The 144,179-nt window shown below is 35.7% G+C and overlaps 3 protein-coding genes across 4 annotated transcripts; 1 reads left to right on the forward strand and 2 right to left on the reverse strand.

Annotated features, from left to right (window-relative positions):
* The first annotated feature begins 21,320 nt into the window (after positions 1-21,320).
* Positions 21,321-89,445, forward strand: LOC149559872 (uncharacterized). 2 transcript variants are annotated; one of them, XM_089824338.1, is made up of 4 exons: positions 21,321-21,406; positions 67,257-69,081; positions 69,852-69,877; positions 88,403-89,445. In XM_089824338.1, exons 2-4 carry the CDS (start codon positions 67,431-67,433, stop codon positions 89,309-89,311), a joined length of 2,586 nt encoding a protein of 861 aa, XP_089680464.1. In that variant the 5' UTR covers positions 21,321-21,406; positions 67,257-67,430; the 3' UTR covers positions 89,312-89,445. The 2 variants fall into 2 exon arrangements, with proteins under 2 accessions (XP_089680464.1, XP_089680465.1); XM_089824339.1 differs by having other exon boundaries at positions 88,412-89,445.
* LOC149559873 (uncharacterized) lies at positions 72,737-73,425 on the reverse strand. The gene is made up of 2 exons (XM_089824340.1): positions 73,322-73,425; positions 72,737-73,214 (listed from the first exon to the last, which is right to left on the reverse strand). Exons 1-2 carry the CDS (start codon positions 73,400-73,402, stop codon positions 72,828-72,830), a joined length of 468 nt encoding a protein of 155 aa, XP_089680466.1. The 5' UTR covers positions 73,403-73,425; the 3' UTR covers positions 72,737-72,827.
* Positions 73,417-75,277, reverse strand: LOC149559874 (uncharacterized). Its single transcript, XM_089824145.1, has 5 exons — positions 74,354-75,277; positions 73,929-74,225; positions 73,693-73,817; positions 73,475-73,598; positions 73,417-73,443 (listed from the first exon to the last, which is right to left on the reverse strand). Exons 1-5 carry the CDS (start codon positions 75,275-75,277, stop codon positions 73,417-73,419), a joined length of 1,497 nt encoding a protein of 498 aa, XP_089680271.1.
* Positions 89,446-144,179: the final 54,734 nt, after the last annotated feature.

Here is a 144,179-nt window from a genome sequence, read left to right on the forward strand (position 1 = left end):
TTAATGATAGAAACTAATAATTAGTTGATAGACTATTATGAGTTGAAAACCATTAGGTATCATCATTGTCATATATCGATGAATAAGACTTGTTGGGAGAAATAGTGTCACCTCAAACATTGCATGTTTGGAAAGGCCTGTGTACAAAATCACATGAGTAAACCAAGGAATTAATTGTTTGCCTGAGGTCAAACAATGTGAAGTCACGATATTATTTTTTTAAGTGCAAGTTAAAACACTAATAGATCTACCGGTGTGCAAAGAAAATTTTGAAGAAATTTTCATTTTCATTTCCGCCTGCAAAGCTTGAGAAAAATAATCATTAGTACCCTCAAGTTAGGTGTATTTTATAGTAAGAAAACCCTAGTAAAGATGTTGTGCATGCTATAGTCTTTTTGTATAAGCTCATAGTCACTTAAAGTGTTGAGTGCCAAATTGAAACCCTGAGGATGCTAGTATCTTGAAGTTATAGCTTGGATTCACCTATTCTCCTAGAGGAAGTGGCAAGATACATAATGACGCTTAAGATTTAGGTCGAATCGATGCAAGCACTCGCCAACCACCTTGAAAATTTAGTCCTTAACTTGTTTGAATTTGAAATAGTGCTATGCAAATCAGAGCAAGATTTTACCATAGAAAATTTCCTATCATTTTTATATGATTAAAAAGAAATTTGCATTTATTAACTTAGCAAAATATCCTATTTGAATTTTTCAATTGTGTCAAGAAAAATTATTGTAAGTGCTAATTCACCATGGTTCAAAATTCTACAATATGCATTTGTTAGAATGATTCACATTGTGGAAAGACACTCCCCACTTTTGGTTTGACCAAAAACTCAAGAAGACAATTAGAGACTAACATAGTTGTGATGTATGGATGAGTAGAAAAACAGGTGAATAATTAGGAAAATAAAATACAATAAAAAAATGCATAAAGATTAGAGTAGGAAATGGGCCGCTGTAGCATTTGGTGTGGAAACTCCTCTTTGGTGTCTAAAAGGTAGGTATTTTCCATTGACGACATTAGGTGGTTCATTAGCAATTAGTGGACATTTGTCTAGATTCAATTCATTTATTTCTTGTAATGTGTAAAATTGTATTGTGTCTTTAATTTTAATTATTTAAGAATTTATTAAGTAAATTTTATTTAAATAATTATTTCTTCAAATTTTATTTTAGAAATTTATTTTTTTAACTTTGATGATTTAAAATATATATAATTTTTTTAAAATAAAAATATTATCATACATAACACATTATCTTATTTATTTTTAATGGATAGTTTCAAGAAATTATAATTTGGTAAATAGTTTTAAAACAATAAATCTTAAGTTCATTATATGTAGTCAAAATAAAATAAAGGTATAATTTCCCCTTTCAATAAGATTTCAATTTGTATGTTTCAAGAAAATTTGTATAGAGCTTTACATTTTTTTATGTTTCTTGGGATCTCATGTCATTCTTAACTATAAGCTTAAATATTTTATTTTCACTTCATGCCCTTTGTAAAAGGAAAACATTGTCAAATCTTTACTTTTGTGTTAGTTGGCACATGTCATGTTGTTTCTCTCATCTAAGTTTCCCTTTTTTTATTATACTTTTTGTGTCCTATCATACTTAAGATGGACAAAAAATTATAAATACCTTCATTATAGAAGGGAGATATCTCTCTCAAATATAGAGAAAATCTAATCATTCATGGAAGTGGAGATTTGACAAAAACAACCTGATACAAAAAAGAGATTTGAATTAAGTTTTATGGTAAATTCATATGTTAGACACATTCCATAAAGTTATCAAACCATACAAAATATTTCTTTACTTGCTTTTTGTTTTTAAAGTAATTGTTCCCTAATTATGGAAAAAGTAGAGACTGTTGGGTTTTGAGATGCACTAGAGATATTCGAAAAAGATCTTATCCATAAGTGTATTGGAATAATTGTCATTATTAGCCTTGGCCTTGGAGTAATGTTCTACTTGACCATTTTCCTTCAAATAAAAAAGAGACATTTTACTCATATCAATCCATTTTAGACCTATTACTGATGATAAATAATGTTGAAATTAGTAACATAGTTGTAAGAACAAAACAATTTCTTATCACTTCCATTATCTAGATACATCTCCTCTTCTCTTCTCTCATTTGCATTTGAAATTTTTCTTCCATTTGTATGCTCTACATATGAATATTTCTCTTTCGTTGACACATAAGAAGACTTTGTTTCATCATAGGGACACATGTTTGGAAACTCAACTTTCACTCTTTGGTTAATATAGTGTAGTATCTATCAATGACATTAACATTGAAGGAAGTGTTGGACTAACCGCCAGCCTTCCCCTTAGAGATTCGTGACATGGATTAATTACTTCATGTGTTCTATAAATCTAGTGGTTGTATCGGGCATTAATAGGTTGATCTTTTGCTGCAATGACAACTCTAGCTTGTAACAAGTGGTATCACAGATTGGTCTAGGTTTGAATCTCCTTGAGTAACGATGAGGGGGGAATTGTTGGACTAACTGCTAGTCTTCTTCTTTAAGATTCATGACATGGCTTAACCACCTCCTATGTTCTATAAGTCTAGTGGTTGTATCGGGCATTAACAGGTCGATCTTTTGGTGTAACAACAACTCTAGCTTGTAACAAGAAGTCCTCCTCTAATCTTGGCTGATGGGGAGCTTCTACACTCCAGAGATTTATTGCTCTTCCAAGGCTAATCCTAGCCCACTTAGGGTTGTTATTCCAAAACCCAACCTAGAGGACTCCTACCCAATCCTCTTTCACTAAGAAACTCACCCAACAATTCAGTTTTCCATCCTCTCCCTTCAATTCCCCAACTATGCACTATTTGGCCTAGAATGCCAAAACTTCATCAAGTGCACACAAGAGGCCAAAATTAGGTTTGAACCATCCTTTTCAGGTTCTTGACCCTTTTCCTACCATTCTACAAAAATTCTTTTGAGTTTCACACACTCACAACTCCAATTTGCCTAGTTAGCCCTTGTAGCCCTAAGAGCCCCTATTAACCCTCCTAAAAATAAGGGATGTGCATTAACTCACAAAAAATTAACAAGGCCATCTGGTGTCTTTTGAACTTTGATTTGTATTGACCTAAACTTGAACAATTTTCAATTTTTAGGCTCCAGTGATGACCGTACCATACGACTTTAGAAAACCCTCATTTTAAGGGTTTTAAAGGCAATGATAATGCTTCTTTCTCCAATGGCTTCAAACTCCACTTCCAACCTTCTCCTCTGAGTTATAAACCCTTAACACTCTATTCCTTCATTGCTTAGTCTAGATTGGCATGTGCCAATCCCTTTTTCACAACAAAACTTCATTACAAGCCTTTTGATGGCCTGATTTTTCGCTCACCTAGTTTATGTAAGATTCTTTGAAAAATCAGGAAGAAGTGTGTTGAGAATAAGCTAGGGTATATGAATTTGTTAGCCCTTAAGAAAAGCCCTAGGTGAAGTTTTATTCTATTCTGATCAGTTGATGCTCATACAATATAACTTTACTCTTTAAAAGGATATATGTATTTTCCATGCATGCGCTCTTATCCTAAGTTTTGAAATATTTTTGTTATTATATTTCATGAAAGCTTCATGTTTGCCAAGTTGCGATTGTGCAAAACCTTTTTTAAGTGTAGCATCACACCATTTTCTTCCCTATTTCTTTTTAAGGTTGCGAACTAGTGAGGCAGTCTATTTTCAAAGATAGCCATGGTTTTGTTGCGATCATTGCAAATGCATGTCTTTAAGTTGCAACAGGGTGAAGCAAAGAGAAGCGCATGATCACAAGCTTATTTTGGCTTAAGGCACTAATAGTCATGATTGTGCAAATAAAGGAAGACACTACAAATTATTAGTGTGGCATTGCAAAAGATCAGTTAGATGGTTAAGGATAAGTCGTGAAGGTGTGAGGAGTTAATGTTAAGGTTTTTGTTAGCGCATCATCGTAGGCAATGTAGAAGAACCATAGGTTAGAGAAGTGAAGTTGTGAATGTTTGTAATCGTGATGTCACAGGGTTTAATTGTAGTTAAGACTTTCAAGTTTTGAAATGGCAAGGGTAGCTAAGTTGAGGGCTATCGCATGGTCGCATACAGTTTAAGTAACCTCCTAAATTAAGATGCGAAGCTGTGAAAGTAAGATGAAAGTCAAAAAAAGCCTTGATCATGCCTTCACATGTCTGAATAAAATGTGAACAAAGTAAGTGTTGTGATTAAGGTTGATACTACACCTTCGCACGATTCCAGATGATGTTAGTGTTTAAAGTTGTAAAGTGACGATTGATAGTGAAGTGACACATTCACAAGTTTTCATAAGCAATTGGAATAACTAGTTGCAAAGTTGTAGTGTAAAAGAAATGTTAAGTTAGCCAGTTGAGTGCACCATTGCATGGTTAAGTTAATGCCTCATTTTGGAGTTGTGAGGAGCGATAAGGTGAAATCTAAAGCATTGCATGGTTGCAAGCATAAAATGTTTCGAGTGCTAAATCATGGCGAGGTTGCGAGGTGTATAAAGGAAGGGATTGTCTCAAGGTCGCAGCGGTCACATAGGTATGTTAAAATATAGCTGTAAAGCAATGATCAAATGAGAAACATAAGGTTCACAACATCACAAGCCAGTTTTAGCAAGAAGAAAGATCAGGTGCGAGGGTGTGAAGCATTAGAAAGAAAACCCTAATTGCATGGTCATGGTCTAAATAAAGGAAAGCATGGAGGTTATGGCAGAGAGGCGATGGGCTTTTTTTTTGCATCATCATGACTTCTAGTTTTAAGGCATGAAAATAGTTTTAATGACCATTATCTAAGCTGGATAAAAGGACGTGAGCTGGAGGTACAAAAATATAAAAAAAGAAAAGACTTCGCTAGCTTTTTGAGGATTGACAGGGTTTCAAGTGTGTTGGGTCTTAATTGTCATTAATGCTATGCTCCCATCGCAAAAACACATAAAGTCTGAAAGATAGAGAAGTTTTCTTTATTGTTTTCATAATTGCTAAGAGTTTCTAGGGTAAATTTTGAATTGCAGAGTGATTCCTCATTTTTTTTAGTATTTAGTATACAGAGTCAGCGAAATTACTTGCAGAGATGGCCCAAAGAGAAGGTGAATTGATTACACAGGTAGTAATTGAAGAACCAACTACACCACTAAAGGCTCCAAGCATGTTTGTAGAAGAATGGATAGACATCTTGCCTAGTTCCACAAATGCTCAGAATGCTAATGACCTTGCATTCAAAGACCCATATGCAGTTGTCCCTGATAGAAATGGGTATGAATTTGTTTTGGTTTTTCTACAAGAATAGAGTGAAAGAAGCTCCAATATGAAACCCTTGGGTAAGAAATTTGGGAAAATTGATCATGCCAAAAGTATTTGTAGATGTGGACTTGGTCAAGGCATTAATCAAATGCTATAATCCTATTAATAAGTCACTCCATAGGAAGGATAAAAGTGTTTTTCTAGCATTGGATAAGGATACATTCATGGAGGCATTCGATTTGGGTGGACCTATGTCATTGCCCATTGATATTGAAGAGTTGAACGAGAATTTCAAAAGACATAAGAGTTTTTATATGGGTAAAAATATGACTAGACACATTCCCAAGGTGAAGAAGGATGTGGGAGAGATTCCAAAGAAGAGAGATGTTGAGAAGATTATGTCCTTGGATTTCTTTTAGAGGTACTTTCAGAATACTATGTTTGGGATTAACAAAGCCCTAGTTTCAGATGGAACCATGAATGCTTCATGGGCATATTATGTTATGGTTCTAAATATTCAAGACCTAAATCATTATGTTGGATATGATTTTGTAGAATACATCATTGAGAGTATTCACAAGAAAATCACTACTGCCCAACAAGGAGAGTTGAAGGATTTCAAGTTCCATCACTACTCCCTGATCATGCACCTTATCTTGTCCAATAATGCTGACATACTTGATCAAAGCTTATTTGAGTCAACATAAGAGGGGGGAGAGAGGTTGCCAGTGCAAAGATGGACACAGGTATGGAAAATGTACTATCCATATTCAATGTTATCTCTTTCTATAATGATTTTGCTCATCCAGTTTTTAAAATGATAGGATGTATAATTGAAAGAGTCCCTAGGAATGTTAGGAAAGTTGTTAGACCTAAATGGTGTTTTGATGCTGGAAATCAATTGACTCATGAATGGGGTAGTGTTTTCTTATTTGAAAAATATGTTGTTATAAGAATTTTTGGATGTCCTCAGCCACCCCACATTTTGCCTAAATATGTTTCTAAGAGGCCAGGGTTGGTAGAAATATTTTGGCAGTTGATTTCTTTGAATAGGGAATACTTAGGAAAAGGTGTCAAGAAGGGAAAATTTCTATGTAGATGTACTAAGATGGGGGACTTTGAAACAGGAAAAAATGCCATTGAGCAGACCAATTCATTTTAAAAAAATTATAAAATGCCAATTGGGCCAGCCAAAACTTATGACCCTTGTAATGTAGTATGGTATGCCTTGAAAAGTATGGGAGGATATCATTTGCCCCCTACAAAGCCTACGTGGGAAGAAGATGTTATTGCTGATGTGTTGAGTGAGGATGTTTGCAAGGAAAGAATGATTAAGTGCAAAGATATTGTTGGTTATGAACATGAGATGAGAAAGGCAGACCCATCTTTTAAAGGGTTTTATCCTGATGAAGAATATTGGGCCAGATTGGATAAGTGTGTAGAGAAATTTTATGAGTTGGTGTCTCAAGTCCCAAAGGCAATAAAAAAGAAGATTGACCTGGACTATTCTGATGATGAATACATTGTGGAGATATCTGATGAAGAAGATCAATCTGAAGATGACCAACCTAGACAAGACGTTCCTGAGAATTCTCCATGGGAAGAACAAAGACATAAGAAGCAAAAAATGGTAGGAATACTAGATAAGGCTCAACAAAAGGCTCTCTAGATTTTTCCAAAGGGGAGCAAATACTTTGATGATGTTAGAAGAAGATTCTTAATATTCCAGGCATCTGAAGATGAGTAGAGAACAAAGAAATTGTAACTAGAAGCTCAAATGATTGATGATAGAATCATTGAAGCTAATGAATTTATGAGTGATGACAATTTTATCAAGTCAAATGAATTCAAAAAATTCCTATTTAAAATAAAAAGGAACGAATTAAAATTACAGATGAAGACTAGAGATTCAGATGAAGTAATTGTTGGGTTGGTGCAAAAGCTGCAAGAGTATGATTCTGCCAGTGAAACCCTTACTACTAAAGAGGCTAGAGATTTGGTAACAAGGAGTGGAATGATTATCTTCCTAGGGTGGGATCTAAGCTCTTCTTTTCTTCTAGATCAAATAAGAAGATAAAAAAATTAGTCTCATTTGATGATGACAATCGATATGGGGAGATGATGGGATCAGGGTTCAATATAGATGCCCAAACAATGACAATTTGGAGTTTAGTTCCAGAGGATGACAAACCCACTCCCATGGAAATCAAAGAATTCTCTAGGGGAAATTTTATATTTTGGCACATGCAATCTACTTCTAATGACCAAATATTTGGGATGCATACTTCAATAGCATTAATGAGTAAGAACAAGATGGACACTCTTTAGGCCTAGCTTGAGAAAACATATGAAAAAATTATTGGAACAAGAAAGAGTTATGAAGAGGAGATGAAGAAAACTTTTGTCTTACAGAAAGACCCTATTAAGTTGGAGATGGAGGTGGCATCATTAAAGAAAGCTGTCAGATTTGAATGGTTTCTTTGGAGGGAAGATGCGGCTAATTCAAAACAAGATGAAAATAATTGTTGCAAGGACACCAAATTTTATACCTACAATTTTGGACAGTGAGGGAAAAATAAAGGACTAGGTCAAATGGTCATCATCTTTTGAAAATATTCTTGATCATCCTAGGATTTTATCTTTTTGTAATAATGAAATAAGAGCCATTGTTGTTTATGATATGGTAGATATACTCTATCGGCCAAAGGTAGAGATGTCTAAGGTGGCTACTGAGGTCAAAGCCATAACTGATGCCAAGTGGACCAAGTGCCTAGAAGATCTGGATACAATTAGAAATGTCACCTAGCTTGATATTGATACAAATATCACCATATGGGAGTTGATCGCAGATATCAAGGCATTGCCATCTGGTGATAGTGAGTAGATGCAGTTGAGATGCAGGTCAAAAATAAACAAAAAAACAAAGAAAAGGCACGGATGGTGATAGGAGCTAAAGACAAATTGATTTTGCTGAGGAGATATTTGCTAACAAATGCCACCTACTAGTTTTGTAATAGCATCTTAGTTTTTTGGCCAAGTACAAGCAATATTTTGATTTTAACAGAATAGGAATATCTTTGTATTTGTTTTTTATTAAGATTTTGATAAGTTTCATCCTATCTGAAGCTTGTTTCAATCCTTTCTATAAAAAGATTTCCAAGATGTGGAGTAGAGGTCCAAATTTCTTGGAATGTTGAGAATTATGCTATTGTTACAATCGGTCCATTGAGTCTTTTGTAAAACTTTATGATGTATTCTCCTGTAAATCTGAGAATACAAGTGAATATTGAAGGATTTTCTATTTTATCTTGAATTTTTTGTAGTTTTACTAACATTATGTAATTTTCAAGGAAAATTAATACAAGGGAGGAAGTTTTGCCATATTTTTGTCTCTGAATTCCATCTCCATTGTTGTGTAATGGTTATGTTGGGATTGTGTAAGCAAGTTTTATACAATTTTATGCAACTAGGATAGGTTGTATATCAATTTTTTGTTGCTTTTAATTCAAGGAATTAAGTAAAAGCTCCAATAAGTTGATAGGGTTTCCAGTTATATAGTACGGATATTCATAAGAATGGGTTTAGGGATAGTTACTAATAAGATTAATTGTAATGCAATTAATTAGTTCAAAAATATTTTGTTAGGTAGACTTTGAATCCCAATGGATAGGGCACTGATCATACATTCAGTTACATGTTGAAGAAGTCACAAGGTTGCATTAGGCATAAAATATAAAATCAAGTCAATTTTACTTTACTGTACGAAGGGTTAAACTGCTAGTCAACACTTATTTGCAGTAATCCCTTAAGTGTCATTATTAGTTGGTACTGTCAAGGATTAGTTGCAAAGTATAGGAAATATGTGACCATTATTTTCTTTAGAGGGATATATCTAGAAAAGAGAGCTATTAGTTAAATGAATTGTGAGAAAATTGTCAAATAATCAATTATATAACCATGTATGCCTAAGGTGCACCCGCCTAAGCTTTGTAGAGCTTGAAGAGTAGAGAATCCTGGTGATTCTGTTGAAGTTGGAACCATATCTTAAGTTTTCTTAGTTAAACATAGGAATTAGCTAGCCCTTAGACTGAGATAAGTCCTCTAAATCCTAGTATCGGGCCTTGTTTTTCCTGGTAGTCTAAAAAAAACACCAACACCTTCATTGCACCTTGCCCAGCTTGCTTGCCCAGGGCTCACTTGTAAAACTAGTGTCTTCACTACTATAGACTCCAAAACAAGTATTTATACTGTTTACAGAGGCTATTGCTTGATTTCCAAGATCCATGGTGTTTTGACCACAGAAGTTCAAGCTATAGCCATTTTAGTACTAGCTGTGCAAAACTGAACAACATGAATACAATAACTAAATAATTTTACAAACCCTATCAAATGCTTGCTTACAACCAAAAAAAATGCACACAAATTCAAAACATGATCTCAAATGACTATTCCATGCAAAAAAATAGTTTATTCAATCCACTTTTGTATTCAATCCTTCAAACCACGTTTTTTGATGGCAAACTGATGCAGAGTGCACAAAAATGGAAGGCAATACAAGGCCAATCCAATCAACACTTCAAAAATGTTTCAAGGTTTGAACTTATGGCTTGTTCTTCTTCTATAAGTATCTACCCCCTCTTAGGAATCACTGAGAAAGGTTTCAAATCTTACCACCCACAAGTAAGACACAAAGCAACTTGATCCCAAATAGAGCAATAAGGGCGAACTCCCTTAAATAGGGCAAGATGGGGATTTTATGGTTATAGACCTTACAACTTCCAAAAAAGGCTTGAATCCACTTAGTTTTAACCCAATTAAGCCAAATCAACCAGGGTGGCACTCCCAACAACCCACAATCCAATTTGCACAAATAGACCTAGAATCCTATTAGGTCTCTGAACACTGGTTTTTTCCAATAACTTTAAAACTCTCCAAAAGACCGAGGAACAAATTATAGTTTCAAATGCCCTTTTCCAAGTTCTCATGGAATCCAAAGTTGCAGAGATCAATTCTACTCTAGCATATCATAACCAGAACCAAGTTCACAGGCCTAATTAGTTAGTTTAGGCTTGGTTTTCAAGGCAAGTGGTTAAGAATGGGTGCATAGGATCAAAAATACACTTCTAGGATGTTCTACTGGTTTGAACAAGGGCACTTTGTTTGATCATCAAGTCTTCAAAAATTCTCATCACTCTGATTAATCTAATTTCTTCAAAACTGGGTCAAATACATGAGGATATTTGACCTAGGGCTTGCTCCCAAAATTCATAAACTTCAACTCCTGCTCCACAACTACAAAAATCTTGTAAAGTACATCCTTAACTTGCTCCATGCCAATGGAGAAGAAATTCCACCAGTGGATTGACAAGTTAGGGCCATTTAAGTGCCCAAAACCTGAAATTAAGTGTTTCTTAGACCGACAGGTTATCAAATTCAATAACTTTTGAAAGAGAAAAGGTGAAGGCTTCAAACCAATGCCAAAATCCCTTAGACAAATAGCATCAACTATTTAGTTCACAAAATCCATCCTACAGGCCCCAGTTTCCGTACTGCACATGCAAAAACCAAAAGAATGCACTAAAAACAACAATTTATATTGATTTGGAGGCAAATTAACAATTGGATCTTCTCCTTATGATCCATCTTCGCATGTCCTAAGCCTATATAGGCTATTTCCAACCGCTTTACCCAACCACCAAATAGTTTGGACCATTGGGTTTCCTAATTCAAAAAGTTGCTAACAACTTTTGAGCAATTTTGCACTATGACAAGAAATGTTGCAAGAATTGTTGCAATTGTACTTTATTAACTCCTAGGAACCTTATTAGGCTTCCAAACTCCTAGACACACCTAGAAAACTTGAAATGACTAAGAATCCACCCATTAGGACCAAGCGATGCCCAAGGTTGATAGTCACACCAAGGGGTGTTGTGTCCTTTACATGATGATGGGTCCTAGGGAGATCATTAGATCTATCCCTAGATCTTATTACAAACACATCGAAGAATGGAAATTAGGTGCTTTGCACCACAAACTTGCTCTGTTATAGTTGCTTTCTGTACATGTGATTCTTCCAACCCCAGTAATTGAATTCAAAAAGGTTTAAATAGCTCCCTCTTCCATTCTGGCCTTTGATGCGAGCCATAACTACCCAAGTGGTTCGTTTTCCAAAACTGCATAAAAATTTGCTGAGTAATTTTGCAAAAATTGCAAAGTTGTCAATGCAACTTTTGACAACTTTTGTAATTTTGCATGTTGAGCCTTTTAACTTGGCCAGTCTACTCCCAAACCTCCTAAAATAACCTTAATGCACTTGAGGACCACTCTAACACTCATTGTACCCCTTTTCAAGGCATTTTACCACATTTTGCCTTCTAGAGCAACTTTTGAGCAATTTTGCCTATAAGGACCTAATTGACAAAATTTGACTCACATTCCAAATCCTATCTATTCAACCTACCTAAACTCACCTTGGGACTTTGGGACTTTGTACTTAGTCCTTATTACTTCAATGGTTGGTTAGACCATCTACAAACCAAAATTTGAGATTAGGACTTTACCTTACCCTAGGTGCTCCTGCACCATTAACATTTTCCTGTTCTTGATAGTCTTCAATGTATTTGCAATATTTATCGATATGGTTTCTATTGTTTAAATTATCATGGTTTCATCAATTTTATGTTTGGGTTGCTTAGACCATTTAATGCTCGGGATACTTTTACAAGAAAACCCTAGCAAATAAATTTTATGTGACTCAATATTTCATATATTTTACCAACATTTGTATATATTTTTGCTAATACTTTGTTATATTTATGTCATTTGGGGGCTACAAAAGTTATTTCAGCTTGTGTAAATTTGATTTGTTATTTATTTGAAGGGATGTGAATTTGATTTGTTATTTATTTGATTCCCTTCAAGATACTACTAGATATATCTTCCTATGACATAACCATTCCACCTTGCTAAGGTGCTAATAACAAATAAATAAATTTATGTACATTACTTTGTATATGACCCACATTGTACTATATTTGAACATCCATGTTTCCATCATTGATAGTCTTCAATGTATTTGCAATATTTATCGATATGTTTTCTACTGTTTAAATTATCATGATTTCATCAATTTTATGTTTGGGTTGCTTAGACCATTTAATGCTCGGGATACTTTTACAAGAAGGCCCTAGCAAATAAATTTTATGTGACTCAATATTTCATATATTTTACCAACATTTGTATATATTTTTGCTAATACTTTGTGATATTTATGTCAAGTTAGCTACAAAAGTTATTTCAGCTTGTGTGAATTTGATTTGTTATTTATCTGAAGGGATGTGAAATTGATTTGTGATTTATTTGATTCCCTTCAAGATACTACCAGATATATCTTCCTATGACGTAACCATTCCACCTTGCTATGGTGCTAATAACAAACAAGAGGCGCAAGCGCCAAAGTTCCTGCCATATTGATGTGGTGGGGTGGGTTTTGTGTAAAAAATCAATTTCCTAAAAAATTTACAACATATTTAAAGGTGAAGCTAATGAAAGAGAAGAATAAAGAATAATGTAAGACACAACAATAGTATTAATGCTTTTGTAGATAAGAATAGATTAAAATGGTAATGTAAGACTTTGGAAAACTTTAATTGTAAATAATTTTAAAAAAATAGAAAGTTAAATTTATGAATAATAAAATATTGAAAATAAAACTAAAATGTATTAAAATTTGAAGTGTAATAGTAATATAGAATAATAGTGAATAAATAGCTATTAATTTTTTTTCTATTAAATAATTAAAGATAAAATAATGTATATTGAAAAAATTCAAGTTTAAATTTAACTTTTTAGAAATAAAACTAAGAGAGTGCTAAACATTTGTTTAACCAAAAATGTTTAACATATTTTTCTAAGATAGAAGTGAAGAACAAAGTTCAAAAGACAAATTAGTTTGTAGCTAAATTAATTTTTTTCTTGGAACTTGATTTATTTCTCATTGTGGTAGATGTAGAAAATATAAATATTGATTTATTTGTCATTGTGGCAAATTTAGAAAATATAAATATTGGTAATTTGAATGCTGATTTTGTAAGTGTGATTGTTTAAATAAACCTATGCTTATTTTGATAGATATACGATTTTTAAAAAAATGGATTTCACTGTTTTCTAGAAAAATAACAAAGGCTTTTTTAAAAAAATAAGAGGCTTTTGTAAGTTGGCTAAGATTTAGCTTTAAGTCCCATGAAGCATATGAACAAATATTTCACACATAATATTTCAAACAAAATAATCCCCATTTCACAAACATAAATATATTTCTAAGCTATATAACAACTGTAGTACCAAGATAATCAACGTTTTGAGCCAAGTGATCCTTACTCCACTAGCATAATCGTTAACTTCATCAAAATAAACATTGATCTACCAGCATAAGCACAAAATCAACACTGCTCACTAGCATAATTGTGACTTTGATCAAAATAATCACTATTCCTGAAGCATACGCATCCAAGTACAGATATGAGCGTACCTGAAGTGTTCAAAGAGATCTGGTTTCAGGAGACCTAGTCCGATGCCCACACTAAGACCCAATTGAGTTGGTGTTGAGATAATGGGTGTTGCACACATTGCATAATATTGTTATTTTATTATTTTATTTTATTATGTAATGTTGTGCCTAGATGGACGTGCAACATGTAAAGATTCCCATAGAATTTTCTTGATGAGTTGTATTGTAACATTGTGAAAATATTTCATATAATTATTTAATATTGGGGAAAACAATTAAATGCCCAATATTAAATGTGGGGTCAGTGGGTTAGGTAGCACATGGTTTTAGCACATGGTTTATGTAATACCACTTAGTGGTTTTGTGGGACTTGCTACTATATAAGCAGCCACAAGGGTAGTTGTTGTAGAGAGAGTGACAAGGAGAAGAGAAATGCAAGAGTCGAGCGGGACAAGGCTTGATAGGTTAGCCAAGGGAGCATTTGTGAAGGTTGAAAGCATGGCATGGGATGTGTGGATTCATGCCTGTTCACATAGTTTGCTCGGTTGTGGCTATGGCCATGAAGGCTTCCATGGTTGTATGGCAATGATATTTTTTGCTGAATAATACATGGTGATGGATGCTTTTGAAGGCTGGGTTTTTCCCTCAATGAGGGTTTCCTAGGGTATATCTTGTGTCACATTTTGTGGGTATGTTGTCTATTCTCTTGCATGTGGATTTTAATTCCGTGATTATTTTAGATCTATTATGGGTTATGTGGAAACGATTATATTCTTTATTGCCAAGTTTCCTTACAAGTGGTATCAGAGCTATGATTTTATTATTGTAACCCTAGATTGAATCCATGGGAATGCATGAGAGGATAAAAGAAAAGGGCAAGATATATGAATAATTATTGCAGATCTGAGGACTTTGGATTTGCTGTTATGATGGGATGGTAAAACATTTGGGCATGTGAAATTGTTGGAGAAAAAGATTTTTTCGGATGTTTCATTTAAATGAGGGTTTTGGGGCGTAGCTTGCAAAAATGACCTCCTGGATAAAAACAGACCTCACCATTGGATCCGGGTCGACATTTCCATAAATTTTGATATATAATATGCCCTAGTTTGGCCATGTTCAGAGAAAATGAAAGAGTTTTTTGGTTTCAGCCCATGATGGCCGTCAAATTTAATCCCGTCGAAATTTTCGTCACTGAAAAAAAATTAAAAATGGAAAATCGTACTGAAAATGGTAAAAAGACTGTCTTAGTAAAACGGCCATAACTTTTTCTCAGAATATCGAATTTCAGAGTTCTTACAGGCGTTGGAAAGCTAATTCAGAGCACTACAACATGGTGTAGGTTTGGTTCTATGATTTTAAAATTTTGTCAGGTTTTCAGAGCCCTAAAGTCAGATGTTGTTTATTTGAGCACGGATTAGGGCATAACTTGGGCATACAGAGTCAGATTTTGGACTTCGAGTAGTCAACGAAAAGCTCTTGGAGAGCTCTACACATTGGTTCAGATTTGGTGCAGGTTTGGCATGATTTATTTGTTGATATATTGATCTGAACAGTTTATTGATATATTTTGACTATGGTAACATTGTGAGTTTATGATATTGGAGATTTACGTTTTGATGTCATTGTATACTCAAGTTTGGTCTCATGATGATATGGTTATCAGTATTTGGTTTGGATATGCATGATGACTTGTTGGGTCTACAAGTTGTGCAGTGTTGTAAGCGGTCTATACTTACAGGTTGCATTTATAGCTTGGTTATGGGTTGTCTTTGCCCATTGATCTTTCATTATTGATGCATATTCAGATTGGTGGCTTGGATTTGGGTTGTCTATGCCCTAAGTCACATGATTTTATCTTCATGTAGAAGGGATGAGATGTTGTTACCAGGTACAGTCATGGCAGAGGATTGTGGTTGACTATGCTAACAGGTTGGACATATTGAGAGCCAGATGCTTAGTTCATGGATGTGATCATGGTGTCATGGATTTTGGCATGACATGATTGGATATACAGGTACATCCTTGATGTTCATTAGCTTGGATTTCTGATTTGATTATGGTGGTATATCTTCTTGGTAGAGGATCATGGTTATTTGGTTTCTTTTGAGGAGCTCAGGATGTGCACTTTGAGTTCTTTGATGGTTTGATGCCTTGGTTGATTCTCATGGTTAGAGGATGGATTTGTTCATCATATGTCATGGATAGCTTGGATACACGGTTTAGTGGGAGCTTGTGACAATGATGGGGTGACAGTGCAGGATTAGTTCCTGGTTTGGTTTATATCTTCTTAGTTTGGAGAGGATGGATTTTATGATGCCATAGGTGACTTGGTACCACGGTTGAGTGGGAGTTGTTGGCATTGATATATTTATTGAGTGTTTGCAGATGTTGGAGGTTTGTCTTAGATCCTGTTGCTGCAGAAGCATCTTTGACATTTGCATGGTGCACTTGTTATCTTCATGGTGTATGAAGATGGTTAGATCTTGAGGACTCATGGAGTTCTTGGTTTTCTTCATGGTGTGTGGAGATGGTTGCATCTTGAGGACTCACAGGGTTCTTGGCAAAGGTGTGGTTTATGCTTTTATTTGGCATGTTATCCTTGGTGTGAGGATGATTTCATTATTATGTCATGGTATACTCTTGATACGCATTTAGAGTTGTGACATGTTATGGTGTGTTCATATGGAGCATGTTATCTCTTTGGTTGAGATGGTAAGATCATGTTGTCATGTTTATGTTCCTGAGGCCATGGTTGGAACTTTGACATTGATCTTGGTTTAGTTTCTTGGTATTGAGTACATTGATCATAAGCTGGATACTTCATGATATTGCTATGTTGCATTTGGAGTTGGCATGGATTGATTGGTTACAGGTGCTCATGGATACTTAGAGACGGTGGTGATGCTGATTTCTCTTAGATTAGAGAAGTATTTGTTGGGACGGTTGATGTTTTCAACAAGAAGTCCGAGGGGCAGTCACCTGATATGGACTTGAGAGGAGATTGTTCTTAGATGAGTCTTGGTTGGAGACTTGGGTATCTTGATGAGCATTCTCATTCCCCACTCTTGGTCTACTCGGCGGTTTGCTACTTGAGAGGTATAGCCCATTGTTTCTCTCAGTTGCATTATATTTATGCTTGTCTTTCATGGATATGGATCTTGAGCTATGGTACATGAGTTAGTTCTGGAGGGTTCATTTGAGAGATGGTTTAGCATTGGTTATCTCCATGTGCATATGTTGTTATGCTGGTTGAATTTGGGAGATGGTTTTATATTGAGCATTTTCTTTGGATTAGGAATGGTTATTCCTTTGTTTAGGAATGGTTTTATTGAGTTTGATCTTCTTGTGAGAGGCTTACATCCATGATGAGTTATATGGTATGGTTTGGGTGTTGTTGAGGCTTCTTGTTGGGGTTTTATGGAGGAGATCATACTTGCACAGTTTACATCTAGAGGTGTGTGTAGAAGGACATGATACAAGTTATGATTTGCATGGTTTCTCTGGTCTTGGTTATCTTCCTGGATGTTCAATTTTGCTTACATTGGATTTGAGATTGGTTGGAGATTTTGATCACTAGTTTGTGCTCATGTATGTCATGTGAGAGATGACATGGTTATTCCTTTATCTCTTTCCTTTGTTGGTTGTGGTGAACTTGGGAGAGCATTGGAGACTTGTTATGAGAGTTGTTCTTGCAGGATATTGGTTTATGTATTGTGGATGTCCTTGATACTACATGGAGTCACTTCTTTGAGATGTTGTGAGTGGATTGGTTATAGATTTGACATTATCTTTTGCAGTGGGAGCTTCTTGGTATATATGTGGCAGGTATTGCTCTTGAGGCTTGTGATTGCAGGTTGCAGATTGAATATGTCGGTGATATGAGATTCACTTGTTATACCTTTGAGGTATGGATAGTTGGATGGGTTTGGCACTTTGCTGTGGGTGTTATTTCAGCTATGGATATTTTGACAACTACAGATACATGTGATTACTTTTGGATCAGGTCTTTTTTTTGTGCTTGGAATTTCAGTTGGTACAGGATTTTATGATCTTTTAATGCGACAAGTTGGATGGTTTTCTCTTTGGATTGCTTCTATGTATGTCCAGTGGGAGTGGCATAATAGGAGGTGAGATCATTCATGTTCGAGATGCTGGATACTTTGATTTTGTTGCGGGTACCAGGATGGAGCACTTGGTGTATTTTGATCCATGATGGTGGATGTGTTGGGAGAGATTGTTCCCTTGTTCATTTATGTCGCTACGGATTGACCCTATGCAATGTATACAACAAGTGGGAGATTTTTGAGATAATGGGTGTTGCACACATTGCATAATATTGTTATTTTATTATTTTATTTTATTATGTAATGTTGTGCCTAGATGGACGTGCAACATGTAAAGATTCCCATGGAATATTCTTGGTGAGTTGTATTGTAACATTGTGAAAATATTTCATGTAATTATTTAATATTGGGAAAAACAATTAAATGCCCAATATTAAATGTGGGGTCAGTGGGTTAGGTAGCACATGGTTTTAGCACATGGTTTATGTAATACCACTTAGTGGTTTTGTGGGACTTGCTACTATATAAGCAACCACAAGGGTAGTTGTTGTAGAGAGAGTGACAAGGAGAAGAGAAAGGCAAGAGTCAAGCGGGACAAGGCTTGACAGGTTAGCCAAGGGAGCATTTGTGAAGGTTGAAAGCATGGCATGGGATGTGTGGATTCATGCCTGTTCACATAGTTTGCTCGGTTGTGGCTATGGCCATGAAGGCTTCCATGGTTGTATGGCAATGATATTTTTGGTTGAATAATACATGGTGATGGATGCTTTTGGAGGCTGGGTTTTTCCCTCAATGAGGGTTTCCCAGGGTATATCTTGTGTCACATTTTGTGGGTATGTTGTCTATTCTCTTGCATGTGGATTTTAATTCCGTGATTATTTTAGATCTATTATGGGTTATGTGGAAACGGTTATATTCTTTATTGCCAAGTTTCCTTACAGTTGGCTCAAGTGGGTCTTCCTATATTGATGATCTAGCTGCTGACATAGGCAACTGATGGTTAGAAACAATTATCTGCAATAAACATATACACCACATTCGTCGCATAGTGTGTCTCGTCTAGGCTTGGACACATCATAATAGTCATTCAAAATTTTGACAAACTGAAAAGTGTTAAATTGAATTTCAAAATTCTCATGAGAGGACACGTTATAAAGTATGCCCATGACTAATTTGGAAATGAACGTTTTCCAAGCAAATGCAATTGGCAGGTGTGAAGCCATATACTTGCCAAGAGTTATTCCAAGTGCCCGTCTACAAGTTCTTTTATTTATGGATTTGTAGGTTCTTACTATACAGTATAGTTAAAAGAATACAAGACATGGAGCATAGGTTGCAATATTTACTTCTGCCTCATTAAGGTTATTTGAACAAAATTCTTCACAATCTAACAGAGATAAGCATCCTTCCAAGTTCACTTCAACTGCTGGTGATAAAGGTGTGCCCCAAGTTGAAGGTGCTTCCCAATTTCTCACAATTGACTTCTCTCAACAATTTTGATCTCAGAGATTGCCATGGTGCTAAGAAAATAAAAGGATTGGAACATTGCAAGGCACTCGAGATGTTGAGAGTAGATACAAAGTGGGATGTGGCAAGAATAAAAAGTTTGGAGCACCTAGAAAGATTGTGGAGAGTGCGACTCAGAGCAAATAGGAAATTAGGTTTTGAAGCTTGCAATCAAAGCATGTAGGTAACAATAGTTTCTACTAATTTAGAATTCTATTCATCTGTATTGGACAACATATTCTAACTCTTAATTTGTTTTGTTGGCTCATCAAATTACATTTTGAGCTTTCATATATTTCTATGGCTCATTTGAAATTATATGCATAAGCTCATCTAAAATAACCCTAACCCATTCCATCAATAATTTTAAACGAGCTACTTCAGATAATCAAAATTTAGAAAATATATTTCTGTTGGGTGATGCGACGCGCTCCCCTGCCCACAGGTGGTTAATTATGTGGTGTTCCATGTTTACTAACAGTCATGGCTTTTGGTGCAACGGCAAATGGGCCCTACAATTGGTATCAGAGCCTGGTTTTGGCCTGGTCATGGGTTCAAATCTCTCCGGTGCCTTCCCGACCTGCGTAAGCACCTGGTATGCGCGTCGAGGGGGAGATTGTTGGGTGATGTGACGCGCTCCCCTGCCCACAGGTGGTTAATTATGTGGTGTTCCATGTTCACTAACAGTCATGGCTTTTGGTGCAACGACAAATGGGCCCTACAATTTCCAAACTCCATTTTAGCTAATTTTTGAAATGCCTATAATTTGCAGAAATCAATAGATGAGATAATAGTATGTACGTAGGCTGTACCTGATACGACCTCACTTCTAGACTCCTTCACCTTTCCGATTCTATGTAACATTCGGTCTTTTACTACTCAGACTCTATGTGGCATTCACTCCTTTGCTGTCCAGAATATTGCTTCAGAGCCAAAATTGGCGAATGAGAAATTATCTAGTAGCAATGCCATTCTTCTATGTGTTGTTGTAAATTGCATTGCTCCAAGTATGAAATTGAAGGTATATACAACGTACAAATCAAATACAACGGAGGTGGAGGAGGGTAGATGAGTGTAGATAGGTATCTTCACACAATGTTCAGGGTGGTATACAACAGAGGAATACTGTATAAACATACTTGGTGCTGGTGAAGGCGAAGTAGAGAAAGGATTGCTTGTGACTGGAACAGAGTAGACAGTTTTGGAGGCTTACAACAGTTTATGGGGTCTTCTGGGAAATTGATTTTGTAATAGTATTCAAATAAGGACTACAGAGTAGCTGAAGTCCCTACTTAAATACGTCCTATGATGCTTTCTGGAGAGTTCTAGGAACTAACGAGAGCTTTCTAGAGAATTCTACGAACTAACAAGAGTTTTCGGGAAGGAGGATTTTTAACTTTTTTTCTAATAAATTGAATTTTATCCCTTACCTTTTTTGCCAAGAGCCAATGAGAATATGGAAAATTAGCTTTATTGAAATTTTATAAATCTATTAAAATTTATAAACTATAAAGAAAAAATCTATGTGCAAAAAATTATTAAACTTGATTGGTAGAAGTAAATGACGAAAAAAACTAAACGGATCCAATAGTTATCCTGCGTTCGGCAGGAACTAATAAATAAATTTATGTACATTAGTTTGTTTACGACCCACATTGTACCATAGTTGCACATCCGTGTTTCCATCGTTGACGTGCTTTTCCAAGGCCCACACGCGGCAAAAAATGTTGCCACATATGACCGTCAAATTTTGAGTCCATAATCGCAACTCCGAAGTAACCATTTACGAGAAAAAGGCAGATTCCGCATTATCCCGCACAGGGATCTATCTGAGGTGTCGCTCTGCTAATGTCTGCGGGTACTGCCGGACTGTCGACATTGCCACACAAGGCAACCGCCAATAGCCGGTCATCATCTTTACCTTCTCTGCTGCCAGCCAAACAAAAACCGGGCTCCTGTTTTCTGGTAAAATCATTCTCATTTTATCAGGAAAAGTTTTCGAAGCTGCCAGAAGCTACGAATTCAGGGACTCACTGGAACTTGCCAGAATTTTTATAAGGTAAATGAGATTAACTAAGTCGTTTATGTTTTCACGCGTTTGCAGAGCAAATTAATGTTTCTAGTTCTTCGTATTGTCTTGTGGAAAGAAATTTACTAGCAATTTACTAGCGTTTTTGCATTTGAGATCCACGGTTCGAATCTATAAATTTATGTTGATTTGGAGGTCTTTTCAGACGAACCTGTTATTGTGGTTTTTCTTTTGATTTTTTTGCGGGCTTGAAGCCGGTTAAGTAATTATTTGTAGCTTTTAGCTGTATGTACTACGTTTCGAATCTCGTTTTCCGGTCGTTGGAGAAGGCAAATTTCAAGAAAAAAACACAATTCGGATTTTTCTTTAAAATGTTTAGTACTTGTGTTCTGTTTTCCTGATTATTTAATGAGATAAGAAACCGTCACTGCTATATATTCATTTAAAGGTTTCATGAACAACTTGATTGCTGTTTATGTATAGAGGAAGATAAATGGAACTCATACAGCAGGAGCCATCAAGAAACTAATCCCAATTGATATTGTAAGGCATCTGGATAGTCAATAAGGAGGAGCCTTCAAGAAACTAATCCCAGTCGATGTCTTTAAGAATGCCGCGTGTCTGAGTTGGAATTACAAGTCATGCTGATAAATTTACCTCTTAGGGCTAATTTTCTGGCCATCGATTTACGCTTTTTTTAGTATTTAGTTCTTTGAGAATTAGTTTGTGAAACAGCTTTCAGAACATTTGTGAGATGTGTACGCTATTGTTCACGAAGCTATTTCTCAATATAATGATTGAAGAAGCTTGAGGTCTTAAAAATTAGTCCGTATATTTTTATATCGATTTATAATCCAAGTTTAATTATTTTTGTTTTACTTGGTATACCTCCGCTTATGTAATGAATTGTTTCACTATCTTCATTGCGCTTAGCTATATGCTTACTGGGAGTACAGTTCTTACTTAGCGAACTCATCAGATGCCTGCCGGGGCAATAGTCGCCCGTAGCTTCTTGCATCATAACCTTGCATAGGCCCATCGCAGTTATAGGCTGGGTCATGCTAATGCTCCCATACTTATTGTACTACAACCTACGGGACTTTCATAGTTAATTATATCTTAATTCTGATTTTATGTTAAACTATGGTTTGCACTTTACACTTCAGATTCAAATTTGAACTGCAGTTCTCCCACGCCACACTAACCCCCTGTTGGCTTAAAAGTAATATCATTTAGTACTACCAAAATCCTTAGTTCTCGTTTGTCTTTGGCCATTAGTGTGGTTGTATTTCTATGTCCCATTTTCCTCTATAGGTAAACAGTATCTAATGTTGGAGTGGAGAGAGCAAGGGAAACGATTTTTTTGTCATATAAAAAGTTTTAAGGCAATGACCTCTGTGAAGACTAATGTTAAATTTAATTCTTTCTTTGGCTTGGCAATTGGTGAGGTTACCCCTATACCTCACCATATGTTGGCTGGAGTTATTGTCTCAGTCATGTTCCCACTTATCCCAATGCTATTCCACCACAATTCCTTGGACAAAATTGGGTTAATTATCTTCTCCTTCGAGTCCTTGTTTAATTGCTTCAATGATTCTAGAACCTCTCATTTTTCATTTGATTTTATCAAAATTTCCTCTAGATGGTGTTTTGGGTTTTGATCTTGGTGCCAAGCATGGCAGATGTGCAAGATAACAGGAGAATTGTCCTATCAAATTGCGGATACTAAAACCTATGGACAAATATGCTTGACACTCTTGATGGAAATAACATGTTCTGTCACAAAATTTGACACAGAAAGTGGAACATCTGCCAAGAATGCTGAAGCAACTTTCTTATAATACTTTAAATACCATGGATAATTAATTTGAAAAATAGATGAAATCATAAACATAAGAATAAAAGGAGAAATTATGTATTTTCACTTGAGGTCTTCTTGGAACAATATATATGAATTTATTTTGAACATGTGCTAGTTGAATTACTATTTTCCAAAAACATCATCATGAAGTGATGCATACTCATAATCTATTAGCTTGTCAATCCATTGTTAGAGCACTATGTTATTGGCAATGCTAAGCTAAGTTGCTGTGTGAGAATGAGATGTGTGGGTGTGCGGTTTTTTCTTTTTCTCTCTCTATATTTTTTAAATAAATAAATAAATATATATTATATATGCAAAGAAATGCAAGAAATATACAAAAATAAACCATTCCATAGTATAATGCTTCAACATTGATAGTTCAACTTCAAACATCACAAACACATATATACAAATTGAATAACTAATTAGTAAATTACTCAAGTTCAAGATCCCAATAAAGCAAAAACGGAATAAAATAAAATGATAAGGCACATGCAAAAACTAAATAAAGCATATGCAAAAACTAACTTTAAGTAATTTTGGGTGTTGGAAAAGCATCTGGGCCTGTGGATGCTCTCTAATGCGTTTGGATGCTTCCTAGATGCACCCCAGAAGCTCATTGAGGGCTTGTGGATGCTTGTGGAGGTGCCCACAAGCATCTATAGGCTCGCAATGAGCTTCCTGGGTGCAATTGGGCAGCATCCAAATGCAACTATGCACTGGAACGCATCCGTATCAGCATCTGATGGTTTTGGGAGAGAATTGGTATTTGAGATGTGAAGGATTGCCTATGAGATTTTATTTGTATGCTAATTATTCTCTTCATGACTTGGATCCTCAGGAGACCAAGATTGGTTGTAGTGGAAATGATTCAAAGGCAAACTTAACCCTTTCAAAGATTAGGTGAAAGTGGAGATGCTTGTTGGTTTAATCCTGCTCTTGTGCTTCTTAGCTTGAGGGAATTGTCACAAACGTGTTAATATTTTAGGTTGACATGAGGAGGTTAATATTTTAGCTTGGGAGAAATGACATTTTCGACTAGGGTTTTAACCTCTCAGTTCAAGTAAAAATTTTTTTGATTGTAGACTCCTTGTGGGTTTCTCAAGATCTCATTTGATTCATTGTTAGATTTTTTGGGTATCTTGGTTTCTATGCCTTGAATTTTGTACTGCTCCGAATTTTATTTTGATTTCAGAATCTCATTTTTCCCAATGTACACTATGTTCTCGGCATGGAACTTAACTACTCTCAGTGAGTTAGATCATGCAACATTCTCCTCAGCTTGATGTGGTACACAATACACAAGTGTTAGATTGTTGATCGTGCGACACACACTATTGTAGTTGTTGGCATTAAGGATCATGGTCTATATAGACCAGTGGATATTGATGATTCTCTTGAGCATGCCTTAACAACAAAATCTTTATCTATCAATAGTCATTTGCATCAATGATATGGTCACTTGAACATTCACTATCTTGCTCAACTTGTTTGGGATGATTTAGTACTAGCTTACTTGATATTCAAACTTAGAAGCAATGAGTTTGTAGAGCTTGTTAGGGTGGAGAGTAGCATAGGACACTGTTCAAGCACGGTGACTCATAGTGAGCCTCTAATGTAGTATAGTTGGTCCATGTTGATGTAGTGGTCCAATGAATATTCTTGTTATTGGGTGCAAGTATTTCTTATTTTTTGTTGATGATTTCAATAGGAAAATGTGGATGTACTTTCTTAAATAGAAATCATATGTGTTTACTATATTGTAGAAACTTAAGGCCTTAGTAGAAAAAGAGTCTTGTTGGTATATTATATCTCTTAGGTCTGATAATGGGGGGAGTTTTGTTTAGCTACTTTCTCCACTTTTTGTGACACACATGGCATAAATTTTCAGTTAACCACACCATACACTCAACAAAATGGCATCGTAGAGCATCGTAACCACACCATTATAGAAATGGCTAGGTCTATAATAAAACACAGATGTTGCTTAAGAAATATTGGGTAGAAGTAGTGTTTATTGCAGTCTATCTCCTTAATAGGCCTCCCACACATGCAGTTAAGGGATGACTCTTGAGGAAGCCTGGACTGGTTGCAAACCTAGGATCAACCATCTCAAAGTCTTTGGCTCGTTAGCATATGTTTGGATTTTAGATGCCCAATGCTCCAAGTTGGATTCCGAGAGTTAGAAGTTCAGGTTTATAGTATATAGTGACAAACATAAGGCTTATTGACTAAGTGATATGGATACTGATCATTTTATCTTCAATTGAGATGTTGTCTTTGATGAAGAATGAGGATCCTTTCTCTCTATCTTGCTTGAGTAAAATTTCGAGGAACAACCTTTGAAGGCCTTTGATTTGGGTGTTCATCTTCCATTAGTTTCACCTGTTGGGGGGGATAATGTAGAATTTGAATTTGATGATGTACTACATGACTTTCCTTTGGATGATGCTAATCTTCCACTTGTTGTAGATCCTCTTCCACCTTTAGTGCTAGTTATTCCTCCTAATGTTGGCACATCTACTTTTTGGCCTAAATTGTAGGCTAAGACTATCAATGATCTTCATCTTGATGAGCTCATTGAGGGTAAATCTTCTGGAAAGAAGGACAATCAGCCAAATTCAGACATTCGAAGAGGCAAAAGGGATTCTAGAGTGAGAACATGTTATGGATGTGAAATACTAGAGTCGTATGAAGAATCACACTTGGGTTCTCTTTGATCTTCTTGTAGTGATGAAATCCATTAGTTGTAAATGGGTTTATAAGGTCAAGTGTCATGCAAATGGTACCTTAGATAAATATAAGGTTAGACTAGTTGCTCAAGGGTTCACATAGCAAGAGTGCATTGATTATGAGGAGACTTTTGTTCCTACTGCCAAGATGAGTACAATTCGTCTTCTTCTTGCTATTACAACTTTGTTTGGATGGAAAGCCCATTAGATGGATGTTAAGAGTGCCTCCCTCAATGGTGACTTGTAGTAAGAAGTTTACATGATGCAACCTTTTGGTTTCAAGGTTGCAGGAAAAGAACACCAGGTTTAGAAACTCAACAAAGCATTCTATAGACTCAAATAGGCCCCTCGAGCATGGTACATCAAAATTGACCAGTACTTTGTTGCTCATGGTTTTCAATGTTGCCCTTCTAGCAATAGTCTGCATATTAAACACTTTGGACATGCTATTCTCTTTCTTATTGTCTATGTGGATAACTTGATCATTCTTAGTAGTTCAACACATTTGATTGCACAAGTCAAACAAGATCTGTGCAAGGATTTTGATATGATAGGTTTGGGGCTTCTCCTTTATTTTTTGTGGTAGCATTTTTATTTCTTAGTCTAAGTATGTCAAGAACTTGCTTGACAAGTTTCGTATGCAGGGTTGTAAACTTGCTTCCACACCAATGGAGAAAGGACTGAAGTTGTAGCCAAGTCCGATTCTCCTCCAATTGATGAAACCACTTATAGGCTACTAGTAGGTAGTGTCCTCTATGTTACTGCCACTAGACCTTGTTGTGTTGCTGATACACCATTGCCCTATTGGTGGGGACCCCCCTCTTTTGTCCTTTCTTTTGTAGCACTAGGATTTTGAGCATAGATTTGGAGGCTAGTTTATAGATCGAGTTGGGGGAAGTGAACAAAAGGTAAAACAAGGATTTCTTTAGAAATGCGGAGATGGAATTATCAAGCACCAATAAGAAAGTGGTCAACGCTAGAGGACATAATCCTCTACTACAATCGGATTCTATACTAGACAAAGGATAAACAATGAGATGCTTTAAATCTTTGTCCAGCTAAAATAGAGTCCTTATTCGCTTTGACAAAAATCCTTGCCAAATCTATATTGAATAAACAAACTAAGGCAGTAGTGGAAGGGATTTTAGTTCAAACCTTCATGAAATAGGGAGCACTTAAGGTTGAGGATTCAATAATCCTCCCTTCGATCAAATCTTGCTAGGAGGAGAGGATTTTATCCTCTGATGCCATTTAAATTTCTGCCATCTCAAGAATTGTAAGACATCAACTTGTAAATAAAAATAGCATGTAGTAGTGATCGAGTTTTTGTGTGGGATAAAGAGGATAGAATCCTCCCACAAGGTCGGATTCTGCCATGAGGAGAGGATAAATCCTCCTACATGGTCGGATTCCGCTATGAGGAGAGGATAGATCCTCTCAACTACCAAATTTGCACCATATGTGGAGAATGTGATCCAATGGCTAAGTACCATGCAAGAGAAAGGAAAAATGAAGTTGGTAAATGGCGTTGAATGAGCATAGTAAAGTTGGTTTGAATTAAAAGGATATCAAGCTAGCGACGAGCATGATAAGCATCGATATAAAAGGATATCCTCTTGCCATATCGGATTCCTCCCTTCCATGGAGATTTACCCTCTTTGATCCGTAGATTCCACCCCCCCTCTTCCATGAGATTGCTGGGATATGATATTTGGGATTCACCATTCAAACATAGGTTGGCTCAGGTTGGTCAACACAAACATTAATTTAATGTTTTCCTCATCACAAGGCAACCTTTGTGAATTAAATGTGCGATTTATTTTATTAATTTTTATTTGTTCTTATAAGGCCAAGTCAATCCATATTGGGGTTGTGCTCTTTCACATTTTATTGTCCTATCTAAGCAAGTCAACTTGCCTCATTTGGACATATAAGCCAAAGCCAATTTGTCTTTATTGGCAACAAGATTCCAATTTGGGTGACAATGAGCTTTGGTTTTCGAATCCTTTATTGGCATTGAAGGTAGCGGGAATATAAATATAGGTATATAATGATGCACTAATTGCTTGATTTTGGAAAGTTGAATAAATTAGATCAATTTACAACTTGAATTCTTATAATAAAGCAAGTGGATTTTAACTAATCTGAAAAGTGAATTTATGCATAATCGCTACAATTCAATATTTTAACTTAAAAATTTTTTGTTTGTAATTAGAGGAATTTTTTTCCTAGCTCTCTTCAAAACATGGGCAAAAGAATTCATCAAGGCATTCAAGGGATTTACAAATCTAACTTGTTGATTTCAAAATTGAGTATTATCCTTGGCTTGCCAATCAAAATTTTAAAGTCCAAAGTCTAATTGATGACTTGCAATGGTAGAAAGGAGCTGAAATCTAGAAGAATTTTATTTAATGAAAATTTGTTCATTTTTCTAATTGTTGTGTGAACTAATGCATCTTTTCCTCTTGTTGTGCAAGACGAGCTTCGTTGGGAAGGAAGGCTAGGTGATGTTAAGGATTCCAATTGGATGTTATAGGATATCAAGGTTGAACTTGGAGTTCAGAATGAGAAGGAAAGATCTAGGTTGAGTCATCAACATGCAAGTCCGGATTGAGATCAAGATGGATTCTAGTGACACGAGGAGGATGTGAAAGACAAATGGATCCCACCACATGAAGAAGCCCAGATCATAAGTGCAATCAAATTTAAATTCAAGATGCAAATTCAAGTTAGGCCATGAGGAAAAAGCTTTCAAGAGATGGAGAAGACTCAAAAGATGAAGCAATTTGGGAACCATCTCAGTCATCGTTGAGGAGATTGATAGTTTCAGAAGAGTAAATTAAAGTTAGAAAGCTGGACAATGTTGAGTATCAAGAGGTATTTTTTTCATCAAAAGATTAAATAGATCTACAAGATACGAATGATGAGGTGACACCTAGCCATCTATTCAAATCAGACAGTTTCAGTTTCAAGCATAGGCAATCACATCATGCCAAGTGTCCTATTTTCTCATTGGTTGGGAAAATCATTGTAATTTTCTTGTTGGCCCATGAAATGGTGCTGTCATGTAATTGGTTGTAATTTTGGCAACTCTAATTAGTGTTTGTGGGGTTAGATCTTGGCCCTTGATCTTCAATCAATCTTGGCCCTTCAATGTAGCTAAACACCTATAATAGGCCAAGGCCCTCTCATTTGTATTTCATTAGCATAGGAGAGTGGAGCTAGAAGCTAGAGAGATTGAACTAGACTAGAATAGGCTAGCTAAGGGAAAGATTTGATCAAAATGTTTCCATGATACTTTTGAAGCAATGGATTATTCATCGTTGGTTCTTCATGGTGAATTACTTTAAATTACTTTGAAGTGTTGCGTGGTTTCCTCAATCTTTCACTTGGAGTAGATTTATTTTCATGTTGAAATAGTTTAGTTGGATGGAAGTCATTGTTGATGCTTACTTGAATAAATCAACAATTTCAGGCCACTAGCCCCTTGCTGATGGTAGGATTGCTTTGTGTGATAAGATGATGACTAAAAACACTTAACTTTTATTGATATTGAATCTTTGGTTTGCATCCATTTGATGGGATTGAAGAGGAGATATTGTTGTGAAAACCATTTGTATATTCCTTAGATGCTTGCACTAGATAGGTGGAGATGCTGGTGAGATTACATCTAGTAGAGTCCAACTCTATCCATGATTTCCTTGCATTCATAATTAGTAGTAGTAGAAGTTAAATTTAATTTGAAGTATAAGGTAGAAAATCAAACTTTTATTTTCACCGCACACTTTGAAGCTAAATCTTTAGGAGTGCAAGCAGTTGATATTCATTGAATGAATAACATAAGTACCTTTGTGATAACCCTCGTATCACATCGTAAAATTGAGTGAAGTCCATGATTAAGAGGGAACCTTGAAGTCATTTCATGATCTTACTTCGCAAGCTTAGCATGAGAGATGACCTTATATCAAGAGAGGATTGAGTGTTCACTGTTTCATCTCAAAACATTAGGTATTTAATTGTGTATGTTGTAGTGGAGCAAAACTCACATCAACAAATCTGATCATCTTTGCACTGAGCTACATTTCATGCTTCATGACAACCCCAAGGGTGATCATTGGGTAGCAACAAAGCATGTGTTGTGTTGTGTGAAGGGTACCTCTAATTACAAACTTCTTTTTGCTAGAAGTCATGATTCCAGACTAAGTGGGTTCACAAATTCAGATTGGTTAGGTTCAGTTGATGATAAAACATCAACTTTTGGGTATGTGTTTAGCCTGGTATTTGGTGTAGTTACATGAACTAGTAAGAAGCTGTTAGCATAAATGTTGATGATATTCCTATGGGGGAGTATCCTAGCATTGCTGGAGCATATGGGAGAATGTTAGTGTGATTATATGTTGCATTCACGATAGTGTTTGTCATTGATGTCAACATATTGAAGACTAATAGAGAAGCATACAATGTTTGAGGTCGTATGGTTCAAGGATTGAAGATAAGGTCAAGCGCAGCTGAGGATATGTTCTACAGAGTATCCTGATTCCATGGGTAAGAGCGCATGCAGAAAGTCAAAGACCGGTGATAGTTATTCGAGATTTATAGAAGACAGTATATAGAGTTTGTAAGAAGTGGTTTCTGGTAATTGGGCTGTATCTACTAACGGGGATAGAATATGGTTAAGCGCAGTTAGACAGAGGAAGAAGACATCACATTGATGATATGGTCGAGTGCTCAAAGTCCGACGTTTCACGTGTGAAGATTTGTAAAGACTGTGAGTCGACAGTGTTATGTAATTATGAAAAGATGTAATGTAATGTGTATTGTTTTATCTTAATGAGGTCCTATTGTAATTGTAAATTGGGAAAGCCTCAAGGCTGACTCAATTAACTATTTTGAGGACTTGTTATAAAGGAAAGTTGTTTTCCTTGTGATTAAGGATGGATGTAGGAATGAAATGAATTGAAGTAAGCAAGCGAATTGTAAGTGTGAATTACATGCAAGTAAGCGATCTAAGGGATTAGTGTGATTCGAGTTTGCATGTCTAGTATTGAGATCTAAGAAGTGTTTTGCGCAATAGAGGCACAGTGAATGAACGTAGTGATTATACTTGGCAGAGAGTGCTAGTGGGTAGTTGATCTTTTGGTATTATTTTGAAAGGAATAATACAAAGGCCAGTTGGATAGTGAGTTTGATGGTCTTACCCCTGAAGTTGTTTGGATAGCGGGTCCTTTTGTCTTGTAAAAGTCCTAATAGGCTTGGTACAACTCCTAACAAGGTTGGAATCTTGTCATAGTGATTTAAAGTCTCCTAACAGGGATTGATATGTATTGAATGTATTTCATTGGCTTCTAACAGAGTCCATCCTCTTGCAAGGAATTTATATATTAGAACATATTTTGTGGGTACCATCCACACTGGGGTTTTCCCTCTGATCAAGGGTTTCTCTAGTTAACAAATTTGGGGTTATTGTTATGGTTATCTTCTTTGTGGTTATTGCACTTGCTCATTACATGTCTCAGATTTAATAAGGATACCAAAAGTTGTTTTGATTGGATAACTGATTCACTCCCCCCTCTCAGTTATCTTGGTGGACTTTACTTTCTAACAATTGGTATTAGGGCATCAGGTCCTTGAAGGAAAAGCTTAATAGCTTAAGAAGATCTATGGCGAGTCATTTCAGAAAGGACAGTCCGAAGTTTGATGGAACCAACTATGATAGCTAGAAAGAGAAGATGAAGACATATTTGCTATGTATGGGTCTGGTATATTGGCTGATTACTAAGGGAAAGAAAGAAGTCATTGATGAAGAAAAGCTTGAAGATTGTACTGAAAGATAGAGAGAACTGTTCATGTGTAATATGCTTGCGAGGGAAGAACTTTTGTAAGCCCTTCCTGAAAATGAATATAGTCAGGTAAAATCCTTTAGATTATCAAATGAAATTTGGAACGCTTTGGAATTTACTAATGAAGGTGATAAGCATGCTAAGAAGGTTAGATTACAAAATTGGATATGTTCGTTTCAAGAAGCTAAAATGATGGAAGATGAATATGTAAGAAGCTATTTTTATAGGGTATTAGAAATTGTTGCAAGAATAAAGGCTTGTGATGGGAAGAAGGATGAAGATAAATTTGTATGGAAGATCTTGAAAACTTTGACACCTGCATATAAATAGATAGCACAGATGGTTGAATAGGTCATACCCTGCACAAAGAAGTTCACAAGAGAAACTCTTTTTGGAAGATTGGAAGCAAGAGAGATAAGTTTGAGACAGAGTGGAGATTTGCCAAGAATTGAGACAACATTCAGCACATTGAGTGTTAGACCTACATTGATAAAGAGTGCAAGCACTAATGGAGATTATGCTAGCAACAAAAAATGAAGAACTAAAGAAGACAAAAAGATTGAAGAAGGAATTGCCCAACTTGTGACAAAAGAACCCGAAGGCAAGAAAATCTTTAAATGTTGGACTTGTAACGAATTTGGTCATTATGCTTCTAAGTGTCCTAAGAGATTGAAGTACAAGAGGAATTTCAAGCCGAGGAGATCTAGAGAATGTCTCTATGCAAATGAGACCACCATCAAGATAGGTAATTAGGACGAACAATAATCCCACCACAGATCTCCAGAAAGTGCTCTGCATAGAAGGTCATCCTTGGATGTAAGCCTTCTAAAGCAGCGAACTGAGAGACACTCTCGCTAAGGTCAACAAAAGGGTCTTCGTCTTCAGTACCATGGATAGCATAATGGGAGGAAGCTGGCGGGAAATAACAAACATCAATAAAGAAATCTCTCTGATGGTGACTCATGATAAATGCGGACCCACAAAAATCTGGTAAACGTACCAGAGTGGACAATATAAGTACGGCTGAAAATATCATCGCTAATCAAATAGGCTATTCCACCAGACCCACGGACCCCACCAGAAGCACCTCCTCTCTACAAACAAATAACCACTGGTAACTTGTAAACCCTGGAAGAGGACACATAGGACTCCCTGGAAGAGCACGCATAGGACTCTCGTGAGTCTCGATAATGACAAGTATATTCGCAGACACTAAAACATCGTGCAAAAGATCGGAGAATGACCATAAAGAGCCATTACCATTCCAACAGTTATCAATAATATATAAATAATAATAAAAGAGATAAGAAATAATTTATATTAATATATATCAAGTGATTCTAAGGATGAAATTATGAAGCATATAATTTGACTTAGCTATATCAATATAAACAATAGCCATTAGTTATGAGGCAATGTGACCCGTGAATAGACGTCCATATAACTATGGAGGCACGTGGAAATTTGGAGGGGAGGAGATTATGGAATACAAAACTATCTACCTTTATTGGAGGAGGAATAAGGGGATAGCATGTGATTACATACATGACATTGAAGAGCATCATTCGAATAATACATATCATTAGCACTCGAAAGTATGTTGTAGTTTTGTTGATATATGTAGAAGGAAAAAGACAAAATTGACTAGCTTATTTGAGAATGAGGATGTGGATGCCACAGTAGGAAGAGAAGTTTAGAAGTGTCAGATATTGATTTTTATAAATAGCAGAACATACCCTATCCACAAAAAAATGCATATAATGTGAGGAATAGACTCAGGCATCGAATAATAGGCAAAATAAAAGATAGAAGGATTTATATATAGTGAGTGGCATATATGAGTATGGGAGTCAACAAATAGAGAGGACAAGACGAGGCATAGGAAAAATAAATCTAGTTAGCTAATATCCACGTAGTGGCAAGCAGGGAAAGAAGAATGGAATATGAGTGAGTGGAATAGACAAACAAGTAATACACTCTGCATGATTTGACAAATGAAGATGTTTGTGAATGAAGAACAGATCAACAAACAAACAAGAATCATTTCCAAAAGACTATGAAAAGAGATATATCTAAATTAGATTCAACGAAGGATTATATTTGCTAAGGGGGAGAGATCTTTTGCATGATCGAGAAGCAATGCTGGAAAATAAATAAGGAGTGACATATATGGAAGATAACATATAGACATCAATCATTAGAGACCCATCAGTGTAAAGGAAAATGATCAATTGATATAATTAGAATGAGGGGTAAGAGTTGAGGAGCGACTGAAATTTGGCATCAAAATTACTTCAAACAGTACATGGTGATTGGAGGAACAAGCAATGATTCAAGAAAGACGGAACTCGATAAGGATTAAGGTAGTGTTAACCTAACAAGCCCTCTTCCCGTACATGGTGATTGGGGGAACATGCAATGATTCAAGAAAGAGGGAACTCGATAAGGACTAAGGCAGTGTTAACCTAACAAGCCCTCTAAGAAGAAACAGTAAGACCTGAACGATAGCCAAACATAGACTTCAGTTAAGTGATAAAAGATATAGTGAGAAGAAGACTATAGAGACCAAATTCATATTCACTAGATACACCTACAGGATGTGTTGCTATAAGCCACAAAGTTGATAATTAATATCTAAAGATAGAGGACTATATACATTGAAGGGGTATACATGGTTGCAGACTTCAAGGGGATTGTAATATTTAATATATACAAACTTAACATACCCCGTGTAGAGAATGTTTAGCAATTATATATATAAGAGAACTTTATAGTTCTTATAGAGACCAAGTTAATCTTGGTAGAGCGCATCCAATTATGAATGTCAAGTTTCTCATAAAGAGAATTGGGTGACTAGAGGGCATTCTTAGTTGAATGTCAGATTTCCAAATTGGGATGCAAAGAGGGATCTGTAGAGGATCCATTAGAGGTAATATATATTGTAGTGGTCAAACATATGCATATGTCAAAGATAAGAGACTTGGTAGAGGTGGGATCTCTACCAAGTAGTGTTACCAAAGATCCCAAAGAGGCCAAACAAAGAAGCTCTTTCTATGACAATTACTTAATCGAGATATAATTCTCACCAGAGGGTTAGGTGATTGGAGAAAGGATTTTTCCTGAAGGCTTAGGAAGGGTAGCTTGGGTAGTATTTAGATTAGTATTTTCTTAAATCCAATATTGCTAATATGTTTTACATGCAATTTTTGATATTTTATAGACAAATGGTTGTAGGTTACAAACTTCGAACCTAAGCGGAAAGTGCGGACATTACAATACCATGAGCATGTTTCAGCTCTGCAACCTGAGCCTTCATGAGATCTTCATCTAGGAAAATCTTAGAAGGAAGAGAGAACAACTTCCTCTTAGCTCTGAGCGCACGAAGCCTATCTGTAAGTGTGAGAAACTGGATAAACAGGATGTCACCATGGCCAACCCATCATTTATCCAATGTGATGTTGGAGAGACCAAGCTGATCACTAAGGAAAGAGCGTCCAAAAGAGAGAGAATCAAATGTAGGAGGGAGTCCACAAACCTGTAGATTGAGCTCACGAACCCGCCTCACCTGCTCATCTTCAATCTTCCCTTGAACCATCTTGTCGAAACTAGCTAGAGTTGTGGTAGCTGTGTTATTGCAGAGGGAGGCCCACTATTTAACTTTTTGTTTAGTGTCAAAGATTAGAGAAGAATGCTTTGGTGCAATTATTGATTGTTTCTCTTTGATGGTATCTAGCCTCTCAAGTTGCTCGATAATGGAATGGATATGGGTTTGTAAACCTGCAGTCTCGGAGGTGAAGGTATCAGAAAAACATTGGATCGGAGACGAATTGGAGATTGTGGTAGTCTCGAGTTCTGAGATAGTATTAGTCAAAGAGATAATTTGCTCTTTTAACTGTTGGTTATCCATCTCTAGATTGGAAATCCTATCACAGAGTCACTAATAGGTCAGGGGTTGTTGACCTTGTGATGAGCATGAATCCCCCATGTTAGACATTTGTCGAGAGCTAGCAAAGAGCCAACAACTAGGCTCACACGAAACCCACAAAGAAGTAGCAACTCGAGACCCACAAACCCACGACTATATGAAGAAGCAAAGCCCATGAACAATGATCACAATCACAGTAAGAAGGAAAAATCACCAGTAACCCATAGTAGTTGGAAGGAATCCACAAAACACACAAGGCCGACAACGTTTGTTTGTAACACCTCTTGCAAAAACACCATTAACCTGCACGTAGTTGGAAGGAGCAAAACCGCTTAACCAGCACGCAGTTGGAAGAAGCAAATCTGAAACACACAGGGCCGTCAAACATATGTAAGCCCTCTTGCTATCACACTAGTAACAACCTGTCACACCCGAAAATAGTAAGATTTACTCGTTATCAACATGGGAATGAGAGACGCCAACCACCAGAAACCCTTGAATCCCAAGTGAGGAGAGGTAAATCGTGACTTGCAACCAGTAAGAAAAGACGCACAAAAAATAATAATAAAAAATCACGATAACAAGCAGACGATGAACAACAGTAGCAACCAATGCACAAACGCCCACACTCAAAGCCATGGAAAACCATAGAGGATAGATGATCGCGTAGGAAGATGAACAGGTGCAGAGGAAAAATGATGATCACGTCACAGGAAAATGTCGCGAGAGGTCCTTTTAGGTGTAGGTGCCCTAGAAAGATGCCTTAGAGAGATACAGGACCCCCCCTCCCAAAGATTTGGCTAGGGGTAATGACGAAAACACAAAAACTTGTCAATTATCAGTGGGGTTGGACATTGAGCCAGCAAGGCTCATCTCAAGAGAGCTCCTATGATCAAGGACCACACTTTAGATCTATGAACTGGTCAATGTATATACAAAAGACAGAAAGAAGTGCTAACATAGGATCAAAAAAAAATTGACTAAGAAAACATTAGCATTAATCAAAAAGCATAGCTAAGCAAGCGAATTGTTAGTGCGAATTGCATGCAAGCAAGCGATCTAAGGGATTAGTGTGATGTGAGTTTGCGGCTCTGGTATTGAGATATGAGAAGTGTTTTGTGCAACAGAGGCACCGTGAATGAGCACAATGATTACATTTGGTAGAGAGTGCTAGTGGACAGTTGATCTTTTGGTATTGTTTTAAAAGGAATAATACAAAAGGTAGTTGTACAGTGAGTTCAGTGGCCTTGCCCTTGAAGTTGTTTGGACAGTGGGTCCTTCTGCCTTCCACAACTCCTAATAGGGTTGGAATCTCCTCACAGGGATTCAAAGTCTCCTAACAAGGACTAATATGTACTGAATGTATTTCATTGGATCCTAACAGAGTCCATCCTCTTGCACGAAATTTATATATTAGTACATTGTTTTGTGGGTACCATCCCCACTAGGGTTTTCCCTCTGATCAAGGGTTTTCCTAGTTAACAAATTTGGTGTTATTGTATATTGTTATCTTCTTGTGGTTATTGCACTTGGTGATTACATGTTTCAGATTTAATATGGATAACAAAAGTTGTTTTGATTGGATAACTGATTCACCCCCCTCCCCTCTCTCTTAGTTATCTTGGTGGACTTTACTTTCTAATAGAAGCAACTTGTAGTCTCACTCTTCTCCACATGAGAATAGTGTTGATGTGTGTTTTATGACTCACCAAACAGTAGAACAAAATACCGAAATATCTTATCCTCTCTTGAATGAAGTCTTGTGTATGCTAAGATTGTTAGAAAATCATACAATGACTTCAAGGTTCCTTTAATGCGAGGTCTTGACTGTGGATAAGATCAGTGGTTGATGTGATTTGCTGATGATCACAAGGGGCCTTACGTGTTTATTTACATTCATTTCAAGCCATACTAGATGTGGGAGCTATCTTAAGGTTTTGCAATGAAGTGGTTTTTTCTTGGAGTTTTCACAAAATATGCAGAAATTCAATAAGATAGGGTTTAGGAACTCTATTCTAATCCTAAGGGTAGTGATGATAAAAAATAGTATTCTAGTGGACAAATTCCTCAATTTGCCAAATTCCGCTTCGCCAAGTTATACTACAACTATGCGTGAATCAATGCAATCTTCAAGGGTTATGCCAAAGATTTTCATATCACTGCATACACCATCATAAAGAACAATGTATACGAAGGATAGAAGTTGAGCATATGCATGAAAGGGGTTCAGGCTAACTTTACACGAGTTAGAATCACTAAAACGTCAAGAGCATGAAACAAAGGAACTCATCAATACACCATCATATTCTTCATTGTAATCACCACACATTGACTATGCTAAACTTAATCTAATTGAAGAAATTTAGGAGAACAAGCAAGCACTAAGACACGTTAAGTACTCACCAAACTCCAATGAAAAATTTATTATCTCAGCAGCTCATAGCAACAATCTCATAAAAATCTCCCCTTTACAAATGAGAAATCAGGCCTTTATATAGGTCCTCAATTACAATAGGTGGCTCGGATGATCACAATAACCGATGGCCAAGATTGTGCCACATCAGCCCTAATTAGGGTTAGGGCAAAGGAAAGGAATCTACATTAATGCAACAAGGAATCTATTACTGTAGTGGGTAATAAATGCCCCCTATGCATGCTCGTTTAGGAAGGAGTGGGGTGCAATAAATATCCACCATGCATGTCCATTACTCAATAAATGCTCAGTCTTCCTTGAATAAATTATTCCTGATTCCATTCTCTGAATGCATAGAAGTTTGACTTGGAGACCTCAGTTCGTCATCAAAGATAATTGGATGGCATGAAATGATGATGGAGGCCATGTAAGCTCGAGTCTTTTCCAACTGCATCATTTTAAATAAGATCCAACTTTGACTGACTTTTCTGAAAATCTCTCTTCGAACATTCTCGTCTTCCATGTACTTGCTTGGAAATTTATCTCCCTAAAATGGATTGGAATCCCTTGCTGATGATTATGTTACTCTAGAATTTCTTCATATTGAACTTCCTTCGCCATGTTCTTGGATTTTTGGATTTGAACTTTGATGTTTGAACCTTGAATGTTTGGGACCGGATCACTTAGTACTTTGATCTTGGTACTAGAATTTTGGATTTGAGCGTCTGTCTTGAATTTCTAGAACTAGAGCTTTCTCCTCCTTTTTCTTCAAATGCTTTTCAATTCACTGTTATGCCTTTTCTTACATTTTGAAGAATTTCCCCTTTTTTAATCATCATCAATCATTTTTCCAGTCTTGGGTACACACTTGATGAGGGTGAAATTCAAGATCTGGAGGAGAAATTTCCGGCACTTAATCCTTTTTCATTTTTCCATGAAGGAGAAAGTTTCCAACACTTAGCCATTTATTCTTCCATGAAGGAGGAATTTCTAACACTTGGCCATTTTTGCTTCTATGAAGGAAAAATCTCCAACACTTAGCCATTTTTGCTTCCATGATTTCTAATTCTCTTGCTCGTGGAAATTTTGAGTGGTCATGGAATTTGTCCATGATGGAAGAATTCCGCAACAACCATTTTTCTCCAAGGTGGGATTTTTTGAGTGATCGTGGATTTTGTCCATGATGGAAGAATTTTGCAACAACCATTTTTCTCCAAGGTGGGACTTTTTGAGAGATTGTGGATTTTGTCCATGATGGAAGAATTCCGCAACAACCATTTTTCTCCAAGGCTGGATTTTTTGAGAGATTGTGGATTTTGTCCATGATGGAAGAATTCCGCAACAACCATTTTTCTCCAAGGCTGAATTTTTTGAGAGATCGTGGATTTTGTCCATGATGGAAGAATTCCGCAACAACCATTTTTCTCCAACGCTGGATTTTTTGAGAGATCGTAGATTTTGTCCATGATGGAAGAATTCCGCAACAACCATTTTTCTCCAAGGCGAGACTTTTTGAATGATCATGGATTTTGTCCATGATGGAAGAATTCTGCAACAACCATTTTTCTCCAAGGCGAGACTTTTTGAGTAATCATGGATTTTGTCCATGATGGAAGAATTCCGCAACAACCATTTTTCTGTAAGGTAGGATTTTTGAGAGATCGTGGATTTTGTCCATGATTGAAGAATTCCACAACAACCATTTTTCTCCAAGGCTGGATTTTTTGAGAGATCGCGGATTTTGTCCATGATGGAAGAATTCCGCAACAACCATTTTTCTCCAAGGCTGGATTTTTTGAGAGATCATGGATTTTGTCCATGATGGAAGAATTCCGCAACAACCATTTTTCTCCAAGGCGAGACTTTTTGAGTGATCATGGATTTTGTCCACGATGGAAGAATTCCGCAACAACCATTTTTCTCTAAGGTAGGATTTTTGAGTGATCTTGGATTTTGTCCACGATGGAAGAATTCCGCGACAACCATTTTTCCTATTATTTTCACGCCTTTTTACTTTTGGATATTTCATGGGTGATTCTAGACTTAACCATTTTTTTCTTGATTGATTGTCGTGGTTGCTCATTCTTTTGGATATAGACACGTACCCGTTTGGCCCTTTATCAACCATAGCTCACTTGTTGCAGAAATAGACTTGCCAAAAATAGACATTCTAAAAATAGTAAGTTGTCCCAAAGTCAAAATAAGGCCAATCTGAGAGGTAGTAAAATTTACTAAAAATAGACTTACTAAAAATAGACTTTCTAAAAATAGTAAGTTGTCCCAAAGTCAAAATAAGGCCAATCTGAGAGGCAGTGAAATTTACTAAAAATAGACTTACTAAAAATATACTTTCTAAAAATAGTAAGTCAAGACATTCAATTCTCAAACAAGCAAATAATTTCCATTCTCAGAGCCACATGGACAACACTTTCCACATCTGGCCGATTTTACCAATTCTCATTTGAAAGAGGGAACTTTAGAAGATTGAGCCCAATACTACCAAGAACTAAAGCCAAAAGGACAAGACCAAGAGACAAAAGGGGCCCCCCCATTTGCAATGGGGCGATGGTGTGAAAAGCCCACAACAAAGAGTACCAAGGAGTTGTTAAGGTAGCTTATGAGGCAGTTTGGCTTCGTCATATGCTTGCAAATATGTATTTATCTCAAGTAGGTCTGACACCCTTGCTCTTTGATAATTAGTGAGTGCTCAAACTTGCTAAGAACCTAGCCTTACATGAAACTACCAAACACGTGGATGTTCATTGTCATTACATTCAACAGTTGGTTGAAGACATGATAGTTTGCTCGCAATATGTTCCAATAGTGGATCATATTGCAAACATTCTCACCAAGCCTCTTGGTCGAGATAAGTTTGTTAATGAAGGGGGAAGCTTGGTGTTGTTGACAGATTGATCTTTAAGGGAGGGTATTAGAATATTATTACTTTATTACTTTAATGGTCATCTTTTGTATATAATACAATTTAGTTAGATAAGATTGTTTACTCAATCTTCTTAAGTTTCTTATTAAAAACTTCCTATTTTGTACATTTGTAAAATTCTTTATAATGATCGTCTTGATCATTTTTTAATGCATCAAATTCTTTACCAATTACTTAGCTTAATACACCCTGCTGTTTTAATGATCTTTAGTGCTGCTGCAGTCACAAAGATTAGTAATATCAGTATGGGGTTTTTGGCGGTGTTGGTTTGCTTTTGGGAAGTGGTTTCAATGTGTTTCAGTTCGATCTGAGCAATGTTGTTAGCGAAACATTGTGCTATCAGGCCTGCAATTAAATTCTTGCATCAGCTATTTGAGGTATACTTTTGTTGGATTTTTGAATTAATGTTGTGTGAATGATATCCCAAGCTTATGGGGCAATTTCATGTGTTTGTCGCAAATGTTTAAGTCTGATCAGAATTATAAATTATTTGTTGTATAAGTTTCATGTTATAAATTGTTTGTTGTATAAGTTTCATGCTATCTTGTAATGCACATTCTATATTATATATAAATATGTACTCTCCATTATAAACATTTGCTCACATGTGCCTCCTTCATTTCCTCCATCAGTTGTTTCACCATCTCTTGCCTCCCCTTGGCCAATCATGCCCTCAACCTCATTGTTCACCTTTCCCCCCACCTTCCACCTCCCCTTTCTAACCCCTCCTCTACAGTGTCCCGCCCCAATACCTTTTTCCACTTCCTTGACAGTGACCATGACCTCTTCACCCTCTATCTTAGATGACTTTTCCCCCTTGATCGCGTCATTGATTCTAGCTAGGCCTCTTACATGTTCAAATTATTGGCCGTTGTGATTTGGAAGTCGACTTTCCTCTCCCACCGCTTTACCCCCCCTCTCTCAGTCCCAAGCATCAAAATACTTGTCTTATGAACCAACGGTTTGACAATGACTGCAAAATCTTCCACTGCTCCCCCTGTTTGGCTTTTGCTGCCCACGCCTCTCTTTCCCCTAGCTGCAACTCTCTTACCACAACTTTCTTTGCTACAAGAAGCAATTGTTTGTTGCATCACAATGTAGATCCCTTTGTGACATGCTCATTCACATTCTTAAGCTCTTTTGGCGTACCCTGTTTCCCCGTCAGCCCCCTTTGCCTTTCACCCTTGACCTCTGTTCCCTTGCTTCCCATACCTCCAATCTTCACGACATTGCTAGCCAACTTTCCCTCCCCTCACCCCTCACCCCTCCTTCCCACTACCACTTATTCACTCCCTCTAGCATTTATGATGTTGTCAGATCTAAGCGATGTAGCAAGGTGACAAATGAGGAAGGGTTCTAGGTAGAGCTCTTCGAGCTTGGTGTTTCTGTCTTCGATTCCTTCCTCCTTATGCTCTTTAATAGGGTGGTGTGTACTGGCTTTCTCGATTCTTGGTCGAGACATGTAATCTATCCAATCCATAAGACCTGGTTGGCTTCCAACCTCGACAACTATAGGACCATCATGATTGGGCACGCCTTTGCCAAACTGTATGCCATTGTGTTGGACACTATTTTATCCTGAGAGCTCGACCAGAGACATTGTCGGGCTAGGGCCCAGGCATGTTTCTGAATTGACTACTAGACCGTGGACCATATCTTGACTTTGTGGACCATCATTGAGGAGGCTTGACACTATTTGATTAAAGTCTACTACTACTCTATTGACTTTCGTAAGGCTTTTGACTCCATCCCTAGGGTGGCCCTTTTTCAGAGACTTAGAGATATTGGGATCTCAGAGAGCTTATTGACAACTATTATGAGATTGGTAGATTCATGACTCCTAAGGGTTTCTCCAATTCGATCTAGAGCACCATTGGGGTGAAGTAGGGCTGCCCTCTCCCCCCCACCTTGTTTGGTATCTACATTGATGAGCTTGAGGCCTTCCTTAGTGATTCCTTGCTCCTTGACAATGGTTGTTACTTGCACTAGGTTCTGGTCTCCATCCTCCTATTTGTCAAGGATGTGGTTCTTCTAGCCTCCTCCCTTGAGGGTCTTTAGAGGCTTCTTGTTGGTTTGTCTTCTTTTTGCAACTTACGTTAGCTTGTGGTGAACCTGGTAAGACCCAGGTCATGGTCTTCAACTGCTTGAAGACTTCGCATCTTCATTTTACTTTCAGGGCCAGGAGATTGAGATTGCTTCCTCATACATTTACTTCGGGGTTAAGTTTTTAGGACCATGCTTTAGTTTGAGATCCGCCATTTAGCCCAGGGTTAGCAAAGGGATGGGCTCCCTTGGCATGTTGGAGAGAGTGTTTTAGACATCACTTTCAGGATACTAAGTCCAAGTTATTCCTTTTGGACTCCTTAGTTAGACTGATAGTGTTATATGGTTTAGTGGTGTGGGGACCCTCTCTCTTGGACTTGGACTAGGCCTCGATTGACCGGGTTTAGAGTGTTTTCCTCTGGCGTATCATTAGATGTCACTGGTCCACTCCGCACAATGTTATTCTTGTTGAGTTCAGGGCTCATCCCTTCGAACTTGGGGCCATCTTTGATCTGATTTGGTTCCTTCACCATCTTTGGGGATTTGCAGATTTTGAGGAGGGTCGCGACAGTTACTCCTACTTGGCCTATGACTCCTTTGTTGCTGTGCCTGATCTGACCCTGTTGCTAGGGCTCAATGTTAGTACGCTTAGACTACTAATTGACTAGATCGAGATTGATCGCCTCCCTCTCATCTAGTTCTTGTTGGATGCTTCCACACACTTGCTCCCCTCATAGTAGGAGTTGAACGGGCATGTCAGACTCAACATTTATAGACAATACATTAGGACGACTTGGAGTAACCCTTGTGGGGGGTTACACCCGTGGATGACCTTTTATGCCGAGCACTTCTTGGATATGTAGGATTTGATTATTGTACGTCTAGGCTACTTGTCTCGGCAGTGGAGCCACTCTTTCCATATCTCTCTGGGCTCCTTTAGAGTTGGCTCTCATTGGTTTTGGATTTAGACTAAAGATCATATGGACAGAGAGGATCGAATTTTTCGCCTATGTACCTTGGCGGAGGTGGAAATAGAGACCCACTTCATTTTCCGCCGTCCCATCTACTACGAGATCAGAGGAAGGTTTCATTGCTTGTTCAAACTTCAGAGAGTGCAGATCCCTTTCAACTTTCTTCAATTACACAGATCAATGTTGCTTTGCGCTTTATCTGTGGGAGACCACACAGCTTCCCAACCACACTTTGTAGCTCCTATTTGTCACGTCCCTTTGTTGGAAGATATTGGCACTATCCTCCCTCATCCTATTAAGTGGAACGTCTAAAGAGAAGATTATACAATGAAGTTCAAATAGAACTTAACATCAAATATAAATATAATATTAGAGATAAAATAAATAAATAAAAGATATATTCATAGAAGTATATTGACCTAATTATCTATGAATTCAATTCTTTTTGATTGATGTTTGATCAATCTATTATTCTTCTCAATCAATCTATTATAAATAAATCTCATATAAAATAATATATATAATACTAATATTAATAGTTAAACAACATTTAATTTCACGAACATTTATATTAAACGACACTAATAATAAAAGAAACTAATTAAAAAACACAATATATATTAAATACATGGAAACTAATTAGCCAACACTTTATTGGGTTAAACTTACCAAGTTTGATTACTAAGATCCATTAATAAAATGCAACCAGTGAAAGGAACAATCATACCTCTTGATAAAACCATAGAAGGGATATTTAAGGAAATCAAAAAGGAAAGAGTGGGGGATATATCTCCATAATATATAGTAAGACAAAAACAAGCAGCCATGTATAAATCCCAAAGGAGTATATTCATGGAAAAGAGCATTGTAAATGGCCATCAATATAATCAACCATTTATAAAGGATGGTGGAGGTAAGAAAGCAAATTAAATGAACTAGTAAAAGTAATATGCTTCCTTGTAAAAAGGAATTTACCTTCTTATTTAAGGTATGTGAGTTATCTTATTTGAATTTATATTTATCTTATATGTTTCTAAGACTTTAGGCATGGGATAAGATATTTTCATATAAAATAATTTTGTTATTATAATTTATGAAATATTTCAGTGTTAGTAAGTAATAAAAGACGAGTTCAAATATAATGGTAAGTAAATAATTAAAGTTATGTAAAATATGCTTATTTTAAATGTTCTTTTTAATATAGTTTATATATATATATACACACACGCACACACAAGTGCATGCTCTTTTATGGAATTAATAATTAATATAGTAAAAGATTGAATGAATATAATATCTTTGATCCAAGTACAACTTGGTGGATGACATTCACTATGAATGTCATGATATGATCCAAGTATAACTTGGTGGAGTGCATTCATTGTGAATGCCATGGTGCAATTCAAGTGCACTTGGTGGAGGGCATTCATCATTGTGAATGTCATAGTACAATCCAATATCTTGGTGGAGAACATTTATTATAAATGTTAATCATTTCAAATTAGACATCTTATTAAAGATATGAAATATTCAATTAGATTTATTATGAACTTACCAATTTCTTTGTAGTCATTGTGATCCCAAACTAACCCTAATACTGGAGATATTACACTATTCCCCAAAAGCCAAGCCTCGGATCAGCTTATCACTACTTTTTTCACGACCGTGTCTCTTGCTTGTGGCATGAAGTGGCTGCCTGATACTCCTATCTCCAACCACACCAAATCTGTGAGACCCCGCAATGGGTTCACTTGGCAGTGCCACAGTAGTGCTCAGAGACGGCTTGGGGTTCTTGGTCGCCCCATATCGTATCCTTCAGTGGTGGACTTCTTGCCACCGAGGAAGGACCTCTAGTCTTATCCTCGGTGGCTTTTTCCTTATGCTTTTCTTGCTTGCTCTTTCCTGAACACTGTTTAGTGCTCCCATTGTTGTCTGTTTCCTTGGTTGTAAGCTTTTAGTCCCATAGACCCTGTTGGTGGTTCCTTGTTGGACATTAATAAATTTATCTTATTATCTAAACAATAGTATAGTCAGAGCCTTTCAATTGAAAGCATTTTCATTTTGTTTACCACTAACAGTTATAGAATTTTCATTTAGTTTGTTTGGCATAGACAAGCTGCCACTATTGACTTTGGTTTGAGTTCAGTTTACAAATTGTACAAATGGCTTGCATTGTATACACACAATTTTGTCGAAGAGGTGTTGACAGGCTTTCTTTTTCATTTTTATGACCTACTACATAGTTCATTGAAGAGGAGCTGATTAGGCCTGGCTTTAAGTCCTATGTATTCTGGTCAGCTTACTACCATTTTATTGTAATTGCATCTATTTAGATTAGTTATGTAGTTGGTGGCACAATATGCTCTCACCTTGCCCACTTCGGGATTTAGGTGATCAGAAAATATCAAAGACACTGCATTGCATATTTAATATTTAATATTGCTAAAACAACAGAAAATTGACATTTGGAATACCAGTAGTGTCTAATTTTACACGTGGGCACACTTGAGTAAGTTATATTTGCTTGATGAACATTAATTTGTATTGTTTTGAAGAGATCTAAGATATAAAAGCTCATTAGAAAGTGTATTAGAGTTGTGATCATGTCAACTTTTAAAAATACTTCCTTAATTAAAACAACTATAGGAAAAAACCAAAACAATAATATATATACACTGCATGTTAGAATGTGAGGTATTAGCAGAGGGAATAGAGGTAGCATAAAATGCATGAAGTCAAATAGTAGGAACTTTTTGATGCAATGAAATCTTGAAAGAATGGGTAGAAACGACTAATCAAATATCTCATCTAAGAGTATGTAGGGTAAGGAATTCAAGGACATAAATAACCCCACTTTTCCTTTGGGTAGTGGTAGATTAAGGAAACCTTTAATGGAGTGAAATTAAGGATGGGTGTTGGATTACCGAATGTCATGTTTCTGCAAGAAGGAGCCATGTTATAGGAAGAAGACATAGATGAATAGTAGAGGACTTGGATGCCTTCTATGTTGAATATAGGGCAAAAAGTGCTGAATTTTGAGAAGTCATTTACTTTTTGAACTTTACAGGTCAAAGTAAAAAGCCAAAAACAATAACGGAAGTTAATATAGCTTGAACAAATGTTGTAAAGATTTGCAAAGGTTGGTAAATTGACAACCATCTGATTTGATGGATCCATGAAAGCCTCAAGATGATCTATGTTCCAAATGCTAAACACTTTCTCATCAGCCCTTTGTATGACGGGGAAGCAATTAAATTTGTGAGCATTTACTTCGAGAGGATTGCGCGAGTGTGGTTTCATAATTTAGTGACTCAAAGGCATATATGTAATACTACATTGAGGATTTTTACAAGAGGTTGGCCAACAAATTTGAGACGTAGGATCCAAAGGAGCATTCTAGAGTGCATGCTTAGTTACGACGCTAGGTCTTAGTGGATATGTTACTGATTTATAAAAGGATAATTGGCATGGTACTTGTTGTGTTAGAGAGACATTTGACATTCTTTTTCATGCAAGGTTTGAGCTAATCCTTTAGAGGCTTAGTTAAGTCTATTAAACCAGATACATTGCAAGTACATCAGTCACCGCTCTTTGTAAGATGGGATCAGTGGACCATGGTATCATGGGCTCGATGAAGTTTTCTTTAGTTTGTTAGTAGTAATAATGTCATGCTAGTCATTTTCAACCAAAAAAAGAACGAGTAGTAGTAAGGTGAAGAAATATCAATTTAGAAACGAGCCTGTAGTAGTAGAATTAATGTTGAGGGTTCTTTTGGGAGCATGGGAGTGTTGCAAGGATTGTTAGTTCAAGTAGCCCATTTGAATGCTCTTTTGAACTCCCCAAATGTTATGCAAAACACACACTTATCCAAAAAAATGTTTACAATTTGAAATAGCCATAGAAAAAGACAATTTTTTTGAAGTGGGTAGTAGAGTATGGCTTTTCTTTGTGCAGAAAGTTTCACAGGGGCAGCTACACAAGGGTTCACTTTTATCTCTTGTACAAAAGTGGACATGGGGTAAACATATGTGAAAAAGTAACTCTATTTGAGAAGACTGAGGTGATTAGGTTGCATATGGTGGGTGATGCAAGAAATAAGGGAATGCCAATAGAGTTTGTGTAAGACCAGTATGTTATTACCTACCCAATCTATAGATGTTGCATGACAAAGAGGAGGGGTTCTTCCTGGAGAAATAAAAGGGCTATTAGTGATGTAGGCATGTTTAGTATGCAAGTCGTGAGAACTGGTTGAATTTTCCATTGTCAAATTTTCTATGCTAATACCATACCATTTCACATAATGTTTAAAGCTGCAATGACTGTTGGTCCTTACGATGAATCCTGTGGAAAGTAGAAGCTACACGCTTCCTTCCTTGATACATAATGTAGACACTAAAAACGGTCAATGCCGGTGGTGCCACTTCTTAACAGCTTGGCACCACCTTGTAATGCCTTTTTGCCACTTTTTAATTATTCCTGTAGGTTGCGCGATTGCTTTTTATTATTTGTTGGCATAGTGTCCTTTCTTCATTAATTTAATTATGAAAAAAATTTAATTAATTACTATTATCTGTCCTTTAATTTGTATCATATCCTATCGATCTGTCCTAGACCGCATGTTTGATTAAGTGATCATGTCAAATTGATTAATCTCTCTAGGGGCAAATAATGATTAATTTGCCCTGTTATCCTAAGGTCTTATGCTTCGGTAAATAAGTTATATTTATTAACCTCTTCTATCCCCTATTCCCACAATTAATTAATTGTTTAATTTCCCAAAATGTGAGGGAAATTATTAATTTTGCTTTCATTTTCTAACTTGTGTCATAACCCCTAATTTTCTCCAATCCCACTTTTCCCTCTCATGTCATAATCCCCCTAATTTCTCCTATGTGATATCCCATCATTAAAATAGAGAAAGAACAAAATGTAAATACGGGCAAGGAAAGAAATGTACCTTGTCTTTGTATAATATTTCTGCATTTCCTACACTTTCATAGTTATTTAGAATTGGTCTAGTGATAGATGGAGCTTGGCACTCACCAAGGCATCCATCCACCATGTAAGAGACACTTAGCCCTAATGATATGTACAAGTGAATTCTGGATGACCACTTGTATATGCCACCACCTCTAATGAGCTGCATTTTGAACCAATGTTGTGATGATCAGTTTTTGCAACCATCATCATGTGATCACCATCGTATTGTGCACTACATTTAATATGCAATGCCATCAAAATATATGCATCCTTCCATGATATGCCATAACATACATATGCATAACATAGCAATCATACATACATACATACATACATGATATCCACATCATACATGGATACACACACATTGACATAATTGCATAATCATCATTCATTTTACTTAGTGCACTATCATAGCATCAACTCTGCATAGAATCATCATAATTTATAATCATCATTCATTTTACATAGTGCACTATCATAGCATCAACTCTGCATAGAGTCATTATTGCAAGCATTTGCATCAAGCACCATGTTCTGCATTCACATATCTCTGCAATGTTATTATACAATCGTATTATCAGGCTTGATACAGTAATTTACATGCATCGTGAGACTCAATTGGTACATGGATCGGGCATCACATTTGATGCATACATCAGGCATCATATGTTTTACCATTGTACTATGATATGAGCCGATTACTATAATTGGGCTGGACAAATTAACGATAACCATTCATGATTAAGTTTACCAAAATAATCATGAATGATTATTTCAGTGGACAACATAATTATCATTTGTTATGGAGAGTGACATACATTCCACCTGTGTCCTCTCAGGTACCATTGCAGATATAAATACAAGCCAATCGGCTCACAAAGAAGACAGATTATATATTTGATAAACAGTTTTATATTACCTTGTGGAGTGTTTCATAAGAGCATATAAGCTTTCCATGAGCAATCAAAGGTGCAAGCAATTCATATTTATATCACAGACGACATCTCTTAAGGAGCATACTCAATTATTGTTATATTGGAGACGACTTTACTAATTAGAGAATTAGAGCATAATCAAATCAAGATCAGTTACAGCCTATATCTCTGCCAATGAGATTATACATTGACTTGTACATGCAGTGTAGACAACACAGTAAAGATTAGAGACAACCATTCAGGTTGTAGAGTATATTTCACATTGTTATATCAGATACAACCTTTCCATTATTGTATTTAACCTTCTTGAAAAGTGTACATTTGAAACTATACATAAATTCCAACACTTTCAGCTTATGCATTTTGGAATTACCAGTAAATTACATTTCATTGGAATTATAATTTATGTATGCATTTGTATAATTAAATAAATCAAATTATTTACTTCATTGTAAGTTGCTGTTTGGCTCAATAAATCAATTGTTCAAATAGAAATTGTATAAAATCAGAAGTGTCTCATAATTGGTAAAAAGGGCACATTACCATTGGTATTAGAGCCCATTGTCCTACCCGAAGGTGAAAACCACTAATAACTTACACCTGAAAGAAAACGAGACAAAAAGAAATGCACATGGGTGAAGAAGGAGATATGGGGATGTAATGTCCCCTTTTTCTGGGACATCAGAATTCAATGTTGCCAGTTCACTTCGCCTAGGTTTCGGGGACGAGAAGGTTCTTTACGGGGTTCCGTTCGAGATTTGACCTAGACATTTCCAGTTTCAGACCCATCAGAGCAATTTTGGTAGGTTGTCTGGATGCTTACTATTTTTAGTAAGCAAGCAGAACTCAGTATTCTTGATATCTCAGTGTTGGTTTGGAAGCGTCTCGCCGAGAGCTATCCAACGAGCTATTGCACATGCTTATCCGAGTTCATTTGGTCAATTATTTTAATGCCTGATGATTATATGGTTTATTGGCTAAGCGACTTTTAAAGTTTATTTAACTTGTCACTTTATTTTAAAAAAAGTGCTATGTTCACTTAAGTGACTAAAAGACAAAAATGTGCTTTATCCCATATTGCTTAAGAGAGTGTGCATCACATTGGAAAAAGGGATAAAGGTACATCAGAGTTCACATGGGAGGATATGAAGATTATATTATTTAAAACAAGTATTAATCTAGAGTTGGAGACAGTTGCTGGTTATTTCTTTGAGGACGCAAACCCTTGAAGAAGCATTTGAAGGTTGGACGCAAACCTAGCCTTCCTTATAGGTTTAATCTACATTGCCAATCTGACTGTCATTTCTGTTTATAAGATTGGATTATTGAGATTGTTGCATGTTATTGTATTGCTGTTGTATAATAGAGTAACATTACTGGACAGTTATTTGTAGTAATCTATTGGTTTATGTATAAACTTCTGAATATTGGGGAAATAAAATAATCTTTTCCAAGTTTCTTGTATGCAAATTTGCTGGTTAGAAATCAATTAAAGTTCTGGAATTTATATTGAATATTGGTTTTCTGTTCGGATTTAAATCTGCACTTTTTATCACGGGTTTTTGGTAAAATATCCAGAAAGGGATATTACAGTGGTATCAGAGCCAAGAACCCTGCCATCTTGTGGAATCACGCAACACATGAGAATTTATGAACTTAATACTCTAAAGTTCTGGTTGCTTTGATGTGATTGGTCTGAGATTTTGAGGACGAAAACCCTCAAGTTTGGAAACACTAAAGGAGTTGGACGTTACCCCAAGCTTCTTTTAATATTTTTAGATGTTTAGTTTGGGCAGAAGTCGGCAAGGCATGAGAGTCCAGTTTAGACGGCAAAGTAAGTACCATTGACCTTTGCATTTGGAATGGTAAATATAGTTGATACTATACAGGTAGCCAAGCAAATTACATGACAGTAAGATAATTACATTTTTGGGTTGAGGAAACAGCAAATAGAAATCACTGTATTACTTCCCAAGAGCCAAGTATTTCTTAGTCGTTTTCATCTTCACGTGTTTGGAGGGAACTCAGGCTAGTGTGGACTGAGAACAATACAACGAGGAAGAGAACACCATTTTGGAAATCCAAGCCAGTTGATCTTTTCATAATTTGAATGTTCTTGCAATCCGAGTTTCCAGTTGTTGGTTCATTATTTTGAAGAGGTGAACTTGTGCAAAGAGAAAACCTTGGCGTGGAGTAGTCACTGAATCATTTACCTTGGTCGGCGTTACTGGGAACTGTCACGGGTTTTCTTAGCATCCCTGCATTGGTGGTTTTGGGAGCTTATTATCAGGTTAGAGTAATCCCTATCACATAGTTGGAACACTTGATATTCAGTAAGAACACACACAATTCTTGGTAGCTGGTTTTGGGAAAGACACACATTAATTCTGTGGGTGTCATGGGTGTTCAAAATCACGTTTTTGGGCAAAGTATTCATTGTAGCAAACGCAGGTAACCAGCATTCTGCACAGGGTGAGGTCATTAGCGTAATTGAATCATCCATTAATAGGTGCCAATACCCTTGTGAAAATGTGGGTTTAACATCAAACCATTGCCAGTCTTGGTTCAGTGGACATAAGGCAAGTAGTGTGGACGGGCGTGTGAGTCAATTCCGGGCAGTATCTCCTCCAACTCACGGTAACTGTACACCTTGCTCGGAATAATAGTAGTGAACCAATTGTTAACGTGGGAAGTCTGTGCGGGTTCAGAACACATTATTACAGAAGCAGCTGAAGCACGGGGACATTCTTTCTGGGCCAAAGGACCTAATAATGCTGGTTTCTATAATTCTCAACCTCGTTACACAATATTGAGAAAGGAAAAGATAGTGTGGACAAGCTTGTGGATGGAAATACAACTGGGACTTTGATCAATACAGATACATCCTCCACGTTAGTGAAACCGACTACCAGTCGAGATTATTATTTACTTAGTTCAAAGAACCTGGTAGCTGTAATCTCTCCAACTCGTGAGCTGAGGGAGGTAAGGGTTGCATTGATTTTCGTGGATCTACAAAGAGAAATACAAACTTTTATAAAGCCAGGAAGTCCTTTGACTCCTCCCTTTTCAAGAAGTGATAAGATTGGCAAGAGAGCTATAGAACAGGCTCATGGTGAGAGAGCTATAGAACAGGCTCAATTATGTAGCTCAAAAGGCTTCCCAAAATCCACAAAAAATTAACAATTTATCTGAGACCAAGACTCCAGAATGTACAAAGAAGAAGAGCATGATTAGAGGGAAATCAAAAGATTCAAAGTCTAAAGAAGAGTAGTACTGGAAAGTGCATTACAGTAGTATTATAACAACTACAGTGGAATGCTATATATATTGAAAGTTGCAGTAAGGAATTGGGCCACGTAAAATAGTGCTGAGTCTGTTTTTCAAAGCTGTTGATCACATCAAGGAATCCCCACGCATCGGCACAAACTCAGACATTTCGACCACTCCAAACAATCCGTTCATAATAGTAGCTGAATCTGTGATATTCAAAGTAGTCACATGAAAGGGGAACCAGGATCAGTTAGCTGTCTTCCTCTTACAGTCCAAATTTTACTTGGTCAATAAATTCTGGATGAGTCTATTCAACAGTATTATAATTTAAAATCTGGGTCTATGCCAACTGTTTGACGGAATAGTTTGAGTGGGCATTCACATAAATTTTAGTACTCTTAATTTCAGACTAGTTCAATGGGGCTAGAACGTCTTTAGATTGCTTGAAGTACTGTTTGATGAAATTCCTCTGAGCCTCACATTCAGCACTTGGTCTAAATTTAAGTCCTAGGTTATTACTGTGGTATCACATCCTGCAAAAAATACAATTCCAGGAATACCAGCAGCAGCATTGTATGGGTATGAGGGATGAAGGGATAGTCTACATCTTTCCAACATTTAAAGACATACATATATTTTGTTTGGATTAACGGAGACAATTTAAACTGAGATTTGAATGAAGCCTTGAGAGCAGTTTGCCTACAATTTCTAGTCCGATACGAGGACTGAAATAATGAGCATATATGATGAGTACAACAAATTTCCTCCACAGATTCAGAAAGAATTACCCTTCATTAATTATGTGGACTTCGAGCTAGAATTGCAAAACAATACGGATATGATGAGAAACAAATACTAAGAATTGGCTTGAGATCTCCTTGCAGAGGATAGTTACAGAGATTTGCATAGGAAAGATATCAATCAACCTGATAGTAGCACTAATAATGACACAAGTATACTAATAGGTAATTGGGAGACAAAAGTATCTTATGGAGCTGTTTACACTAGTCCTTCTGATGAGCAGGTTAATGGCCCATGTAGTAGAGTTGACCAAACCGTCAATGTTGGCAACTCCAACATCTTATTTGGTGACATGGAAATTAACTTGGATGAATTTTATGGTGATACTAGGTGGGAAATTATATCAAATTTTGAGGAGCAAACGAACAACGATGTTGGCAGGACAGATGATCTAGCACACGTTGAGTTAGAGGATATATCTGAAAATGTTGTTTCCCAAGGTGCTGAAAAATCAGAAAATTCTAAGGAGAGCAGCCCACTTGTGTTTGAAGGAGATGGTCAAAAACCATTTTTGCTCCTTGACTTATTGGATATGCTTTTGGTCAAAGAGGACAAGATTGTCCAAGTGTTGACAAGAATGGATTATTCTTCCAAATTGGTTGAGGATCTCATGCGGAAGGTTGTGATAGAAGAGAGACAAGGGAGTGTATGTGGCGTCACAAGTCCTCTTTTACATACTATTTTTGAAACGTTGAAAATGATCAAATATGAGTACTTGCAACTATTAATGGATAGAGATCTAGCAATAAAATTTGGAAGGGACAAGGAGAGTGAGGTAGACGAGCTATGCCTTCAATTGAGCTTAACACATTTTTCCATCCACAAAGTTGAAAATCAAACGAGTGGGTCAGCCACTTATGAAGAAAATAACTAGGGTTGAAAGGTACAAGAAATCACGCAAATCATTGAAGGAATTCATGAAGTGAGTAGAGGTGAAGGCAAACAATGTGATTCAATCACGTGTTCCCCATTTGAAACCTTCTATGGTGAGAAAATTTTAATGGTTCAGCAAGTTGATGAGTCTGAAAATTCTGATTTTTATACAGCAACTGTACATCTCCGCATGAGCACATGGTTAGTGATACAACAAGTTAGGGTAATTTAGAGATGTCAATTAATGGTGAACCATTCTCTTATGAAGACTAAGACATAAGTGAGAGTACTTACGGTGGGGTAGGAAGTTCAGATTTATCCTTCGCATGCGCTCAAGAATTTTTCAGCGTGCCCAGAGATTTATCACCTAGCCCTTACGAGATGGCCACGGCCTACTTGTTGATTGGTGATTTTTTTTTTGGTATATTTCCCCTATCAGTGATTTTCCTGTGTATGTTGTTAATATATTCACTGATTCTATTTGGCCTTCTAGGGTCAACGAGTTATTTGTAGGTGAGTGGAGCGATCACACACTACCCTACATTCCACATGAGGTGTCTCCATTTTTTATTCAGCAGGGTATTGAAGGCAGTGTTAGCACTCATGATATTGGTGATTCACCAACCACTCTTTCATTTACCCAGGATCATATTGTTTGGGAAGAGGGGGATCCAGGTGTTAATAGTATCTTACATCTGGCGGATTATGCTGTGTTGCTACACAGACACATGATTATGATTTGTGTGTTTTAGCTTTCTGACATATCAAAGTTCTAGAGATTAGGACTACTCTTTCACCAAAGTGATATGGCAGTGGAGTCGGATTGGTCGGATCTATCATTGACATTAGAACAGATATTATCGGAGTGGTACAGTGGTGTAGGTATTATAGGAACTGGTCAGTGGTATCTCAGACATCGCACGGGTCCTCACTTGGGATCCAGGTGGAGCATCCCTAGGTATTGCCTTTGGTTGGGGAGCTAGATGGAGAGTTTGGTTGCTATCTTCTTGGGGAGGATATGCGTATATTGATGGGCCCCCATCTTCACTTGACACTAGAGACTCACAGGGTCACTCGTGGAGTGAGGTTTTCATCCTGATTGAGTGTATTGGCACATAGAGCAAAAACACATGGCAATTGGTGTCCCTTTATGGTGAGACGTGGGATCCTGGCATTCAGTTATTTGGCACAATGATTCCTATTGTACTGTTTCACCATTCTGAGTTTGGGAAGATGCAGGCCAGGGTACATCGACTGAGGAGTAGAACCTCATTCTCGAGGCGAGTATGGGATCCTGGCATTTGATTTCTACAGGTATGAGCGGATTGCTTGAGGGAAAGCAATCTTTGAGAAGGGAGGCCTTGTAATGTCCCCTTTTTCTGGGATATCATAATTCAGTGTTGCCGGTTCACTTCGCCTAGGTTTTGGGGACGAGAAGGTGCTTTACAGGGTTTCGTTCGCGATTTGACCTAGACATTTCCAGTTTCAGACCCATCAGAGCAATTTTGGCAGGTTGTCCGGATGCTTACTATTTTTAGTAAGCAAAGCTCAGTATTCTTGATATCTTAGTGTTGGTTTGGAAGGGTCTCGTTGAGAGCATTCCAACAAGCTATTGCACATGCTTATCCGAGTTTGGTTGGTCAGTTATTTTAATGCCTGACAATTATATGGTTTACTGGGTAAGCAACTTTTAAAGTTTATTTAACTTGTCACTTTATTTTAAAAAAGGTACTATGTTCACTTAAGTGACTAAAGGACAAAAAGGTGCTTTATCCCACATTGCTTAAAAGAGTGTGCATCACATTGGGAAAAGGGATAAAGGTACATCAGACTTCACATGGGAGGATATGAAGATTATATTATTTAAAACAAATATTACTCTAGAGCTGGAAACAGTTGCTGGTTATTTCTTCGAGGACGCAAACCCTTGAAGAAGCATTTGAAGGTTGGATGCAAACCTAGCCTTCTTACAGGTTTAATCTACATTGCCAATCTGACTGTCATTTTTGTTTATAAGATTGGATTATTGGGATTGTTGCATGTTATTATATTGCTGTTGTATAATAGAGTAACGTTACTAGACAATTATTTGTAGTAATCTACTAGTTTATGTATAAACTTCTGAATATTGGGGAAATAAAATAATTGTTTTTGAGTTTCTTGTATGCAAAATGTGCTAGTTAGAAATTGATTAAAGTTCTGGAATTTATATTGAATATTGGTTTTCTGTTCGGATTTAATTCTGCACTTTTTATCACGGGTTTTTGGTAAAATATCCGGAAAGGGATATTACAGGAGAGCAAGTTAGATCAAGTGATAAGTGAGCAGACAATTGCTAACCAAATGGACTTCAATTAATGGATGTCTCTACTCTATCCACCTCAACCATACCATGGAAACCCATAAAAACTTACATGGGTGAGAAGAGCAATCACAAAACGGTAGTCCAAAAAGACAAGAAGCTTGAGGCTAGGACTACCAAGCTTTGCACCACTAGAGGGCCAAATATGTGAAGAATCCTACTTTTTTCAAATTTAGGAGCAAATCAAACAAGATTGGAAGTAGGCGATCTACAGAACGAAATGTCCTTCAAATAATATCTTGATTTAAGAATAAGTATGCCTCAAAGACAGAATAGAGAAGGATTCTCTGAATTGAAGAGGATGGCATGAAAGATGAGCATTCCATATTTGAGAGAACAACAAAAATGTCTGCTAGAGCTTGGGTACAAAAACTCAACAGTTACTTCCAAGGTAACCCCATGACTGAAGAGGAAGGCATAAAAAATGCAGCTTTCCACCTAGATGGAATTGGACATGAATAGTGGCATCATGGGATGATAACCATGGGATATTCCAAGATTACCTCCTATCTAGAGTTCATTGAAAGGTTGATAGAGAGGTTTGACAGTAAGGATCCTAAGTCCCATTTCAAGAAACTAACCCCAGTCAAGCGTCGAGGATCCATAGAAGAATAAATCACTATTTCTAAAGAATTTCAGTGCTAGTAACAGACATATCCAAAAGAAGACTAATGTGCTCTTTATTTAAGGTCTGCAAGACCCTTCAAGAGGATGGGTAAAGTAACTAAACCCTCTTTCCTTGCAAGAAACAATCAAGAAAGAGAGGGACATGGATTTTGAATCAACTAAGGGTAAATCCTTCAATAAAGAACATCCTACTCCAAAGGAAACTTCTGCACCCTTTGACAAGGAGTTCCTGCAAGCCCATAACTAGATTTTGAAACGTGACAAGAATTCAGAAGGAAAAAACTATGCTGCACTTGCAAACAACCTTTGTTTTGAGGTCACTGTTGTAGATAAAGAAACAAATTCACTATATTGTAGTAAGATCTAATAGTGAAGATGAGGAAGGATTGAGTAGTGATACAGACTTAGAAGGGAAACCTCCGACATAAAGTAAAGAAGGAATCCCAGCAAGCCTAGAAGGACACACTTAGAAAACCTTTCAAATCCAAGGCCAATTTGAAAGAGAGGACGTAAGAGTGCTCTAGGAAAATGGCTTTACACACCACTTCATCAGTCATAAATGGGTCCAAGACCATTACATACCAGAATTCAAGCACAAAGGGCTTAACATGAGACTAGTGAATGGATCATCCACTTGTAGCAATACTCCAACTCCTCCACTTACCTTGTGGATGGAAGATTACACCTATTTATCCAAATTCCACATTCTTAATTTAGGAAGTATTGAGTTAATACTTGGGCTCCCTTGGATGAAATATATGTCCCTTTAAACAAGATGTCAACAAACATTCAAGTTGAAGGAGGAAGGGAAGAAATACACTCTACATGGATTACAACCAAGGAAGACCTTACCTACTCAAAATACATCATATCCCTACTACATAAAGGAAATGCTCAACAAAGCATCTCTAAGTGGCTTCAAGGAGATTCTCTCACTGCAAAACCAAATGCAAAAACCACATCCAAGAATTGAGATAGTCAAAAGAAATGATGGGACGTTCAAGATATACATTAACTATAAGAAAACACCCATAAGATCTGAGATGTCAAATGTTTATGGGCAAGCATTTTTTAAGGAGGACAGACTGTGATATCCCATTTTGTAAAACAGTAAAAGAACAAAATGTCAATATAGGCAAGGAAAGAAACTTACCTAGATTTTGTATAATATCTACATTTCCTGCATTTTCATAGTAGTTTAGAATTGGCCTAATGATAGATGGACTTTGGCACTCACCAAGAGATTCATCCTTATCGACCCTGATGATATGTACAAGTGAATTCTGGATGGCCACTTGTATATACCATCACGCTAGTGAGCTGCATGACGGACGGATGGCTTCATGATTGGTTTTTGCAACCATAATCATGTGATCACCATCATGTTGTGCACTACATTACACATGCAATGCTATCAATATAAATGCATCCATCCATGATATCCCATCACATATATATGCATAACAACAGTCATACATACACACATGACATCCACATTATACATTAATACATCCATGCTGACATAATTGCATAATCATCACTCATATTACATAATGCATTATCCTCACAACACTATCGTAGCATTAACTCTGCATATAATCATTATCACAAGCATTTGCACTAATCATCAGATTCTGCATCATACTTGCATTCACATCTGCAATGTTACCAGCCGATACTTATCATTGGGTTTGATACAGTAATTACCATGCATGCATTGTGAGACTCTATTGATAGATGGATTGGCAATCACATCCGATACATACATCAGGCATCATATATTTTACTATTGTGCTATGATATGTGCCAATTACTATAATTGGGATGTACAAGTTGTTAACAATAACCATTCATGATTAAGTTCACCAAAATAATCATTAATAATTATTTCCATGAACTGTATTATCATTTGTAATGAAGGGTGGCATCCATTCCACCCGCATCCTCTCATGGATTCCTGCAGATATAAATACAAGTCAATCGGTTCACAAAGAAGGTTGATTATATATTTGATAAACAGTTTAATATTCCCTTGTTGAGTGCTTGATAAGAGTGTAGAAGCTTTCCATAAGCAACTGCAAGTGCAATCAATTTATATTTTTATCATAGACAGCATCCCTTAAGAAGCATAATCAACCATTGTTATATCAGAGACGGCTTCACTAATCATAGAATCAGAGCATAATCAAATCAAGAACATCAGATACAGCCTATATATTTGCCAATCAGATTAAACATCAACCTGTACATGCAGCATGGGAAACACAGGAAAGACCAGAGACAGCCATTCATGTTATATAGTATATTTCACATTGTTATATCAGGTACAGCCTTTCCATCATTTGTATACAGCTTTCTTGAAAAGTATATATTTGAAACTATACATAAATTCCAACACTTTCAGCATATGCATTTAGAATTGTTAGTAAACTGCATTTCATTGGAATAGTAGTTTGTGTGTGCATTTGTATAATTAAATCAATTGCATTATTTACTTCATTATAAGTTGCTGTCTGATTCAATAAATCAATTGTATAAAATCACTAGTGTCTCATAAATGGCAAAAAGGGAACATTACATCCTATGACACCTTACCCTAATTTCTCATTTCCCAAGCGACTCACTTATTCATCATAAATTTGCATTTGCCAAAAGATGGTTTCCTCATGCGATTATGACCATTGATTGAACTTCAATCTTGATCATTGATTTCAGATTTCAAATTCTATAATTTGCCTCTTTGGCTCATTCTTGCAATCACACTCTTTGATAATTCTCACCATCATTCTGTTCATTCACACTTGCCTTTCTCGTTTGTGCATTTTAATACTTTTGAGCAACACACAATTAGAGAATAAGGAAGAAACAATGCGTGGCTTCATCAAAGGAATGCTTGGTTTTCTTTAATTTAGTTTATGTTTTATGCATTTTGTTTTGCTGGTCTTATTGGTGTGATTGGGATTAGTTTGCATGATCTTATGGCTTTTGAGGTTGGCTTTGATATCATCTGGTACTAATCCCCATTTTCCTAGTCAGTTGAGAGTATCCAAGGTACATGACAAAAGAGATACGTTTTGGATAAGGGATGGCTAGTCTATCCTAATGGATGGATAGACTTATATTAGACATCAACTTTGTATAAAGTCATTATCATATGCTCAATTGGCAATTATTTTTTAAAACTATCAATTATTTGAGAAAGAGGAAGTATTGAAACTTCCAATCTCATATTATCAAGGATGGGATGGAAAAGTTTTAGTTCTCTAATGTCTGACAAGTATTTATTGATTCAACTGTTGTATTCAAGTTAACTAGCTTGATGGTGGAGGGATCTTACAAGCATATTTTTTGGATACCGTGTTGTATACACATTGAATAGTGTAGTGAAAGGCATTGGAAATATGGATTTGGTGATATGGATCAAGAAGATCCTTTAAGAAATTTAGGAGAAGATAACTGAACCAGTTGTTATCTACTGTGACAATACAAGTACCATTAACAACTCAGAGAACCCAGTGATGCACTCTAAGACTGATCATATTCCCATAAGTATCATTTTCTTAGAGAACCGGTTTAGGGAAAGGAAGTAAGGTTGGAATATGTGTGATGCAGAGGCCAGTGGTCAACCAATGAAATGTAATGTCCCCACTTCCTGTCTGACTAATAGAAAATTAAACCTTTTTATTGTCCTTGAGATTGCGTTTGATTCTTTACTTCATCTTTAGTCTCTCTTCCTTGTATTTTATATAATTCTAGAACTTGATGGAATAAGAGACTGTCATATATAATGACTAGTTGTTGTGGCCTCTAAGTTTACTCTTTGACTTTATGATAATATATATAATTAGCCACAATACTTAGTAGTGATCATTGTTTACCGCATAAGTTAATTAAGAATTGCACATAGATAATGAACACGAACTCAAACAGCAGAAATCTTCTTCTTATTTGCATATGCCAAGATATTACATTAGGTTATCATCCTCATCATTACAATGATCCCGAAGGGAGATATAAATACTGTTCGAGGAACCTTCTCGAAGGTATCCGTCGGCCACATACAACATGTCAACTACAATAATAGAACCTTCTGGATACATCCCGATACATGTCGGCCTGACGGCACACATCCCGATACACTGACAGAAACCTCTCAATACACCATCGGGAACCTCCCAATACACCGTTGAGAACAGCTTGATACACCATCGGGAAGCTCCTGATACACTGTCGGGAACCTCCTGATACACTGTTAGGAGCATCCTAAAACATCATCGAGAAGCTCTTGATACATCGTCGGGAACATCTTGAAACTCCATCGGGAAGCTCCTGATACACCGTCGGGAACCTCCCGATACGCCGTCGGGAACATCCTGATACATTATTGAAACACCATCAGGAAGCTCCTGATACACCGTCGGGGACATCTCGATACACTGTTTCCTGACGACATCATCTCCCCCAAAAAGAAAAGTCGTCTCCCGATGACGAGACAACAAAAAACCCACAATATCTACATTATTCATAAAACAAAAACAACATGGACGTATACATCATCAACTCGAAGGCTGAGTCTCGGACTGTTTCATTCTTCCCTTGCTTAGTATTGAATATCTCCGCTACAATTTCATTATCGTCGTGCAAGAGTTGAAATTCGGCGATGAACTCCTTTTTAATATTATCCCAACTGTTTAAATTTTGTGGATCGGTATCAATAAACCAATCAATTGCAACACCTCGCAGGGTTGCCAGAAATTGCCTCATCTATTCATTTGTATCCGTTATGCCATTGGCTCTCCAAATCGTTTCACAGGTTTTACAATGTTGGATGGGATCAACTGCTCCATCACCATCAAATTTAGGTAACTTCTCCTTTGGTCCCGCCATCCCGACGCTCACGCTTGGTATTCCGATGCTCACACTTGGTATCCCGACAGCTGTGTTTGGTGAAGAAGGGTCTCCGTTAAGTGAATCTGTTCCTTCTGGAAGTGGATCCTGGACGAAGAGTTCACTCCACGCTCTTGCTCCTTCGGCACTCCGAGCCGTGCGAGTCGATTCTCTTCCGTCTGGATTGTCTTCCCTTGGCGAACACCAATTCAAAAACTCCTCCCTTGCCTCTTCCACCAATTCCACCCATTGTCGCGTCTCCTCCAACAATGCTTCCACGCTTCTGTGTCCGTCGGCAGCAATCTTCTGGAGTCTCTTTTTGCGTTCAGCTTGCTGCGCCAAAATCAAATCTCCATGTGCGGTGCGTATTTCGTCCTTGTCTTTTAGCTTGTTCTTATTCTTGTTCAGCTGATTCGACATTACTCTTCATTGTCCTGCCTTTCCAGGTCCATCGGGCAATGGCGCCAAATGTTTACCGCATAAGTTAATTAAGAATTGTACACAGATAATGAACACGAACTCAAACAGCAGAAATCTTCTTATTCGCATATGCCAAGATATTACATTAGGTTATCATCCTCATCATTACAATGATCTCGAAGGGAGATAAATACTGTCCGAGGAACCTTCTCGAAGGTATCCATTGGCCACATACAACATGTCAACTACAATAATAGAACCTTCTGGATACATCCCGATACATGTCGGCCTGACGGCACACATCCCGATACACTGACAGAAACCTCCGGATACACCGTTGGGAACCTCTCGATACACCGTCGAGAACAACCTGATACACCGTCGGGAAGCTCCTGATACACCGTCGAGAACCTCCCGATACACCATCGGGAACATCTTGAAACACCATCGGGAAGCTCTTGATACACCGTCGGGAACATCCTGAAACACCATCGGGAAGCTCCTGATACACCGTTGGGAACCTCCCGATACACCGTCGGGAGCATCCTGATATGTTATTGAAACACCATCGGGAAGCTCCTGATACATCGTCGGGAACATCCCGATACACTGTTTCCTGACGACAATCATTGCCTTTGATTATCTTTGTTTTTATCCCAGCTCGTCTTTCTTGACTTCTGTTGACAATTAATCCTTTGATGACTTGACTGTCTTGTTCATTATTTCTACGCTTCCATAAATGTCATGATTTCTTTCTTTCTTTTTCATTTCCAACTTTCATGTTTTATTGTTTCACCAGCTCTATGTATTTATGTTTGAGTACTTATACTTTCTAACTACTGTGAATGGTTGTCTGCATACTTGAGACGGTAGATATTTGTGTGGTAATGTTTATTATCTTCGCTTCAATTTATCCTTGCTTCTTTTGTTTCAATCTGCATATTTAGTTTTGTTCATGACTGTACTCTTTTGTCCAATGTAACTACTACTGTGTGGTCTCTTATCCCTAAGTTTTCCAAATTTGAAATATCTGCTAACCATGCCTCTCAGCTGAAACTCTGTCATCCAATTGAATTAGATATTGTATGGTATCTTGAAATCTACGATGGTATATTGTTTATCGTCTGCTCGGTATTAATCTTTGGTGTTCTATCTTGAATGTCCCTGTATCAGTTAATAGAAGTAATTTTATCTTCAACAATCTTCTTGCTCTTCTACTAAGTACCATTCCTCATCCCACCACTATAAATCTAATTTTCTTGATCGCTTATCTTCAAAGACCATCCGGTTATTTCTCATGTGGACTCCACGACTGACTTCTTATCTGGATAATTATTGGGTCTGCTAACTGTATTAACTTCATTAGGAAACACTTATCAACATCATATTCAACCTTACACATGGATCAACAACATGAATCCAACCCACTCACTATAGACCTATTAATGGTCAAAACAATAATCTTACCACCACTAGGCTCTACACCTTATCAACCACTCCTTAGCATCCTTATACATGTAGACATTCATCCAACTCTGATTATGACTTGATCAGCATTCTCATTCTTATCTGCCCATAACCCCAAACTTGACATCTCTATTTTTATCCTATCAACATTTTGAACGAAACAACCAACGAAGTTCAAGCATCACACGGTGTCTCCCTTAACCTATCATGAAAGACACTCCACACATTCTCTAAGGCCTTGCTCACTCCCTATCCAATTTTGTCATACTAAGTATTACATGTCAAATGAACAAAAACAAGTTTTACCTCACTGTCCTATTGTGGCAGTTTTGTCTAACTCTGCAATTTCTTTTATTCAACTCCGAATCTCTGATCTTCAGCCTTCTTAGAGACCTTCCACACATCAAGACACTCTTCTTACACTCCTCTCATAACCCTCAAATTAGATAGATGTTTTGAAAGGCATTGGAAAGATAAATAAGGTAATGATGGTAGAAGCAAGAGATATACATATGTTCATTTGCCATCATCACACCTTATTTATTTTGTTATGACTTTCTTGAGGAAGGAATTCTTCAAGCCTATGGTTATTAGATATGCCATCCACTTTATTTTGTTGTAGAGTGTTTGAGGTGTGGGATCTACAGTTTATGATGGTTAATTTATATTGAGGTAGATAGCTAGAGACAAGTATGACTTGAAGTGTCTTATGTCTCTCATTTCAAAACGTTAGACAGTGATTAATAATAACAGTGATTGGGCATGTTTTGAATAAGAAATCAATCAATGCTAAGAATCGAATCATTGATATTTGATCATAGAGGCAGCATATTAATTGATCTGGTTAAAAGAGAATAAGAATGATGAAATCATAAATCAATGCCAGGGTACTTGGATATGTGAAGCATTGATGTCGGCCACATGATTAAGCTTATAACGGTAGCAGTAATACCACCCACAGAGTAATAAGCTTATAGATGCATTGATCAATGGAGGCATGTATCCATTCTGCAGTTTGATGAAATCTATGTTCCAAATCAGGAAGCAATAATACGAAATTAATATTGTCTATATGTGAGTCAGAAAACTTATAAGACAAATCAATTAGGGAAAAATAATGCATTGATGGAGATGATAAGCAAATTTTGCATGTATTGATAATAGAAGCCTTTGACATCGCCTATGAACAAAGAAAATTTTATATCACTAAAAGTTACTTTTTGATGGTTACTTCTGACTCATAGATTAATCATCGTATTTGACAAACAAGGAGTTATTAATAGAAAATATTACAAGTTTTATACTTAATTAATTAGAATTTAGTAACCTACCGATTGCTAAGAAGGGACAGCAGACGTATCTCTTGGAGGCATCCTATTCATTAACAAGGTATATCTTGGATATTAAACCCATTATTGGCAAGTATTGGGCATAAGTGGAATCAAATCCTAAATCCATCATAGACAGATTGGTATGGCATATCTGAACTATGCATTACAAGAATAATTGCATGATAAGTAATTGGCAATAAGTAAATTTGTCTATTTATTTACAAATATAACTCATATCAAAATAAGGATAATAGACTCTTATGTGATACTCATGTTAGCAAGATTTATAATCCCTTAAAATATACATACACATATACTTGAGATAATATCATTATGGTGTATGTATCTTACCTCGTGAGCAATCAAGAAGAATGTTGGAAGTTAGGGAATTGCAGTTTACTGGTTCTCTCAAACAAGTAGGCCACCCCAAGGGATGAAATTGTCATAGTGGGACGTTGCGTGCTCTTGGGCTTAGTTGGGTTGAGTAGTTTATAGACGCCCTCTCGAGACTTTCATACCAAACCAAACTACGATTGGTTATGGGTAGAAAGACACATTTATCATTCTCTGTAATATACTTGCTATTAATCCATGCATTTATTTGTCTATCCATGAAGTTTTCTCATATATATTATAAAATGGACTTTAATAATTACTTTGGATGAGTAATAGTTAGTATGGATGAGAGGGCATGACTGGAGAAATAATCAGTATTTTATATTTGTGCATGTGCAGTGATGGAAGTAGCATTATTCTATTTCTCTTCACAATTGATCTACAGAACTTAATTTAGAGTCTGCATGAGAATGAATAATGATTTATGAAATATGATTTACATTCTTACTGAAGTCATGCATACAAGTATTTTATTAATTTGTTGGTCCTTATACTTTTATCCTGATATGGATGTGTAATTGCAGTTGGTAATTGTTTGTCAGATATGTACAATACATTATGATTTTATATCTTCTTCCCAAAAATTTTTAGTCATTTCAAATCAATAGTTGGCAAGAGTCTTTAGATGATAGTTCCAGTACTATGCTACAATCAATGTTAAGGATTGCCTGTAAGATTTTTCTTTTTTCTAAGTTCTAAGAACCTGCTATGACTGAAAAGAGAGCAATTGTAATAATTAGTTTGGATGAGAAGCAATGCTTGAAGCAGTTGCCAATTTTTTATATTTCTGCATGTGCAGCAACGGAGGATGGCATTTTTCCATTTTCACTTGATGACTGCTCTGCATAACCTATGTTTGATTTTGTGTGAGAGCCAACAATGACCTCTGAATGCGATTTAGATTCTGTCTGGTGGATGGAAGTGACTCCTGTCTTTAAGGAGTGACCTGGCTGGGGAGTTTGTTGCTGTAAGCATGGCAGACCTTCCATGTCAAGGCAGCCTGTCCTCAAATAATTCAGTAGCAAATTCACTGCCCAGGGATGCTCATTCATTATCACTTTTTCCAGAAGGGCTGACAATACAAGGAGAAACTCTTTCTGAAGTAGGTCAACAGAGTATATCATCACATAAATCTAAGCATAAAAATCAATCAAATGATTCATTTTTGGCAAAGGGTGGCACAGCTGAGCTATGTAACATTAGTTTGAGACTTGGTACCTCTGATCCAAAGGATGAAGACACAGATAAACAAGGTGATACTGAAATAGACAAAGGTCAATGGACAAAGACAAGGCAAAAAAAGATGGTCACAGAAGTCTTCAATTTGGAAGAGAAGAGATCTTTAGACATTGCAGATTCAATGCTTGGAAATGCTATTTCAAAAATCATGCCTGTGAGATTGTTCAATTTTCAGTTGAAGGAAGTTTCAAATGATTCTAAGAATTTAAGTTCAGCTATAAATCAATCTGAGGAGCCATCTGATAATATATTCTCTATTTCACCTTTAGCAGAGCAACATTCATTTTCACCATATAGAAATGATAAACTTATGATCTTTACCGGAGGAGTAATAGACAACAGTAAGACAGGATGTCCATTTGTGCCTCCTACAAATAGCCTTCCTGTATTTAGGACTCAACCTATTAGCACAAGAAAGCCACCGTTGCCACCAGGAGCTGTGACATACCTTAAGGGAGGGGTTGCTCATAAGACAAAGAAAGTTCATGCTCGTAGTGTCACACAAGATTCAAGAAAACACTTGAAAGTGTCTGAGATTAAATCTAAAAATTTCATTCCTACTGCAGGGTCTGATAAAGAGGGATGTCTAGAGAGAGGGAATTCAAGCCCATTTTACAGGAGGACAGCTATTATAGATACTAGCAGCGAATTTAGTGTTGGTGAATCATTATGCAGTAATGTAGGGGCTGCACTTCACTTAAGTAAAAGAACATTGCAGAATAGATCAGGTCTTTTGCCAACATCATCTGGTCCCATAGGTTATATCCAAGATCCTTCTGGATCACTTGCAACCTCTGATGACCAGATGCCTAGAAATATTTCCGAATCTTCATCTCAGAATTTTCTTCATTTGAAGTCATTGAAGGCTGATATTTCCTGGCATGATAGAGAATTCAGCATACCGGTCTCATCAGTAACTGAGAAATCAAGAGCCAACTTTTTAGTGCAACAAGTCAATTCCTCTCCTGCGAACCCTCTTCATAAATTTGTTGAAATGCAAGTCCAAGCTTCTGGAACATCCTCCACGGATAACTATTCCAGTGAACCTATTGTTGAGCCTCACTACAATGCTCAAACAAGGCACTGTCAAAAAATTGGAAGGAGTCAAATGAATTCAAAGAAAAGAGATTACGATTCATGTACTACAGATGTTTTTAAACCTCCACCAATCAAAGGCCAAGCAGAAAGGGTAAAGTCCTTACATGTTTCTTCTATGAGTGATATCAAACAAGTACAGCACAATTTTCATGAGGGTGCTGAAGGATACATACATGCTTTAAAGAGTTCTAGCACTGATGAAGTTAGGCAGATGGACGTGGAAATAGTTCAAAAGCAGTTCGATCAGATCAAAGAAGGTGTTTTCAAATTAGGTTCCTCAAGTGAAGGTATACACAGTTAATTGTTTATTTATTTGTTGTCATAAAGGAAATTTTAATGGAGCCATGCAATTTTTGGAGGTTTTTAAATCTTGACAAATCTTTTTTAGCATTGCATCCACAAATTTCAAAATTTGGCTAAAATCTTCCCCCAGTTTCTAGTTTTGGTAAGATTTTTATGTGTTCTATGTAAAAGGTTCCTGAAATCTCAAGCAAACAGATACTGTTTATAGAGATTTAGGTGAATCGTAATATTAAGTTAGTGATTACTTTATTGAAAGCTGTAGCCAGTTGGTGATTATTGGCTAGTGTCTACTTTTTGTAAAGGGTTTGATATAATGCCAGAGACACCTTTTTGTATCATCATTTATTGATATAATGCTAGTTGTTCTGATAGTTTCTGGATTAGATTGTGTAAATTTGTTTTCCATCAACATTTCGGATGATACCACGTGATCCATCATCAAGATATACAAGAGAACATTTTTTTCCTTATGTTCTCTTGCATATCCTGATAATGGATCTTGTAGTGTGATCCGAAACGTTGAGGGAACATTTTTTTACACAATCTAATCCAGAAACTATCAGAACAATTTCTCATGGATTGTGGAAATCTAATAGATATAATGCTAGTTACCAGTAGACACTTGCGTTATATGAGGATACAAATCTCATGATTTGTTCTTAAAAATGAGTGTTTAATATGGTCATAGATTATCATGTATATGTTTCGATGGACAATTTCAAATCCTGTTCTAATTTTCTATATGTTAATGCAGGGACGGTTCATGGAGTAGATCGAGAGGTAATCTCCTGTTACCCTTGTTGTGTTATATGTTGTGTCGGTTAAGACAATGCATGGGAAATGGGATGATTATTTTTTTCCAATTGAGGCTAGTTCTCAGCATCAAATATTTGGGGAGTGTACTCTCTGTTATAGAATCAGAGTTTGTAAATGGGGAAATAATTTACTTCCAATAGAAGCTACTTTGTGGCAACAGAAAGACAGGCATTCCTATCCAAAAGGTTAATAAAAAGCAATCAGTTGCAGAAACTTATAATTATGAAATTTGAGTCAAGTATTATTAAAAAGATTGACTGCATAAATCAATTACTACATATAACTGACACTTATTCAGTCATAAGGAGCTGTGCAATTTATGGGTTTGATTTATTACTTATTTTCGTTCACTGTGAATTGGAATTTCCAATAGTGAATGTAATATTTATATCTTCGCCGTTTCGTTAAAGTTGCATTGTTCTCCAATTCATTAGAAAACTTTTATCAAAGACCAACTTTTTTTTAAATCTAAAAAGGGCTTCTTGTTCTATGAGCAGATAATCACATTAAAAACTTATACATATGGTTCAGATATATTTCTTGGATCTCAATCGCATGAATTAACAGTGTTAAGGAAAAAAATGCTAAAGTTGTGACCAGTTGTTCAGTGCTCTATCTGATAAATCATAAATATACATGGAATAATAATAAAGATGGCAGTGCGCAGCAGATATAGGAGTCAAATATAACTTTATTTGCTCATATTTTCATTACAGCCAAGAAGACCAAAAATGGCCGGCCAAGGATTTTACAGTTATCCCACTACACCATATTACCTTTACGACACACAACATTTTTCGAAAACCCAATGGTTGCCAAGAGGATCACAATTGTCAGCTAACCAATACTTACAACCACCCGAGATTGACAACCAACTTAATACAAATAATTAATACATTTTTGAATATCAAATATTATCAACCATAGCAATAGGCATTATATGCTGACTATACCAGTTTCATGAATGTTAGGTTTCTTCTTATTGGTGCCATTACAATGTTACATCCAATGGACATATTCTCTTATTTCTTTACCTTTACTTCGATTTTTTTTTTCGTTTATTAACCAAATTCAATATTTATAGTCACATGGGGAATCTTTTGGCTTTATCTTGTATGCCAATTTTATGGATTCAAGTCACTGCATTTTGAAATAAACATTTCAGACTGCTATTCCTATGCAGATATTTGGCAGAATCAATGATGCAAAGAGTATGTTTTCATAATATGTTTGATTCAAGAACACAGTATTCTTTAGATCAGACCTCCTTCGCCAAAATTCTTATGACCCAAAATATAAGGTAGGGGACAGAATCGGTAGGGGACTTTACAAACCCTCCCTTCTTCATAGTTACCTTGCAAAAAACATAAGAGAAAATTTAGCTAACAAAATGACAAGTGTAACTGAAATGAAGGAAATCTGAAAGCTTACATGATATGAAAATGCATCTAGATTCAACTGTAAACCAACCTTTTCCTCCACTTGATCAATAATTCTCAATTTTTTAAGGCCGGATTTTTAAAAATTTCTTTCCAGATTTCTTCCTATAGCTCACTTTGGTTCTGATTTTTTTGTTTCTAAGCCCAGATTTTGTAATTTTAAAATTCTGATTTTACTTGTAAAATCAGTTATTTATCCCCCAAACTCCTCTTCCAAACCTTATAGTCATTGAAATCGCTGCCCCTTATGATTAGCTTGATCTGCCCTGCAATTGCTAGTTCAACCTGCACTTGGTGTAGTTGCAAATAAAATGAATCCCCTCCTCCATATAGGCATTTTGGGTTGAAAAGCTATGCCTTTCGGTCTAGGCCGACCTGCCCCTTCTTGGATGATCTGCATATGGGAAAAAAATTATTTTGAATTTATTCATATTAGCAATTCGAATTGCTCATTCTGATTTAAAATCATTTTCGGCCCACATCGTTTTGAATAAAGTCAAAGCTTTCACTGTTTTTTAACGTCTTGAACTCCAATTGATTTTTTTTTTACATTGAGCTCATCATGTTTGAGGGGGTGGGTGTTTTGGAAAATTGGGATTTTAAATCTGAAGTTTGTGGAACTCCTTCCCTTGATTGGGGTATTCATACATTGCCTCTCCTTTAAATTTTTTGATCAATATGCCATTCATCCTTCATTTTGAGTCCACATAGGTGAATCCAATCCTTGTTTTTGCTTGATAACTTCATTAGAAAAATGGCAGAAATCCTGAGATCTTGAGATTTCTGACCTCAAGTTTGGAGAAACCTTGCCTTTTGAATGTGGATTGGTCTTGAAACTTTTATGAAATAAGCACAATCATGGCAGACACACAGAGTTTTGGGGATTATGAATCCCGACTTTGGTGGTTTCTGTCCAGTGTCATGATCGATTTTGATTGTTTTATGGAACTCAAACTCCTCTCTAAGCCTCCAAACATCACTCCCTGCCTGCCAATGATGAGTATTAATTTGTAATCTGCATTTTGATCTGGTAAAGGCTCCTTCGATCTGATTTTTACTTCATTTTACCCGAAAACCTAATCTTTTCCTTCAATTTTATACTTAGTTGCCGATTCGTGACACGAATCCGATTCGGGCACGTGAATCGGATCCGTGGATTCGGGATTTTTTTTTTTTCCCAATTATGATTCGTGGAGGATTCGTGCATATATATATATATATGCATTATATATACTAAAAAATAAGAGAAATATACATAATTCTAAAACTAAATCATTTCATAGTATGAATCTAGTATACTTGATCAATGACATTGATAATTAATCTATTTTCACGATTATAAAGAAAATCAACACATTCACATTGAATTACTGAAAGTGAAAGCTTGTAACATTCAAAATATAGATCATTAAACTTAAAGTTTATAACATGATTTACTCATAAAAGAGTCAAGAGTCAACACTAAAGTTTTTAATTTAATCATCAAATGGATTTTCAAGAAAATCCGCATCAGAGGGGTACTGGTGAGCTGCAAGTACTGCATCTGTATTAGTAGAGGAACCCAAACCACTAGTAGTAGAGGGGATTGTTAACTCATAATCCTCCTCCTCATCATCCACATCAATCAAAGTGGATCTAGCAAGATCTCGGATGGTCATATCTAAATCAGGAGTCTCGGGTGCTACATCCCAAAGCTTTTCGGGCCCCTTCTTGTACTTAGGATCCTTCCGTGACAACAAGCGCAAATTGTTGTGAATGAACACAAGGTCTTCTGATTTTTTTGGAGCCAACCGGTTGCGTTTGATTGAGTGGATAAAGGAGTAAGTACTCCAATTCCGCTCAGCGGCAGAAGAGCTGGCAACCTAAAGAGAAATTAAAAATTATCAATACAACAATCAAGATAAATAAATTAAATAATAAATTCAAGGAATTGAGAATGTTAACCTTAAGCTTAATTTTACAAACTTACTTGGGATAGGACCTTTATGGCAAGAGGTTGGAGGTATGTGAAGGCTTGCCCATGAAGGTACCACCATTTGATGGCACCCATCCTGCTTTGGTCTACTATGGCAATAGGGTCGAAATCCTCACCTGAGTTGAAAGCAGCAAATTCACTCCTCACAATTGCCCCAATCTTTGGATCTTGGAATATCTTAGCTAGTGCCCTCTTATACCCATCTGCAACCTCTGCATCTCTAAATGGTGGCACTCTACCTGGAAGGCGAAGTACATCTGCACTATAGTACCTGGGGATAACAAAAGACAATTGAACACTATCAAATATCAATAGCACAAACATTGGATAAAATAAGCACAAACATTTGATAAGAACTACAGTACCTCGGGGATAGAGCATATGCAAGGAGGTGCAAAGGTGTGGTCATCTTGTTCCATCGATGATGAACAATTTTTTCCACCTTCTTGTAAAGGGTGTCCTCAGGATCATTCTCCCTCCTCTGTATGACCTAAGATATGAAATATGAATAATAATTATAAATAGTGAATATGTCAATTTAAACTTTAGAATTTAGATATCTCTCAAATAAAAAATTGTTGTAAAAGAGCGTAAAACTTACCATTTTAATTTTTTCCAGCATACTATCCATGGAATCATAAATATCCCCAAGGCATGGCTCATCACTATCTGCGAAGCGAAGCATTGCCATTATTGGATCGGCGATTTCCAACACATAACTCACAAGACCCCACCAATCCTCATCTAGTATCATTCTTCTCACATTTAAAGCCCTTGCTGTATTGGAATTCTTCCAAATGCCCCATTGGGGGCTAATGACCATATGCTTCAATGCTTCTTTTACCTTCACAAGTCGTCTCAAGACGATTGTGTGAGAGGCAAAGCGGGTTTCAGCAACCTAAGAACATGTTAAACTCAAGTTAGTAAAACATTTAAAAATTAAAACATGTTAATGTAAACAACAACAAAAATTAATAATTGTGGAATCCAATAATATTCAATTATATATTAAATATAAAAATTTACCTTCAATAACTCCAAGTCCGAGAAACTCCTAAAAATTGCTTGTGACATGTGGTGATTTGTCACAAACATTTGAATCTCTTCAGCTTCCTCATATATCCTTTTCACCCAATCTATTTCGGTGCCAATTGCTTTCATCACTAAATTGAGAGAGTGGACGGTGCATGGTGTCCAAAAGATATGATCATATCTAGACTCTACAATTATCCCTGCAGCCCTGCAAACTTTTGCATTGTCCGTGACCACTTGAACAACATTATCAGGACCCACTGACTCTATGGCATCAATGAGAATGCGTGAAATAAATTTTGCATCTTTCACTTGCCCTTCACAATCAACTGCCTTCAAGAACATTGCCCCCTTAGGGCATACAACAATAACATTGATCAATGGATGGTTTCTACAATCTTTCCAACCATCCGAAATAATAGACACACCCGATTGAACCCAAAAATCTCTTATTGGTTGAAGTTGAGCCTCTACATGTTTCCTCTCATCATGTAATATGGTAGTGTGCAACTTCTCATAACCAGGCGGTTTGTAACCATGGGGTGCATCATTTATTGCTTCCACCATCTCCCTAAAATAAGGTGATCTAGCAAAATTAAATGAAACACCATTTGCAATTAAACAACGTCCAATTTTGTGATCAGCAATGTCTCTCTTTTCAATTTGGAATGCCCTATCTAGTGGGCCTCTCTTGCGGGTGAGTGGAGATGGGTCTTCATCTTCATCATTTGTAGTTGGCATAGGCAAAAAAGGATGTGTTCTTGTGTTTGTTTGATCAAATGATGGTGTTGGTATATTTGTTTTTTGGGAAGCACCACGTTTTGCTTTTGCAACTGCTCTATCAGCATCATCTTGCTCTTTTGCTAATGCTGCTATTTGTGCAGCTGGTAATCCCTTCTTATCACTACTTTGACACATGTGAATTCCTCCACCCGCAGGGCCCAAAAAATGTAGTTTCACTCGGGAATAGGAGCTTCTATGTTGTATGTTGCAAAAATTACATTTCGATATGTATGCCCCACCCCCAGGACATTGTGCAACTCTTGTTGTGTGTCTCCATAAAGGAGACCCCTTATCAATTTTGAAGGTTGGTGATGCAGCCCCACCCCCACTCACTGAGCTTTGACTACTCATTGTTCTATTCTTGCAATCTAGAAAAAGTGAAAGAAAACCATGCTTCACACTTGCACAAAAACTTGAAAATTTGGAAAATTAAAAATAAATCAATAATCTATGAAAGAATTCAAAAATATGGTTGAAATGCATACCTTAAACACTTCTTGCAAGGTATTTGAAGCTCCACAACCGATCTCCTTCGAATCCAAGCACTTCACTTCAAACTAGCAAGTATGAGAGAGCAAAATGAGAGAGCAAAATAGAGAGCAAATGAACTTGCATTGTGATTTAGAGGGTCGTTTTTAGGGTTTAGGGCAAAAAAAAAAACATTAAAAAATGATAATGGGCCCACGTTTTTGCATACTCCTGTCATTGCCGTGGATTCACGCGGATCCGCGCGTGGATCCTCGAGGATCCGGGTAGGATTCGTAATCCTGCCTGTGGATCCGTAAGGATCCGCGGGCCGTGGACAGGATTATGAATCCTGCCCGGATCCTCACGAATCCATACGTGGATCCGGATCCGAATCGGACCCGAGCCCGGATCCGGCCTTTTCCAGGCGAATCCGGTAACTAAGATTTTATATTAATCTTACTTCCTTAAGCATCATTTTCCATCCTTTGATCAACTAGCACTTGATAAGCTTCATCAAAAATCCTATTTGCAGTTGGGTGGAACTTTTGTTTCTTTGAGAATTTGCAAAGGTGGAAATCTCAAGATCTTGAAAATTTCGACCCTCACCTTGCATGCCCATTTTGCCACTCTAAGTTCACATTCATGTTTAAAATATCTTTCAAGGCTCACTTATCATGAATCTAAATCTGATTTGCATATCAAATTAGCTGAAAGTTCATTTCCATAAGAATCTAATTCATTTTCATTTTCAGTCCTTATCATTTTTCTCGAAGTTTTTGATTGATTTCATCTTCTCTCCCCCAATTTTTTTCTTCACCAATCTAGCACTCAACTTTCACCCAAGGCCATCCTCTTTGTTGGGATTGGAAGTCTCATGTTTGGATAAATTTCGTCCAAGGGTGCTTATGGCAGAGATTTTGAGAAGTTGGGGTTGGAAATCCCACTTTTGGAGAATTCCGCCTTGAAATCTCTCTTCAATTTTCATGCTACTTGGCCTTTGTTTGAAAGGAGGGGCGATGTCTTTCCATTACTTCTCATTGTACCATCTTAAATTGGACATACTTCAATTTATGGCCTTTTAGCTCCTCTTTAGTGTGTTTGCATTGACATTTGCATACACTTTCCTCTTTCTCTCTCTCTCCTAGGTGAAATTGAGGTGGGACCAAACACTTCCTCCTTGACTTCCCTTTCTCTCTCTCATGGGCCGAGGTAAGATCTAATTTCTATGCATCCTCCTCTTTCTAGGCTCCATTTCCCGAATCTAACCTCGGCTTATCAATCCTCGATGAGCATTACACTTGCACCCTTTGTAGTCCTCAAAGCCTAGGTCACAAATTTGAGTCACTGACCTCCTAGAGAATAGGTTAACCCAGGTTGACCTCTTCCGTAATAGGATGACCCAGGTCATCCTATTCCAAAACAGGGCAACCCTTGTCAACATGTTCTGGATGGTCGAGCGATTTTGGTCCCAGTCCTATATCAAATTTCAATTATTTCTTGCTCACTGTAGTTAGCTCTCGTTGGGGCAATTTTAGAAATTCACTATGAAAAGACATCAAATGCCTCATTTGCACATAATGGAAGCAAGGTACAAGCATGCGTGGACACCTCAATCGGACATAGAGCAATTGCAAGGTGGAAGCTAAGGGCTGAATTTGATTCTTTCATTGCAAAGTGAGGTCTTTATCTACTTTCCTTCAATTCAAGCATTCAAATATTACATGACACCATGGAGATGCAAGGGGATAAAGAAGATGGTTAGAGTACTTTAGCCTTTGGGGCTTGGTGTGCTTTCTATGCTATGTTCAAATCTAATCTTTGTCTCTTCATATCCTGCACACATTTACATTTACAACTACATTTACATGCTAGGGTTTCACTCATAGAGTAGATTCTTAGAATTTACTAGCTCTTTTACATTCAAGATCTACAATCTAGGATTCACGATCACTACATACACACAAAACATTGTTTCTAACGACTATTTGTGGAGGTGGAAATCACCAAAACGATGGGTTGACTAAGGAAAATCCCATTATAGCCATCCCCACACAAATTTTGTAACAAACTTTATTGATTTGGCAACAACGGATCTAGAAATTATTCCCTAAGATCTTTTCGAAGAAGTTGGTTAGACTTTGCTATAGTGCCCTAGGAACACTATGGCTTCATTGTAAAGCATCCGAAACATGTTGCACCAGGTCGACGTCTTCTCGAGGCCCTTGGAAATTTTTTGCTGAAAATCGCGAGCTTGATTAAGGGTTTTCATTGCGTGTTTCTTGGTTTGGGCAAAAGTCTCTGATTTTCAAAGGTTGGTATTTGCATGTGAGTTGCATGTTCTTACATGTGCTATTTTACTATGCGAAGTCTCATGTTTTGTCACATGAAGGTTTCTTTGATGAGTTTTCTTAATTTTTTCCTTCAAAAAATGATTGCTGGATATTTATAATTTTTTCTTCAAAAACTATCTAGTGGGTTTATAATTTTTTCCTTAGAATTATCTGTTGGGTTTATAAATTTGTTTTCAAAAATTATCTATTGTGTTTTACTATGTTTCCTCAAAAAAACAATCTGGTGGGTTTATAATTTTTTCCTCAAAAATTATTTGTTGGGTTTATAAATTGTTTTCAAAAATTATCTGTTGTGTTTTACTGTGTTTCCTCAAAAACAAAGCTTTCTATTCTCTGATCCATGTCTCGCATTCTGTTGTTTGGTTTTGATTGATTTTTCTCCTAAAAAATCATGGCTTTTTGCAGCCTGTTTTGGGCTCATGCCCATTTGCAAAGTTTGGAGGGTTTGCTGATTTTTCCTAAAAATCGTGCTAGTTATTCTTAGCATTTCTCTCTATCTGTTGGATTTTGTGATTTTTTACCGCATAGGTTAATTAAGGAATGTACACAGATAACAAACACGAATAGCAACAGTACTTCTTTATTCACATATGCCAATAGGTTACATGCAAAGCATAAGATAAGACAAGACCCGATCCGATCTGATAAGATAAGATGATTTACAATGATCCCAGACGGGGTATAAATACTTTCCGCTGAACCTTCCTGAAAGAGTCCGTCGGCTACATAATATGTCCGTTACAAACTATTTACCGACGACGTCGGCTACAAAGTACAAAATCTACCGACGACACCACCCCGTTGGCTACACAATGTTTACTGACGACAGTGATGATTTCTAGTCAAATGTTTTGCTCATTCCATGAGGATTAGTGGAAGACTCGTCTCAGTGGCAGGCTTTCGTCTCTTTTTGCAAAGCTTTTTGACAAAGCGGGCACCCTTGTTTGTTTTTTTGTAGATGGATTTTGGCTTCTTGGTCATTAACATTTTGCAGATCTAGGGAGTGCCTTAGCAATGACAAAGTGCTTTTGCAAAATTTGTGATCAAATTACAACAGTTAGACAATGACCATTAAGGGAGGGTATTACAATATTATAATGTTTTTCTAATGGTCATCTTCATCTTTAGTTTATTAGGTAGTTTCTATATCTATCGTTAGTTCACAATTGTTTCTTTTAGGAACATCATCTTTAAAAATCTATATAAGGGGCTTTCGTCTCCTTTTTTTAATACAACTACAACACTGATTTAACATCCTCCATTAGACAAAGAGGGAAAGTTGGTATTGGAATCATGTGAAATCTTGGAGTTTTTGGAGCAAAACGTTTATGTGGAAATCCTAGTGGGAGAAAATAAAGACGAATTAATGCTTTTACATAATTTTTTTTTACAAATATTGTAGGTACCAACCCCTTATTTAGTTTGTGAGTTTTAACTCACTAGAGGCACCAACTTCTTGTTCCATTGGTGAGCAGCAACTCACTATTTAAATTTCCACCTTGCCAATGTTGCTTCTAGAATGACGATGGATGATCTTGATCTTCAAAAGTTATGCCTTTGTTCCCCTTTTCAATTTGTATGACTGCTTTCTCAAATTGATCACAAATTTGTCTCCAAATTCCCTTAAAAGGTTTGCTATTATTTTGCTCTTGTTACCACCTTTGAATCTGCCACAAATCAGACTACAACCTCCTCATACGTCTCTTAAATAAATTCTTCACAATCTTCTCCTCAGTTTTGAATTAAATCTCTTATTTTAGGCCCTCTCCAAATCTGGTGCATGCACACACACGCACACACATCCTTGATTGACTTCAGACAACCCAACGCTCTTCTTATCTTTCCTTTGTTAATGATAAATATTTTCTGAACTGAGCACTACGTTAACAATCAGAAAATTGTTGTTTTTTTTCTTTGTTTGGAATCAGCACCTTAATAAATATCCTTGTAACATATGTTAGTCGCTGCATCTAAGGAACTAAACATGTCCTTAAGATTGATGCCTTATTAATATTAACATGAATGTTGTGTATTGGATGGGCCAACAAGGAAGTCACCTTAGCATGCACTCATTGTTCTAGTCGGCTATGTCTTCTTATTGCTGTAAATAAACTGGTAATATAATGAACCTTGTTGGCTCACCCTGAAATTATGCTGACGGAGTCTCTTTTTTTATGTTTTATGTTTTAGAATTTTTTTTTTGTGTATTGAGTATATATTATATTTTGGTTTTTTCAAATATAATGAAATGCTAATGATGTAGTCCAAGGCAGGTCAGTCTCCAAAGAAGATGATCTAGCCCCCATCAATAACCACACAATGGAAATACACCACAAAATACAAGATTTGATAGATAATTCAACTGTTTATTCATCAAATAACTGATTACATACAATGTGTCGGGTTGTAAGGCCATCCTGGTTATGGCCAAATACAAAGCAATTACAGTAATTGTTCTGCAAGATCTCACATGATCGAATTAACTCCTAGCTAGCCCAGATCTGCAACAACAAAACAATTTAGTAGAAACACTAAGAAAGATCTAAACTTGAGTTCGCAAGTCACCAAGCAATCTTCTTGTTTCCTACGCCCACACTCTGCTAAACTTTGCTCCTCTTAGCAACTCTTGCTCCAATCCATCATGAAAAATGAATGACTAAACATTTTTACTAAACCAAGCCATAGGTCAGCCTAGCAAGTTACATTAAATAAACACTCAAGTCACAAGTCGCCCTGACAGACTAAATTAAAATAAGCACTTAGGATAATCCCTAAGTTTACAACCATAACTAACTCATAAGAAAAAAAAAATCTTTATGTGGCCTTAGACATAGGACCACACGCCATCCAACGATCCACATCTAAGATCGCACAAGGCAACTCTCACGGATTGAAGCTTGCGGATGCAATCTCCAAAGTCTGCCCAAGAAATATGAACACGTTCCTAGCAGCCACCAAAAGAGCTCCAACTCAATGCGCACATAGGACAAGGTTCACCAATATGCCTCGAACATAACCCTAGTCGCATGAAACATAAGGTCCACAAAATCCAAGTCCGATGCTCCTGTAGGATTGCCTACTACATGAGGATGCTCTTGCATCACACACCCCAGGTGCGAAAAGATGTTCTCAAAACAGGGAAGAACATCTCACGGGATTCAACACATAAACCCCTAACTGGTTCTTTGCATACATGTCCTCCATGTTATCAACTTGTTCACTCTCGCCTTTGTTCCACTTCTACAAATCTTTTCTTGCAAATGTCATCTTCACATCTGTCTTTGGTGTGCTACAGTTCTGTTTCCCATGCTGATCTCTAACCCTTTGAGAATCCTTCAACTCAACTCGGCTACCAAAACTCAGGTTCCTTAAATTAAAATAAGTACTTAGGACAATCCCTAAGTTTACAACCATAACTAACTCATAAGAAAAAAAAAATGTTTATGTGGCCTTAGACATAGGACCACATGCCATCCAACGATCCATATCTATCGCACAAGCCAACTCTCACGGATCGAAGCTCGCGGATGCAATCTCCAAAGTCTACCTAGGAAATACGAACACGTTTCTAGCAGCCACCAAAAGAGCTCCAACTCAATGCGCACATAGGACGAGGTTCACCAATATGCCTTGAACATAACCCTAGTCGCACGAAACATAAGGTCCACAAAATCCAAGGCTGATGCTCCTGTAGGATTGCTCACTACATGAGGATGCCCCTGCATCACACACCCTAGGTGCGAAAAGATGTTCTCAAAAGATGGAAGAACATCGAAGAACATCTCACGGGATTCAACACATAAACCCCTAACTGGTTCTTTGAATACATGTCCTCCATGTTATCAACTTGTTCACTCTTGCCTTTATTCCACTTCTGCGAATCTTTTCCTGCAAATGTCATCTTCACATCTGTCTTTGGTGTGCTACAGTGCTGTTTCCCATGCTGATCTCTAACCCTTTGAGAATCCTTCAACTCAACTCGGCTACCAAAACTCAGGTTCCTCCTACTGAGTTCTGCATTCTGTAAAGAAATCCGTGAGAACTTCCTGCCACCCTTCTCAGCAATAAACACATTCTTGACACAATCATGCACTACCTTGCAATCATACTGCCAAGGTCTACCAAGTAATATGTGACAACTACTCATGTCCACAATATCCCACAACACTTGATCAACATACTGTCCAATTTGAAAATTAACAAGACATTGCTCCCTCACTTCCCAAGCATGTTCATTTTGCGACTAACCAATGTTATAAGAACAAGGATGTTTCACTCTCTTCAAACCAAGTTTTTAATCCATCTCTTCAGCAACTACTTTATCAATACTATCACCATCCACAATCACATTTCAGCATTTACCTCAAGACTTACGAGTCCTAAGAAAATTTCTCCTTTGACAAGGTTTGAGTACTTTCTAACTATCAAAAGATCTATGTCCTTCCTCACCACATCTAAAACAAAAACCCTTAAATGCACTTCTACTTGTTCTTCTTTGCTCAACAGGTTTCGGTTCATCCTCAGTAATCTGTTTTTTCTTCACCCAGTGTTCCTGCTTATCCTTCCCTTGGGAATTACCTTGATGTCTTCTCTTCAACTTATCTTCTCCCCTCAGAGTATACTGATAAGCATCGTCAACTGAATCAATCTTTAGCATACCAATATCATCCTGAATATTGAATCTCAAACCATTAATATATTTAGCCACCTTTTCCTTAAAAAGTTCTCTATGTCTATTCAACTTGTAAAACTCCTCAATATAATCTTTCACAATCATATCCTTCTATTTCAAATTATGCAATCTCTTAAACAACTCAAGTTTATAATCAACAGGAATGAACTTAGCCTTCAACTTTGTCACCATCAATCTCTACCTAGTGATCTTTATTTCACATTCCTCTTCTCTATCTCTTTGCAATTCTTTCAACTATAAAGCAGCATGTCCTTTCAGCTTAGTTTGTGCCAACATCATTTTGAGCAGATCTCATATATCCTCTAACTCAAATTTGTCCTCCAATTCACCAATCCAATCGATTAGGTCCTCAGGACTCAAAGTATTTGAGAAATGAGAAACATCCATGCTGTGCTTCATCTTTAACCAAGCTTCGGATCTATCCAACCAACCAACTCTATCTTCGACAAATCTCTCCATGCGATCAACTCTGTCTTCAGCACTAGATCCAACAACCTCAAAGTCTTCAACGACTTCCTCATAATCATTTTTTGTACCCACATTCCTCTGTACATCAGCTATAGCTCTCATGATCTCAACGACCATATCATTCTTTATCATCTCTATCTCAAATCTGAAATTTGATCTAACCTTCTTTGAAATCTCAATCTCCACAACATCACTGAGATGTGCAATCTTCCAAGATCTTCGTAAACCCTTTGCAACAAACCCCTAACAATCACCAACTAGATCAAAACTAGGCTTTGATACCACTTGATGCAGTGCAAGGCAAGTGAGTCTCCAAAGGAGATGACCTAGCCCCCAACAATTACCACACAACAAAAGTACACCACAATATACAAGATTTGATAGATAATTCAATTCTCTATTCATCAAATAACTAATTACATACAATGTGTTGGGCTTAATGTGTTGGGCTGTAAGGCCTTTTTGGTTTTAGCCAAATACAAAGCAATTACAGTAACAATTCTACAATATCTCACATGATCCAAATAACTCCTAGCTAGCCCAGATCTACAACAACACAACAATCTAGTAGAAACTTCAAGAAAGATCTATACTTGAGCTTGCAAGCCACCAAGCAATCTTCTTATTTCCTAAGCCCACGCTTTGCTACTAGCTCTGCTAAACTTTGCTCCTCTTAGCAACTCTTGCTCCTCTCCATCATGAAAAATGATTGACTCTAGACATCAGAAGACCCTCTACTTATACTAAACCAAGTCATAGGTCGGCCTAGCGGGTTACATTAAATAAACACTTACATTAAATAAACACTCAAGCCACAAGTCGGCGTGGTAGACTAAATTAAAATAAGCACTTAGGACAAGCCCCGAAGATTACAACCATAACAAACTCATAAGACAAAATATCTTTATGCAACCTTGGACATAGGACCACACACCATCCAACAATCCACATCTAAGTTCGCACAGGCCAACTCCCACGGATCGAAGCTCGTAGAAACAATCTCCAAAGTCCACCCAGGAAATGGGACCACATTACCAGCAGCCACCAAAAGAGCTCTAACTCCAATATGATCACTCCAAACCTTATGCGCACATAGGAAAAGGTCCACCAATATGCCCACCGATATGCCTCGAACATAACCCTAACCGTGTGAATCATAAGGTCCACAAAATACAAGCCCGATGCTCCCGCTACTCCAGGATGCTCCTGCATCAACTAAACTTGGAATGCAAAGTAATATCTAGATTCAAATACCAAATTCATTTGCTACCATTCAATGTGCAAATATTCACAATTCAACTAAGTGCATAAATTTATTAAAATTAAAGAACCTAGCAATGGGACTACTCAACGCTGATGCTGAAAGAAAACTGGATTCACCAATGAAGCCTCCGTTATTTCACACGCTGCCTCTAATAATTTAATAATTTAATTGCAGCTGGCAGAAGAGCAACAACACCGTATGTAATTTGATTGCATCTGTAGAAGTCAAACTCTGCTATAGCAGTTCAGGTCGCAGCACACTAAATGCCCCCAAACAGCATTAATCATTGAGAAATCTTGCAGAAATTTAAATGCCAATGGAAGCCCTCCTTCCTATCTTCAAATCACAACAGTAATTATTAATCCGCAGCAAAATACCCTCAAACTTCAGATTGAAACATGGACCAGAAATCAGAAGGAAACACAATTCATTGGCATTGAAGGCCAATTCCAAGTGCAGATCATAGTTACACTGGCCTGGGGGACATGGGGACGGGGGAGGAGGGGACAGAAGGGCCTCAATTTGGGGACAGCAGGGGGACGGGGGGTATATAGTATATACTATACATATGATACTTAAAATGCTAATTATGAAAAGATGTATAACAGTATAAGACATAAATATGAAGTGTAAGTTCATCAAATCTGCTATTGCTAGTTTTGTTTTACATTGCATTGAACATTGAACAATGAACTACGAAAGAGATCCAAGTTCCAACTTCTAACTTCTATCAAATAACTTAAATAATCAAAGATTGAAGATTCAAATTCAAAACTTAGAAGTCATAGATATCTATTATGATATATCATATTATCAATTTAGCAAAAGTATGAGTATCATTATCTCATCAATCATTCGATGGCATCATACATTTAATTACATCAAATAGCAACAACCATGATATGATCACAATGTTCAATGTTTTAAACTTCAAATATCCAAGTCGCAAATACAAACTACAAACTTAAAAATCTATGAAAACTATTCTTCTTGCTGCTGTTGCAAAATTTAGAAAACTATGAAATGAATAGAAATAAGAAAACATAGAGATTTAATAGGATTTCAACCTCTAAATGGGCCCCACATATCCTAGGGTTAGCAAACAATTAGCAAACAATAAAAAACAACCAAACAAAACCTTTTAATTTTCCATTTTTTTATGTGCTGAAAAGGGGGACGGCCAGCCGCCCCCAGCTGGGTTGGGGGGACGTGTCCCTGTCCCCGTCCTCAAGTCCCCAAATGGGGATGTCCCCCTCTTGGCAGTGCTGGTGCTGGTGGGGACGTGGGGTTTGACATCGATGACAACTTTTTAATCTTAGTAGTTTTCTTTTTGTCCTTGATGTCAAAGGGGAGAAATGCAGATCTAGTGTGTGTTGGGTATGTTACCATCAATGTCAAAGGTGAAGAGTGTTGCAAATATGGTATCAGTGTGTTGTCATTGATGTCAACCATGCAGTAATGTGAGGGATTATAGATATGGTATTAGTTTGTTGTTATTAGTTTAAACTATGGGGTAATTTTCCTTAATTCAACATTGCAGTGATATCTTGTCAATATACAAAGAAATTTTCCAAGGCAATAACAGTTCTTTGTCCGAGATGGAGAGTATTCTGGTCTGCATTCTAAAACATAGCAAGATACTGTTTTGTGGCTCAGAAGGTAAGTTCATAGAGCTGAAAAGATGATATATCCAAAGTTTCAAGTCACAATTCCTTCCATAGAGAAAGAGATGAGTGTACCGGATTGTTCTAAGGTAGTGTAGAGGGGCTTTAGAGGAGAAGTCGGGATACTTCACATTCCATCTCATTGAAGTATATGGTCAAGCGGTTTCGAGGATGTGATTAAGCATGTCTAAGGTATGTTCTACACAAGTTCCAGATAGTTTGGAGCACCACAAGCTCAATATTCAATGAATCAAGTTGATATAGTTGAACTGGCATGCTTTGTCTTCACTTATACAAGTGGTTATGTTATTGCGCCAGTAGAAGAAGATTGTGTATTTCAGTTGTATGAACATTTGTTGGCTCTCCACGTCTCATAAGTGCTTAGGGTTGAATAATATGTGGTTTCTTTCTATGAGTCTGGTATCGCAAGGTGAAAGTTGATATGTTTGGTGATTTGCAGTTGTGGGGCTGGCAAGGCATGTTATCTTCTTTGTGCCATGAACTTGCCTATTTTCACGTGGCTTTGGAGGATGTCTTGGTATATTCTTGGGCCTTGTTAATCTTTATTTTGGTCTGCAACATGTTATCTTTCTGTATATATGTATTTTGTGGCTGACTTGTGTGGTGCTTACCATTTCATCTATACACTATATTGAAGTCAACTCAATTGTTATTTTGAATGTGGAAAGTTTGCAAAATAATTGCGCCAGAAGTCGTGAGCCGAAAGTAGCATTTTAGATGCAAGGAAAAGTGCTAGAGGTAGTGAACCGAAAACAACTGATATAAGTATGCAAAAGGTTTGTGGTGATTATCAATCATTATCTCTTGTTGTGAGTTTGTACTTTCCTTTGCATAAGTGTTATATCTTCTAGGGAGTCATGAACTTCCTTTGTAATCATAAACCATGTTTTAGGGAGTTGTAGCTTCCTATGGGGTGTAGCTCATAAAACTTAATTTAATCTTGTTTGTGAGGTTTCTCGCTGTTGTTTTTCGCTTCTTGGGTTTTCCACATAAATTTGGTGTTCTCTTGTGCACTTTTGTTGAATGTTTTGCTCAAGATTTCATCTTTGTTGATCTATGAAGAAAGGTGTTGGATTATGTGTGTGTGAGATTGAAAAACCATTGCCAAAAACACAACCAACCCAGTTCAAAACCCAAAAACCAGACACAAACAGGACAGCATATTACATGGTCATAAAGATCTATAGTTGGCAACTTCAACTTAATGTTCTTGTTTCTTTTAAGCCTTCTTTGTTCTTGTTCTAGTAGTGGAAGGGATTGTTTAGTTTCAATATTTGCTCCTTGGCTACGCTCTGATTTTGTTTCACCTTTGTACCCCCTTAATAGCATCTATTTTGTTGGTTTGTAGTGCAGTTGCCAATTGGTACTGCTGATTGACAATGACTCTATTGAAAGTAGTGCCAAATTCATAGAGGCAAGTGAATGTCTATTGCTAAACTATTACACTACCAATTGCAAATAAATAGAAAATGATAGTACACATCAATTCATTATAGATGAAGAATATTAATTGCCTTTTTCCAAGGTAGTTTTTTGCAAAATGAAATGCAAAATAGGGAGGACCATGTATAATATAGACCTTCTTGACTACAAGAAACAAGAAAGTTAATCGAAGTGCTTGATGGTTGCTAGTAAAACCATAAGTATTGTCACAACAACTATGCAAAGCCCACCAATAACTTACAGAATGGTTGGCAAAACAAATACAAAAAGTTAAAAATAGAGAATATCAATCTATTCTTGAAAGAGTTCTTTGGCTCCTATAGTTTGGTGGTAAGAGGTTTGTTCTTTATATCAAAGGAAAAAATTTGCAAGTTAATGGAGTTCGCCATTGTGGGTTGATAGTTCATAACATTTCTATTGGTAAACTAAGTTTCAAGTGTAGTTACTGGTACCTTAAAGAATGCGTGGAAACTTCAGCAGAACATCGTTCAAAATTTGATGTGCATCTCGAATTTGTTTTTCATCTGGGAATGGGCTTTAGCTTCAATAAAATACTAAATCTTCATGCTAATCAACATTTAGTCATTAGAACAAGATTCCTTTTAATTGAAGTTTTTTGATACTCTTATTCTTTTGACACTTATACTGGGCTGGAATTTTTAAGTCCCGCCACTCGTGTATAAATTTTCAGTGGCCTTGAACTATTGCTTCTTAATATTTTATGTCGATGTAGATAGCAGTTAGTAAATGTCAAAACTGATGCTTTGAAATTAATGAGTTCTGTGTCGATATAGTGTCCACTTACAGAAATCAAAATTGACTGTGCTAAGAGTTTTCTACTGTTTTTTGAGTGAACTAACCATCCCACTATAACCACATTCTTGTCAGGTGATGCAGGGATTACAAGAAGGGGATCTTGGTAATTCAAAATCTGAGAATTTGCCTCCAGAAAAAAGCATATCATCTCACCATAATCTACAGCCTAAGATAATAGAAAATCAGATGGATATAGTTAGTCGGTCATCCTCAGAATTTTGCATGGACAAAACACAAGAAAGATGGATGAAAAGATTAAAATGGACACATGAGACTGACGAGAAAACGCTAGAATCCACCTGTTCAGAAATGGAACTTGATACAGAGAGGCAAAATATGCAAATTCCTGATTACTGTGATGGATTAGAAGGCAGCAGAGAATCAGAAGCAGATAGGTTACATCACGCAGTAGGTTTAACAGGGGCATCAAAGAAAGTGTTGGAACATCACAGATCAACTGGTTGTGAAAAAGATGTTCAGAAGAAGCATTTTGAGTCACACATACAAAACGAAGGAGACATAATGGCATCTTCTCTTCATAAGCACACTTGTTACATTGACCATCAAGTGAGTTCTAGTTTACTTGATGATAACACCCTAAATCATACTTCACTGGGACAAAATACCATGGATCCTACATCACACTCTACAAATATTACAGAGCTGCAAACAAAAGTTTCTTTGTCTGGTAAAGGTTCTTCCTCAAGATTACAAAAGAAGATAGATATGGCCTCGATATTGTCTCATCCTTGGATTCGACGCTGGCGACCTGCATATCCGATCGCATCATCCCTGTGGGAGATTCATCACAGTTCGTTAGTTAACAAGCAAATCAATCCTAGAAGTCTTCCACAACTATTTGCACCGATGAAAATGATGCCAAGTGCTGCTGCAATGGCAATTGTCGGGATTGCCACACAACAGTTTCAACCATGTCAGCTGCAAAAGAAGGGTTCCTTTTCAGTTTGGACTGCTGTATGATTTACCATGAATGAAACTGTAGAATAACAAAAAAATTAAGATAGTTCATATTATCTTAAATGTCTGGATTCCCAGGTGACTGGAATTTTGATTACACTAGTTTCTTTTTTATTTGAAGGTTTTGCTTCGGATTATTTGGTATGCTGTACACATTTTATCTTGCATGCTAGTTAGCTTGTTAGGCACGTGGCTGGGTCTGAGGGAGTGAGAGCGCCAAGGGCGGCGGATTTTAGTTATTGTTCTTGAAATCAAATCTATGCTCAAATCTAAATTTCGTTTTATATACCATGCTGATACTTGGAAGCTCATGATTCCAGTTTGAGACTAAATGTTCGGAAAAAGATTTTGGAGTTGAGTAGTATTTTCTGAAGACATCGTATTCATTTTTGTTTTGTGATGCTCATAACAATCCTTTGTAGACTTGAAATTACAAGGTTATTTCTTTTGAAATTTGAATTACTTTAGGACTAAGTTACCGGTACTTCCTCTTTTGCCTTCAATTGCTGGTACGGTACGTATCGGATTCGGATACGTCCAAAAAACCCAGTGGAATCGGACAGGAATCAAAATTTTGAAAGCTGAAACATATTTACGATTTTCAACCCATATCCCAACGTTTTGGTAATGACCTTGCAATTTGACTGTGATTTGACTTCGATTCTGGTTATTTATGAACATGACGTGTTTGATTTTAACCCTTTTTTCCACTTTAAAAACCCTAAATTCAAATCTGGAAAGTATATTTCATCCGCTGGTCTGTCATTCTTTCGGCTGCAAAGCAAAACCCTTTCGTCGGACAGTAGAAGCAGCTGCGAGGACGGGAATACACTGCGACTGCGAGGACGGTAGCCATTGCAATTGTGACGACAATCTGCATTAACCTGCGTCCAAGTCGGGAATCCAGACGGTATCTGCTGTGTCGAAAATATGCATTTAAAATCTCTGTCGCCTCCAAGTTCATTCTGCAACCAGCGTTTAAGTTCATTACGTGTATCGGGATACGTATTAAAATGATTTATGATTTGTTTTAAAATTTATTTGATGTTTTAAAATTTATATAATATAAATCGTATATAATTATTAATATAGCAAGTTTTCAATTTTTTTATTAAATTATATATAAAATATAAATTTAGATTGTTAGTTTTTTTAACGTTCAGGCAGTATAGTTTTATGTAATATTACAATGACTAAAATATTATAATATATTATAATATTTATATAATAATATTTGTTATAAATTTTAATGTTATAATCTTAATATATATTCAATACTTATTATTTAATGTTTAAAATATAAATTAAATTTGTTTATTTAATATTTAATATTGTATTATTAATATGTTTTTTTAAAACCTGTTGGCTCTTGTAGACAGCGTTATGGAAACTTCTACTGCTCGGTCCAAATTCAAGACCGACCCGAACTCAATGAAACACAACCAATTGGCAGCAAGCAAGGCAGAAGAATTGGTTTATGTGCATTCCAACTTGCGCCTGCTCACTTTTAAACAAAATCGGTACAAGGGGGCACAAAGCCGTTGGATGTAGATCCTGAGTGAGCTAATTTGGATTTTAGCCAATGTGCTTCTAGCTATGCAAGTGATACTGGGGCTGCATGTGGTTCCAGTAATCTTAATTTTGTTGATGACCAATACAACGCTGATTACTAATTATATTATTTTAACAGTTGAACCGGTGCACAATGAATTCGATATATCTATGATAACATTCAAGTTTTGACAAATTGATATGAAACTAGACTATATACATGCATAGATGTATTTATGATTTTTATATTTTTTTTTGTATGGACGTACCCAGACGTACCCAAACCCCCCTCCAGAAAAATTGCCGTACCCACGTATCGTACCCACGTATGCGTACCCGTGCCCGTACCCATACCGGCAACTTAGCTTTAGGATCATTAGTTCCTTTCCACTTTAGTATGTACATGCTTTTTGATTCCATTATCATATTCGATATAAGCTGGCGTGGCTGGAGGTCTTGTGCGTGAGGAGGCAGCATAATCTGTTATTAAATAACTTTTAAGAGTTAATAAACAAGAGGTGTAGTTTTTATGTGATTCGCATGCGTATTAGTATGCCATCTTATTTTTGGAGTATCTACTCTGCAAAATTAAGTTCAGGCTTAATAAAATTTGACTGATTTTCAGAACCTGTTATATGCTAGAACACGAGGTTCATTTCAGGTAGATGGTTTATAATTCATGTACTTATCGGGTACCTGTGGGTATTCTTCATTATGTGTTATATACAAAATCTTGCTGCCAAGATGCATTTCCTGTATAGAATTCGTTTATCTGAATATTTTAAGTCTTTGGGTGTGTTGAAGATTCTATAAACATTTTTGAGGAGCCGCTAAACATTTTTTGGTTATACAGTTTATATACGTGTAGTTAATGTAAAAAACAGAGAACTATATTTATTTGACTCAATATTTTTCTTTTGGATCTGATTTTTATATTATGGTTTCAGCTGAGTTCTGATTGCCTTATTGTTCATGCTTTTGCACTGGCCCTTTTTCTCTCTAGTTGTCGTTTAATTGCACCTGATCCACTGTTGACCAAAAAATTTAATTATCAAAAGTTAGAAATAATTAGTTTTTAATTTTTAACACTTTTGGCTCTAGAATGTTAGACTTGTTGATTGATTTTAAATAAATACTGTTATTTTGTACTTTTTAGTTAACTAGTTTTTTGGATCAAGAGTGCATCCTGATCACTGGAGCTATTTCCATCCCGTAAGTTTTCAGCGTGCTTTTCTGGCTCTAGTTTTACTTCTAGACAAGACACCTCACTCACTCGCAAAATGATTTCTAAAATCTTGCAGGTTTAATCATCTTGCAAGTTGCTTGTTTTTGGTGTATAGCTTGTAGATTGTTTTTACATGATCTGTTTTATTTGACACAAAAGATAGCTCAACAATCTATCACATACTCTAGCTAAATGGCTGTTTCTGATTGGGAGTGAACATGAAAACCGAGTGGGCTTGAACATCCATCCTTCACTGGACATTCCCTTTTCTCTCACATACCTTTCTGTGTTGAGTGGGCTTGAACATCCGTTCTTTGTCGGCCGTTCCCTCTCTCTCACATACCTTTCTGTCTTTTAAATACAAATTCTATCAACAACAAAATGTCTCTTTCGGTATCTGTTATATCTAAGCTATGATTTACGTTGTCATGTATTAGTTTGGTATGCATAAAAACTGTACGGATAATAGATACCATGATAAAATACGTTCTCACCTACAACTTCTTTGTATGGAACTATGTATTGAGGCAAATAGGCATTATTCCTGTGTTTTTAACCTATAAATTCTTTGAATTCATCTATGCGTTGATGTGGAAATAATGTGCTGTTCTCTTTCTTACACACCAACAATCTCAGGAAAAAAACCTAAAGCTACATGGTCTTGAAACTTGACGAAAGACATTTGTGTTTGTGATGAAGATGGTATATTATGGTCTGTGATCGAGTCTTCATGAGTCATCTTGTATGGCTCAACGATTAAGATGCCGTGGAATGTCTCCCCCTCTCTATATACGTCATAATGGCTCAATTGGTAGGACCGTCTTGTAACTTGCTTGTTATAGTTTAACAATCAATACATGACGACATTATGTTTGAGTAGTTGAGAAACTATGTTACCTGGGGGGTCAACGAGTTTCTGAACCACGTTGACCATTTTGGGGACTGTTTTTCCATTTCCTAACATTCTGGGGACTGCATAAAACACTTCCTATTAAAATTTATTAAACTCAAAAAAATCATTAAAAAAATGATTTTCCAGTCATCTACAGTGTCGGACTTGTGGAAGTCAATTTTTTTATTATAAAATATAGTATAAAATGAATGATTAGGGGTGGCTTTCATAATATCTTTGTTTTCATTTTGAAGCTTGGGATGATAGTGATGGTGACTTTGATATGGATGATTAGGGGCAGCTGCCTTAGTATCTTTTGTTTTCATTTTGACTTTGATGTTTCAGACTTTGGAGTGTTTTGTCTTGACATTATAATATTATATGATCATTGATAGTTGATACATTGATGGAATGATTATATATCAATATGATCATTGATACATTGCAGTTGATACTATAAAAGTTTAAAACTTTAAAATCTGAGTCTTTATCTATTCATCGTTTCCATTTTATTGAGAGTTGATGTTCTTCATTCCCATATTTGATTCATTTCATTATGTACTAATGTTATTTTAAGTACTTAAATGACTATTGAAAATGATGCTATTTAGAATTTTCTATGGTGATTCGATTAGATGCTGATTGCTATGCTCTATGATCATTGATGAATCATTATTTGATTAATGAAATTGATAATTTTAAACTATGTGATGAATTTAAAATTGACGAATATATTTGGAAATTCATATATATATATATATATATATATAAAGTTGTCCCTTGCAGTCCCTTGTTTTAGCGAAAAAAAAAATTGTCGTGGAAACCCGTTTCCCCGTCCCACCATTCCCTCGTACTGGAAACTTGGGGTAACATAGTTGAGAAATGAATGAATAGACCTATGATCAAGGCACCTTGTTGCGATCCAGAAATTAAGGCATATTATGGTCTAGTAGTTTAGACCTTATCAATCACCTCATATGCTACATCAATTAAGATACGGGAGACATTTGCCTATTATGTTCTCCTTTCTTAATGATCTAAAATGGATTATATCATAGGGATTTCAAATTTTATAAGAAAGAAGGAAAGTACACCTATTCCATGTCACCAATTAACAAAAGTGGTGGTTGGTATTGATCACAAAATTCCTTGTATATGCTAGTCATGGCTCTTTCAATCATTCTTGGACCCAAAGATATACTTACCTCACCCTCTCAATAAACTTGCAAGTCTTATCAACCTCAATATTTACTTTTAGGTCCTTATTTGGCCGACCAAAGTGAATGCGATTAGGCCAAAGTGAATGCAAAGTTGGCCTAATGACACTAAACTGAAACTTGTAAGATCCATTAGAGAATGAATGACCTTGTTTTTGAGTCTTGTGTGTACACTAAATTTTCCTCTAAGCCTTCAAAGTTCCAAACATTATAACCATCTAGTAGTTGCACCAAGGTTCTTTCTAAAACTTTTGATTGTCCATTTGTTTGTTGATGCTATGTGGTGGACTGTTGCAGAAGACAAGAAAGCCATGGTAATGTTCGGGACCTCGGGGCCTCTAGATGTTTTAGATATGTGCACATGCACACCTTTAGAGACACTTCATTCACCAAATCTTCAAATTGGGCACATCCGCACCTGCACACATGCACACCTTCAGGAAAGTGCGCAAGGTGCTCAATTCACCCACAAATTAAAGTTCTCAGTTTTGAAAATGGTTTATGGGTTTTTCTTAAATGAGCTCTAGGACCACTCGTGTACTTATCTTGACATTTTTGATGATTTAGGCTTATTTGTATATTTCGCTCTTAAAAACTTGTAAAATTGCACACTCTAGCATCTTTGGGACCTTAGACATCTTCAAGACTTTAGAATTGTGCACCTTCTAGAGTCCTTCAACTTATGCATATTCAAAATTATAATGCGCATCTACGCACCTTGTGCACATGCACATGTTCGCATGTGCGCATCTTTAGGGAAGTGTGCATGAACGTGTGCACTTTCAGGGAAGTGTGCCAAGGGCTCAATTCACCAAAAAATCAAAGTTATCAGTTTTGAAAATGGTTTTTGAGTTTTTCTCAGACGAGGTCTGGGAGCACTCTAGTGTATTTATTCTTTAACTTTTTGATGATTAATGCCCTCTTTATAGTCCAACATTCTTATAAGCTTTAACTCCTTCCACTTCTTCTATCTAAAATCCCAAGGCGCCTGTTATGAAAATGCTCATGCAATACCATGGTAATTTTTTGTGCTATGGATGATGATGATGCCATGATGACCTACACAAAAGATAAATATTAGTATACTAGTGCTAGGGGTTAAAAATGATGCTTACATACTAGACTCCTAAACTTAAACTACAAAATTTTCACTCCCTAAGGCATTGTGGAAGATACCCTATTTTGAGGAACGAGCTTCTATGAGCCAAAAAAAGGGGTCCCCATTCCCCATTTCCAAAGTAAAAAATGGGGCATGTGTTGTGGAATCACAACAAATAGCCTTGACAAAAAGAAGAAATGACAAAGATGTTTCTTTATCAACAAGCAGTTTTCAAACCTGTATCAAGTTTGCAACTTGATTCCAGATGTCACTAGTGTCTTTTGAGAACTTCAAACAATAAACTTGAACTTTTCAATTTTCACACTTTGTGTGTGTTCAATGTCTTAACTCCCTTGATGCTCCTAAGTGCCAACCACAATGAGTGTGATGCAACATAGAAATAATCTTTCGTTGATCGCTGAGAGTTTGAGAAATCCCCATTAACAAATTTCCAATCACTATATGACCAGATGTGAGAAACCGTTCAGAGGGCTCTTAATGAGTCATCAACTATGTAATGGGCACCCTAGAAATGCCCAAGAACTGAATCAATTGCTAAAAGAGATTGTAATGCTTTTGCATTGATTTTGAAACCACATATAACATGAACAAGAAGGAATATATGCAAATTGAAGATTAAATCACTGCTGAAATAATATTAGTTCTCAAATTAATAAAATAAAATACATAGCAATGAATTCCAAAGGCCAAACCCCAAGGGAATGATGTCTAGAATGTCATAAGAGAGGATAGACGTCCTCTAATGCCAAGAACAAGCTCCAAGCTCTTATCAAATGCAATTGACAATAATCTGATACAATAATCTTGATACGAAACAATGAGGCTCTCACCTCTATTTGTTTTTTTCCTTCACCCTTCTAGAAGGAACTAAAATATAATTAATTGCATTCTCTAGAAGCTTCCCCCTTTCCAATATTTAATGTGAGGAAATAAAATATTATTTAATTGCATTCTCTAGAAGCTTCCCCCATTCCAATAATTAATGCACTATCTAGAAAATTCTCCCTTGCAATACAATAATTAATTGTGTTTAAATTACTAGAAGCTTCCCCTTTCCAATAATTAATGCACTCTTTAGAGACCTCTCCCTTGCAATACAATAATTAATTATGCTCCTAGAAAATTAAATTACTAGCTGAGTTGCTAAAAAGATGGGGACATTACAATCCGCCCTCCTTGAAATTGCTTGTCCTCAAGCAATCCATCAATACAATGAACTCCAACCTCCACCCGGATCCTAGTAGTATGTGACATCCTTGTGGAAATTAAACCAATTGCAAATCAGCATCATCAGGACCAACCACGTCCTACAACTTACCACCCAAAACTTGTGCTGATGATGTAGAAGTCAGAATGTCACCAGAAGGCAACTCAGTAGAAGATCTATGAAACGCTTTCTTCCCTAGAATCTTGATCATCACCAACATGCAGTGAAAAAGATGTAACTACAAGTCAACCATATGCACTTATGCTAATTGTATCAACAATAGGTGTAGTTGCATCAAAATATATGGACATAGGAACAACACTAACTATCGCTTCATAAAATTGAACCGAATCTGTAGTTGATGAAAATTCATAATCATCAACATGTGCACCATCATTAGAACACACATCAACAATTGCATCCATATTGCTAAACTCCTCGTTGGATGGTTCAATTGACACAAAAGAGGCTATTGATATGACAATATCCTCACATCCTTTTAATCCCACTATTGCTACATCACCATCCCCTAACAAAGCTTCATATGTGGACTCCTGACTCTGAGCACATGACTCAACACCAGATTGTGAATCAATAATACTAGAGCGTAAACCCACATCTACTGACTCCACTGAAATGCCCACATCACTAACATCATAGCTGGGTGGCTCTATCCATGTCTCGATCCCATTTGAGGAATCAACTACCTCCTACACTGGAGCAACATACAAATCATCAATATTGATGCCCATCTGTCTAGCCATAAGCTGCAACATCATATCTATTCGCCTGTTCTACTCTTGTTGCACACGCTGCCCCTCCTTTAATGTACCCAGTAACCGTTTGAACATCACATCCTAATTTGGACCGATATACATTTTGTTAAACACTTTTCCCTCTATCTGGCTATCCCAAATTCCCTATAAGACCTCCACAAGATGGTAGGTCTTATAGCTCTGATACCATTGTAATGGGCAACTTGGAAATGCCCAAGAATTGAACCAGTTGCTAAAAGAGATTGTAATGCTTTTGCATAGATTTTGAAACCACGTATAACATGAACAAGAAGGAATTTATGCAAACTAAAGATTGAATCACTGCTGAAATAATATTAGTTCTCAAATTAATAAAATAAAATACATAGCAATGAATTCTAAAGGTCAAACCCCAAGGGAATATCATCTAGAATGTCACAAGAGAGGATAGACGTCCTCTAATGCCAAGAACAAGCTCCAAGCTCTTATCAAATGCAAATCACAATAATCCGATACAATAATCTCGATACAAAATAATGAGGCTCGCACCCCTATTTATTTTTTTCCTTCACCCTTCTAGAAGGAACTAAAATATTAATTAATTGCATTTTCTAGTTAATTAATTGCATTCTCTAGAAGCTTCCCCCATTTTAATAATTAATGCACTCTCTAGAAGATTTTCCCTTGCAATACAATAATTAATTGTGCTTAAATTACTAGAAGCTTCCCCTTTCCAATAATTAATGCACTCTCTAGAAACTTCTTCCTTGCAATACAATAATTAATTATGCTACTAAAAAATTAAATTACTAGCTGAGTTGCTAAAAAGATGGGGACATTACAAATTACTTGTCTTTTGTATTTCTGGTGATCCATTTGTCAACCTTAAGGAGCTCACATGTTTTCACTTGATTCTCCCTTGAAACTTTTTCTCATTTGAACTGAACCATTGATTATATTGTGCTAGCTCCTGTTGATCACCTTATTTTGGCTCATACCAAGTTCATGACTCCTATTTGGTGACACCATTTTATAAAATAAAATAAAAAATCTCTTGACAATGATTAGACTGTCTGGTCAAGATGTTGGTGTTCCTTTCTTATGGACCTTTTCCATTTTGATTAATCGTGCATTCCTCTTTTAATGAACTTTGGGAAACTCACATGCTAACAAGTTATTTTGACAAGCCCTTGGGGAAATCCTTTATTCAAACCAGAAAATTTTGGACTATCCCTTAGCCACTGTCCACCTAGGCTGAAAGCAAGCTAGATGACCAATTATTTAAATTTGTAAAGTGTTGAGAGCAATTAATCTAGAATCAAATTTTAAGGCCTAAATTCCTCTTTACCTATGAGAAACATTTGTATTTAGTTCATACAAGAAACAAAGTTATCCAAATGCTTTGACAAAGAAACACCTCTTCCAAAAATTGAGACTAGTTGGGATAGACCACATGTTGGGAACAACCCCAACAAAACACAGTGACTCCCCGACTCAAAGACTTGAAACAAAAAAGAAGCAAAAAAATGAAAAAATCTAAACAAAATAGACTCAACATAGAGAAAACTAACACCTAACTAAAAAGACTAAAAAGTTAAAATAAAAACAAAAACAGGTATGTAGAAAGCTCTGAATAGTAAGAATGTGGGCTGGTTGTTAGTAGATTTCTCATTATGTGAAATAGCAATAACCCAACCCATATATTTCTAAAAAATGCTGACTTATCTTTGTACTTAGAAAAATAAAAATTGGGCAACCTTAGTTCAGATTCTAGGTACAAATCACAAAATCAGAAGTTGTGGTAACTCTCCATGGCCATGATTAATCCACAAACAAGTGCTCTTACCTTGAGCATCATATTCAAATTGAAAATCATCAAACTGAGAGGGATAATGGAAAGATATAATCTAATCTAGCGAGTTCCCTATCATAGGGGTACACTCACATATTATAATTTTTCCTTCTAGTGTTCTTATCTCATGGTATACAACTCCATGCACACATGGAAACACTAGTGTCGATGATGTAATATAGCTATTAGAACAAGACCCATAAGGTAGAACATTGTTTATAAGGTCCTTATTATCAACATCATTAGCCTTAAACCATGAATTATCACCTTTAGGCTCCTTGGGACTAGAAAAATCAATCATAAGCCTTCCGTTTGAGTTACAAGATTGATTAATATAATTAATCAAGGTGTTTCCTCCTTCATATCCCAAAGAAGCATGTTCAAAAATCATACTTACCCTCCATTGCGATTTCCCAAGCTAACAAGAAACCAGGACAACTTGCTTATGAATGGAACCCGAATGGATGGATTCTACATGAATCGGTTATTGCATAGTGTAATGTTTTAGATAAATGCACATGCACACCTTTAAAGACAATTAATTCAACAAATCTTCAAATTGTGCACCTATGCACGTTCTTCCTAGACACCTTCAGGGAAGTGCACAAAATTCTCAATTCACTAAAAAATGGAAGTTCTTAGTTTTGAAAATAGTTTCTGATTTTTGCTCAAATGAGGTCTAGGACCACTGTTGTGTACTTATTTTGATATTTTTTATGATATAGGCCTATTTGCACACCTTGCACACCAATGTACTCTGCTCTTCAAAACTTGTAAAATTGGGCACCTGGGCACCTTAGCATCTTTGGGACTTTAGGCATATTCAAGACTTTAGAATTGCACAACTTTGGGACCTTAGGCATCTTTAAAGTTTTAGAATTGTGCACCATCGCACATGTACACCTTCACACATGTGCACCTTCTGGAGTCCTTCAACTTATGCATATTCAAAATTATAATTTTCACTTTGGCACCTACACACCTTCACACCTATGCACATTCAGGGAAGTGCGCAAGGTGCTCAATTCACCATAAAATCAAAGTTTTCAGTTTTGAAAATGGTTTTTGAGTTTTTCTCAGACAAGGCCTGGGAGCACTCTAGTGTACTTATTCTTGAACTTTTTGATGATTTATGCTTGTTGACATTTTTATCACCATTTATCCCATCGAAAATAATCAATTAGAGACATCTTCCATGGGATAAGTTATGTGGTTTGGGCATTCAATGGTTAAAATTCTACATTTTTTGGCCAAAAAACTAGTTGTGTAGTTTTGCGTGAAAATAGGTGCACAAAACTGAATAGTGTAGTTTTATGCATTAGAGGAGTCATATCAGATGAGTTGGTTGTCGAATGAACAACCTTCTCCTCATTCAATAGTTCACAACTCAAAATTGTGTGTAGTTGCCCTATTGCTATAGGCTACATCAATCTTGGTTATTGCTATGCGCAAGAGGCATAAAATGATTATAGCAGTGGGTGGTGCTAGGGCTTATCGCTATAGGGTATATCAATCATTGATACAAACCAATCACAAAAAATGGATACAACAACAAGTGATGGGTTTATCGCTATTGCTATAGTGATAGGTAGGTTCAGGCATCGGATGAGCAGTCTTCGCAACATTGTAGGTCAACATGATCAATGGAGATTTCAAGTTGTGAAAGCTATCTTTCGCATCCTCACACATAGTCAATGTTTACCTAGAGTTAAGTTGGCGATGATGCAAAATGCTTTTTTCGCACTGTCATAGGGTCAATTATTGAGTTAATGATTTAAGTTGTGAAGGTGTGATGGAAGTCAACTATTTACTTTTTACATTGTTGCATTCAGTTCATGCTAAACCCTGGTTTAGGTTGCGAAGATGAAAAATCCTGTTGTCCCAACTTTGCAGGGTTAAGATATGATTTAGAGATTCAAGTCCCAAGGTTGTGATGACATGAAATAGTTAACCTTAAGGGGTTATCGCAACATCACAGGCTAGAAGCATTGAAGTTTTTTTAGGTTGCGAAAGGGCGACATAGGAAAAAATAAAGGTGTCGCAACATCGCACGACTAAACAACAATTAGGTCCTAACCATTGCGAAGGTGCAAAGTAGTCTATTTTATGATGTTCGTAGGGTCGCAATGGTTAGTGAACTAAAATGATTTCAAGCTGTGAAGGAGCGACAAGGCATAAAATGAAGAGGTCGCAGTTTCATAGAGTATACAGTTAATGAAGGTTTTGAGTTGCGAAGCTATGAACAGGTGCAGGTGCAGGTCAACATAATAGATAGAAAGCTAGATGATCTAGCAGAACATTTCAAGGATATGAGGCCATGTGGTAGAGTTGACTATTGAATAATGACATGGATGACCTGGTGCTGTAGTGAACACGAAATCAAGAAGCTCGTTAATGGCAATCATATCCTTTTGATTGTTTGCAACCACCATTTTGGTGTTCTCCATGCTTGGTAAATGCAATTTTCATCCTCTCGTCGACATGGTTATCCATCTACCAACTAGAGTAGTTATGGCCGCTGTTTTTGTCTCTTTAGGGCTCTATTTGCATGCTAGATCAATTTTTTTGCATGGAGACATGCGTCTAATCAAATTTCCTTGCTAATTCTCAGTTATTGCTCTCCTCTGCAATCCCAACTCCACTTGGTTGGAGTTTGAACTCAATGTAACATCAAAATTATGCTTGAACTCTATAAAAGGTAGCTTTTTACATATTGTAAGGGTTCTTCTCAGTTCTGTCATGTCTACTTCCAGTAGCCTTGTGCTTTGGAACTATATTCCTTCCCTTCCATTAATGAAACAAGGGGCGCATGTGCCATAGTTCCTGCCTTCATGATTTTATGGTTGATCGAAGTAGATTTTGGTTAAAATATAATGTATTTAATTTAATAAATATAAAAAATAATTAGTAATGAAAAATATTATATTATAGTGCTAAACTAAATTAAATTACAGAGTATAGTTAGTATATTATTAAATTATATAACTACAATGATATATGTTAATTAAAATAGTAAAAGAATATATAAATAAACATTATAGTATCATGCTAAATTAAAATTAGATGACATCTTAAAAAACATTTATCATACCAAAGATATTTATCAACTAATTATATATAAGACATAGGTAAAATTACCTTAGGGTTTTCCATAGATGATTTCATTGAGTTCATGTTCTGTGATTACTATTTGGTAAGACATGAAAGACAAAACTCTAGAGATCAGAGGATTAAACTATTAGAACACAAAAGACCCAGATTCAAATGCGCTCAAACTCAACACTAATATATCAACAAATAAACCCCTCTGTTTAACTGGAAATTGTGGCATTGATGCCGACAAATAGATTTCATTAAGATATTAAGGACAATAGACTCAAGCAATAACATTAAATGATATTAATGATACAATTAAATGCAGTGATGTGAGGGCAATTTTTTTAATTTTCATGATAATAGTGTATTTTTTTTACTGTATTCTTAAGTTTAATAATATGAATTTGATACTTTTACCTAAATTTTCACTAATGGAGTGATAGTTTAAATTTCTATGAAACAGTTAAGTTAAATTTAAAGAAAAATGTACGACCACTTGAAAATATGAGATTAGTGAATTTTTTTATATGATTGGATAATTCTAATAACATGATTAAAACTTTGAATTATAAATAAATTGATAAATATTTGTAGATTTCAAAAGAAAGTAATATTTATTATTATTTTTTATTTAATTATGTCATATATGAATAATACAAATAATAATGTATGAACTAAATTTCTACCACTTAAATTCATATGAGTTCTCATAAACTATCTTAAATAATAAATGTATTTAAAAAAATAAGAAATATATTTAAGACTACATTTGATTAAAATATCTATATTTGAATAACATTTTACAAATTACAAAAATAAACATCAATTAAAATTGATTGTCTTTTTTTAAAAAGTTTATCCACTCGTCACAAATGTGGAAAAGATAAAATTGAAATTAATGCATTCATTAATAGAGGTGTTAGAAAAATGATTGTTTAAAAAAAAAAGTTTATCCACTTGTCACAAATGTGGAAAAGATAAAGTTGCAATTAATGCATGCATTAATAGACGTGTTAGAAAAAATAGTTGTATTTTTGTTGAAGAAAATTGAATTTTTTCATTGCATTTTTCATCATGAACCAATACAATTTAAAAAAATTATATTTTTCAATTCCAAAAAAAATGCAAATTAATAAACTTTTTGCAAACATAGTATATCAATGAAATTTTTAGATTATGTAACTAATATAGAGCCACATGATTCCATTAGTTTCCTGCCAAAGGCAAGAACTAATAACTCTCTTCTTTACCTCTTCTTGCCATTCATTATTTGTGCATATATCTTGCATTGTTTTGAATGTTTCTTTCCTAGTTTCTAAAGGTTGTATGCTGTGTTCAAATTGTTGATAATTGTTGTACCGTGAAGATGTCTTTCCTTTCAACATTTGATTAGTTCCAAATCTGCATGTGATTCTTTAGGAGTAGAATAGAGTCAAGATCTATGTATTTGGACTTTTCACTCATGTGTTGTGCATATAGGGGTAGAGTTGTAACCATTTCAATTAGTTGCATCACACCCCCCCCCCCCCCCCCCCCCCCCCTTCCCTTTTAGCAATATACTTTCCTGCATCTTCTCCCTTTTCCTCTCAAGTAGTAATTAGGTGCATCCTAATTGTAAGGAACTCAACCTTCTTCAGAGACTCAATCTCATAGTTCAAGTCCCATAGCTTGGATGTTGTTTTCATGTTATATGAAGTCACTTGAGGGTCATACCTCACACAAGGGTGTATACTTTTGTGTCAACAATTTTTTGTATGGCTGGTGGGATAAATTTAGATGCATAAGTTTGTTGGTTAGCTAGGTTGAAGATCCATTCACTGAGAAATTGGGTGTTTTTCTCAGTGCCATCAACCTTTGGAGGCATTCATCTAACACCATGGCAACTCTATGCATCTATTGTTTCAACAGACCAAGTGCTGGTATGATTGTTAGTTTTTATGTTTCTTTAGGATTTCTATGAAGGTGTTTGTTTGAATGCTTTATCATGGATCCCCTTCATACAGATGCCTCCCACTTTCTCCCATATCATGAGGAGACTATTCCTCAGCCCCGCCATCCCCTATATCAACCACAACCTGGTTGTGAGTAGCCTGTCCAATCTTCCTGAGAACTCTATTATGACCCTAGGTCAAAGGTAGGAGAGCTTTATGACCACATAAATATTTTGGGTCTTGGATTTGATGACATAGATAAGATTTTTGAATTTGTTCCTAATCCTTATGGGGATACAGACTATGGGAGTTTTGCTTATGTTATGCTTATTATGAATTCTTGGTTCAATGATTTACATGGTGAAAGGGAGATGTGGGAAAATGACCCTCGTGTTTGCAACATGGTGTCCAAGGCCCTTGATATTTTTAATAAGACTCACGAAGCCCCCTTAGTTTGTAGCAGGAAGAAGAGGCAAGGCACAAGCTTACCCAAGTGCAAGCAGTTGAAGCATAGGAGCCTCTAAGGAGAAAATTCGCTCACTTCAGGCAGAGCAGCCATCCTCAAGTTCCCATTCCAAGTTCCCCTCCAATACAAGGACCTACTATTGTAGCCTGTTCATTCCTTGAGAGAACAAGATGGCCCCATGAGCCCACTGTCCCTATCACTATTTCACTCTTTAAGGGTGGACTAGCGGTATGGACCCCTGATGACCCAAATCTAGAGTTTTGGGAAAGTGAGAAGGCTAGGTATGTAGAGCCATCTATGGAGAAGTTTCAATCTGCTAAGGAGAGAAAAGAGGTAGTAGTGGAACAAAGGAAGGAGGACCTAGTCTTCTCATCTAAAGGGCTACCCTATTTCATTGAAGAAGAGCCACCCAAACACAAGTTTTCTAGCGTTAGAAGGAGTGAGCCTCCCTAGATTTCTATTCCTTGCTACAATGATCAACAACCCATGACTCCTTAGGTTGATGTTGAGTTGCTACCAAGGGTGGAGGAGAAGAGACAAATGAAAATGAGTTTTTTCCTATTCTTGAGTAACGAAATTTGGCTCTTGAGCCTAAGATGGAGCCTGAGGACTTGCTACAAGGAGAAGAAAAGCAAGACCATGTGTTACAGTAGGAGGTCTCCCATGATATGATATAGGAAGAAGAAGCATTGCCTTTGCTGCCCTAAGTTTAAGAGGTATCAGTTGCTACCCATGAACCATCACGCACTCTAGAGGGAGAAAATTTGTTGTAGTAACTAGAATCATAATGAGTACAACTTGAGGTAGAGCTTTCAAGGAAACTTGAGGTAGAATTTGCAAGGAGGCTAGAGGACCAACAATAAGAGCATGAAACAATTCTTGCAAGGGAGTTGGCTGCACAAAAGGAACAATGTGATAAAGAAATACAAGTGATGAGACTGTTGTCTGCTACAACAAAGATATCAAAGGAGACATAACCATCTATCCCTCCCACATTACAAGAGCCTATACAAGTGCAGTAAGTGGAGCCCCTTGTTTGCAAGGATTCACATGGGCTAGAGGAGAACATACTACTAGCCATACCATCAAAGCTAGCCTTTGCTAGCCAAGATGATTCAAAGGTCATAGAGCACAAAAATGAGGTAAAGGATGATTTCTTTGACCTGTACCATCAAGAGGATGTCCCATTAGGCATCTAGCTTTGCAACAGTGCATGTTTCCTTGGGTCATGCCCATTATAGAGAAAGAGGAAGGTTTTCACAAAGAGGAACAAGTATGTTTTTCTCCATAAGGCAATGTCCTAGTGTAGGAGAGCTTCATTGTTTTCAACATTGGGAGGAAGGTGTTCCATGTAGTAATGTGCTTTTCATGTCTACTAATCTTTTTAGTTGCCCACTATTAGCCATATTATGAGTCACCCTATTTTGAACTTTTCCTAAATTGCCCATCTAGTCATCAAAGCTTCATATTGTCATTTCATGCTCTCCCGATCATTGAAAACATTGTTTAAAGTCACCTGAAGCTTCATATCTTTCCTCATCTTTGTCCAAACCTCTTTGAACCACTTTGAATCTTGGTTTAAAGTAGTTCAAAGTAGTTCAATCCAAGGTTTTTATGTTGACCTTTGTTTTCTGCAGGTAATTTGCGCGAGACTTCAGAGTGTTCTTTTGAACTACTTTGAACCCTTTTAAATCTTGGTTCGAAGCAGTTCGAAGCAGTTCTATAACTAAGATTCTCTGGCAAAAATTTACTGCGGGTTGGTGAAGCTATCATTTTCACATGACATAAATTGCCACGTCAGGAGGTAATAATTCAAAAGCATGCCTTAATTTCAAGCATGGTAAAATGCCATCATGACTTAAAGTAGAAGATCTTTTCACCAAAAGAGAAGGATTGGGTGTCAGACAAAGCTGATCATTATCAGTACAACCACAAATAGAAGTATTTAATAAAAGGTCACATTAAAAGATTTCGAATGTGTAAGCCTAGCCGTAGTTGATCTGTCATGATTGCCTCATTATGAGGCTATATTTTTGAATGTATGTTCTCTTTCCCTTAAAAAGAGCATAGTTTTTCTTTTTGTTTATCATGCAAAAGGAAGATTTGAAGAAGGAGCTTCTAAGGGACAAGAAAAGAGGTTATTTTTCTTGGCAGGTTGTAGGTGAGAATACAAAAAAAAATCTTCATTTTGTTCTGTCGTCTGTGTGCATTTCAAAATGGAATCAGTTTGAGCCTTGTTTTCCTTGTTTAAGATGAAATCTATGTTACATTTCTTTGGGAATGTATCAAATTTGGAGTGCAAGAGACCCATTATTTGTGATACCAATTTAGAAGGTGTTAGGTTGGAAAGATTACAGTTGAATTTCCTCGAAAGAGCCGATGAATTGAATGGTTGTATGGAACTTTTGACTAGTGGTCGGATTGAAGCCGTAGCTTTCCCTCATGCCCTGTTAAGCCCTGAATTACTCCAACTTTGTATTGACCATTATGATGTAAGGATTAAAAGTATTCTAAATAAATATGGAGAACCTGTGCTATCAATATCCAGGGAAACTATTGCCTCGGTGTTGCGTCTACTAGAAAGTATATTTGCTGCATTTTCTCCCATCCAATCCCTAGTTGAATACAAAGAAACCCCAAGACAATATCGTAACATCCTAGTCAAGAAGTGGATAATGACTAATTATGGTAGAGGTTCAAGGTTACCCAAGATAGTCACCAAATATCACCTAAAACCCCATATTCATGATCTTGTAGTGCTGTTACATCGAGTTAAGGGTTCAACTGATGTCGTCCTTTTTGAAGAATGGATGTTTCGTTATGTTGAGATTATTTTAAAGGGAGAAGAATGGATGGATTGGGCAAAAATAATTGCTAGCTCATTAAGAACACAACTTAGACATGTTAAGGAATCTAAAGAGAATTTCTACATGGCCTCTTATCTTACATACTGCATTTCTTGCATTAGTAATCTCACTTCCCTACCCCAAGAGGTTTGGAATGTGGAAATAACAGTCTATCAATATAGTCCCCTACTTCACAGAGATAAAGTGTTAGAAATTTTTAGAAAGGTGCACGATGTATTGGTAGAAAGTGTACATTTATCTTTGAAAAAGGCACCCATGCCCAGATTGTCCTCAGAAGCCTAGAGACTAATTCAAAATTATGAAAGCTATTACATACAGTTCGCTAAGTTCACCTATTTGAGAATAGGTGGGTTTGAGGATGAGCCAATGAGGTTACCACATTATGCACTTGATTGTTTTATTTTAGCTGAGGTCTACAAGCAGTTATTCTCTGTCATTAAGGATAATCTACCTCAAGAGAATTGGGAATTAGTGTTTCCGATCAAGCTTGGCCCTTTGACTTGTAGCAGCATGATCAATACTTCAGTTATAGGAAGCAATTTTCTTGGCTTTGGTTTTGGGTCTTACCAAGGAAGAAGGGATTTTGTATAATGTCCCCACTAATAGGGTCATTTAGGGACAAGTAATATCTACAAGAATAAACATTAGAATCATAATAACAATAATACTAACTATATTATTTTACCCTCTAAGTTAATTTCCAATCTTAAGGATGTCTCCAAATTAGGCTTCGTAGCTCATATCTATTTTTTCGTCATCCCAAGAGTGTACCCCTTAAGATTCTTCTTGGACTAGCATCCTCTATCCAAGGCTATTCACATATGCATATGTTAGCAACTTCAAAATATTCTAGATATTGATTATTGGCCATAGAAGCTATGGAGATCTTAAATATCTCTCATGCTCAATGCTATGATATTGACACTCGACCATAGCAGAAATGGAGATCTTAAATATCTCTCATCCTCCATCCTACGAGTATCAAATGGTGTTCATAGATTAACACCCAAATATTTTGTTTCTCACACTCGGCCATGGCATAAATGGAGATCTTAAATATCTCTCATGCTCCATGCTTCGAGTTTCATTAGTATCCATGGTATTAACCTCATAGGTTAACACAACATTATTCACAAGTATCATTCATTAATATAAATAAACATATAAACATAATTAAGCAAATATAATCCATAAACATACCTTTCTTACCTTTTTCTTTTCCAAGAGTCACAACCTTTCATAATATGAATCCTTTGAAAAGTCACAACACTTCATAGTTATAATCCTTCCGAAAAGTCACAACACTTCATAACTAAAATCCTTTGGAAAAATCCCAATGCTTTATAATCACAATATTTTTGAGGAGTCACAACTATTCATAATTATGACCCTTTTGAAGGTTCACATCCTTTCAATATCATTGACACTTTTCAAAAAGTCACTTCCTTAATTTCTTCATATTACTTTCCTCTTCCATTTTTCCTTTTTGAACTCCTCTCTTCTCCTCTTCTTTTTTCCCCCCTCTCTAAAATAAACTCTCCTCTCTTTTATATCTTAATTTTAAGGAGTCATGTCTATTTGCTAAATCTCTCTTGGCTTTTCATTAGATTTAGTTAATTTATATTATTCTATGTTATATTATTTATTTACTTACTTATTTGTGTTTATTATTATTTATCATGAAATTCTATTTAGAAAGTTAACATACTTTCTACAATATTGTCTCTTCTATTTAATTTTATTTCTTTATTTACTTTTTGAATTATTATTATTATTTTTTGATTATTTAAATTATCATACTAAATATTATTTCATTAATAAAATAATTTAAATAATAATTATTTCCTAGTTTTATAAATATAAATTTATTATCATTATTTATTTAATAACATTTTATTATCTAATTATTATTAAAATTCTATCTTAAAATGGGGATATGATATTTTGATAGTAAAGGATTTGTGGCTCGAGTTCTTGGTCTAAAGATTCAGTTATCCGCAATCCCACACCTAGAGGATTTATGACAGAACTGTAAAAATTAGGAAGAAGTGTTAAAAAGAGACCACTCAAAATTAACACTTCAACAAATAAATTCCCTCAAATTGAAGTTTCAATTTGAAGGAGTAGTTGAATATGGTTCAGACATTGTTGAACTTGGGTGGGAGGAAGCCAGTGAGTCAAGACAATTAGAAGTGGATTAGAATTAGGAAGAAGAGGATGATATAAATCTGAGAACTAGATCCATTCTCACTCATACAAACAATTGGCTAAGGAGGCAGAGCATGAAAGTACTCAATGAACCGTCTCCAAAAATAGTTTCTTTTTCTGAACCACTGACCTCTGACATCCAAGTTTCATCTCTTGTTGCAGGTGTGTTGACTCTTGGTAAGCAAAAAAAGACACCAGCACCCACACAGAACACAACTCCTCGAACCAGATCTAAAATCAATTTTGAAGCCCTCATGCAACAAGAAGTTCAAAAGGAAAAGACGTTGACCCAAGGATAGGATTCAGGTGATGTTTTTGGTTTCTCAAACAATCTTGATGGCAATGTGCAATTTATTGAAGCTCCTAGGGTAGACCAGCCTAAATTCATGACTCCTATGTAGGATACCCAAGCAATCTTTGCTAATCCTGTTGTCCCATCCTGGTTATCTAGCTTAGTCAGTAAGAAAAGAAATTTGCAGCCAATATGTATGCCTGTAAAAGACATTGTAACAAAATATGCAACACATGGTTCCAAAGTTAAAAAGCTAAAAATTGATGCCCATTTAATTAAAGACCCAGTGACTGGGAAAATCATTGTAGAACTGGCCACATATAAGAAAAAATATGAATATGGAGAAATTGATAGTGAAGGCTTCAAAGTTACTTCTGTTGAACTTGGGACCATCAACAAAAATATAGGCAATAACTTCTTTAAATTTTCTGTTGATCATATGTTAACCCAGTCAAAAAAAGATAGCAGGGAGAAACTGAACTCAAGGCCTTAGTGGTGACCATGGCTACTTATATTGATTCATTGATGAATCTTGCAGCCTTAGCAGTTATTCAAGCTCCTTCAATCTTTCAATCCTAGTTCTGCAGACAACCAACAATTGGTAAAATAGATGCAAAAGAGAAAGCTATTGTTAGATGCAATGTAGGATTGGGTGAATTCCATCGCCAGGGAAGGTAATAAGTTTATCCTAGATTTCACCACAGTGTATGCTAAAGGAGAAACACTCTTGGGAGAAATTCAAACTCTTATTCCAGGGTGGGAAATTGAGTAGAGTCGGTGTTAGGCTATTGTGTTCCAAGTGACTGAAGTTGAAAAATATGGAGTGCTTAAATTCCTAAGTGAGAATCCTATGAAACTTGTAGATTCCTATATGTTATTCATTATGAAAAATAATATGGGCTGGAAAGAATCGATTTACAAAGAAGCTATTAAAGAAATGCAATCAATTGAAAACAAGATTGCTGGAATGCATGAGGATCTTCTTAAAGATATGAATATAGTAAGCCCTACGGGAATTCTATAGTTTGATGATGGCAACATGGATTCTAAAGCATTAACAAAGAGCTTCAATGATGCTATTGAAAAGATCAAGGATAATGAATCGCCTACTGTTGGTGATTTCACCACAATAGTGAATATTAAATCCATGTTATGTCTAAACAAGAATCTCATGTTGTGACAAAGCTTGAAGATCAAAGAATTTAAATGGAAAAAAGATGCTTGTAGGACTAAGCTACAGAGTTTGAAGAACCCCCATTTTGATGCGATGCAAGAATTCATGAACACCTTTAGAAGCTGGAAATTGGTAAAGCAAACTGAGGGCAAAAAGGAAAACATCGACGATGAAGTCTGATTGGGATAGTTACTTCTAGTCATGTTTTAGGCAACTGTTTAAAAACTGTTTTTTGTTCCTATTGTAACTATTTAAACTGAAATGGTTGGGCTTTAATGGAGGCCTTTTGGATTTGTAATGAAACTATAAATTTTGGGGCATTGAACTCATTAGGAGTTAGAATAGAAAGCTAAAAAGACTTTGATAAATAGATACTTTTATAGCAATAGGCAAATAGCATATATATGTTTTCTTTTTGAATGACTATGCACAGGAAAGAAGTTTATATATATATCATCTTTGATCTCACTTTGAAACTTGGTGTTTGACATGCTTAAATCATTGTTACTTTGTGAACATTTGATTTATCATTTTGAAGATATTTGTTGCTGTTTCTTCAGCAGTTTATGTCGATCATGTTTGTTGAATGATTATTATGAAATTGTTGTATCATCCTTTCTTTGAATAAATGGTTATGATGAAAAGATTGTGAGTTCTTTTATCTTTATTGTATGAATGAATTATCGCCCCACTACCTAGGAGTATGTGAGAGTCCTTATGCGCTATCTAGAAAAAGTGCAAAATTGGTTTTTGCTTCATCGATAAATCTTTTAAAGGAAGCTATACCTATAAATACAAAGAGAAAAAAAATAACATTAAGTTTTCTCAACTATTGCGAACATTTTTGTACTTTCCAAGTCTTGGGAATAGAGTAAATTATCATTGTGTAATTAGAAAGACAACCTATTCACCAACACCCACATGCATGAAAAATGAAATCAATTGGTAAGGAAGAGCAACTACTTAAACAAACCAGTTAATGGATATGTTTGACTTTTCATATCTATAGAATTTTGTACATACTAGATTAGGGGTTTTCTGCTTTTGAAGAAGTGCACGAGAACATGATATTTATCTGTGAAATAACAGGTTTTGAAATTTTTTTAGTTGTAGAGGTTGTAGTTTTTTCTGGTTGTTTGCAGAGAAGGGCTCATTTTGTGCCTTTATAGCCCAATAGATTGCTTAAGGCCACTGGTCCATGCTTCGTAGGCAAGCATCCCCTTGAGTCGCCAAGAAATGTTGAAATTTTTTTTCACCATTTATCCCATTGTAGATAATTTATCATAGACATCTTCCATGGGATAAGTTATGTGATTTTTGGGCATTCAATGGTTAAAATTCTGCATTTTTTGGCCAAAAAATTAGTTGTACAATTTCAAGAAAAAATAGGTGCATGAAACTGAATAGTACAATTTCATGCATTGGAGGATTCATATCAGATGAGTTGGTTGTCGAATTAACAATTTTCTCCTCATTCAACAGTTCACAACTCGAAACTATATGCAGTCACCCTATCGCTATAGGCTACAACAATCTTGGTTATTGCTATGCACAAAAGGAAAAAAATGATTATAGCAATGGGAAATGCGAGGGCTTATCATAATAGGGTATAGCGATCATTGATGGATGACAATAACAAAAAATGGATACAACAAGTAGCGATGGACTTATTACTATTGCTATAGCGATAGGTAGGTTCATGCATCAGATGAGCAGTCTTCATAGCATCACAAGTCAATATGATTAATGGAGATTTCAAGTTGCCAAGTTGTGAAAGTTGGCTTTCGCATCCTCACATGCAGTCATGGTTTACCTAGAGTTAAGTTGGCAATGATGCGAAATTATTTGTTTGCACTGTCGTAGGGTCAATTGTTGAGTTAATGATTTAAGTTGCAAAGGTACAATGATAGTCAGCTATGTGGTTTTCACATTATCACATGCATTTCATGCTAAACCCTAGTTTAGGTTGCAAAGTTGTAAAAGCTTGTTGTCAAAGCTTCATAGGGTTAAGATATGATTTAAAGATTCAAGTTGCAAGGTTGTAATGACATGAAATAGTAAACCTTAAGGGGTTATCACAACATCACAGGCTAGAAGCATTAATTTTTTTCAGGTTGCAAAGGGGCGACAAAGGAAAATATAAAGGCATTGTAGCATCACATAGTTAAACAAAATTTAGGTCCCAACCATTGCAAGGGTACCAAGCAATCCATTTTATGATGTTCACAGGGTCACAATAGTTAGTGAGATAAAGTGATTTCGAGTTGTGAAGCAGTGATAAGGCATAAAATGAAGAGGTTGCAATTTCACAAGGTCATGCAATTAATGGAGGTTTTGAGTTGTGAAGTTGCAAACAAGTGCAGGTGTAGGTCAACATAATAGATAGAAAGCTGGATGATTTGGCAAAATATTTGAAGGATATGAGGCCACATGGTAGAGTTGATTGTTGAAAAATGATATGGTTGACCTAGCACTGTAGCGAACATGAAATCAAGCAGCTCGTTAATGGCAATCAGATCCTTTTTACCATATGCAACCACCTTTTTGGTGTTCTCCATGCCTAGTAAATGCAGGTTTCATCCTCCCACCACCATGGTTATCCATCTACCAACCAGAGCAGTTATGGCCACCGTTTCTATCTCTTCAGGGCTCAATTTTCATAGAAGATCAAATTTTCTACATGTAGACATGCATCTGATTATATTTCCTTTCTGATTCTTAGTTATTTCTCTCCTTTGCAATCCCAACTCCACCTTGTTGGAGTTTGAACTCAATGTAACATCAAAGTTATGCCTAAACTCTATAAAAGAGAACTTTGTACATACTATAAGAGTTCTTCTCAGTTCTGTCATGTCTACTTGTAGTAGCCTTGTGCTCTACAACTATATTCCTTACCTTCCATTAATGAAATAACTCTCTTCTTTAGCTCTTCTTGCCATTCATTATTTGTGCATATATCTTGCCTTGTTTTGAATGTCTCTTTCCTAGTTTCTATACGTTGTATGTTGCGTTCAAACTATTGATGATTGCTGTACTGTGAAGATGTCTTTTCTTTCAGCGTTTGATTTGTTCCAAACTTGCAAGTGATTCTTTGAAAGTAGAATAGAGTCAGGATCTATGTATTTAAGCTTTTCATTGATGTGTTGTGCTTATAGGGGTAGAGTTGTAACCATTTCAATTAGGTGCATCACCCCCCTTTCACTTTCATAAATTTACTTTTCTGCATCTCCTTCTCCCTTTTCCTCTCAAGTAGTAGTTAGATGCATCTTGATTGTAAGGAAGTTGACCTTCTTCGGTTCAAGTCCCACAACGTGGAGATTGTTTCCATGTTACAAAAGGTCACTTGAGGGTCATACCTCAAGCAAGGGTGCAAAATTTTGTGTCAAAAATACCCTCTTTATAGTCCAACATTATTATAGACTTGAACTCCTTCTACTTCTTCTATTTGAAATCTGAAAGCGTTTTCTTTAAAAATGCTCATGCAATACCATGGTAATGTTTTATGCTACAAATGCTAATGATGCCATGATGACCTACAAAAAAGATAAACATCAGTATACTAGTTCTAGGGATTAAAAATGATGCTAACATACCAAACTCCTAAACCCAAACTTCAAAATTTTCACTCCTTACGACACTTTGGAAGATACTATATTTTGAGGAATAAGCTTTTGTGAGCTGGGCCCATTTTTGAAGTAAAAGATAGGTTGCGTGTTGTGGAACCACAACAATAATGATGAATCAAGTGACAAATTTCTAATGAAATGAAGAATGAATTTGAGATGAGTATGAGTGGTGAGATGAAATATTTCTTAGGTCTATAGATTGTGCAAAATAATTATGGTATCTTCCTATCATAGACTAAGTATTTGAATGATTTGTTGAAAATATTTGGATTGGAAAGTTGTAAGCCTATTGGAACACCTATGATAACTAGTCACAAATTATCTAGCAAAGATGAGACACCTATAGTTGAGAGGAAGAAGTACATATCCATGATTGGAGGTTTACATTATTTGACTCAAACTAGGTCAGATTTAAAAAATGTAGTTGGTATAGTTGCAAGATTTCAAGAAGATCCTAGAGAAGCACATTATGCAATAGTAAAGAGAATATTTAGATATTTGAAGGGTACACTTGATTTTAGACTATGGCATGACAAATCAAGTTACATAACTTTGTGTGCAGACACTGATATGGATTGGCCAAGTACAAAAAGAGTACAAGTGGTGGAGCATTTTTCCTTGAAGGAAGATTGATTTTTTGACTAAGAAAGAATTAAGACTATATCTCACATAGTAAAACAAAAATAGAGTACATAGGAACAACAAAAAATTGTAATCAAATCATTTAGATGAAACATATGTTTAAGGACATTGGGATAGAGTTTTCATAACCTATTATCATACATTGTGATAATAAAATTAGAATAAGTATGTCTAATAATCTTGTCTTATATTCTAAGACTAAGCATATATCTATTAAGTATCATGTTTTGAGAAAACAAATTGCAGAGAAAGAAATCAAACTAGAGTATGTGAATACAAAAGAGAAGATTGCAAATATTTTTACAAATACTTTGCACAAGGATACATTTGAGTATTTGTGAGGTATGCTTCAGGTTATGCCCCTGACTACTTCTAAGAAGATGATTTAGAGAGTGCATGAATCCATTGGTACAAAGAACTATTATTTATCTGGATTGAATGTTGATGCTTCCTATATGGGGAGTATCTATGATGAGCAGAGTCATCAAGGACTCTTGGTAGTTGGTATAGAGAAATGTCTTTAGACACTTGAGCTAGTTAAAGACTTTGAGTAGATGACTGACATAATGATGCCTTTGTCATTGATGTAAATAGGGGAGATGTTCACATGAAAAACATCTTCTGGTAGTCTGTGGGAGATGTATGTGTGGGGATGAATTGTTCATGGATAGATTGATGTCAGTGAGGAGACACATTGAGTTATATCAATTGTGGAGAAGTGTGAGAAATTTATTCTCATCCATGTAAGAATGAGAGGCCATAGATGGAGAGTCATTCCTATGAGTTTCAAATTTTATTGATGAAAAGGTTTTGGAAAGAAGAGAGAAACAATTGTAGCAGTGTTGGATTTGGTATTCTTGGAACTTAGATATTTTTCTTCTATATTATCATCAATTAGAGATTTCTAGCATGAATGCTAATGGTATTACTTTGGGGGAGTATCATAAGAATTAGAGTTTGTAGCATGATTGACATGTTGCATTCATGATTGAGCTTTTCATTGATGTCACCATAGTATTATTTCTGTAAAGATTGACAAATTAGAAGATAGAGAATCAAGTCATACAGATTACATATTAATGATGAGGTCAAGCACAATTATGGATGTGTTCTACATTTTTTTATAATGAAGTGAACAAGTGCACATGTAGAGAGTTGAAGACATATGAGATTTATTCAAGAATTACAGAGGATAGTGTGCAGATAGAGTACCTAAGAAGTGGTTTTTGATGATTGGATTGTTTCTCTTAACATGGATAGAATTAGGATGCATGAAATTAGACACTAAAAATAGATAGCCTGATGACTATGCAAGTGAGTGCACAAGAAATGTATGTGAAGTTGTATTTACTGTCAGCCGATAATTTTGTAATTGCAACAAAATGTAATGAATTATTATATCTTAATGAGGCCCTATTATAATTTATTGGGAAAGCCTCAAAGCTGACTTAGTGAATTATTTTGAGGATATGGTATAAAGGAAGGTGATTTTCCTTTTGGTGAAGTGTGATAAAAATAAGTGATGTGAGTGATTGTGCAAGTGTGAATTGTACAAGTAATATGAGAAGTTGGTAAATGTGAGTGAGTGATCCAAGGTATTCCAAGGTATTATTAGATGTGAGTTGGAAGATATGGTATTGTTATCTAAAGAGGTTTGGTCTGGTCTGTTAGGATTAACCATGGGTAGAAATAAAATTACATGCAAATATAACCAATATCAAAAAATAATAAATCACACAGAAGAGAACACAAGATACAAAGATTTAATGTAGTTCACTCAATCTCTGGGTTATGTCCACCAACAAAAAGTTCATTATTATTATTATCTAGTGATTACAATATTCAATTCCTTACAACTCAATACAGCCGCAAGAAGCTTCAATATCACCATACATTATGAAATCCCTAACCCTAAGCCATTTTATACAAGCTTTTGTCTCTTACAAAATTAGGGCTAGAATAAGTCATTGAATAGAAAAATAACAACCGACACCCTTTACAATAGTAGGGTCATTTTTTGTTATGGGGGCACTTCCCCCCAAAATCCCCATGGGGGTGTTTCCCCTCGACCCCAACCTATACTATGATAGTAAATGCACCTAGGGCACTACCCCTTGATCTCGTCTTTGGGGTGTTGCCCCCAAACTCTCGTAGAAATAATTTGGGGGGAAATTCCACCAAATAAACATTCAAGTCTGATTAGGCTCCACATCACAACATAGTCAAGAGGACAAAGGAGTTCAAGTTATTTTATTTCTATTATTCTAAAAGGAATAATACAAAGATCAGTTGGAAAATGAGTTGGTGGTCTTTCCTTGAGGCTATTTGGATAGTGGTTCCATATGTGTTCTACAAATCCTAATAGGGTTAGAATCTCCTAAAAAGGATTCAAAGTCTCATAACAAGGACTGATATCTACTGAATTATTGGCTCCTAACAGAGTCCATCTTCTTACAAAGAACTTTTATATTAGTACATCATTTTGTGGGTACCATCCTCACCGGGGTTTTCTCTTTGATCAAGGGTTTCCCTAGTTAACATATCTGGTGTTATTGTATATGTGTATCTTCTTATGGTTTTTTGTTATATTTTTCACATGGTTAAGGACTAATAAGATTGACAATTTTTTTATTAGTTGAATAACTGATTTACCACCCCCCTTATTAGTTGAATAATTGATTTACCACCCCCCTTATTAGTTGAATAATTGATTTACCACCCCCCCTCTTAGTTATATTAGTGGACTTTGCTTTCTCTCAATAGATTCTATATGAACACAATTAGCCTAGTTAAGATATAGATCTAGGTTAAAGATATGAAAGAAAATAAAATATAAAGGTCTCACCTTGGAATGTGTAGAGGAAGATGTATTTCAGCTTCAAAACTCATAGATCTAAACTATTTTTGAATATCCATTAGTGGATTTTAGAATAAATTGATGAACAGAAAAAAAATCTAGGACTCTCCCCTAAAAAGGATATTGAAGGTCTAGGTCAACTTGGAAAGGCACATTTCCACTAGGTTGATGTTGTTCAATGACCTACAACTGACTTCTCTAGAGAGATCTCGTAAAGTAGGTTCGAGATATGTAAGCTCTACCTTGTATCCTACATATAAACACAAAAAAAAAGGTTGTGTGGTTGGTGTTTGATGAGGCCTTTCCTTGGTCAAGCCCCAGGTTAAGGAATTAATAATAATTAAGAAATGTAAATGTAAATGATTGAAAGACAAGATAAATGTTAGAATTCACCTTGCTTGAAAACCTTGTCGATGAGGATTTTGTATGTAAACATATTATAGATATTGAACTAGAAATGTAGGGTATCTCCACACTTTACAAAGGATCTACCATAATCCCATCATGGTGCTATGAATATAAAAGTGGATCAATGAAGAAGATAATGAATAATTCAATGTAAATCTTCTCCCTTTATAACTAACAATAAGCTAAGTCTTGAAGAGGAAATGCTCACAAAGAATCCTTCAATGCTAGATATAAATATCCTTACTTGAATGCTTGAAAATATTGAATACTTGAACTCCTTAAATGAAAAAGGCATAAATATTCACTTGAGAGAAAGAGCTTGGATCACTTGAGTGTATGAATCAATGAGATATGAGATGAAACCTCCAAGCCTCCTTATATATGAGTTTTTAGGAGGGAAAAAATACAAGCCGACTAGAGAGGGGAGTAAAACTAATTAAAATCCTGAGACCTTTCAGGTCCTAAGCCCCAAAATCACAACACACTAGGTGGAGATGGGTCAACCTAAGTCAACTTGGTCCCAGAGATCAGGTCCAGGGTGCCACAGAAAGAAGAGGTAGATGCCAAAAATAATAGGGTGGAAAGAGGAAGAGGATAAGAGAAAAGGAAATCAAGCATGGGTACATCCATGGTTCAAAGAAAGAAATTATGGAAAGGGTACTAAAAGGTCTTAAAAGAAAAGTGAGTCCATTTTAAGATGGTAAATTTATTAGAGATAGATAATACTAAGCGGGGGGGGGGGGGGGGGGTTGGGGTGAATTAGTATTCTACAATATTTTGTCCACAACTAAATATTGTTAATTACTTTACAACATGCATATGAAAGTAAACCAACAATTCTAAATAGTAAATAAATCCATACACAAAGAGAACTTGTAACACCATATTTTTTTAATTAGGGAAACCCTGGCCAAGGAAAAGATGGTACCCAGAAAATGATCCACTAAACAAAAGAATCCTATTAAGGATATTGACCTTATTAGGAGTCTATGAAGTACATATAGTGTCTTAGTCCTTGTTAGAGGACTAGGACCTGTTAAAAGCCTCAACCATGTTAGAATTTTCTTTAACCCTATTAGGAGTTGGTAATATAATTACAAATCTATGCAAGAAGAGCCCACTACCCAAACATGCAATTATACAATATAGTGCCTTTATACAAAAGAGATAGATACAAAAACCTCTTTATTACTGACTATTGTACTTTACATATCTCTAATATTTCATCAAAATTTGCATCATAGCCTTCACTTAAGTTTGCATATCATATACATAGTTCACAGTCTCATCACATAGTTCACATACCTGCACCTTACTTCGCAAGTAATAATTTATTACTTATACCTTTCCTTTTTAAAAAACTCTGTCTAGTCAGCTTAGATGCTTTCACACATTTGGTTAAATACAAAATTAGCTTATTCTAACTTAGGTTTAACATCTAGGATGTCATCCCTAATATTAATAAATTATTTTGTTCCCAAAATAATTTCTCAACCCATAATTAAATTTTTCCTGCCATACTCTATTCTACTTTGTTCACTACCTTTATTGCTAAATCAATTATATTTGATGTTCTACTGTCTATACTGTTCTGCACACTCGACCTCGTCATCATGACTATCCATGTTGTACATACCTAATTGCACACTTGGAAAATCTCTATGTGTACTTTTTAATATCAAAAACTATCTATGCACTGTTATTATAATAGTTTAACACCCACTTCAACAATTTCCTATCTCTGACCATAGAATCTTCAACTATACATTCTACTTTCCATTCAATAATTATATGTTTCTATAAATGGCAACTCCAACTCATCCTACTTAGCCATATTTCCAATAATCTCCCCCTTTGGCATTGATGGCAACACATGGAAAAATTGGCTAAGTCCCCAAAATGTCATACAATTTTTTTTTTCAAAGTTTGGCTTAAAACATTGTGGATCATTACATTTATAACCATGTTTTCCTTATATCTCCTCATACAATACTAAGTAGCACTGCTCCCCCTTAGTGTATACTATATTCTACATAATTTTCTACTTTATACAATTTTCTTGTGTACTTCTCCCCCTACTTTATACTTATACAATTTTCGTGTGTACTTCTCCCCCTTTGACATCAATGAAAAAGGTATCAAAACTTATATACATGTAAAAATTGTGATTCATTACCTTTATTCTAGGTGGATAAGCAAGAAATATAGTAAAAAAATGACTGTCAGACTCTTCATGCTTTTCTCCCATGAGTCTTTTACTCCTTTTGAAATGTTGAGGAGAGCGCACAATCCATAAGATGCAATCTCCACTACATTTAAGTATGAGTAAATGAGCCTGTCAAATGATGTCTTTGCTATTGGACATTCTTCTATTTGATACTCAACTATGCTTATCCTCACAAATAGGTGTTCTCTCAGAAGTGAGAACCTTTTGATGATTTTCTCCTTGCTGACTTCCACTAGACTTATTGCATCATAAGTCTCACTCTCCTATGTTTCCATTTTTTCAATCTTGACACCAAGTTGACTCAACTGATCTACCATTGCTTTCACTTCATCATGCCTTTTCCTTAGTTCCTCATCAATGTCCTTGGTGAACTTAAATGACATGATACATTTGGCATACAAGGTCTTGCCTTCAAGTTTGCACCATCTTAACTCCTTGATGCAAGAATCAAGAGCTGCCAAATCATTTCTGACATTTTGACACATAGTGTCAAACATCTATGGGTCATGTTTAGTTTGTGCTTGAGCTATTACTATTTTTGATAAATTTGTGAATTCAACATCAAATTCTTGAATAACAGCCTTGGCTCTGTCCTCTAGATTAGGATCCAATGATTTCACTATCAATGTTCCTTGTAACTTTTTAGTTACATCCATTAGAGCCTTCTGCAAAATCTTCACTTGTTTATTCTTGCTGATGATCTTTCTTAGAGATGATATCCATTCTATTTGATCATCATCATCTGATCCTATCAGGGCTAAAAGGGTGAGAGAAGTGTTGGGTGAACTTACCTTCTCATCCTTCTTTGCTCTTCTCCTCTTTTCGATTCCTCATCCTCTTTTTTATTCTCATCTTCCTTTTTTTTGATTTCTTCATTTTTTTTCCTCTTCTCTTCTTCTTCTTCCTCTTCTCTTCTTCTTCTTCCTTCTTTTCCTTCTTTCTTCTTCTTCTCTTCATTCTCTTCTTCTTTCTTTTTCTTCTCTTCCTCCTTTTTGTCCTCTTCTTCTGATATCCTCTTGCTTTGTTCTTCTTTCTCTTTTTTCTTTTTCTTTCTTTCTTCTACTTTCTATTACTTTTATTTTTTTGCTCTTTTCTTTTTCTTCCTCTCTTCTTCTTCTTTCTTCTCATCTATTTTTCTCTTTTTCTCTTGTTCTTCATTCTTTCTCTTCTCCTCTTCCTCACCTGAGATGGATTAATAAATGATATTTCCAAAAATGTTTGGCCCAAGATCCTTGAAAAGATCTTCTACGATGCTTATTATCACCTTTGTGGCATCAACTTGCATGGTGTCAGTCCCAATAGAGATATGTGAAGATGGACCTATCATCTAAATGTCATTAACTTCCATCACTACTACTATTGGAGTACTCTTCCCAACAGGTAGAGGGATTTCTCCCTCTAACTTCGCCCCATGTTCTTTGACTTTGGGTACATAAGTCATGTATTTGACAATGTCTTCTTTTGTCTCCTCGTTTACTTCTTCGTATTTACCTCCCATCAAAAGAATAACTCTTCTTTTATTTCTAAGTAAAGGCTCAATAACCTTCATTATATCTTGCATGTCTTCATCACTATTAACTTTACACAACTTCTTGATCATATTTTTACTAATGCCTTTGTCCTCATTGATAACTCTTCTTCTCCTATTTACCAGTCTATTATACAAGTCTTGTGGAATATTCTTCTGCATATCTTCAAATATTTTGTTCTTCAAAATCATATTCCTAACTACAACATTCTCTAATTGTAGTCTATCCATATTTCTATAAAAACTATAATACTTATTTAATTGAACAAAATTGTGATCATTAATGATTTTCATATTCAAATTCTCTACCTTTGGCTTCCAAGGCTTCTTCCCAGTGGCTATCTTTGCTTCTCCAACTATGCATTTTTTTACTCTATCCTATGTTTCCTCTTATTGTTCATCTTATGATTCTAATTGAATCATTTGCAAGGTCTTTCTTCTCTTTCCTAGGCCACTTGACAATTGCTTGGTTCTTTTCTTGCTTGGTGACTCCACCTCTTGTTTCACCTTAGCAAGTCTCTCTAATATTCTTTTGGATAGAGGAGTCGATGATTTACCTTCTACTATATGTACTTCCTCTTCACTAGTCTTCTTCAGTGGATGTACAAAAATGGGTTGCACTTGTGCTACTATGGTATATGGGACAATAGGTATCTATGAAGTAGATCCTTCTACTATTACTCCTTCTAAGGGTCCTTATATGGAAATAGGTGTTACTGCCAATACTTCTACTTTACCACTAGCCTTTATCTCCAAGGATATACCCTTTACCTCATTGAATTCTTCTTTGGTCATACCATACTCCTTCAAGATAACTTCTATCTTCTTATCTACCTTTTTACTAATATCTTTGCTATAACGTTCACTATGAACTTCTTTCATCTTTTCCTCAAAGGTACCCCATCTAGGGAATTCCTTATCCCCATTAGACTCAAGGATTATCTTTAGATAGCCTTCTATAAGATCTTCACTAATTTAGTAGCCCATAGGTTCTATGAACTTAACTTTGGGTTCAACTACTTCCATGCATGTGACATTAGTTTCAACCATGAAACATATGTCATTTTTGTACTTCTCCACTGGTGATGGAGGGATCCTGAATCTTTTCTTCATTTTACATTAGAAGTTCTTTAGCATCTTAGTTATTTTAACTGCTACCTTTTCTTTAGACTACTTCTTGTAGCAATGTGTCACCAACCTCATAGTACACTAACTGTTGTCCCATTCCCTATTAGGTATGCCAAGGAATTTTTTGATTGCATAGAAGAATAGCTGTGTCAATAGGACTTCAAACCTTAACACCACATTCTTAGTTTTTTCAATTTCACAATGTTTTAATACAATTACTTCTTAATTATCTCACACATATTTAATTTTTCTTTATTTACTATCATTAGGTAAGCTGCATGGATAAATCCAGTAGGTATTGAGTTCAATCGTGGATTATGACTAATCTTTTATTCAATTATCTTGTTGATTACCCTTACATCAGTCTCAGCTATGAGATCAATTCTCATATTTCTTCCATAAGTTTTGGTTCTCACATTTGTCTCCACCAATTTCTTTACATTATTTTCATTCATTGTGTTGCAACCTGCATTACATAGACTAGTGATCTTGTGAATCAAGTTATTATCAATAATCACAAGGATGTCTCCTACCCAGAACATGCCTTCATGTACTGTACTTAGAACTATTGAAAGGAGATTATTGAAGTGAAGAAGATTGGTGAAACCTATAATGGAACAATCATTATTTTGTCATTGATGTCAAACCTACTACTTGTTGGTGAGAAAATTGTTTACTTTGGTCTGAATGATATCATTTTTTTGATTGATGAAGAGGATTTGGAAAGGAAGGATAACAAGAGAACCTATAAAGGTTGCATTATATGGTGCATAAAGGAGCACTAAGACCAAGAAAGACATTGATGATATACTGTATTTTTTATCTACTTAAGGATATAATGAAAGGATACTTGAGCAAAGACTAGAAGAAGGCTAAGTAAAGAAATGTGTCTGGCAAACCTGACCGAGAAAACAATGCAAGCTGAGCAAAGTTAGTACAGGCCAAGAAAAAAATTAGTTTAAGCCAAGTAGTAAGTTTAGTATGTGCCAAGCAAGAGAAATCTAGTTGGTGTTAAGTGAAGAAAGTGCCGAACACCAATAAACACTTAGTGGATGTCGAGCCACCTAGTGTTGGCCAAGTATTAGAAGACAGTGTTTTCCAAGAAAACATAGTGTTATTTTTGAGTGCCAGTAAGGTGAGTTAGATCTAAGGTTTAATGAATCTGAAGCAACAAAGTTGATTTGTTGAATTGTGTGAAGCATGTGGAAGATTACTATGATGAGCTGGTGGCACAAAATTCAAGATTAACCATCTTGAGGTGAATTCAAAGAGGATTATAAAGGAAGTTTCTAGAAGGGAATAAAATGGAAAGATGGGAAGATTCAATGAATCTAACCGAACCCTAGAATGGACAATTATGTTTAAGTAATAGAAGACCTAAATTCTCTATTTAAGGAGATAACAGGCTAGAAGTAACTTGTCATGCATGAGAACCTAAGAAAGAAAAGAAGTATAGGGTATTGCTTCATATGGTGGTTGACGGGAAGAGTTTGTAGTTGGAATACTAATCAGAAGGTTTAAGGAGATGAAGGATTGAAGGGTGAAAAAGTTGTCAAAGATGAAGAGGATGAATGTCAAGAAAAATGGAAGATTGAATGTGAGATTTTTAATCTACAAGCGAGTTGTTTCATTATCAGATCAAGTCTTGCTGTTACTTTCTAACAATTGTATCAATCTAGATAAATCCTTTGGACTAAGGTTGACCTAACAATCATTAGTAAATCACTTAATAGAGTGACATTCTAATGGAATGTTCTAAAGTCCTCTAACAAGGCTCATTCCTAATAGGGTGATTGAAATCCTTTAACCAAGTCACATTTAACAGTGCAAAATGTAACCTTTAATAGGGTTGGCTCCTCATAGGGCTCACTATAGAAGAGTAAAAATTTGTAGCATGTTATTGGTGGTTTTTTCCCAAATTGGGTTGCCACGTAAAATACTTGTGTCAAAATGTGTGATTCATTTTGTGGTATTGCATGTTTACATTTTTGCAAAGTTATTTGGACATAGGACAACAATATGCAAATGTTTAAGATATTGAATGATCAATGCATGCATAAGAATAAGTTTTAGTACTGAAAAGTTTTATTTGTACATCTGGAACTTGGTTAACTAATTCACCCTCCTCTTAGTTATTCTAAAGTATTCCAACAAGAACAATTCTTCTCCATTCATGATTATCAAAGCCTATGTGGAAAATATAACTCATGATATTCAAATCCTTCAAATGTGCAAACTCTTGCTTTAGGGATAGGTCTCCATTGCACACAATTTCTAGGTCTTTGTGAATGCCACTATCATTAATACTTTCAAACTTGCAATGTATGTATGACCTAACATCTTCCACATGCAATACATTTTCCAAAATTTGCAAAAATGCTCCTAAAGGATCATCCATTTGAGATACAAATGGATGCTTCATAAATATTTACTTGGCCTCTCAATCACATCACACACAACAAGATTTTCCATCTTAAACTGATTCAAAAGACTTGAAAAAAGAGAGAGTAAAATACCTGGTAATCATGTAACTAGGGCTTTCTTACTTCGCATTGAAAATGCTTTGAATTCACCTTTGCTTCATTGTCAAATCTCTCTTAATTGCATCTTAATTCTTCACATGATCAAATGGTATTCAAAATATTTTTCACATCCTTTAAATCTTTTCCAATTAAACTTCACATTGATTGCACAACTACTTAATTCGTAAAAGATATCATCTGTTATCTTGTAAACTTATTTTCATTCTTCTGGCCTCATACGATTTCCAAATGATTTGCGCTCTTAACTAGAGCATCCTTACGATCTTCTTTTCCTTCTATTAACTTAGCAACTTCTAACTTGACTTTTAAGTTTTGTTCTATCTTTCTAATACTTCGTCTTTGATAAATAAGTTCTTAATTCAAATACGATGAATTCCACACAATGAATGACTTCAATCTCTCATTAGGTGCATCAAAATACTATTCTTCTAATACCACATGTAAACTTTGTGGATCATTTTCCTTCACAAATACTTCCTTTAATTAATCAACATGCTCTTTGAGTGATTCTTTATGACTATTATTGCTACTGTCATTCCTTTTGTCATTTCTATTGTTGTTTCTTTTGTAGTATGGATTCCTTTTGATGTTCCTCATATCCATTCTACAAAATCTTGCAATGTGACTAAAATGATTGCATAACTAACAGACAAGTGTGCTCCTTCTCTGATTAGGTCCATTTTGATTGACTGATGTTCTGCAATTCCTTGTAATGTGTCTAAAATTGTTACACTTGTAACACACAACATTTTTGCTTATTCCACTACTTTCTTCTCCATAATTGGATCTTCTTGAGGATCTCTTTCTTTCATTACCTACAAGGTTAGTATCCCTAAATATTGTACTATTTCTATTATTACTATCAAACATAGGTTTCTTACAATCTACTACTTTATGTCCAAAACCATGACATTTATACCAATATAAATTAGTAATAGGTTTAAAAGAATTACTTGTGAAATCTCTCTTCATATGACCAACTTCATTACATAAAAAGAATCTTCCTTTGAATTCATGTCTTACTTCTTTAGGTGGTTCAACTTACTCTATTTGTTTAGGTTCATCACATTTCTCAGGTTGACTTACTTGCTTAACTTCTTTAGGTACTTCTGTAGACTTGCTTGATTCAATCCTATTTTTATTATTCTCCTTAGGTTTAGGGGTTTCAAAAATTGAATATGGTTCTTTTCTAGCTTCAAATTTCTTTTCTGATTTTCCCCCAATGAGATATCCAAGACCCATATTATCATAAGAAGATCTCTAATAAAATAGTTGTTCATCATTTTTCTCACTACTAGAATATAGATTCTCTAATTGTTGTTTATCTTGTGTCAATTCTCCTTTTCCAATAGTGTTGTATTTCTCTAATTTTGCATGCTCTATTTTGATAGAACCTAATTTAGATGTCACTTATTTTAGATGGGATCTTAGATCTACATTCTTAGATTTTAGATTTTAGATTTGAGTCAATTTTTCTATAATCTTTCTTCAAGTTTAATTTCAGTTTAAAAATCTCCAACTCATGTTTCAAGATCTCATTTTATTTCTTAAGGGTTGCTACCTCATCATTATCACTAGTCTTATCTATATTTGAGATGATTGATCTAATCTTTTAGTTTCCCAATGTAATCTTTTCCATCTTCATACCTTTATTTTAGGTTGTCTCTTTCTTCTATAAGAAGATTAATTTTCTCAAGAGCTTCTTCAAGATTCCTCTTTAACTGTTCCATATTCATAGGGATCTTACTCAAGCTATTAAGCCTCTTATAAGTAACTATGCACTAATACCAATTTTTAGAAATAGATAATACTGAGAGGAGAGGGGGGGGGGGGGGGGGGTGGTGGTGAATCAATATTCTACAATATTTTTTCCCATAATTGAATATCATTAATTCCTTTACAACATGCATATGAAAGTAAACAAACAATGTTGAATAGTAAATAAATCCATACACAAAGAGAACTCATAGCACCATATGTTGTTAACTAGGGAAACCTTGGCGGAAAACCTCACTGTAGATGGTACTCACAAAATGATCCACTAAAAAAATAAAATAATGTTAAGGATATTGACCCTGTTAGGATTCTATGAAGTACATATAGTGTCTCATTCCTTGTTAGAGGATTAGGCCTTGTTAAAAGCCTCAACCCTATTAGAAGTTTCTTCAACCCTGTTAGGATTTGGTAATACAATTATAAACGTATGCAAGAAGAGCTCATTGCTCAAACATGCAATTATACAATATAGTGCCTTTATACAAAAGAGATAGATACAAAAGCCTCTTTACTACTGATTGTTGTACTTTGTATATCTTTGATCTTTCACCAAAATTCACATCACATAGCCTCCACATAAGTTCACATATCATATACATAGTTCACAATCTCATCACATAGTTCACATACTTACACCTTACTTCACAAGTAACAATTTCTTACTTATACTTATCCTTTTTACAAAAATCTCTCTAGTAAGCTTAGATTCTTTCACACGTTTGGCTAAATACAAAATTAGCTTATGATAACTTAGGGTTAATATCTCAGATGTCATTCCTAATAGTAAAGCAATTATTTTGTTCCCAAAATAATTTCTCAACCTATAATTAACTCTTTCTTGTTGTATGTTGTTCTGCTCTTTTCACTGCCTTTGGTGCTGAATTGATTATATTTGATGTTGTACTCTCCATACTGATCTATGCACTTGATCACATAATCATGACTATCTATACTATCCATACCTAAGTGTACATGTGCCAAATGTCTCTATGTACTTTGCAATATCAAAAACTATCTCTACACTATTATTATAATAGTTTAACACTTAGACAATTTTCTATCTCTGACCATAGAACCTTCAATTGTACATTCTTCCTTCCATCCCAAAATTATATGTTGCCATAAATGAAAACCCTAGATCATCCTAGTTATCCATATTGCCAATAGCATTTAACCCCATTTTTAGTGAAAGTATGAGTTGCCTCATACTCATGATAAATTGGATCAAAAGAGAAATATGATCCTATAACAACTTAGGAGATATTTAAATCATGATGTTAGGAATAATGCATAGATTTGAAGATAACCCATATCTCATACCAAGCCTAAAAGGATAAAGTTCTCTAAGCCATACCCAAAATTTGTATTTTCCCCTAAGGAACTTAATTCTTCATCATATTCCAAAGTCATAGTTAGAGAGTGTTGAAAATTTGAATAGGTCAGACATTGTGATGTTGTCATTTATGGAAACATATATCAGTCATGTGAAGTTAGTAGAGCATGAAGATGATGTTGTGGTAGTTATACTTAGATAATTGTCTAAGTGCTATGTGGTTTATCTCAAAGAACAATTAGATTTTTGATTAGCAAGCTTCATAGGCATATTATGGAAATTTTTAGAGTTAGGTACAACTAAGGGACACTATGATGGTGATGTGTGCATGTTTGTAGGATAGTACAATCAGTATGGACAAAGTTATAATCATTTTACTAGTTGTATTGGAATATTCAAATGGGAAGAGTACTTTTGATGGGAGGGTTGAATCGGAATTACCACACTTTAACCTTTTCAAATCCTTTAAAAAAAAAAACTGAAAGTAAACTGCATGCATGTAAACATATGAAATAAACATAAAGTAAACACATGCATCAACACACATAACACCAGAATTTTGGTAACTTAGAAACCCTCCAGGAATAAGAAGATAAAATTGGGGTGGGGATGATACCCAAAAAATCACTGCAACAATAATGTTTGACCACTTTTGATGGTCTACCGTATTTAAGGCCTACCCTATTAAAGGCTTTTACACTACGTCAATAGTGACATGGTTAAAGGATTTACAAACACTTTATATGAAGTGTCACCCTGTTAAAGGATTTAACCATCTCTTCAAAGGATCTACAAAATAGTTGTTAAGCTAACCTATCATTATAGGATTTTCACTATCTAATACAATTGCTAGAGAGTATTAGAAATATTTGACCTGATTGCTTACAATCTTCAATTGCTGATTTCAAGCACTGGTTTTGCTTATTCTAAATTTGATCCTCTGAGATTTGATATCTATTTGTAGACCTTGTTCTATTTTGATCAACTGGATATGTAATTATTTCTCAATTCACTAAGTATGTGATGCCCCTACTATTTGCCCTATTCTGCAATTTTGTTATCTACTTAGCAACTTCCTTAACTTCTGTTCAGCAACATGAAATCATCAAGTCTAAGCCTCCTTTTAAAGACTTTGTGGAATTAGGGTTAGGGATGGATCTATGATCCATATTTAATCTTTAATTCTCATTCATTTCTTCACTTTTCTCATTGGTTGCATGCCTTCTTCATTTTTCTTATTGGATGCATGCTAATTGCATAGGAAATATAAAAGATTCATTCTTATCCTTATTATCTTTCAGAGTCCTTCTATGTCAGCTCAAAAGATGGTTTACATCTAAGTTTGTGAAGGCACAAACTCATATGTTGATTATGTGTTACTCAGCACATATTGAATTACTGGTGCTCGACACATGTTTGATCCTGGTTTGCTTGACACCTATATATCACTCGACACTTGTATAATGCTTAGCATTTGAAGTCACTCGGTACCTTTTGGAATTTTTACTAAGCACATGCTATGGCTCGACATGTATAGTGTACTCAGCTTCAATGTAGAAAGTGATTGTGTGTTGACACTCAAATGTCAAAACCAAACTGAGACCAACAAGTTGTAGTATTGTACATGTAGAACAAAGCATGATGAGGAAATAAGTATTTTGGGTTAAGGTTTTTATTTATTTACCAAATCAATTAATTAACTAATTAGGGATGACATCCTAGATGTTAACCCTAAGTGGACAAGAGTTGATTTTGTATTTTGATAAGTGTAATAAAGATATGAAGGCCAATAGAGTAGATATTTGTGAAATAGAAATGTATAAAGGAAAGATTGCAAATGCAAAGTTAAGAGTAATGTATTTTGTGAATGAATGAAATTGTATATTTTTTTGCTTGTAATAATTCCTTCTCTTTTGATTCACCTTTGAAACTTTATTTATACCCGAGTTGAAATTGAACTTGAACCTTCATTTTATCCTAAGTTTGAGTTCAGGTTCAAGTTGAAAACCTCTTTCCTTTAGTCTTTGATTGGTGGTCAACCAATTTTAGTTGTCAAACTTGATCCTTCAACCTCCTAATTTCAACTTCAAGTGTAACATCAAGAGTTCATTAATTGATCATGTTGTAATGATTTTTTTCCATAGGTGTTTCTTTCCTAATAAGACAAGGACCCTAAATCATTGGGAGTACTTCTCAAATCTAGGATGTTGTACATGATGGAATTACTAGATATTGAAATATTATGATAAAGATAGTTGGTGATTGCATGGAAGAGTACAGGTCATCATTAGACAAAGTGTGATAGTAAGATGATGTCATTGAAAGTTGGGGATGTGTGTCAATTTGACAAGAGGAGTAAATGTAAAAATTGTAAATGTATTTTTGAATAATTCCTCACACAAATGTATTTATTATCCCAAACTCCCATATATGTCATTAATCTTTATCAAATTCTTACCATAAATAATGGTCTTTTCCACTATTATTTCTTAATCAACTATCTCAGAGATTAGAGATGATGAAGCTAGTAAGGACTTGTAGGATTATTTTGATAGAAGAAATCGATAGGTTCATGCACCCTCTTTTGTGATTTCCCATTTCTAGTTTCTCTTTAAGAAATTTGGGTTGTTGTATGTTCTTGGTTACTTTCATTTTCACATTGGCATGTCTCTTTTTTTATCAAAGCTCCCCAAACCTGAAAGAAAGACATATTTGTTGAGTTCTCTTCCCAAAATCCCTCATAAATCCCTAGTGAATGTGAATTTGACATGATTAATAAAGAGAACAAAAAATGCCCAAAGTGGAACCATTGCTAAAAAGCTAACCAACAGTAGATTATTAGAAGCCGTGAATTTTCCTCCCGTTCTAGCATGTCTTGAATTAGTGATAGAATGTGCAAATAGATACAACCCCCAAAATAGGTGCATCAAAATTTTTTAAGGAGAAAACTTGGCAAGGATTGATAGGTTTACTATCATAACAACTTTGAAAATTCCCCATAAATAACCCTATGAGCTTTGGATCTTTGAGTAAATGACAAGGTTATATGAAGGAAATAAGAAATAATGCAATTCCCTCATCACACAGAGTTGTCTTTTGAAACTAGTGAAAGGAGGGTCACAATTGCCTAAGCCTTTGACTATTGAGAATATCATAAAGGAGATTGTATATATAGTTTTCCTCTTAAATAGGATGAAAGGAAATGAACATGATTTTCATTGGGAGGACAAGATCTATTTCCTTATATAGAAAATTGTGGGAGGTGAAAAATTTACTGATTGGGCAAAGCTAATAATCAAAAGATTGCACAAAGAGCTATTGGGATTGCCAAATTTACCCCTTTCTTCATGTCATACTACCTATTCTATATTGTAGCTATTTCAAAAGACTGGGAAGGGCTTCCCCATGAGCTGTGAAAGGAGGATATGCAAATTTATGAGTATTAAAAGCATTTGCAAGCTAGGAAACCCTCTCAAGAATATAGAAGGGTTAATGATGTACTTTTAGGGAGATTAGTCTTTGAGATAAAGGGGAGAGAAAATAGCAAGATCCCAAATATGGAAGATTATTGGGCTAATTTCTCAAATCAATTTGAAGTCAGAAAGAGGTTGTGGTCAAGAACAACTTTGTAGTAGGTTGTAACCTTTAAAATTGGCTTAGGAATAGATGGAGTCAAAGGTGATGAGAAAGAAGATGTATCAGACCCATGATACCTAGAATGGATTTAATGTTTTCCAATTCTTGAGTTAGATAGGAGTAAAAGAGAAGAAGATGATCTACAATCTAGAATTGTTGATGTGATCAAAAGAATAGAGGAATAACTTTTGAAAAAGAGAACCCATAAAAATATCACCCAGTCATCAAAACAATATGCACAATCAAAGAAAAATAAGTCTTAAAAAAGAGTGATTACTCTCATTAACCATGTTGTTAATGATTCTATTGTAGGTAATCAAGAACTTGAAGTTGAACCAATCCCACCTAAGGTTCAAGTCAAACTCAGAATGGGGCCTATCAAAAGGATAACTCACTCAAGCACTAAGAAGAAACAAAGGGAGAGTAATCCTAAAAAATACTATGAACCATTAGTAAATTTGGATCCTCTAGAAGTAAAACAAGAAACTAAACAAGATTTTGACTATGAAATTTCCAATATGGATGAAAATCAACAAGCCCTGAGTAGTGAAGACAACATTCATATGGATTCCCTTTCCTTGACTAGTATCTTCATAACACCAGAGAAGACCCCCATAGCATCCAAATGGTTGGAAACTTCTATCACCAAGAAGTGTAGTATAGTGCCTCTATCTTTTCCTATTGATGACCTAATAAGTAAATGCTTATGCAAGATACCTAAGAGAAAAAATCCAAAGATTAAATCTAGACTCAAGTTCAATGAGAATATAGGGTAGTGGATGGAAATGATTGCCAAACTAGCCTAGGATAAAGAAGATAGTGGAATGACTACTTAAGACTATCACATATCAAAGGCAGACCTTGGGAAAGGAAGTAGAGCAACCAATATGAAGATGTTTGAAGTATCCGATAAGAAGATTTTTGAATGAGATTGGAAGGATACAAAGGAAAAATAGGACATGAAAGAAGTGATGAAAAACAATGCTCAATATATCAATGCCATTCAACACTCTGAATCAATGCCACTAAATGAAATTCCTGCTACTATAAACATCAAGTCCCTAATTAACAAAAAATACCTAGATCATCTACAAAGGATCAAGGTAGTCACCAAATAATTTGATGAATGGGTTGAGTTTGTCGAGGAAGAGACAATCAAATAGGTTGGAGTTCCGAGTGAAGCTCAAAAAGAAACCACCAATGTGAGAAAGACAATAGAATCAAACATAGAGACCCATTAGAAAGAGAAAAGTAATTGGGTCAAAGAGGTCTCATAGATGGAAGAAGTACATGAATACGACTTAAAAAAATTCCTTACACAATGACTAGTACCAAGACTTGATGATAAAATCTATGTGATAAAGGATTGCATTGAATGGAGGAACTAAGCTATCACACAAGGTGTTTATGAGATCATGAAATTTCTCAATGGACTAGAAATAATAGTTGACATCATTTAGTGAGATTTAAAATGGATTTATAAATAGGGCACTAATGTGGAGGAGAATTTGGCTAGGTTTAGTGAAGAGATTGCTAAAGATTTGTAGAAAAGGTTCCAGGAGATGAAGGAGGTGAAAACACTGATGATACATGACTTTTCAAAAGTTTCTCACATGGAAGCTATGTTGATAATCAACCAAAAAAATTTGGAAATGCACAAGACAAAGGTTAGGAGGATTAGAAAAGACAACCTGGAAGTATGGAAATAGAGGATCAAATATTTTGGGTTGCCACATCAACAAATCATCTCTGCTTTTACTTCCACCTATGAAAATTGGAAAACTGCCGAACTAGCTTATGCTTTAATGGCTACTTCAATGGAGCAATCCAAATATTTTAGGACACCTAGAGATGCTTGACAGGTGCTAAGTGTGATGGTTTAGTTTTATTTTGTGTTATGCTTTAGTGGTTTAAGTAGTTAGGGTAACTGAAAACTATTCACTCCTAGTGGAGTGATTTTGACTATGGTTAATTTCAGCCTCGTGTGGCTATATATGTAAGCACTTGATACTTTTTTAAGGTTGAATCTTTGTAGATACAAAAAGAAACTATTTTTGTTTAATATTTACACTTTAATTAAAGTAAGAACTCTATGGTAAAAGATATATATATATATGTATATAATTCTGCCAATTTTGTAATCAGAGTTTTTGAATGTTGGATACTATTGTCCATTAATGTGTGTGATTTGTTTTCTTATGGAGAGAAATAGTATATCAATATTCTCACATTTTATCATAGAAAAAATCTTATTTTGACTTGAAGAAACAAAGGAAATATTGAATGAAGTTATATTTTAGATTTAGTAATAATAACAATCATGTGGTTGGTTATTGTTATAAAGTTTGAATGGTTTTTCAGATTGCACATTCTTTTCATTTTGATGAATCAAGTGTTTTAACTTTATATTTTTTGGTTAAAAATACCTATGAGAGACATTCTCTCTCATAATGAGAAGTTTTTGAATTTCTTTAAGAAATGTAACTGGACCAAAAAGTAAAATTAGCAGAGAGTTTCCTATTATAGAAACTCAATAGGTGGCATTTTAAATAATCTTCTTTCCTTTGGTGTGAAAGCAAAAGAATTAGATTTCTAATGGGAAAAAATGTTTGCCAACATATATGATGTGAATCCTAATGTATGATTAGAGGAATGCAATTTGTGATAAAGTTTTGTATATAAAAGAAAAGGCAATATCAGATATTAAAGATATCACTAATAGTGAAAAGGTTTTTGTATCTATCTTTTGTATTGAAGAACTTTATTATACATTGCATGTTTGGGTAGTGGGCTCATCTTGCATACATTTATAAATTGTATATAACAACTTCTAACAAGATTGATGCTTCTAACAAGGCCTAAGTCCTCTAACAAGGACCAAGACACTATATAGATGTAATAGACTCCTAATAGGGTCAATATCTTTAACCAAATACTTTTCATTAGTGGATCATTTTGTGGGTACCATCCCCACTGTGGTTTTCCCTTGGCCAGGGCTTCCCTAGTTACAAAATATGCTATAATGAGTTTCTTTTTTTTATGGTTATGTTTATTGTTCAACACAGTTACTTTAATTTCTTATACAAGTTATAAAGTTATTAAAGATATCCAATTTTTGGGAAAAAAATTGAATTACTGAGTCACCCTCCCTTCTATGTATTTCCTATATCTAACAAAGACATGTAACTAATAGGAAAGAAAGAAATAGAAGAGGGTGTGATAAACTTTCTCAATAAGGTTTGTGTTCCTTATTGTGAATCAAACAAAAGGGGATAGGATTGAATGGTTTAGCAAGTTTGTGTGCCCGATAGTCAATCCCATGAAAAGGGGTTGTATCGAATAGTTTAATAGGTTTGTGTTCCTAATAGTTGATTCCAAAAAGAAAATAAATGGGGAGGATTGAATGGTCTATTGGGTTTGTGTTCTTGATAATTAATCCCACAAATTTGCACCTTGCAGAGGCTTTACATTCCTACTATATAATACTTCTATATTATTCAAGAATAATTTATGTATGCACTTGGATAGGTCAAATAGTATAGCATGTGTGTGTGGCATGATAGTCAACCAATCCAAGACATGTATATAGAGAGAGTAGGTGGTCCTAGAAAGTTGTGTCATGCTAGTGTACTCTATATGGTGTGCTTAAAAAATAAAAACATATGAAAAGGATACGGACACAATGTATGCCCCCTCGTAAGATGAATTTTATCATTATTATTTTAGCATCTTAAGGAATTAATGAAGAAGGATAAAGAAAGTTCAATATCAAGATAGTATCCACTAGTAACACCCATTCCAAATTAAAGAAGTCACAACTCCTATAAGGTCATGGAAGGATAGAATGTAGAGACACCATGCAAGAAGTGAAAAAGGAAATCCTTTAAAAAAAGGATACAATATTATGAGGCTCCTAGATTAGTGATCTAGCTAACATGAAAATCTAGTTGCGAATAATGCAAGATATGATTTGACATGATAAACAAGTAACATAAGACCAAAGGAAACAATGGATCAGTGAGAAAGTGAAAAAGGAAATGATTCACTTGCCCCACCAAGTATAAGACTAAAATAAAGGAAACAAACCTATTATGCTACTCACAAAGAAGAATATGTATGACAATGAGCCCCTAGAAAGAAGGACAATAATGCTACATGGCATGGAGAAACATAATAGGGACTTAAATGTTATTTAAAGAAATTAGAAGCAAAAGAGAGCTCAATATAAGGATATTTGTGAATAGCCTCATTATTAATGAGTTATTAGATCTTGTAATGTAAAGCTTAACAATCATTAGTAGAGTGATCATGATAACAATGATACATGCAGAATAAAATATTCATTAGTATTTTACTATGTTTCTTTCTACATTTAGGCATGGTAATTACCTTAGCAGAAGAATTTTAAGTAAGATAAGTTCTAGGTTAGTAGGACAAGATATGTGAGAGGATGTGGAAAAATAATGAGATTCAATGCTTTATCGTGAAAATTTTAATTATGATCAATAATGGTGTTAAAAGAGTTCTTATGCCCCCCATTTCCTAAAGGATTATGTTTTTTATCACTAGATTCATCATGAGTGGAAGTAGAAATAAAGTTGATAAAGAGAGAAGTTGCACGATTTCTCATGAATGGAAAGTCCTTAACTCTATATTCCCCAATAAAGGTTGGTGTGAAATTTAATGATCCCCAATCATCACCTAGAAGGGTACTTTTAGGAGGATAATCATTAGATTCTTGAGTTTGTTGTTCCTCAATATTTAGTATATTATTTGGCTTAGTAGCCACATGAAGAGTGTACATGAGATTATTATAGATAAATTTAACTTTTAGATGAAGATTTGAAGGAACAACATGCATAGCATGTAACTAAGGTCTACCCTAAAGAAGGTTGTAATTGAGAGGTCCAAGCATAAAATTAATATGAACATCCGAGAAAGTTGGATCTAAAGTGTGCTAGAAAGTAAAGTCCACCAAGATAGCTGAAAGGGGTGGGGGTGAATCAATTATGTAACCAAAACAACTTTTTTTAATCCTTATTAAATCTGAAACATGTAATCAATAAGTGCAATTACCACAAGAAGATAACCATACACAATAACACTAGATTTGTTAACTAGGGAAACCCTTGATTAGAGGGAAAACCTCGATGGGGATGGTACCCACAAAATGATGTACTAATATATAAATTCCCTGCAAGAGGATGAACCCTTTTAGGAGTCAATGGAATACATTCAGTACATATCAGTCTATATTAGAAGAATTTGAATCCCTGTGAGGAGATTCCAACCCTATTAGGAGTTGTAGAAGGAAGATGGACCTACTCTGCAAATAGCTTTAGGGGAAAGACCAAAAAACTCATTGTCCAACTGGCCTATGTATTATTCCTTTTAGAATAATAGAAATACAACTGATCTCCTCAAATTGAAATCTTTCTTTGTCCTCTTGCTATGCCAATATCACAATAAATACCTTTCAAATCTCAATACTAGATCTTCAAATTTTGATCACACTGATCCCTTTGATTTCTTGCTCACATTTACCAACTTCACATATTAGTTTATTAATACACACTTACACTCATACATTACGCATTTCATCACAAGATCACCAAACTCATTATCCAACTAGCCTCTACATTATTCCTATAGAACAATACCAAATGATCAATTGTCCACTAGCACTTTTTGCCAAATATAATCATTGCACTCATTTATTGTTCCTCTTCTACACCAAATACTTGTTAGATCTCAATACCAGATCAACAAACTCGCATCACACAAATCCATTAGATCACTTACTCTCTTGTAATTCAAACTTATAGTTCACTTCCTTTGTTTTTTACATTACACCACATACTCATATCATAATCACAAGGAAAATAAATTTCCTTTATACCAAGTCCCCAAATTAATTTATTGAGTGAGCCTTGAGGCTTTCTCAATTTATAATTAAAATAGGACCTCATTAAGATAAAATAATATATGCTACATCACATCTTTTCACAATTAAATAATACTGTTGGCTCATAGTCTTCACAAATATTCACACATGCAACCTTGGACCTCAAGAACTCAACCATGTCATCAACATGATTTATTCTACCTCTATCTAACTATGCTTAACTAGATTATATCCATGTTAGGAGATATAATATAATTTCCAAAAACCACTTTTTAGGAACTTTGTCTATATTCTATCTTCTATAAATCTTGAATAACTATCACTAGTCTTCTCCTTTCAGCATGCACTCTTAAACATGAAATCAATACAATTTATAGAATATATCACCAACTATGATTGACCTCATCTTCAATCCATTAATCACATGATCTCAATATCTATCTACTACTCTGTCAGTCTTCGCATAATAATCACCATGTTGACATTAATGAAAAATATTTCCATGAATGCAACATATGATCACAGTGACAATATCCCACATGCTCCAACAATGCTAAGATACTCCCCCATAGGAATATCATCAACATTTATGCTAACAATCTCCCCCTTTGAAATTGATGGAGACATAGATGAAAAATATCTAAATTCCAAAAATACCAAACATACCACTTTTCTACAATTATTCCACTACCGTAGCCATCTTCATTTCAAATCCTCTTCATCAATAAAATTTGAATATCATAGAAACATTACTCCCCCATTGATATACTTCCATCAATATTCATTAGTACTCTTTACATCTTCTCTTCCAATAACAAAAATAACTTCTCCCCCATATCTAGAAGATGTTTTTCATGTACTTCTCCCCCATTGACATCAATGACAAAGGAAACATTATGTCAATTTTCTACAAAAATATATTCATCAATATCAAGTATCCAAAGACACTATTAAATACTAGCAACCAAGAGTCCTTGATGACTCAATTCAAACATAGTTACTCCCCCATATAGGAAGCATCATCATCTAGTCTAGATAAATAATATTGCATTGTACCACCAGACTGATGGAACCTCTACATCATCTACTCTAAAGTAGGAAAGGGCATAACACCAAGCATACCTCTCAAATACTCAAATGTATCCTTCCACAAGAGCCTTTTAAATATATATTCTATCTACTTCTTTATACTAATATATTCTAGTCTAATCTCTTTCTTTGCAAATTTCTCTCTCAAAAAATGATACTTAATAGATATGTTCTTTGTCTTAGAATGTAACATAGGATTCTTGGACATACTCACTACACTTGTGTTATGAGAATGTATGACAACAAGCTCTATAAAATCAACTCCAATATACTTCAACATCTACTTTATTGACATAATATGATTGCAATTAATTATTGCTTCTACATACTCTACTTCTATTGTGCTTTGTGAAATGCAATCTTGTTTCTTGCTTAGCCAAGAAATCGATCTTCTTCTTAATAAAAATGCTCCACCACTTGTACTCTTTCTATTATCCATACTACTTTTCCAATCTGCATTAGTATATTCAGATAGGATAAAGTCATTTGATCGGTCATACCACAACCCAAAATTAAGTGTACCCTTTAAATATATAAAATCCTCTTCACTGCTACATAATGTGCTTCTTTAGGATCAACTTGAAATATCACAATAATTCCAACTGTATTAACTATATCTGGTCTTATATGTGTCAAGTATTGCAAGCCTCTAATCATGGATTTGTTCTTCTTCTTATCTATTAATAGCAGGTGTCTCATCTTTTCTAGACAACTTATGACCAGTTACCATAGGTGTACCAATAGGTTTACAACTTTCCAAAGAAAATATTTTCAAATGTCCTCCAAGTACTTAGTTTGTGATAAGAAAATACCTCCACTATTCTACACAATTTTTAAACCCAAGAAAATACTTCATCTTACCAATCACGCTCATCTCAAACTCCTTCATTTCACTAGAAACTACTTCATCATCTCCTCCAAAGATTTTATCATCCACAAATACTTAATCAACAAGCCATTCTCAATTTCCTTCAAATACAAGTTACTATCTGCAATTCCTTTAGAAAATCCCAATTTTGCCAAATATTTGTCCAACCTCGCATACAAAGCTCCAGGTGCTTGTTTCAAACCATACAATGCTTTCTTCAATTGACATACGATCTCTCCTTTTTAAAAAAAAAAATACTTCAAACTACTCAATGTAAACTTCGTCTTCAAGTGCATTAAAAAATGTTGACTTCACATCCATCTGATACACTTTGAATTTCTTGTTAGTCAAATAAGCCAAAAATATTCTAACAACTTCTATTCTAGCCACTAGTGAAAATATTTCTTCATAATCAATACCTTCTTGTTGTAAATAACCTTTACATACTAGTCTAGCTTTATTTCTCACAACCTCACCTTATTCATTCATCTTATTGTTTAAAACCCACTTAGTTCCTATAACATTTTTGTCCTTAGGTCTAGGAACCAATTCCCATGTATCATTCATCTCAATATAATATAATTCCTCTCTCATATCTTGAATGCAAAATAAATCTTTACTAGCATCATTTGTACTTTTAGGCTCTACTTGAGAAATCAAACATAGTTCTTCTCTTTGTACCTTGTTCCTTTTAATCACACCTTTATCCTTGCTACCAATAATATGATCATAATGATGATTCTTTATCAAGTTCTTATTAGGTTTCACTGCTTCAATTCTTACTTTAGCTCTAGGTTCACTCCTTGGATCTTGTCTCTTTTCCACAATTTGTATATAATTCTAAAAATATGTGTCAGTTTCATAAAACAAATCAATATTCTATTGGTTATCCTTTGGATTAGTTTCCTCATCAAAATCATAGTCAAGTATTCTTTTTGGAATCCCAAACTTCTCATCAACTCTAACATTTGTTCTCTTAAGAATAGTCTTAGTTATCTAATTAAAACATCTACATGGTTTAATTTTCAATTAATAACCAAGAAACATAACTTCATCACTTCTTGCATTGAACATAGAAATTCCATCTTCTCTCTTAATGTAATGCTTACTTCAAAAAATTCTTAAATTCTTAACTGATGGTGCATGTCCAAACCAAAGCTCATAAGGGGTCTTACTAGTGCCTTGTCTGATTTGCAATCTATTCATTATATATACTATTGTGTTAACTGCTTCTCTCTAAAATATCTTTGAGACACTATTCTCAAACATCACAGCTCTTGATGCTTCTATCGGTGATATGTTTCTCCTCTTTGCTACACCATTCTGCTTAGGTGTCTTAGGGGATGAAAGCCATCTTTTAATAACATTTTCTTCACAAAAACTATTAAACTCATTTGAGGTAAACTATCCACCTCTATCATATCTTAAGCACTTAATCTTTAATCTAGATTTATTTTCAAATTTATTCTTAAAGACCTTAAACTTCTCAAATGCTTCAAATTTCTCTCTAAAAAATGCTACCCACATCATCCTAGTAAAATCATCAACAAGAGTCATAAAGTACCTTTCACTGTAGAATGCTCTTGTTTTTGTTGGACCACTCAAGTCTGTGTGCACTATCTCCAATTTTGGTGATATTGTAAACTTCTTGTTTGGAAAAGAGATTTTCTTCTACTTTTCCATAACACTTTCCTTGCATACCATGTTAGTGAGTTTCACTATATTAGGAAAATCTCCAATAGAAAGTGTACTACTCACTTTTACAATACTATCAAAATTTATATGAGACATTCTTTTTTTCCATAACCAACTATTATAAACTTTAGCAACCAAACATGTCATCTTTGTAGGGTTGAGCTGAAAACATTACCTCTTGATCTTATGCTAGTACCAATCATCTTACCATTTTTATCCTTGATAATCTATGTTTTCTCTATGAACTACAATTAATACTCCTTGTCAACCAATTGTAAAACACTCAGAAGATTGTGTTTTAGACTATCAACAAAATAAACATCATCAGTGTTAGTTTTACCATCAAGAGTATTAGATCCCATTCCCCTTATATGACAAGCCACATTGTTTCTAATTTTGACATTTCCTCCATCATAGTTGTTGAACTCAAAAAATTTAGTTGTATCACCAGTCATATGATGTGAAAAACCACTATCTACAATCCAATTAGATTTCTTCTTTTCAACTTGTATCACTAATGATTTTCATCCCTAACTTCTTCCTTTTTAGGAATTTCTTCATTAATTGAAAAAAATCCCAGTTCATCACTATCATGATCATTTTTACTCAAGAATCTTTCCACAGTAGCTTCCATATCTTCATCATTTGCATAAAGACATTCTCTAGATCTCCTAGGCTTGAAATTCCTCTTATACTTCTTTACTCTCTTAGGACATTTAGAAGTATAATGAAAAAATTCATTACAAGTCCAACATTTAAAGATTTTCTTACCTTCAACTTCTCTTCTCATAAGTAGGAAAATTCCTTCTTCAATTTTTCTATCTTCTTCTATTCTTCCTCTACTACTTTTAGCATAATCTCCACTAGTGATTATGCTCCTTGTCAATGTAGGTCTAACACTCAATGTGCTAAATGTTTTCTCAATTCTAGTCAAATCTCCACACTATCTTAGACTTATCTCTGCCACTTCCAACTTTCCAAGAAGTGTCTCTCTTGTGAACTTCTCTGTGCAAGGTATAACCTATTCAATAATCTACACTATTTGCTTATATGCAAGTGTCAAAGTGTTCAAGATATTCCATACAATTTTATCTTCATCTTTTGTTCCATCACAAGATTTATTTCATGTAACAATTTCTAATATCCTACCAAAATAACTTCTTATAGATTCATCTTCCATCATTTTAGCTTCTTGAAAAAAACATACCCAATTCTATAAACTAACCTTCTTAGCATGTTTATCATATTCATAAGTAGATTACAAAGCTTTCTAAATTTCATGTGATAATCTAAAAGTTTTTACTTGATTGTATTTTTTTTAGGTAGGGATGACAAGAGTACTTCTTTGGTAAGCATATTAGACATGGACAACTCTCTCTATCTTTCAGTATAATCTTCAAGCTTTTCTTTTTCAATAACTTATTTCTCCTTCTTAGTGATCCATCAATATCCTTGACCCATTTATAAAAAATACATATTCATCTTCTCTTTCCAACTATCATAGTTGGTTCCATCAAAGTTAAAAATATCCCTTCAAGGATGTGATGCTTTGATACCAATTATTAGAAAGTAAATTCCACCAAGATAACTGAGAGGGGGAGGGGGGGTGTGAATCAATTACACAATCAAAATAACCTTTTTTATCCTTATTAAACCTAAAACATGTAATCAACGAGTGAAATAACCATAAGAAGATAGCAATACATGATAACACTAGATTTGTTAACTAGGGAAACCCTTGATCAGAGAGAAAACCC

This window comes from Cupressus sempervirens, chromosome 4, assembly GCF_028749045.1.
Source record: "Cupressus sempervirens isolate cs-2001-9-10 chromosome 4, ASM2874904v1, whole genome shotgun sequence".
Lineage (NCBI taxonomy): Eukaryota > Viridiplantae > Streptophyta > Pinopsida > Cupressales > Cupressaceae > Cupressus > Cupressus sempervirens.

Bases quoted from the DNA above. Each gene is read 5' to 3' on its own strand.
- LOC149559872 (XM_089824338.1), top strand. From the start codon at position 67,431: ATGGCAGACCTTCCATGTCAAGGCAGCCTGTCCTCAAATAATTCAGTA. The intron at 69,082-69,851 runs GTATACACAGTT...ATGTTAATGCAG, and splicing joins ATTAGGTTCCTCAAGTGAAG to GGACGGTTCATGGAGTAGAT. The intron at 69,878-88,402 runs GTAATCTCCTGT...CATTCTTGTCAG, and splicing joins TTCATGGAGTAGATCGAGAG to GTGATGCAGGGATTACAAGA.
- LOC149559873 (XM_089824340.1), bottom strand. From the start codon at position 73,402: ATGGGTGCCATCAAATGGTGGTACCTTCATGGGCAAGCCTTCACATAC. The intron at 73,215-73,321 runs GTAAGTTTGTAA...ATTTCTCTTTAG, and splicing joins CCATAAAGGTCCTATCCCAA to GTTGCCAGCTCTTCTGCCGC.
- LOC149559874 (XM_089824145.1), bottom strand. From the start codon at position 75,277: ATGTGTCAAAGTAGTGATAAGAAGGGATTACCAGCTGCACAAATAGCA. The intron at 73,818-73,928 runs GTAAGTTTTACG...TTCATATCTTAG, and splicing joins TGCTGGAAAAAATTAAAATG to GTCATACAGAGGAGGGAGAA. The intron at 73,599-73,692 runs GTACTGTAGTTC...TGTTATCCCCAG, and splicing joins GCATATGCTCTATCCCCGAG to GTACTATAGTGCAGATGTAC.